The 117,606-nt window shown below is 53.0% G+C and overlaps 1 protein-coding gene and 2 long non-coding RNA genes across 5 annotated transcripts; 2 read left to right on the top strand and 1 right to left on the bottom strand.

The window, feature by feature from the left end:
* Positions 1 to 4,467: 4,467 nt before the first annotated feature.
* Positions 4,468 to 116,777, bottom strand: RNF165 (ring finger protein 165). Of its 2 annotated transcripts, none has more exons than XM_023241960.2 (8): positions 116,676 to 116,777; positions 26,245 to 26,560; positions 24,250 to 24,360; positions 18,982 to 19,111; positions 16,707 to 16,811; positions 16,284 to 16,379; positions 11,318 to 11,424; positions 4,468 to 10,829 (listed from the first exon to the last, which is right to left on the bottom strand). In XM_023241960.2, the coding sequence occupies exons 1-8, from the start codon at positions 116,734 to 116,736 to the stop codon at positions 10,712 to 10,714; spliced, it is 1,044 nt and encodes a 347-aa protein (XP_023097728.1). In that variant the 5' UTR covers positions 116,737 to 116,777; the 3' UTR covers positions 4,468 to 10,711. The 2 variants fall into 2 exon arrangements, with proteins under 2 accessions (XP_023097728.1, XP_044898134.1); XM_045042199.1 differs by lacking the exon at positions 116,676 to 116,777 and adding an exon at positions 26,772 to 27,669.
* On the top strand, positions 51,564 to 55,337 carry LOC109493432. Its single transcript, XR_006588338.1, has 2 exons — positions 51,564 to 53,167; positions 55,169 to 55,337. It is a non-coding gene; the product is annotated as an uncharacterized LOC109493432 (long non-coding RNA).
* On the top strand, positions 98,956 to 104,147 carry LOC123381418. 2 transcript variants are annotated; one of them, XR_006588339.1, is made up of 3 exons: positions 98,956 to 99,749; positions 100,664 to 100,887; positions 103,064 to 104,147. It is a non-coding gene; the product is annotated as an uncharacterized LOC123381418 (long non-coding RNA). The 2 variants fall into 2 exon arrangements; XR_006588340.1 differs by lacking the exon at positions 103,064 to 104,147 and having other exon boundaries at positions 100,664 to 101,040.
* Positions 116,778 to 117,606: the final 829 nt, after the last annotated feature.

Genomic DNA, 117,606 nt, shown 5'->3' with positions numbered 1-117,606 from the left:
GGATAAAGCAAGCAAGAAGCTTTAAGGGAGCTCAGCCTCAGGCTCGTGCAATGGCAGGGCTGCACCTGAGAGTGAGGCCCCTTAAATGTTGCCCCCCGGGCACCCGCCTTGCCTCCCCCTAGTCCTGGCCCCAAGCAGAAAGTTACTCTACCCGCAGCGGTGGCCAAGTTCTGCACCCCAGCAGTCCGAATTCTGAGGCTGAGACCCAGCAGCCAGCCATGGCGAGGGTGAACCCTCTTGGGACGGTCCCTCCTGAACCCAGCTCGCCCGAGGCTGGGCTGCCACCAGAGTCCCAGGTCGTTGCTGGGCAGTCGGCCATGGGCAGGAGGCGCTACACGTCAACCCTCCAGCCAAGACAGAGCCCCTCACTGGAGCTCAGGGTGAAGGAAACCAAGGAATGGTCTCTGCCTCCCCCAGAGCCTCCTTTCCGTTCCTTCAGATCTTGCCAGAGCTGCTCCTTCCCTCCCCAAATCCCCCTGGCACACACAGCTTGCTTTGTTGGAAACTTCTTCCTTATAAGGTCGGCTTCTTGAGTGACAAGGTTTCCTACCAGCTCCAAATTTCCTCTCCTGATTTAGAGACGAGTCTCCATTAAAGAATATTTGGAGAGAAACTTAATTGCACTGCTTTCGAGTAACTGCTAACAAAGTATTTCCAAATAAATATCCCCAGGGGCCCACATCAAAGAAAAGATAAGACTCATTTGCAGTTAGCACAATCTATTTACATACAAACTGTTGCACCAAAGTCTAAAAAACACTTCTGCTCTTAAGTAGGTTAAACAAAAACCTTCCAATTTTATTTTCTCAGCTTTTTGGTTGAACAACCTTTCTCTTCCAAGATTTCGAGAAAAGTAAACTCGGTTTACTTTTCTATGCCAGTTCAGTTACACGCCTTCTGAATTCTGATTGTGCGGGGTCCAACTAGATGAGGTCAGAAGTACTGTGGGTACCCCCTGCCCCGAGGACCCCTGGTGCTGTGTGTGCGTCCTGAACAGGGGCCCCCATTTATCCAGCCCCTTGAAAGAGCATGGCACCAGGCGTCGACCCCTGGCGGGCACCAGGAGAAGGAAATGCCCTGAGCCTTCAAAGGCAAGGTAAGGGGCTTCGAAGAACAGGTCAGGGAGCCTCAGTTTTGGACAAAGGAAGTAAAGAGAGCCTATGAGAAAGAAGGAAGTCTTGGACAGATGGGCCTGGAGAGTAAGAGAGGAAAGAGCATTTTCTTCCTAAATTTAACAAGGGGGATTTGGATGGGGCACCTGGATGGTGGGAGAGGTGGGGTTGCTTGTGAGCTGGAGAAAAGAGGAGTTCTGTGCTTCTGGCCTAGGAGCCTCAATGTGGCTTTTCTTCTAGAATCTCCCAACTGAATGAGGAAAGACTGTTACAAAACGGTGATTCCAGAAGTCTTGGCTTTGAGGCCTCGTCTACCGGCTCTCCTACTGGACAAGCCATTGCTGGTGGCTGACCACGGGGGCGGGGTGGGGGGGGGGTCGGCCAGCGGGGAAGAATGCACATTGATGGGGCCTGGAAAACTCTCTAGGAAAAGGAAAGGGAGGGGAGAACAAGAGGACCAAGGAGAAAGACTATGGAACGCAGGGATTTTTTTTTTAATGTTTGTTTATTTTTGAGAAAGAGAGCAAGCATGAGCGGAGGAAGGGCACGGAGAGAGGGACAGAGGATCTGAAGCAGGCTCTGTGCTGACAGCAGCAAATGAGCCCGACGTGGGGCTCGAACTCATGAACTGTGAGATCATGACCTGAGCCGCAGTTGGACGCTCAACCGACTGAGCCACCCAGGCGCCCCAGGGATTTTTTTTAAATCATCATCATCGTAGCTAATGTTTATATAGCGCATACTATATACCAGACACGTGTTAAAGCACTTTAGCTCATTAGATCCTTATAAAGACGTACGAGGGAGGTCCTGTTATGATCTCCATTTCATAGACAAAGACACTGATGCACAGGCAGTTTAAGTAGCTTGCCCAAAGGCACACAGCTAACAGGTGGCACAGGAAACCCAAGGGCAGGGCTTTCCTCAAAAAAAAAAGAAAAAAAAAATGCTGGATGGGAGCTGGGTACATAAACCAGATGAAAGAACAGCTGCTCTGGCTGATGTGGGGACAACGGGGCGGTTCTGAGACAGAAGGCAGATCAGCACCGTGCAGGGCAAGTGTGGAGAAGAAGTGTTACTTGCTGGGCTTCAGGCGGCTGCATAGGGCCTGCCACTGAGGGCAAGGGGAGTGGGGAAGATAATGCTCTGGCAAGAGAATTCCTTGTTTCCTACTTCCCGGGAGCGGTGGGGGTCTCCCCCCACCCCCACCCCCCAGAACAGGGAGTGCTGGGGAGAAACAGGAGGCCCGATGTGAGAGGTCTCATTGCAGGGCAGGGCTTGGAGGGAGGACAGAAGCCGCTGGGAGACAGCCAGGAGCCTGGGGGTGAGGTGAGGGCGATGTGATGGTTCATTCGGTTGGCCGTGGGGTACCCCGGTTCAATGTTACTTGGGACGTGCCTGTGAGGGTTTCCAGATGAGATTAGTACTGGACTCATAAAAGCAGACTGGCCTCCCTGGTGTGGGGGGGCCCCTTCCAATGCCTTGCGGGCCTGAACGGAACAAAAAGCAGAGGAAGGAAGAATTTGTCCCCTTCCTGCTCACCTGCTCCAGCTGGACTTGGGTCCTCTCCTGCCGTCGGACTGGGATTCTCACGATCGGCTCTGCTGGTCCTCAGGCCTTTGGACTCAGAGTGGAGCCCCCATCACGGCTTTCCTGGGCCTCCAGCCCACGGGCAGCAGGGGCCGGACTCAGCCTCCAGAAACACGCAAGCCAATTCTGCTCAATACATCTCCTTTTGAATATATCTCCTACTGGTCTGTTTCTCTGGAGAACACTAATAGAGACTCTTCTTCCTTCACTTGACCTCCTGGGGGAGCGTCACAGTGCCTGGGAGTCACAGGCCTGTGCAGAGTGTGAGCCTAGATGCTCTCTGAGGTATTCCTTTCTTCCCTGGCACTGCCTTAGAAAGGTGGGGGGAAGCGAGGTTGGAGGGGATTGGGAAGGGTGTACATTTGCCCATTGCAGGGGGGGGGGCATAAAATCCACAGAAAGAGAATTACTGTCCCAGCCCTCTGCCCCCACCCCAAAGCTAGCCCAGGCCTGTCCTCCCAGGGTCACCTCCATTGCAGGTACAAACAGAGACTGAACAGACAAGGATAACGGAGGGACGCAGGGCCTGTAAATAGAAACCCGTGGAATTCAAACACTGGAAGGAGCCGGGTCTGCCATCCACGTTTTTATAGTTTGCAAGACCAGGGAAGGGAAACGTCTCTCCCCTGTGCACCTGACCGTTAGTGGTGAGTGGTGAGCTAAGGACTACGGAGCCCTGGTCCATGGACCAAGAAACATACATGGAAATATGTGGAAAGCTACAGCATTTTGGATCACTCACCAGCACAGCAACCAGGGATTTGAACATTCATCCATCTAACGTAAACTATGGGCTTTAGTTAATAACAATGTCTCGATATTGGCTCATCCGTTGTCACAAACCTGCCCCGCTAAGGAGAGATGTTAATAGCAGCACCTAGGTGAGATAGTACACGGAAACTCTCTGTACTTTCTGCTCATTCTTCTGTCGACCCAAACCTGCTCTGAACAGTGAAGTCCATTACTTCAACAACAACAACAACAACAAAAAGGCTTATTAATGTGGGCTCTGTTTCCAGGTGATGCAAGAGAGTCACCTTTCAGTTTGCTAATCCACACACTGAGAAACGGACTTTAGACGATGCAGAGTATCTGGGTTTGGGCTCTTACAAAGAAATGAGAAATCCATGACAACCGCTGAAAAGCCGACTCCTTCTCTGTTAAGAGCAACTGGGGAGCCCTCTCGTTCAGAACACCAGAGGCTACATTTGAAACTTGATCAAAAATGAGAACTTTCCCCTTTAAGATTCCTAAACTAAACTTTAGGAAACAGGTTAATTAGATCCATGGCATTGAACAAATTTCTTGAGAGATGAAGAGGTAAAAAAGAATGATAAGAGGGAAGGAGTGGAGGAGGAAGAAGAAGGCTAGGAGGGAGGACAGAGGGAGGTGGAGGAGAGGGGAGGGAGGAAGAAGGGGGAAGGAAGGAGGAAGAGGTAGGAGGAATAGAGGAGGAGGAGAGGGGAGGGAGGTGGGGGGAAGAGAGGGGGGAGGAGGAGGAGGAGAAAGGGAAGGGGAGAGGGGGAGGAGGTGGTGAGGGGAGGAAGAGCGAAGAACAAGGAGGAGGGGGAGGAAAGGGGAGGGGGGAGGAAGGAGGAAGAGATGGGGAGAGGAGAGGGGGAGGAGAAGGGAAACAGGTGAAGGACAGTGAGGAAAATGGATGGGGATGGTGTTACCTAACTTCTTACACAAGACAGGTCTGTGAGAGGCTTCCCGCAGACACGCCCTGGATACGCGTGGAAATAAGCACCCTGCACCAGCGAGGTGTAGTTAGCAATGCAGTTCATTTTTATTAGTTATAAATAAAGTACAAAAAATCCACCAAAAGTGAATCTAAGCATTTACACAATTCCTAATGTCTCCGCCTTTTCATTGATGCACTATTGCTTTAATATTCATAATAAATATTCTTCTAGCTTTCTGCTATAAAATAGTCTATGTAGCAAAATGTTGCACAGCACAACAGAACAGAACAGCAGGAGGATTACAAAAAAGGACAATCAACACTGAGGATAATCCTTTCACTTACCAGGGGCAACCAAATTACCCCAGCGGGCCTGGCGCCGGGCGTGGCTGGCTCTGGAGCTGAGAAATGAGCCACGTCCGAGGCCAGGGTGGGGCTAGGGAAAGGCGAGGGGCCGGGAGGAGGGGAGGGGGGGGCACAGGCCAGCCAGGGCAAAGGGCCCCTTCCCACTCTGACCCCGCAGAGCGGCGTAAGGCATGTCCGTCCAGGAGCCCTGCCGAGGGGGCCATGTCCGCCGGGCCTGGCAGTGTGGTGGCCATGCCGTCTCCAAGGAAAAAGCAGGAGAACACGGCTCCGGGGCAGAGGCGGAAAGGGAAGCTGGGCAGGCAGCAGGCAGGAAGCCCAGGGAACGGGGCCCACAGTCCGGCCGGAGCAAAGGTGGGGCTCAGGGACCCTACGCGGCCCAGCCACTCCTGCAAGCCTAGGCCGGCAGTGTGGTGGGTCTGGGCCTCCGCCTCCTCCCCCATCAGCACCATCCCGGGGCCTCATGTGGAGGATGGACTTCTCCACCAGGCAAAGGCAGTGATGTCAAGAGGCAAGAGGGAAGGATGAGAAGGAAAAGAAGGGAAGGAGGACAGGAGGGGTCCTCCTTCTCCCGGCCAGGGACACAGCCCCGGCTCAGAGGACCCCCGGGGGGCATGGACCTCCTCTCTCTCTTTGTGGCTCAGAGGCATCTGGGCTCACAGCATTACCAGCCTTGGAGGTGACCGCTTCCCCCAAACCCTCCCCTAGCATTCGTAGTCCTCAGTAGTGAGACCGGAAGGCCCTCCAGTCCTTCACAGCAGCCCCTCCCCTCCCCACAGCCGTGGAACAGGGGCAGAGGTGGAGACAACGCTGGGAGGAGAGATCATGGGTCTGAAATCCTTGTCCCAATCTGTTGTCCAGGGTACTGCTCAACAACAGAGGCTCCAAGAGGACAGGACGGGTGCCAATCCCCAAAACCACACTTTGGGACTGCTGTTCTGCCTATACGCTCCCCACATCTAATGAGATGTGGACTTCAGCTCGCTCTGCAAATGACCACGGAACCCCGTGAAAGCACACGTCCTGCATCTGGGGATGTGTCCACCTATCCCGCCTCCCTGACTCCCGCGGGATGCTGCGTATAAAAGGACAAAACCCTTTCCCGGTGTCTACCGTGAGCAAATCCACTGAATAAATTCTCAGGACGCTCTCTTTCTCTCCTTTTTTCTTTCATCTCCTTCTCTCCACCCCTCCATCCTTTCTCTTCCCCTTCCTTCTCTCCTGAGAGGTTGAGAAAGCCCAGCGAGGGGTCCCCACTGGGTCTGTATCCTAGTCTATCTGGGTCTGAGGGACCCTAGACACCCTCCCTTTTGCCTCCCTCACCTCTGCCCAGAACCCTGAGACTCAAGGAGGCCAAGCGACTTGCTCAAGGTCACAGGCAAGTTTGCAATAAAACCGGTCTGAGAACCTGTGCCTCCTGACCCCCCAGTCCAGGGCTCTTTCTAATAAATCAGGCTTTCAGATTTTGGCTTTCAGATGCCCCAGCTGGTAATGTCTGAAGGACCCAGTTCTGGAACCAGAGAGATACGGAGCCCAGGTGGAGAGAGTGACCCCTAGGGGCCCCTGACCTTCCTCGGAGGCAGGGTCGGCTGAGGTCGTGGGAAGGGTTAGGGAAGAAAGAAAAATAGGTTAATGGTGAGGGGGCTGGGGAGGGGGCAGGGGTAGCAAGTGAAAGGATTACCCCAGTCTGCTGACGAGTGCAAATTATATTTATATATGTGCTAAATACAGTCACTATATTGGAGTTTTTCACTAGGTCACAGCATACAGAATCAAAGGTTTGCATTTCGTATGGAATGTATCCAAAGAGGCCAGCACCACAGTAGGACAGCTTGCAATCACACACCCTGATAGTTTGGACGAAATAAAGTTCGCGGAATTTTATTTAAATTTTTTTTTCGTATTCATAGTTGTTTGTCATCGTACCAATGCATGCAAAGCATTCCACTCCCAGAAACAACGCCAAAATGAGGTAATAGGAGTAATAAAAAAAATTAGTATCCTTTCTAAATAAATAAATTATAATTAAAAATGCAAAACAACTATAAAAATAATTAAATAAGAACCCACGATATCTACAAGTTAGTCATAAATTATGATTGTTAAATATAAGGCATTTAAACTCACAAAACCCTGTAAACTAGCAACGTGCCATGTTTTTTGTTTTTTGTGTTTTTTTTTTTCATTTTTGTTTTTCTATCAGCTGAAATCGCTCTAGCATTTGCTCTACGCGCAGGAGATGAAACACGACAGGGGACCTGACAGACGTTGCTACAGCCCCACGCGGGGAGTGTTTGTCCCGCCGGCGGGCGGGGGGCTTGGGGGATTTCTTCAGGAAAAAAAAAAAAAGAGAAAGAAAAAAAGATCTGGTGCTTTTTCTTCACCATTGAAAAAACTGTGCTTGTTCATTAGGCGTAAAGAGTTGAGAATACTTGCAGGGAGGCTGGGACATTTGCAGAAGAGCAGCTTGAGTCCTGTCACGACTGCTGGGCCAGGGCCACGGGGGCCAGGTGTCCGGGCCAGTAGAGGAGCCCCGCGCCCTGGCCCGCCCCCCTGCTGGTGCCAGCCGGCGCTGGCTGTGGCTGTGGCTGTGGCGTTGGTTTCGTTGATTGGTGTCCTCTGCAACCCGCCGCGGCCAGGGCTACACTGCGGCTGGGAGGCCCAACTTGAATCCTGGGGTGGCTCTCGCCCCAGAAGGCACTCATGCGTCTCAGTCAAGAAAGGGTCTGAGTCCCTTGAGTTGAGCAGTAGGAGGACTACCGGGGGTCTCCCCTCCCGGAGGTGGTGGGTACAAGATGCTGAGGCCCGAGCCTGCCTCTTCTCCGTCTTCCCGGGCTCCTGGGCAAGGGAGAGGGGGCTTCCAGGGAGCAGAAGCACAGACCCCTCTCCTGTCTTCTCACCCAGAGAGCTGCCCGGCTAAGGAGCCTGGAGCTGGCAGGAGCCTGAGTCCACGTCCCCTCCTGTGCCCCCCCTGCAAGGTGCGAGGGCCCCAGAGAGATGGGGAGGGGAGGAGGGCTTCAGGATCCACCCCCATAGTCAGCGGCTGACCTCTCCCCACTGGGTGATCCCCACCCCAGTTAGTGCCTAGTGTTGGCCTGGGGCACTCAGAGCGTGCCCAGAACAGGGAGGAGGAGGGGACCGCACTCCCACTCTCAGCCCCTGAGACAGATGTTGGTGCCCACAGGAAGTTGTTTTCAACAGCTCGGTGGGCACGTGGCCCTACCACTTGAAGGATGTGTTGATGTCAGGGAGGATCAGAGAATGTGAGTGTCGGAAGGAAATTTAGCAAGCATCCAATCCAGACTCCTTGCGTCGCAGCTGAGGAAACTGAGGCCCAGAGAGAAGGAGGTTTCCAGCATTACGCGCCTGGTCACTGAAGAGCCAAGACTAGAACCCGCGGACACCAGCCCTCGTGCCATCTGGCTCCGCACCGACTCCCTCTACTTGCTAGCCTTCTGAACCAGCCTCAGAAAGAACAAGGGTCCCAGACTAAGAGGGGAGTGACCTTCCCTAGACCACCCTGGCTGCCTCCCGGTCCAAAGCAGGCTGGGGAGAAGTCCCAGCTTCCCATGGCTACTAGTGATGAGCCTTCCCCCCCAAATCCTGATTGGGAAGCACTTTCTGCACTGGTGGGTTCTCCAGCCTTCAGCCCTGGAGAGAGTTCATGCACTGAACTATGGAACTGGACGACATAATGCTCGCTGCTGTTAACCCTGTGTCAGTGACTCACCACTTTTGTGCTATTGTATGTGTCTTGCCTCCTTGGCTAAACTGTAAGCTCCTCAAGGCAGGGACACTGTCCTCTCTCCCAGCACTGAGCAGGCACTCAGGAAAGATTTTATAGAACACGAGAGTATTGGTGCTGGAAGAGGCTTCAGTCTGAGTAAGATCCTTGAGTAACCCTTCCACCAGAAGCCACATCCCCATTCTGTGCCTGCAGGTGTCCAGAACAGCCATGCCTCTGCCCGACAGCTCTGGTTGTGCTAGAAGGTTCTACCTCAAGCCAAAATCTGCCTCTCAGTCATTTTTAACCCATTGGTACTGGTCGTACCCTTAACCTTACAGAATTTCTTCATATAGGGGATAAGTATCCTGTCCTCCTTAGTCTTCTCTTACTGATATGAGGGCATTGAGATTGGGGGAGGGGCGAGGAGAGGGGGAGGCTTCGAGGGCAGTGCAAATAAGGGAGGGGGAGGGGTAAAGGAAGAGAGCAGAATTTCAGCTAGGCTGGGGTGTTCTGCACATGGATAAAGAAAGCTGGGTTGGGGTTGGGGTAGGGATTTGGCGGATTTTCCCATCTCCATTCTTCTGTCCTCCCATCTCCCTGCTCCCTTTGAGGTTCAGAAAAGTCGCGGGGTGGTGCAGAAAGACACATTGGGTGGTATCGCTTGGAACTTCCGGATCTCTGTCTCTCACCACTCCCATCCCTAAACCCCCAGGAGGGTCCCAGGACACAGCACGAATGCGTTGAGTGGACGGTTATCAGTCCTCACAACATGTAGGTGAGGGCGAAGAAGTGGAGATAGGGAGGACTGTCATTTCTCCCCCTTTCAGGAGAAGGCAAACGAGGCACAGAGAAATAGAGGGACTTGCCCAAGGTCATCAAAGACAGAAAGAGCCAGAGACTAGGGACACAGGGCCTCCCAAGCCCAGCCGACACCGTCTTGGGGCCAGGGCCATCTCTGAGGGACTCCACTGGGATTTGAGACATCCCATAGGAAGCAGAAGTGTTCCCCCAGGTCCGGGGTGTTTGACCCCAGCCCCTGAGTGCCAGCCAGAGCACTTTGGCCAAGGCCAAGGGTCCACCACCAGCTGTACTATCATATCTTCATCATCCAGTGAATTTTTTGCATAGGGAGGCCGTGGCCAAATCACCTCTTTGTGACAGGGCATACACACAGCCAAAAGGAAGAAGGTGGCATACACAGGAACGTCCTGGCTCTGAGGAACACGGGGGCAACTCGAGCGGAAAGCTAGCTCCGCCCTAGTTCCACAGGGGACCGTGGGACCCGGGACATGGCTGGAACTAAGTGCATGTGCCCTGGGACTGGGGAGCCCTCCTTCAAGACAGAATTTCCCCTTTCACTGACCCAAACTCTGCTTCCTCGCCCTGGCTGAGCCCCTCGGGTGCCCAGCGAAGCCGCCGTCTCCCCCTTTCCCTGCCCTCCCCTTCCCCAGACGCTCCCCTTCCACACTCCGTGCACTGTAAACATGAGAAAAACAAAAGCAAAGGAAAAAACAAAACCAAAAACAAAACAAGAACCACCCCCCTCCCGCCTCCCAACCCGGGTGAAAAAAAAAAAAAAATCATCCTTTTTCACCAGAAACAGGATTTGGCTTTTTTTTTTTTTTTCACCTTTGATTCCTTTTTCCTTTTTTCTCATAAAGACGGGAAGATTTGGGCTGTCGTTGGTTGGTTCAGTCAGGCACCAAAACAAGGAACTCAATGAGAAATATTTGGTGCGAATTCGTAATAGCGACATGTCCACCACAAGATGACTAGAGCACCACACACAACATTTTTCTTAAGCTAACATGCTCCGGCTGCCATCCACAGAAATAGCTAGAGACCCCTACATGGTTTCTACGTGGTCGAGAGGTATATACACAATCCTTCAAAGGACAGGATTGAGGGGCCTGTCTATCAGCTAGGACCTTCCAGTTCGCATCCAGATTCTCAGCAGCGTGGGCCCCCCCTTCCCACCCCTGCTCCGGGCACGGCCAGCTCCCTCCCGCGCAGCGAGGTGGATGGGGGCAGTCACCGCTCTGGATGGGGGGGGTCGCCCCCCCACCCCTCCTTTCCCTCGGACACTGATACCGCCAACTCCTCTTTCCACAAAATGTGCTTGCAGGCTTTTCCTCTACATCAAATGGCTCAGAAGGCAAAGTTTGGCTGCAAGGGCTATGGCCGTGGGGGGGACCTGGTGAAGGAAAATGGGGTGTCCACTGGCTAATTCCTCCCTCAGCTGTCGGCTCCCAGTTGTGTCTCAATGTCCACTCGGCAGATGGGACATTTCTTGCTCATGGCGAGCCACTGGTCCACACACAGTTGGTGGAAGAGGTGCATACAGGGGAGGCGCCTGGAAGAGAAGGGAGGGTCAGAGGACTGGTGGAAAGAGAGAGGCCTGGGGCGGGGCCAGAGGCGGAGCAACACCGGCTCTCACTGGACTGGGGACCGCACCAACACCACGGGGGGTGGGCCAAAGAGGGTGTGGGGAGCCCTGTTCCAGAGCGAGGCTGTGGCTGGGATGGGAAGTCGTGACAAGGCCCTCCTCCACGAAGCCCTTTCAGACCAGCCGAAAACAAAGCCACGACTTTGTCTTAGACCCATCCAGGCCAAATATCACCCTGCTCTCTCACACTCTGTGTCCACCAGTCCACACCATAGACATCGCACATCTCCGGTGTTCCACGCCCACCTGCCGGGAGCAACCACGCGGCACACTGTGGCACGCCCAGCACACACATGCACAAGTGAGCAAGCACCACGCCCCTGACATACAGCAGGTGACTGATCGCAAATGCCTGTGCAGGAAGGGAGGGGGAACAGAAGAGTCTGGCCTCCTACCTCACATCTTCTCCATCTTCCAGCATAGACAGGCAGATTGTGCATTTCTCATCTGTGTCTGACTCCTCCCCCTCTTCCTTCTTGCCCTTGCCATCCTGGGGTCTTCGCTGTGAGAAGAGGAGGGGCATTAGTTACCTGGAGCAGACGCACCTGGTGCCTACTGTCTTTCATCCACAGCCTCCCCTCCCTTACATGTAAGTCAGTGTCTCTCTAAGTTCTTAAGGAAACCCCAGGCTGGTGTGCCGTCGCTAGACCCTTCTCCTGGCCTCCTCTCCAACTCTTCCTCCTTGCCTCAGGATACAGGGGTGGTATGCTGGCTGAGGGCACATAGGGTTTGGACAGGAAGCGGGTGCCTAATGAATCGATCCTTCGCAAAACAATGGTTTGTGCATGAACGGTTTGCTCTATTCCCCTCATACTCTCCATCCTCCTTACATCCTTTCCAACATAGATCCCTGCCTCTAGGCTTTTCCCCGCACATTCAGGTCCAGCAAGCTCCACCCATCCATTCACCCATTTAAACCTCCATCCATCCATCTATCCATCCATCGATCCATCCATCCTGTTTCCCTCCCTTCCTTCCTCCCTCCCTCCCTCCCTCCCTCCCTCCCTTCCTTCCTTCCTCCCTCCCTCCCTGCCTTCCTTCCTCTCTTCCACTCAACTAACGTCTACTCATTTATTCATCTATTACTAGATGAAGGCGAAACTCCTCGACCTGGCATTAACTCCTATAATTTTATATTGTTGGATCTCTTCCTATCCAGAAAGTTCCTTTAGCATAGGCAACAGCTCCAGACACAAGTCTGGACATCAAACATTCTGTTTAAACTTACTGACTTTAGTTGTCCTGTTTTAAATTCTATGCTAATTACTTGAAAATAGCTAACTAGTTTATAGGAAGTTCCAAGCTCTTAGATGCTGTGGACCATGGTCCACCCTTCTTTAGGTACTGTTCCACACGTGGCCAAGTAGAAGGCACATCACTGGTGCTTAAAAGCATATTCTGGAGAGCAAGGAATCTAATCAGTGAATGAAACCAGCCATGTTTCTTGTCCTCATCTCCATGCTGTGCAGTGAAACAGTCTGATAATATCCATGGGAAGAAAACTAGCCCTTCTGGCCCCTTTCCAAAGAGAAGCAGGGGTAAAGGCCATTCTTGCCAAGAGAAAAAGTCTGAAGAGTCACAAGATAAGAAACATGCACAGAATGACTGTAAGCTTCATGCCAGGCTTGGGGGCCAGGTTTCCCCACTCTGGTCCCTGGTCCAAAGCCCTGGAGATCCCTAGTGTGATATGGCGTCCAGAGTACCGTAGCCTCCCTGGAACACTGAAGAAACTCTAAGCTTCTGCTCTCAGCCTCCCTGTGCCCTGCACACGCTAACTGCAAACCATGCGATGGCCACTGCGTAAGTGTGCCCTTATCTAGAATCCAGAAAATCAAAATTACGCCCTTAGTCACATATAACCACCGTGGCTTTTGAGTCTGAACGGAGTCATGACAGTCGGCCTGCCTAACAGCCCAGCTGTGTTTCTGGTGGGGAGTGGCCTTCTTTCAGCTGGTCCTTTGAGAAAAGGGATATTCCATAAATGACACTAATAAGAGTCACTATTTGCCTATTTTCTATTGTTTCTCCCGACCATTATTCATGATTTCCTTTTTATAGCTGATGATTTAAACCTAATTGTCTTACCTTGTTTTACCATGTCTAATCGATATTTAATGATTGTCTCTTTTTGAATCTTTTCCTATTTTCTCTTTTGTGTTTGTAATCTTTTAGGTCTTCTGGGTTTTTTCTTCTCTTCTCATCCATGTAACTTTTATTTTAACAGTAACTTTTCTCAGCATTTATTTATTTCATATTTATTTTACTCCTTCTGTCTGTCCCTCTTTGTCCTCATGCACAATACCTTTTCATGTCAGTGTTATTGGTTTTAATTCTGTATGTTGCTTCCGTATCTTTTTTAAAAAGTGTTTATTTTATTTTTGAGAGAGAGTGTGCAAGTGGGGGGGGGCAGAAAGAGAGAGAGAGAGAGAGAGAGAGAGAGAATCTCAAGCAGGCTCTGCACTGTCAGTGGACAGCCTGAGTGGGGCTCAAACTCAGCAACCATGAGATCATGATCTGAGCCTAAATCAGGAGTCAGACCCTTAAACAATGAGCCACCCAGGCACCCCCTATTGCTTTCATATCTTTGCCTAATTCTTATTTTTTACATTTTTCTACATGAATAGATTTATTTTATATATTCTATTCTTATATCACCATTGTAAAATATTTTTCATTTTGTTTTGTATTACTTGACTCTCAGTTAAAATTTTTCTAAATGTATTTATTGATTTCTTTTGAGAGAGACAGCCATCAGCGCAGAGCCTGATGTGGGGCTCGAACCCACGAACCATGAGATCGTGACCCGAGCCAAGACAGAGTTGGATGCTTAACCGACTGAGCCACCCAGGCACCCCTCTCAGTTCACATTTTCAAAGTTTTTTTCACAATTTATTTGGGTGGGTCCTAAAGTTCATCATTTCATATTTTTAATTCTTCTGGTTTCTTTCTTATAATATTCTATTCCCCTAATTGTCCTTTTAGTCTCATCATTTTTACCTCAATTCTTTGTATCATCGGCTTGGTCCACATTCCCTTCTCATTCTCAATGTATGTTCTGTTCCTGTCTCCTCACGGCCTGTTGCCACGAGGGCAGGTGAGAGTGTGGCCCTGGCAGGAGTGAGGACACCCTAATCGGTGATGCGGAAGCTGCTCCGGGCTCCTGAACACATCACTCATTCCTTCCATGTTCTCCTCCAGTAGCCTAAAGCTCTCCCTGCAGAGAATGATCGTTTTCCACTTGGAGATGACACCTTGAGTTACTGAAACACTGTCATTTCCTCTACGAACACACTACCCATACAGGACACATCGAGGTTAATAAATGTTGATTGAAATCACTTACGGGTGAATCCAATGCCTCTATCTTGGTCTGCAGAGACCAAGATTCATAGTCTTTGACACTGACTACATGGACACCTGGGCAAGCCTAGAACAAGTGAGCCTTGTATCAAGGTGAGAGTGGTTCACCATTCCCGGTCACTCACCAGATACCAGGCACTGTACTAAGCTGTTCTATGCATTGTCCCACTGAATCCCTGGAGCATCCCTTATGGTCGCTACTAACACATCATTCCCATTTTACATTATAAAGGTCAGAGAAGGGGCCAGAAAAGCCAAGTAAGTTGTCCAGAGTACCTAGCTATCAGCAGTGGTTATGAACTGAATGTCTGTGCCTCCCATCCCCAAATTCACATATTGACGCCCTACCCTCCAATGTGATGGTACCAGGAGATGGGGCCTCTGGGAACTAATTAGGTTTAGATGAGGCCATGAAGACAGAGCCCCTGGGATGGTATTAGTGCCCCTATAAAAAGAGGAAAAGACACCAGAGCTTCCTCTCTCTGCCATGTAAGGTTACAGCAGAAGGCGGCCGTCTGCAAGGCAGGAAGAGAGCCATCACCAAGAACTAAATCTGCCAGCACCTTGATCTTGGACTTCCCAGCCTCCAGAACTGCGAGAAATAAATGGCTGCCGTTTAAGCCCTCCAGCTGGTAGTATTTTGTTATGGCAGCCCAAAGACAGTGGTAACACTGAAATTAAAAGCTGGCCCTGTCCGACTTCAACGCCGGGTGATCACAACCACTGCACCCTAGCACCTCATGAGGAAGTGAGGATGGGCTCTGGCCTGACCACCATGAGCATTTTCCCACTCCAAGTTTCTCAGCACTTGCCAAGCTTTTAATTCTTAAATTTTAAAAAACTATTTAATACTTGTTTCCATAGAATTTATTTTGTAGGGCGGTTTTAGTTTACATTAAAACTGAGCAGAAAACACAGTGCATTCCCAAATCCCTCCCCCTCTCAACACCACACACACACACACACACACACACACACACACACACACATTTTCCCTATTATTAACATTTTGCATTAATGTGGTATCTCTGTTACAACTGAAGGACCAACAGTGATACACAGTTATTAACTGAAGAACATTCGTTTACGTTAGGGTTCATTCTTTGTGTTGTAGAATTCTATGGGTTTTGACAAATGCACAATGTCATGTGTCCACCATTACAGTACATATGATACTTTCACTAAAAATACCCAGTCACCCACGTGCTCATTTATTTTCCCTCCCCAAAGCCGTTGGCAACAGGGATCTTTTAACTGTTTAGTTTCACCTTTTCCAGAATGCTATATAGTTGGAATCATATAGTATGCCACCTTTTCGGGCTGGCTTCTTTCACTTAGTAATACGCATTTAAGGTGCCCACATGTCTTTCCATGGTTTAATAGCTCATTTTTAAAAATCATGGAATAATATTCCATTGTATGGATGTACCACAGTTTGTTTATTCATTCACTTATTGCAGGACATCTTGGTTGCTTCCAAAAATTTTTTATTTATTTGAATGTTAAAATGTTTTAAAAATCAAATCCCTGGGTTCCAATCCTACTCCACATTCCTGAGCAATAACCCTGGAGAATCTACCTCTACAGGCTTAGGGTAGAGCCTGTAAACATGTGGCTTTAAAAGCTCCCCAACTGATCCTGCTGGTCAGTGAGGATTGGAAACCCCTGCTCTGAAGGCTTACTTGCCTATTTGTCCACACAAGGGATTGGACTTGGAATTCTCTTCTAAGGCAAATCTCAGCCTTCACTGCAGGTGCTCTCTTGGCTCACCTCATTCAGATACAAACATTCACATACCTGTACCCCTACCTAATACACCTACTCACAAGTCCATGTGTACCACACACCCAGCCCTCCTCTTTTATGATGAGAGGCACCCCCATCTCCTCTCCTGGTCACACCTGACAGAGACAAGGGAGAAGACCCTGGGAAAGCATCACAGCTTCAGAGCATCTAACCACAGCACCTCAACTATGCAGGCTGACCTGCTTGCAGACGCACCTTCTTGTATTTGTGGGGGAAGGTGAACCTCTCGATGGTGTTCTGTACGGCTCCCCGAGTCACATTTCCCAACCTGTCCTCAAGCTGCAGCAGCTCCTGCAAAGAGAAAAATGTGGATATGTGCACTCTGCATGTACAAGTTTATACACACACACACACACACACACACACAGAGGATAAGGAGGAAGGGCACTGAAAGATGTTAACAGGAACCATTCACATAGCCATCAGGAAGAACTTGCCTGGTACTGAAAGACCCCACATCTCTACTCACTCTCTCTTTTTCTCTCTCTTATTCTCAACCCTGAAGCTCCCTGCAACCTCCCAAGCCCTACCCATCAGCAGGGGAAAGAGGGAGGGGACAATGAACAATAATGCTGTCTCCACCAACCCAGCTGGAGCCGGACAGAGGGGCAGGCATACCTCGTAGCTCTCCCGCACTGCAGAGGTGTGTCTGCTGGGGTTCAGTCCCTGGAGAGCAAGGAAGTGAAGCTGAGGGTAAGGGTAGTTTCGGATTTCATGGACCACCTGTTGGGGAGGAAACGCTCAGATGGGATTCCCGGCTGCATGAGCCCGGCATCCAACTCCTCACCACCCTCATAACCACCAATCTGCACACCCTCAAGATTCTTCAGGCAGAAGTTCTATCTTTCCTGCTCCTCTGTCCTCCTCTCCTCATCAAGAACAAAGCCTGTACTAGACCAGCCCCAGAAAAAAAATAACAAAATCAATGAAGTAAATATAAATTAGGGGCACCTGGGGGCGCCTGGGTGGCTCAGTCAGCTAAGCATCTGACTTCAGCTCAGGTCATGATGTCGCAGCGTGTGACTTTGACCCCCATGTCGGGTTCTGTGCTGGCAGCTCAGAGGTTGGAGCCTGCTTCGGATTCTGTGCCTCCCTCTCTCTGCCCCTCCCCTGCTCACACTCTGTCTCTCTCTTTCTCTCTCTCTCTCAAGAAATAAATAAACATTACAAAAATTTAAACTAGGGGCAGCTGGGTAGCTCAGTTGGTTAAGCATCCGATTCCTGATTTTGGCTCAGGTCATAATCTCGCAGCTTGTGGGTTCAAGCCGTGCATCAGGCTCTGCACGGACAGCAAGGAGCCTGCTTGGGATTCTCTCTATCCCTCTCTCCCTGCCCCTCCCCTGCTCACACACACACACATGTTCTCTCTCTCAAAAATAGATGGATAAACATATAAAAATATATATAAATTAGTAAATATATATACCATATACTAATATAATTAGAAAAATAACCGAGCTGATTGGGCATTTATTTCGTGGCAGGCACTATCTAAGCACTTCACATGATTAAGTTAATGATCTCATCTGCTCTAGAATGTGGGTGCAATTACACATTTTCCTGATAGGACAAATAGGAAAATCCCCATTTTCCTGATGGTGCAAATGAGACACAAATAGATAAAGTAGGTGCCCAAGTTATGCAACCAAGTGGCAGAACCACAATTTCAAACCCAGGCAGTTGGGTGGCCATGGGCCACTTCGTTCCTCTCCACTCTGCACTGCCTTAGACGGGGAAGAGCTGGGGCCAGGGTCCTTACTGGGAAATGCAGGTGAGAGCACAAAATTTAAACACAAAAGACTCAGTAATCAAGGTAAATAATATCTTCACGCAGTATCTTTTAAATGGAAATCAATGCAGAAGTCCACAGTGAACAAAATATCAAAGGCTTACATAAAGACAGAATCTGACCCTGTGCTGGCAGGGCTCCGCCTCCCTCACCTCGCTCTGGCATCAGCTTTGTGTCAGAGGGGCCAGATCTCCATCACAGCTCCTCGCTACATGAACCCTGTTAGCTAACCCCCCTATACCTCAGTTTGCCAATCTGTGAAATAGGGACAATGCCCTTTTGGGTAAGGTTGTGGATAATTCACGCAAAGTGCTTAGAACAGGGCCTGCCATGCAGTAAGTGCTCGATAAACGTCAGCTTTTTCCCCCAGGAGATGGTGCTTCATGACACGGACCATCGCGCCTCAGGGCTGACGAGGGCTCCAGGCCTCTCATTTGACAAATACGGACACTGAGGAACTGAGTGGCTAATGACACAGGCAAGGGCTGGAAGGGTGGAACTGTGACGCAGCTGGGTGGAGATAAGATGTTGCCATCTGTCTTTTGCCGCTTTGATGGAATATCCAACTTCGCTCCACTTAGCTCGCAACGCCAGGGACCGACCAGAAGGCCCCCAAACCCAACCTGCCCCCTTCTGCCACCCTGATGCCTGCGGTGACAAAGACCAGCCCCCTGCAGAAAGCAGAACTGGATCAGCAGGCAGGGCCCAAGGGCCACCTGTGGGGTCTCCTCTGTCCCTCACAACAGCCCTGTGAGCAGGCTTCTTCCTCCCATCCCACAGATAAGCAAAATCAAAGCCCAGGGAGGCACTGACTCCAACAAATTAATTAAGTGAGGCCAGGGACCACCAGGACTGTTCTGTCCTCGGCCTCTTCCCCACAGACCACAGCCTGCCACGCGCCCCCTTGGCTCCTCGAGCGCCCCACTCAGTCCTGCCACAGTACCGACTTTGGCCGGGCAGGTGGGAACAGGAGTGGGGAGGGGAGGGCAGCGTGACAGCAGGACCCACGGGAGCCTCTGGCCTTGGCCCACCCTCGGCACCCAGCCGTCGGCACCCGCCGGCAGCAAGGGGGGGGTCTGTTCCCAGCAGGGCCCTTCCACTCACCATCTGCGTGGAGGAGGAGTTTCTGGGAAAGTGGTGCATTCGAGGAGTCGCTAGGTAATGCTGATAGTGCTGAGGGATGGGCCGCACCTGGAACTGGGCAGGGCTCAAGCCGGCGTCCACGCTGAGATCCCTGCAGGGACGAGGCCACAGGGCGGTGTGACTCAGCCGTCTGAAGGGGGTCTGGAGGATGGACCTCAGACCTCAAGCCCAGGGACAAGAGTCAGAGTCACAAACCACCAAGACTGCAAGGGGCTTGGCATCACCAGCCCTGTCACCTCTCTTTAAAAACGGAGACTCAGAGGAGGCAAGGGGTCTGCCAGGCCTGAAGGGGCCGGGACGGTCTATGCCTCACAAAGCTTCTTCAAATTAGTGCACCAAGGCTCCCTCCCAAGATAAAGCCCGGCCCTGGCAGAAATGCTGAAAGAAGAATCCAAATAGAGCTGCTCAGGGAGGGATATGCAGCAAAGGGAAGACAAGAGAGGCAGAGACAGAGGTGGGAGCAGAGGCCGTGTTTGGAGAAAACCACAGAAGAGGGACGGACCTCCAGAGCGGTGAGGTTGGAAAATCTATCCTGGACCCCTGCCCCCCACTCCTGCAAGTACAGGAAAACTCATTTCCCTTAAAAATTAACCAGTCAATGGGGTGCCTGGGTGGCTCAGTCAGTTAAGCATCTGACTTCGGCTCAAGTCATGATCTCACAGTTTGTGAGTTCAAGCCCCGCGTCAGGCTCTGTGCTGACAACTCAGAGCTTGGAGCCTGCTTGGGATTCTGTGTCTCCCTCTCTCTCTCTGACCCTCCCAGCTTGTGCTCTTTCTCTCTCTCTCTCTCTCAGAAATAATAAGTGAACACACTTTTTTAAAAAATTAAAAAAAAAATTTAACCAGTCAATGTGACTGAAAAGGAACCAGGTCCTTGGGAAACGGCTAATTTCAGGTCTGGGGCAGAAAACACACAAAATGTTTTGAAACGTCTTGTCATAACTGCGAGTAAGGAAGTTACCCCAGGTCAGAGGTGAAAAGGATTCAGGAACCATCCTGAAGAGGTTCCCCCTGGCCAGTCTGGACACCTGGCAAGTCAGTGAGCATAATTACGATGGGTGGAAACCCATCGCATAGGTTATGTGACGCTAAGGAAAACAGGGCCCTTTGAAGCACGTCAGGGAACCCAGAGTTCATTCTGAAAACTAGTAAAGAAAGGGAAAGAACACAACGTTTATCCTGCCTTTCCTCTATTAGCTGTACTTGAGGGTGACCAAACGGCTGAAGAAGGGAAATTTCTCATCATAAAAGCTTCCTAGGTAATAAATGAGGAAGCAAGGATTGAATTGTCACCTTTTTGCAGCCCCTAAAGGAATAGAGGCTCCTGGCGAAGATCATTTGATGTTACCATCACAGAAGGAAAGGCAACCAGCTCCCTGCTGGAAGAACACACCCCCTGTGAAGGATTTTTGCCAAGAAATAGTAAGAGCTGAACTGGAATCTGCTCAAACCTTGATCTAAGCACCAGAGCACAGGGAACATAGAGAAACAGAGGGAGGTCTTAAGGGATACACCAGAGTACAAGTGCAACTAGCTGAATCCAGAAAAGGAGAAACTCCACAGAAGCAGCCAAATTCTTCAACAAATACGTCAAAAGAAACAAAAACAAACAAGCAAACAAACAAACAGACAACCAATATGAGGGGCATTAGGCATTAAAGGGATTTCTGCTTCTAGCCGTGATATACATATATATTGCGATGTACATGTAGTGCTGTATTTCCTGAATATATTAGCCCAAATCCCTGGGATAACTTTTCATGAGTCTATCATTTGGGAAATGAGCTAAATTCTTGGATCCAGTTGGAAGCAAACTTAGAAACCGACTAATCCAGCCCCCGGGCTCCCCAGGTCCTTCTGAGGCCTGAAGAGTGGCCGTGCCTGACCCACGGTCCTAGGCGAGGCAGTTTGGGCCACCTGGGTTCTAAGCCTTGCCCGGGCCCATTCCATTGACCTGCCTCGGGGAAGGTGTTCCATGGCGCACCCTCATGTGGCCGAAGCTCTGGCTGTCAGTATTTACTTAGCAGCCTCGGGGGGGGGGGGGGGGCACCAAATTCAAAGCAGCAAAGAGATATTCAGGGAATTCTACCAAGAGCAATGTCCAAAGGAACTTAGAACAGAGTCGACCCAATTGCAAGAATGCTAACTGGGGGAGCAACGGCACCTTGACCCTCAATGAGTGGGATAACCTGCCCAGGTTGGCCCTGGGTGGTCTCTGGGATACCCCTCTTATCATCTCACCAGAAAATTCCTTCCTAAACCCAGGATCCCTGAAAAGGGGACACTCATTGGGTGCAAAAGAAGCCTGGATTGGGACTTACCCTAGGACACATCAGCCCCTGGAAAAGCAGTGTCTCCCACCTTTCTGCTGTTGCCCCAGACTGTGAGAACCTGGCTGAGGGTTGAACAGGGTCACAGAAATACCTTACAGCCCTAGAGCCACAGGGTTAACCCAGAACGGTGTTCTGGAGATTTCCTGTGGGCATTGTCTCAATGCACAGTTTATGTCAGCTCTGTCTAAATATCAAGCTAAACTTGGAGTGCCTGGGTGGTTCAGTTGGTTGAGCGTCCGACTCTTGATTTTGGCTCAGGTCATGATCCCAGGGTCGTGAGACTGAGCCCCATGTTGGGCTCACTGGGCGTGGAGCCTGTTTGGGATTCTCGCTCTCCCTCTGTCCTTCTCCCCTTCTCACACACGTTCTCTCTCTCTGTCTCTCAAAATAATTTATATATATATATATATACATATATATACATACACATACACACATATATATACATATAGCTAATATAGCTAATATATATATCGCTAATATAACTAATATATACATATAGCTAAACTTTATTTTCCACTATCAATGGCCTTGAAGCATGCCGCCGTGGTCCGGTTGCTACACAGACCCTTACGTTCTTCCCTGGGGGAGCATCCGTGCTGGACCATCTCACAGGGGAATCTGGAGGCTTGGCAGAGGCACAGCTGCCTGCAGGGGAAGGACAGCAGGAGGCTCTTGTTCGCTGCCCCGCCTCACAGGTCCCAGGTGCCCCTGGGGGGCTCCGCCTGGGCAGGGCTAGGGCTGGGGGTAGGTAGTCAGAACAGGGCATCAGAGTTGGAACTCTGAAACCGGGACTGAGTCAGAGAAGGAGCACCATGAGGACAGAGACATTGGAGCTCAAGTTCAGGGTCGCGTTATCAGGCATGGACCCAAAAGGGGGCATATCTGGGATTGATCCCCCAAGGCCTGCTGCTCCCACACACTCTGGGGCCAAGGTGCCCAGCTAAGAGAAGCTGCCTAGGTAGGGTTCACATATCCTAAAGTAAGGGTGACAGGCCAGGCAGAGAAAGCCCAGGGTGGACCCAGGTGTGCCTCGGGGCAGGGGCCTCCCCTCTTCCCCCGCTAAGGACTCTCAGGGCCTCAGTCTTTATGTTTCTTAGGCAGACAGAGGTCAGGAGGGCAGCGTGATTGAGCTGCAGGAGGACGGAAGGTCTGGCTACAGCAAGCAGCCTGGCAGGGCTCACACCCACACTGCACCTGACACCTCTCCAGGCCACCACTCTCCACTCACCCGTGTCACCTACCCGGTCCCAACCTGCTGCACTGGCCCCGACATGTTTGTTCAAATCACTCGGTGTGTGCTGAATTGAATTCAATCGGATGGGCTTGAGCGCCGAGGGACAGAATTCAATCCAAACTGCAATTAAATCTTCCTGATTTGAATCTGCTAATTAGAAAAAGCCTGGGCTGAAGTTGGCCACCACGCAGCCTGTCTTTTAAGGAAGTGTTCGATTTAACAGTGTCCCCAAGAACCAGCAGAGGGCCGAGAGACATCGGAACGTGCCAGAACAACAATTTCCTGCCCCTGGAAGCGCCCTGCACATGTAACCAACCAGAACTTTCCAGTTTTTGCATCATTCATTCCTGGATGTCCAGTTCACCCAATGACTGAAGAATGACACAGTGGATGTCTTTTTTTTTTTTTTAAATAGTCCATCCCTGGGGCCCCCCGGGTGGCTCAGTCGGTTAAGCGTCCAACTCCGGCTCAGGTCGTGATCTTGCGGTTCGTGAGTTCGAGCCCCGCGTCGGGCTCTGTGCTGACAGCTCGGAGCCTGGAGCCTGCTTCGGATTCTGTGTCTCCTCCTCTCTCTGCCCCTCCCCTGCTCATGCTCTGTTTCTCTGTCTCTCAATAATAAATAAACATTTAAAAAAATTTTTTTAAAAATAGTCCATCCCTTTCCATAGAAGTTTCTTGTTTGCTTTTGCATTCTTTCAAGAAACATTTTTGACCTCAAAGTTGCAAAACCAGCACAAAGAATTCCTGGATACCCTTCACCCAGATTCCCCAAGTGTTGATGTTTTACTGTTTACTGCATTCTTATTTCTCTCTCTCTCTCTCTCTCTCTCTCTCTCTCTCTCCATGTATACATATACACATCTACACACACACTTCTCCAGGGTTTGTTTTTTTTCTGAACTATTTAAAAATAAATTACAAGCATGATGCCCTTTAAGCCTAAGTGCTTCAGTAAACTACACGTCTTTTTCATGTGTTTGGGTGTTTGGATCTGACTCTAGATTAGGTCAGCCAACTCTTGAGCTAGAACCAGAGAGTCAGGTAGGGCAGAGGACCCAAAGCCAAGCAACACTGCAAAGACATCTGTCTCAAGTGCAAGAGATAGTGGAAGGCCTCATAGGGACCTGGTGCCTAAAAGGCATCAGGCAAAGCTCTTAATCTCTCTCCCCAGCTTCTCTCCCCAGTCCTTACCTCCAACCCTGCTGGCTCTGCCTCTACGAGCCTGTGTTTGGTCTTGCTGACTGGCCCTGGCTCTTCTCTGTGGATCCCTCAAGGCCCACCCCCTCCAGGAAGCCTTCCCTGACTAGCTAGCTCTTGAGACTCTCCTTTCTGCCCACCTCCCCAAAACCACTGGTTTCCAGCCCTCACTGACCTTGGGAAATGTTTTGTAACTCTGTCCCCTCCTCCCTTGCAGGACCGTGAGCACAGAGCCCCAAGCCGGGTGCATGATGATATCCAGCCACATAATGAGCTAATTGGTGAAACCAGGCCCACTGGGGGCCATTTGGCCTTGAGGGTGACTGGGGGCACAGGCAAAGGCAAGAGCTTGAGGACTAGGCCTCCTGCCCCATTCAAAGTGAAGGAAACAGGGTCTCCACGGACCAGCAAGACCTTCCTCCGACCCTCCTCCCTCCCTCGCTCAGGGGCCCCAAAGACTCACCAGTCAGTACCCTCAGCCAGATACCTGGGCTGAGGCGTCTGGAGTTGGTGGCCGAAGTCGAAGCTGGGGTGGAGGCGGTGGGGGTGGACAGACACACGCTCCTGACTCCGCCTGCACAGGAAGGGAAGGAGGGCCCGCGGTGTCACGGCCGCCCACGGCCAGCCCAGCTCCCAGGACCACCGAGCAGCCGTCGTCTGCCTGAGCCTGCAGCCTACAGAGCAGTGGCCTCTGCCTCCCTTCCCAAACTCCGAGGACATTCCCCAGCTTGGCAGCAGCCTGACCATTCATTCCTGCTGCCCCGGCTCTGTCCACTTTTCTGAGGCCTCTCCCCGGGTGTGCCTGCAGCAGGCCACCCGTCCCACCCAAACTCTCTTGCCTCCTCTGCTCCTTCTCCTACTTCTTCCTTCTGAATTTGGTAGGCTGTCCCCAAGACACACAGGTACGCCTCCTGCAGGCTTCCGCACACCTGTGCACCCCTCTCCTCCACCCTTCTCTACACTCTTCCCAGCTTTCGTAGTGCCGGTCAAAGCCGCCGCCTGCAGGAAGGCCTCCCTGAACACTCCAAGCATGGTGACCTCTTGTCCCTCCGACCTGCTACAACATTCAACTCTGCCCCTGCACCTGCACCCCTACAGTCATGGATGAGACTCCACTCAGAGCCTTAGAGACCATCAGGTCCAGCAGTCTTCAAAGTGTGTTCCAAGCGCCCCCGGGGGATTCCTGAGGCTCCTTCATGGGGTTCGTGAGGTCAAAACTATTTTCATAATAATACTGGGATGTTATTTGCTTTTTTACTCTCATTCTCTCATAAGTGAATGGTGAGGTTTTCTAGAAACCAAATGTGATTCTGCAACAGATTGAATATGCAGAAGCAGACATGAGAACACAGCTGTCTTCTATTAAGCCAGGCATTAAAGAGATTTGCAAATATGTAAAAAAAAAAAAAAGCCCCTCTTCTCACTACATTTATATATAGCTCGTTCCCCAAAAAAGATATTATTAGTGTTAGCATGAGTTTGTTATTGTATTTTGAAGTGAATTAATAAATATTTTTAAATTTCTTAGTTTTAACTTCCATCATGGTAAGTATTAATAGTCATAACCCACACAAACAGAAGCTTGTGTAATCCTCAACAATTTTGAAGCGTGTGAAGGGTCCTGGGACCCCTGGATGGCTCAGTGGGTCAAGCGACCAACTTGGGCTCGGGTCATGATTTCACACGGCTCATGAGTTTGAGCCCCGCGTCAGGCTCTGTGCTGACAGCTCAGAGCCTGGAGTCTGCTTCAGATTCTGTGTCTCCCTCTCTCTCTGACTCTCCCCTGCTCATGCCCTGTCTCTGTCTCCGTCTCTCTCAAAAATAAACATTCTTTTTTTTTTAAAGGGTGTAGAGGGTCCTAAGGCAAAAATATTTGGGAAGCACCAGTGTAATCTCTTTCTCTCGACAGAGGTGAAGTGACTTCCCCAGGGTCCCACAGCCCTTCAGACCTATCTGATTAGTATTATCTAATTTTACTCTCCATTTGTTTCGGAGCTAGTCACCTCAACCAGACCTCGGGCTCCAGGGCGGAAGCAGCCACGTCCTTTGGTGTCCCTTAGAGAACCGAGGTATTAGAATCAGGTGACCATGGAGCTCAAGGAGACATAAGGAACCCCATCTCCCCCACCGTGAGCAGAAACCACCAGTCACTCAGTCCCCGTCCCTGCACCCGGGTGGTATGACAAGGACACACACTAGCTACTGAGGGAACCCGTGTGGGGTCCAGGTGGTGTTCCCTGCCTGACACCAACGCCTCTAACGAGCAAAAGCTGTCCCCCCCCCCCCCCCCACGGCGGGTAAGCCCACTCAGGACCGCCTGCCCAGCCCGCGGGGGGGGGGGGGGGGGGGAAGCCAGGCGTCCCGCTCTAGGCCCCGCCCCCGGCCACCCCTGCCCCCCCCTCCCCCCCTTCCCCCCCTTCTCCCCCCCCCCCCTTCCACTCCCGGCTGCAGCGCCCACCTCGGGTGCGAGACGAGCCTGCGGTGCTGGGCTTCCAGGAGCTGCTGCTGCAGGAGGTATTGCTGGTGCAGGGCCTGAGGTAGGAAGGAGGGACCTGTGACGTCCTGGAACTGCAGGGTGGGCAGCGGAGTCAGCGACTGGTGCAGGGTGCCGCTGTGCTGGTGGGCCGGGGCCATGTGGGCGCTGAGGCCCGGCTGCGACTGCACGGGGTGCGCCAGGGGGAAGTCGGGGGCCAGCTGCTGCGGCTGCGGGGGGCCCAGGTGGAAGTGGCGGCAGGAGGTAGCGTGAGGATGCTGAGACCTTTGAAAGGGGGCACCTGGAGAGGAAGGACAGAGAAGACGCGGTGAGGACCCGCCCTGCGCTCCTCCCCCACGGAGGGGCCGCGCCGGCATCTGGTGAAACCCCCGCATTTCGCCGGAAGGCAGCAGTGTCGTTGCTCTTAGACACACGTGGCCGTCTGTAATGCCGCCAGGTAGAGGCTCTGTGCCGTGTGTGTTGGAGGAGAGAGGAGCGTTTCGTTTACTGACCCGATTCGCAAGCGTCCTTTTAAAAATCAACACACTTGTTGGAGGAGGTGTCAGGCCCCTCGCGGCAGTTTGGCCTTCTTGAATTCGACGCCTGCCGTGCACCCTCACTGACCCTCCTGCCCGTGTTCATAGATGCCACCTAGAACACAGGGAGTCCAGCCTAAGGACCCAACCCCGGGGGGAGCCCTAATTTCCAGAGATGAAACAACCATTGTTTTCCATGCAGTTTCGGGAAAAAGACTAATCCACGAAAAGTCTTTTTTTTTGTTCCATAAAAGTTAAATAACTTGTTACAGTGTTACAATGTATTTAAAAGCAAACGTTTCCAAGAATGAGCTGGGCTCAGGGTACGCTTAATCTAGTCTCCACGACTTTTCTAAATAACATTGACCTTGATGACAGGAAAGCCTTACAGAGAAAGAGCCAGCTCTCAGCTTGGAGGCCCTTTCTGAAGACAAGGGAGAGAACTTGGCACTTCAGAAACGTTCACCGGGGCTTCCTGCTAAACGTGGCAGGTTCAGCACATGTCGGCTCCTTCCTTAACCCCACTGAAATGAGAGCAAAGTTGTAAAGAGAAGATAAACAGCCAAGGACAGAGAGAACAGTAGAAATGACACGAGCCGACAGCAGATGTCAACAGATTTTGGAAGATGGAAAGCAAATGGAGGCATTTGCAGAGCTGAGAAACCGGAAATGAGTGCCCGCCCGAGGGGGCGGGCAACAGGAAGTGGACAGATTTTGCCGCCCCTCTGGGTCAGGAATTGGAGGTGGTGGCTACTGTGGAAGGCTGGGGAGAGGGACACCGATGACAAGTCTGTATGAGGACCAGTTCTGCCTGGGGCTTCTCCCCTTTCCCACGGAGGCACTGACTACCCCCTCCCTCATCCTGGCATTTTGTAGGGAAAGAATGCAGCAGCGTGCTCAAACGGGGGGGCTTAAGTGAAAGCCTATGCACGAAACTTTGGAAGCCCCTGCCCCCTTCTGCCACTTGGCTCTGAAAGCACGGTCACCCAGCAGCGCACTGGAAACTGGTCCCAGAAAGACATCTGCAGATACTTCTGGTTGGGAAGGCCCAGTTAAGTGGCTGGGTCCCGAACTAGCCACTCTGTAATGAAACCTGTGCATTTAAAAGTCCATACAGGCACACAGAATCGCTCCCACTTTCTGGATAGCTTTAACTGACCCAGTCTTCACCATGAACAGATAGCCCAAGGGTAATCAGTCTCTGAGGAAGATCACTGAGTGAAGAGAGACAATGTATCAAGTTTTTAAAAGAACAAAACAAAAGGAACCCAAAGGAACAGAGGCCATGCAAAGGAAAAACCCTATAATTGACATCCTCCGAGAAATAAAATGTCGGATCTATGAAACAAGAAGTTCTTTTAAAAGGAGCTAAGAGAAAACCAGAGCTCTTGGACATTAAAAACAGAAGGGTCAGAAGACAAAGCTGGGGAAATTTCCCAGGAAGCAGAAGGAGAAAACCGAGAGACAGGAAATAGGAGAAAACAGATGTAAACATAGACGGATGGGTCGGAAGGTTACATACGTGACTCGTGAGACCGAAAAGACAGAGAAAACAAGGGGGAGGAGAATATGAAAAACATTGTAAAAGATAGTTTCCCAAACTGACGGTTTGAGTTTCTAGATAGAAAAGGTCCTCTGAGTGCCCAGCAAAATGGATAGGAGAAGAACCCACACTGAGGCATCTGACTGTAAAATATCCAAATTGTAGGAGCCAAGATGATTCTAGCACTTTCCAGAGAGAAAGCAAACAGGGGCCACACAAAGGGTCAGGAAGCAAAATAGCATGAGATTTTTCAAAAGCAACATTGGTAGCATAAAAACAGTAGAGCAATTGCCTTCAGGATACTGAGGGGGAAAAAGATTTCAATCTAGAGCTCTATGCCCAGCCCAGCTATTGATTGATCAAGCATGAGAATAGAATATAGACATTTTCGAACGTGCTGGGTCTCAAAAACATCAACCTTCTCCGCACGTGTCTCAGAGACGGACTGACGCAAACCAAGAAAGAGGAGCAGACACTAGGGGGTGCGGCCTGAAAGAGATGGGGTTTCCCAAGCCGTGCAGTGACTCCAGCACCGCACAGGAAAGCAGCTGGAAGGGAGGCGCTCTGAGAGGGTGTCGTGGGGGTGGAGATGGGAGCGATAGGACTACCAAGAGATTTAGCCACATAAAAACAGTATTTGAAGGGGGTGCCTGGGTGACTCAGTCGGCTAAACATTAGGCTGTTGACGCTGGCTCAGGTCATGATCTCCCGGTTTGTGAGTTCGAGCCCCACGACCGGCTCTGTGTTGACAGCTCAGAGGCTGCTTGGAATTCTCTCTCCCTCCCCCTCTCTCTCTTCTCCTACCCCACTCACACATGTACTCTTTCTCTCTCTCAAAATAAATAAATAATTTAAAACATTTTATAATATTTGACAGAATTTTGCAGTTTGACAGAATTTGGTAAGAATTTGTGCAAATGTCATAAAAAGCAAGGCAACCACAAAAAATAATGCTAAACTACAAAAAGAGGCAGTTATTACCTCCCAGGAAAGGAAAAGTTATGCAAGAAAGGGTAATTATTATGTACTACTTGGTTCAGCAGTAAAAAATATTTATATTACATTTATATTATATTATATTATATTATATTATATTATATTATTATATATAAAATAAAGCAAACATTAATAAGCTATATTAGAACAGAAAAAGACATTTCTCTCTTAATTAGAAACTATAAAGGTGCCTGGGTGGCTCAGTCGGTTAGATCTCGGTTCAGGTCATGATCTCATGGTTCGTGAGACAGAGCCCCGCGTCACCAGCCCTGTGCTGACAGCACAGAGCCTGCTTGGGATTCTCTGTCTCCCTGTCTCTCTGCCCCTCCCCTGCTCATGCTCGCTCGCTCTCTCTCTCTCTCTCTCTCTCTCTCAAAGATAAATAAACATTTTTAAATTAAATAAAAAGAAAATGTGTAATGTCAAAATTGAAAAATCAACAAATAGCATTTTAAGAATTTATTTAGAAATTTACTTCGTAATTTATGTGTTTCAGGAAGTGAACAGCTAAAGACGAGTGGCATGAGTTGGGCTTTGGGCTGTAGGAGAGGGGAAGAGGCGGATACGTTGCTACATGTATCTTACGTACTGGTGCCTTTTGACTCTGTAAATGATGGGCATGCCCGTTGATAGACGTTTTTAATCTTTTAAAAATAACTCTTTGCAAATCCAAATGAAAACCAAAAGAGTTTCTGACTGCCCTCAAATGAGCCAGGAAAGAATTATCTAGAAGGTTTATTTCTACAAACATTCTGGATAAGTAGGACTTCTCTGCCTGTTGAATTCTGGCTTTGCTGAGTCCGGGGGCGGTGGCCTGAGCAAGTGGGTCCTGGATTCCCCCTTCTCCCTCACTCACGCCTGACCATCAAGAGAGAAGAAAAAGGCCAAGGTGACAGAGGACAGGGGCAAGAAGAAGGAAGGAGGGCTGTTGAGAGATCATGGAAAGAAGTGAAAGGCGGCATGACTGCAGGGAAAGGGAATTCGTAAAAAATACAGACTCTAATCCAGCCCTGTCCACAAGAATTATGACGTGAGCCACGTGTGTGACTTAAAATTTTCCGGTAGCCACCCTTAAAAGAAGTAAAAAGACATGGGTGAAATTAATTTTAATAATGTATCTAGGGGCACCTGTGTGGATCGGTCAGTTCAGCTTCCCGACTCTTGATTTCGGTTCAGGTAGTGATCTTGCGGTTGGCGAGATAGAGCCCCGCGTCGGGCTCTGTGCTGACAGCGTGGAGCCTGCTTGGGATTCTGTGTCTCTCTCTTTTGCTGCCCCTCCCCCCCTCCAAATAGATAAATAAACATTAAAAATTAAAATAAATAAATAATATATGCTACATAAGCCAATATATCCAAAGTGTTATTATTTCAACAGGTACTCCAGGGAAAAAAAAAATGAGATATAGTACATTGCTTTTTTTTTTAATTTTTTTTTAATGTTTATTATTGAGAGACTGAGAGACAGAGAGACAGAGCATGAGTGGGGGAGAGGCAGAGAGAGGGGGAGACACAGAATCAGAAGCAGGCTCCAGGCTCCGAGCTGTCAGCACAGAGCCCAAGGCGGGGCTCGAACCCATCAACTGCGAGATCATGACCCGAGCCAAAGTCGGACGCTCAACCGACTGACCCACCCAAGCGCCCCTAGTACGTTGTTTTTTTATTGTGCACTAAGTCTTCAGAACCAAGTGTGCATTTTGCACTTATATAGCATCTGAGTTCCGACTAGCCCCCTCCCAAGCTGCCCCTTGGGGTTAGTGCCTCCCCTATTGGACAGTGAGCTGTGAAGGAAGAAAGCCAACTCCATGCACGGAGCAATGCATTTGAGCCAAGTTTCCTAACTGGTCTGCCTTCAAATGGGGAGCTCCCCATTGCTTACAGGTGAGATGCACACCCCTTTGCCAGAAAGTAAGCCCCATCCTCCTGATCCCTGCTAACTCCACTAAGCTCCCCGCCAGCCGTCTGCACTGGTCAACTCAAAATTCAGACATGCCACACATATGCCCACTGAGGGGCCTTGGCTCACACCTCACCGGCCGCCTTCCCCATCTTTAAAGGTCACCTCTCAGCTCTTCCCAAAACGTCTCCCCTGCCCACCAGCCTCCCCTGAGTTCGTGGAGAACGCCCCGTCTCTATCACTCATTTGGCACCTGGCAGGGGCTACCTTGAGCTGTTTCTTCACACTCGCCACCCCCAGCTGGCTGAGCTTCGTGTCTTACTGTTTCTGGATCCCCACGCACGTCTCTGGGAGCTGCATGCAGTGGAGACCTACTGGCTGATTGTTGGAGGGTCTGAGGCAGATACAGTAGCTCAGGAAACTGGTGCACTGAGACTGGTTGGTGGCAAGCTGGTTTCAAATTGAGAGGGAGAGAGAACGGCAAGAAGGGCCTGGGTGAGCTCCCGGGTTTTAACGCGGCAGCTGGGAGGGGACAGGTCAGGCAGGGCTGGCCAGCGGCCTGCCGCCAGGGTGCCCACCCTGCCAGGGGAGCCTTCCGGTTACCTTCTTCTTAGAAAGAGGACCGAGCGACTGTCCTAGCCTAGAGAGGCTTTGCTCCCTGCGGCCTGGACCCTCACACTGATGCACTGGGAAGTGAGGACAGGTGCCTTCCCTCCGGGAGGGCCGGCAAGAGAAAGGTGAACCGAAGTGTCTATTTGTCCCATATTTGAGGCAATTTCTACCTGCAAAAACCCTTTGACTCCCGCCCTGGGACTTTGGGTCCCTCTCCCCATCGCCTCCATGCCCGGGGAGATCTTAGTCTCAACACCCCTGCTCAGGAGGGAATTGAAGCCAGGAGACAGCCATTCAGGGACCCCCGGCTCTCCTCAACCCTATGTCATGTGGGGTCTGTGAGAGTAGCACGTAATAGCGATTCTATCTGGCCTCTAAGACCAGAGGAGTGAAGTTCTCAGGGTAGAATATCTGGGCCCATGACAAGCCAATGATCAATGACGTCTGAACAGCACTTACATCCCCAAATGGCCCCATCAATAGACAACCCACAATTTTTCCCATTAGAGCCACTCCCTTGGGTTACAACATAATCTCCAGATGTCCCTGATTACACTATCCATTTATCATACTTCCTCGGGGCTGATACGCCATCAATTGCAAGATCCGCCATGAGCTAAATGACATTTTCAGGGAGTGAGGAGAACGAAGGAGCTCCCCGAAACAAAGCACCCCACTAAAGAAACACATCAAGCATAAGACACAAATTAGTTTGGGAAATGGAAGAGAAACATGTGCATCTCTGAATTCAGAAAATCAGTGTTCATAGCAACCCTCCACCCCACCCCCTCCGAGAGCTGGCAGGGAGCCATACCTTCAAGCGGGGGGCCTGGCACATGCACAAGGTAGGGCAGGGCTGGGGAGGGAGGCCCCGGGCTGGCCCCGCACAGCTGGGGCAGGGGAGGCACATGGTGTGGGGGTCTCCTGATGCCCACCTGACACACGGGACACAACAGGTACTCCACACAAGCCCGGGGATTAGTGACTGATTTGTGCCTCGTGGGCAGGGAGCCTGAACAGGCTGGCAGCTGGAGAGTGGGTGGACCAGGGGACAGAAGAAACCATACAACCCCACAGCGGAGGGAAAGGTAAGGAGAAGCCGAGGGCTGTGGGGCTAAGGATGGTGGGTGAGGTGAGTGGAGACAACGGTGACAGAGGTCCCGAGTCTCTGAAAGGCTCATGGACACTCGTCTGGTAAATAACAGAGCAGAGACTTGAACCGAGGTCTTTCCTGAAAGCAAATCCTCAATGGGAAGGAGGGCCCAGAGCCCAGGGAACTAGGAGGCTTGATAAATAAAGCAGAGGTGGCAGCGAGGGGACCTACCAAGGAGGAAGGTGGTACAGAAATGGGGCCAGGACACCCAGAGGACACACTGGGCCTGTCTGCGGTTTCTGGCTTGGGGACAGAATCAAGGGGGTTGGGGGAGCCTCAGGGCTGGGCCTAGGTGGGAGCACAGAGGAACCAGGCCCACATGTCAGAATGCCAGGGATGGTGACTGAGACAGCAGAGCCCTGAGGCCTGACGGAGGCTTCTTCAGCGCAGGCAGCCCCCTGAGATGTTGGAAGATTCTAGCTGTATTCGAACCTGACCAACATGGTCACCCGGAGGCAAAGGGGCTTTAATCCCCAAGACTCCAGGGCCCAGGGGCACCTCCTTCAAGCCTTCAGACAAAGAGGCAAGGGGGAAAAACAGACGTGCAGTAGGACAACTGACATCTCCTCAGTCTGGGCTGCTGCCCGCAGCCTGGTGATAGTCCCCTTGTGCTCGTGGGGGCACAGAGTCTACCAGCTGGCCGAGTCTCGCCTGCTCCCCCAGGGGATCCGGGACCCTGGGAGAGGAGGGTGGGAACCAAACCCTCCAGGTCCCCAGGGAAGCCAGCCTGGCGTGTCCCATCCTCCCCAGGCCTGTTCCCAGGGTGTCAGGTTCCTGCTGTCCCTCGGCTCACTGACCCAGCGTCACCCTCCCTCAAAGCTGGGGGCAGAACCGGCAGGGGGAGGGGCGCTAGGCAGGCCCACGGCAGAGTCAGGAGGGAAGGGGCACCACGGAGACTCCCTGCCCTGGGGCCGAGGATGGCTGGGGAGAAAGGGGACAGGAGCAGCTGGAAACCTTGTCCCTGCTGAGCCTTTCCCTAGAAGCTAGGGCTGGAGGCAGCATTTACTCCTTTCTGAGAAGCTGGCTCTCAAGCAGCAGAGAAAACCAGTCCTTCGAAAAGCAGATTGCTGGGGTGTCTGGGTGGCTTTGTCCTCGATCAAGCAGCCGATTTCAGCTCAGGTGGTGGTCTCGTGGTCCATGGGTTCGAGCCCCGCATCGGGCTCTGTGCTGACAGCTCAGAGCCTGGAGCCTGCTGCGGATTCTGTGTCTCCCTCTCTCGCTGCCCCTCCCTCTCTCGCTGCCCCTCCCTCTCTCACTGCCCCTCCCTCACTCACACTGTTTCTGTCTCTCAAAAAATGAATAAACGTTAAAAGAAAATCAAGTAAAAAAAAAGAGAAGAAAAGAAAAGCAAGAGGCTCCACAAGAGGCCAGTGAGGAAGGCCTCTGCTACCAAAGAGGCTTTCAAAGCCAGGCAGAGTGATCCAGTGGAAGCCTCTGTCCTAGAGGCCAGGGCGCCTCCCCTTAGCAGTCGGACCTGGCCAGGACGTTGGGCTTCTCCAGGCCTTAGTTTCCTAGACTTGTGACCCACGATGATGACACCTGATCCTACACACCTGCTAAAAGGTCTGGGCTGCCTGGGGCCATGAACATTTTCCTGCCAGGCCTCTCATTTCGCTCACTGGGAAGCCAAGTAGAAAGCCCTGGAAGATGTTTGTGAACTGACATCTGTGCTCCCCCAGGGGCCCACAGCTGGAAGCCCAGACCCGGCTCTGCTGCCCTGGCCCCTGTTGCCATCTGTGTGATGTCCAGCATCTCAAGTGGGCTAAAAGCAGTGAGGAGCAGAGCAGACCAGCACTGACCTTTGAAACCCACCTTCCGAATGGCTCCCACATTATCCTAAAGCCTACTCCTGAGCATTCTATTCCCCGCCCAAATTCCCCTCCTGCCCCCACCCCTCACTGCCCTGTGTGACCTTCCCTCTCACCTCTCCCAGGCCCCCAGGGGCCTTGCCTGCCTCCAGCCCTTGGCCGCCATTCTCTGCCCCCGCACTACTGCCCTGTCTAACCAGACTGTCATATGTCCTGTGAAGCCCGGACTCTAGGGCGGATGCCAGTCCCCCTCGGAGCACTCCAGCGCCTTCCCGGCCACATGAGGTGCCCTCTCCGCTTCACTTGTGGCCTTCGCCTCATACACTGGCATTTCATTTGTGGGCAAATTTTATCTCCAAAAATAAGCTGTGAAGTGAGTGGCTTCGAAGCAAATGCGATGCAGTAGATGTCTTTTGTTCTCAAGAGGGGCTTAGCAGGGCGCCTGGGTGGCTCAATTGGTTGAGTGGCCGAATCTTGATTTTGGCTCAGGTCATGGGATCAGCATGGAGCCTGCTTAAGATTCTCTCTCTCTCTCTCTCTCTTTCTCTCTCTCAGTCCCTCCCCTGTTTGTGTGCCTGCTCTCTCTCTCTCTCTCAAAATAAAATAAATAAACATTAAAAATAAAGCGGGGGGGGGGGGATTGGAATCTTCCAAGAGGGACGGAGAGGGAAATGAAAGAATGGAGGAGAGAGGGTAAGAAAAATCTAGGAGGAGGAGAGGGAAGACAGAAGAAAAAAGGAAAAGAAAGACCTTCATTATCTCAGAAAGTTAAAGATTACGTTATTAGCTAGTAAGGAAATAGGGTTCTTCATTGAATATTCAAGCTAAATGATCCTCAGTGAGTGGACAGGTGAAAACCCCAAAGGGGAAAATGCGGGGTGGCCTGTCCAAGGGCTCTCGGGTAGTGACGGCCGAGCTGGGGGCTAAGGCTCTGGGCCTTGAGAGTGTGCTCTCCCTCAGCTCTGCTATTTCCGTCCCCCTGCCAGCCCTCAGGCCCCCGCGTGTCCCTCCGTGACCACACACGGTACCCCCAGAGAGGAACCCACCTGTCCCGGTGGGCCGCTGGATGAGAATGACGCACACGACCCTGCTGGAACCACCTCCGCTGTCTCAGCCTCATCTGTCTCCCCAGATGCCCCCAGGAGAAAGCCTGTTCCTGCCTACGGAGGTAACCATGAAATGACAAGGGACCAGCTACCACTGTCCCTGGAGAGTGGTGTCCCGCTGAGGAAAAGCCATGCTGATTGAGGTTGCTTAGGCACAGTCCAATCCACTTTGGCCAGGGGCCCCAGGACCCCCCTGCCTCCCGCCCCGGCCTAAGAAAATGCCAAGCGCTTATTCAATGTAGCCAGCCCATCGGATGCTTCTGTAACAGGGCAAATCTACGGAGCCCTGACAAATCCTCTGCAGAAGGCTTTCAGCCCTATACTTCACGGGGTTTAGCTAATAAAAAGGATGGTGGAAACCCCTGGGTCTGAGCACCAACACCGGAAGCCTTATAAGAACATGCACGTAGGTAAACCAGGACGAGAGCAGGATGGTCAGGGGACTTGGGTTGTGTGGTACAAGGACTAGCTGAAGAATCTGAGTGTGAACCAGGAAGCGGAGACTCTGGGGCAGATAATAGCTGCAGGCAAAGAGATTAAGCTCTTTCTGGTAGATTTGGGTCAACATAAGGAGGATGTCTTTTAGAATGTCACTATGTCCCCCAAAGCTCCTCATCATGGGGGATGCCCACGCAGAGGCCTACTACCTGCCCAGCAGAGGTGTGTGGATTCTGGAGATGGCCTGGAGCACCTCCAGGACCCCTTCTAGGCCCACCAGGACATGATGCACACTCCCTGCCACACCTCCCAGTGCTTGATCGTAGTGATGCCGAACTGTTGTGGGAAGGCACAGAAAGGCTGGCCTGGGTGATAGGGAAGGGTGTATGGAGCACAGCAGCGAGGAGAGACCAAGCCTGGGTACTCGGGGCCCGAGCTTGGAGGCCGGAGCCCAGGGAACAGGGAGTCGACGTGAGCCACAAGTCAGACTCCCTGTACTACTCCACCTGGCCCTCCAGGGGCTTCCTCTTCCCTCTGCTGATATCAGAAGAATCCCATCTCCCACGGCTGCTGAGCCTCCTGATGGCCCACACTGACTTCTCACATCTGAGATCCCTGTGACAAGAAATGCATCCTTTGCGATCCATTTAGATGCAGAACACTTGGGGGTGGGGGGACACGGGAAGAAGAAGGGAGGGCTAAGTTGTGGGGAATCTTGAATCCCAAGGCCAGGAGTCTGGGATATACTTCCTGAGCTGAGTACTTGATGACAGACCGGATAAAATCAGAGATAAAGAACTGGAACTTGAGCCATCTGCCCAGAGCCCAGCTTCTTGGCTGCTCTTCCCGCCTCCTTACCTCCTCCAGGTAAATCGGCTTAACCCCTTTTGCTCCAGTCCGATCAACCCCCAGAGGCCTATCCCCTGGCTCAGCCCCTTGGGCTGCCAGAGGTCTCCTTTCCTCCCACTCCGTGGTTTGGTTCCCTTACCAACAGAGCCAGGAAAGGAAGTGATACGCCCAGAGGGGTCCTTTGGAGCCCAGAGCAGCTTTCTGAATGGTTCCCCAGGGCCAATCTTTGATCTCTAATGAAAAGCTCAGCTTCTTCCAAGGAACTGAATTCTGGCTCTGAAACCACTGATGGGAGGGAAATTTCCATCCTAAGGAAGCCTACTTGCCCTTGGACAGGAAGCAATTAAACTGCCTGCTTCCAACAAGCAGCAAAGGGCAAGCGTTTAGCTCTAGTTGCCGAGTAGGAGCCTGGAGCCTAGGAGGGAGTGGCCAGCTAGCAGCAGGCTGCTACTGCAGAAGAAAATGCCTACGGGGATAAGGTAATCTTCCAGGCGTCCTCTAGCCCCGAAGATACCTCTTCTCCATCCAGTGCCAAAGATGGCTATAAAAATATTCCCAGTGGGCACCCGGGTGGCTCAGTCGGTTAAGTGTCCGACTTCAGCTCAGGTCATGATTTCGTGGTTCGTGGGTTCGAGCCCTGGGCCGGGTTCTGGGCTGACAGCTCAGAGCCTGGAGCCTCTTTCAGATTCTGCCTCTCTCTCTCTCTCTCTCTCTCTCTCTCTCTCTCTCTCTCTCTCTCCCCATCCCTGCTCGCGCTCTCTCGCTGTCTCACAAACATGAATAAATGTGAAAAAAACCAGACAAACATTCCCAGTGCACTCATAAAGAGGGCTTTTGGTGGAGGGCGTCTATGGTCAGGAGACCTCGCTACCTGAGGGCGGAACCTGGGTCTATCTCATTTACCTATGTTCCTGGTGCCTGGCACAGATCCTGATACCCAGGAAGAACTTGCTGAATGAAAGAATGAATGAGTGAGTGAATGAAAACGAACAGTTGAATATGTAGGAAGGGGCATCTTGCTAAAAGCCTTGGTAGTGTGCAAACCAGCTGCCCCCAGCACGTCAGCACCTGCAGGCTTGCACGGCAGCAAAGGGGCTGACGGAGTTCAAGTGTGGGGCAGGAGGACTAACCTGGTGAGCACCACAGAAAGACTGAGGATTCTTTCCGTGAATCCCAGGGCCCAGATGCAAGTACCAGGACTGGGGTGGTCCAGCATGTGAGGCAGTCACCATGAATCACAAGCAAATACCTCAGAAGAAGAAGCCGTTTCAGACCCAGAACAGGAGCCCTCCACCTGCCGCTCCTGGCCGCGGGAGAAGGAGTCCACACTTTGGTGGCATTGGTTAGCTTCCGCAAACCACGCGCAGCGAATCCCAGGTCATGAGTTCAGATACTCTCCTCATGGCCTTAATGCTCCAGTACATTTTTAAAAAACAGGGGCGCCTGAGTGGCTCAGTCGGTTAAGCGTCCGACTTCAGCTCAGGTCACGATCTCACGGTCCGTGAGTTCGAGCCCCGCGTCGGGCTCTGTGCTGACCGCTCAGAGCCTGGAGCCTGTTTCAGAATCTGTGTCTCCCTCTCTCTGACCCTCCCCCATTCATGCTCTGTCTCTCTCTGTCTCAAAAATAAATAAACGTTAAAAAAATTTTTAAAAATAAATAAATTAATTAAAAACAGAAACCAAACCCCAACAACTTTCGAGAAGTGCCAGGACGCTCCCGGGACCTGGTCACATTAGCACCGCCTGGTGCCCATCAGGCAGACCAAGTTCAGCCAGCTGCTTCCATGGACTTTTCCTACCCAGGTGTGCAGGACATACGTGCCTCTGGCACAGAGGCCCGGCCCTATGAACACCCGGGCCAGGGCCGCGGGGAGCACCGTGCCTCTCTCCCGTTTCCCACCGGGACGACTCCGTCTGCTCTGACCACTCGTTCTCCTGCGCGCTCCTCCTGAGAAGAGTGTAGAAGAGCTTAGACGGAGGCCTTTCTCCGAAGCGGCTACGTTTGGGCGGGATCACGCTGCGAAGTGCTAATGGTGGGGTTTCAGGGGGAAGCCTGCGGGTCCACCCGCTGGGGGAGTCCTTGGCCTCCCTGAGCCCCTGAAAGCAAACCACATGCGTGGGTGGGCATCCGTTTGCTTTCCGAGGGAGCCAGGGGCACTGAAATTAGATCCCCGTCCATTACTGCTCATGAGGACCTCGGGCCGGCTCCCTGGGCTGTGAGGTGTGAGAGGGACGGAGACAGAGACAGAGACAGGAGGGAGGGAGGGAAGACCTTGGTTGAAATGCTTGAGGGAGCACAAAGGGGGGCAAGAGAGAGGGAAGGCCGGGAGAACAGAAAGGAGATGAGAAGACAGAAGGGGCAGAAGGAAGAGGGAGAGGACTTGGGAAGAGCAGAGCTACGCGGGTCTCACAACCCACAGACCCCAGCTGCTTGATGGGCGACCAAGGCCCATCTCAAGTCACCTCCAGTGACTCTGTCAGTCCCTTGGCTGCCACTGGCTTGGCCTGTGACAGACAGCACCCGCCTCCCCAGGCAGGCCGGGGCCAGCCGGGCCACCGGGCACCCAGCTCACCACGTGGTATCCTGCATACTCATTTCAGGCCAGTGTCCCTCCGACCGGGTCACCCCAGCTGGCCTAAGAGCCCAGCGGCCCCCGGACTCCGCCCGCCCGGAGGAGGGCCCCACACCAGCCCTCAGGAGACCGGCTGAGCCACCTCACGTCCCAGCTCTGGGCTGCAGCCTTCTGTCTGCAAAATGAGCGAGTAGTGCCTCTGGCCACCGCGGAAGGTGCCTCACGGAGGACAAACACCGCTCACCCCTCTCGGGGAGGGGCCGGGGCTGGCCGCAAGGAACACCCACTCCTCCCAGGTCCCCTCTCTCCCCACCAAGCCCCAAGCATGGTCTACGATGAGATGTCAGGCAGGGGAGCGCGGCCAGGGCACCCCGCACCGGGGCTCCCTGCCCGCAGAGCCACCACGGCCGGCCTCCTACTCCTGGGGTGAACGCGGGGACAAGGAAGAGATTCATAGCCCAGCAACGGCACCGGAGCCAAAAATTCCCAGGAGAGAGGCACTCCCTTGGGTTAAGCATTGCTCTCTCACACTCCTGCTTTTAAGATGCAAATGTCCCCAAGAGGGCGACACTTTAAGTCCTTAAGGGGGAAGGCCATGCAGGGCTTTCTGTCGTCCACAGAGAATGGAAAGCCGGGGAGGTACAGAATGAGCTGCAGGGCTCAGGGAGAAAGACTACCTTCATGGCCTTTGCAGCTCTCTGCCTGGCCGCCCTGAGGATGAGAACAGCCAGACAGTACTTCTTCGCTGGGTCTGAAACTATCCGGCCACAGACTTGTATCTGATTCCAAACCCGACTTACTCATTCACCAAATATTTACTGCGTGCCTATCACGGGCGAGGCACAGTTCTAGATGCTAGGGATGCAGCCATAAGCAAAACAGTCAACAACCCTTGCCCTCCTGGGACTGTGGTCTCGTTCTGTATGACAGCAGTGTGGTCACCACATGTGACTGTCAGCATGTGAAACGTGGCTAGTCTGAATTGGTATAAGCTGCCAGTGTGAAATGTGCACCAGACCTCCAAGACTTAGTAAAAACCAAAAGCTGACTTTCAAATGAAGTATACATTGAGATGAGTGATGTTGGATATATTGGATTAAATAATATATATTGTTAAAACAAATCTCACCTCTTTCATTTTACTTTTTTAATGTGGCTGCTAGAAAAACATTAAGTGATATATGTGCCCTACATTATATTTCTATTGGGCAATGTTGGTCTAGACCCTAAGGGGCTATATAAGAAAATATATCATTCATTGATGATGTTGCCAAGAGCTGTAGAGAAGACTGAAGCAGGGAAGGAGGAGGGGTGGGGAGAATGTGTCAATTTTAGATAGGATGGCCAGGAGGGCCTTCAGTGAGAGGGCGAGGTTGTTGTAAAGAGCTGAAGGAGGCCAAGGATTGGGGGGTGAAGACATCCAGGAGAAGAGTTTTCCACGCAGACGGGTCTGCATTGCAAAGGCCCTGTGGTGAGAGAAGCCTGGCACGGTGAGGACCATCTGGAGGCCAGTGTGGGTGGGGCGGAGTGAGGTAGGGGACAGTGGTAGGAGTTTAGGTGAGATGGATATTGGGAGTCCAGGGAACACATTGTGCAGGCCCCCATTGGCCATTATAGGATGTTGGCTTTCACCCCAAGTGAGATTAGGAGCCAAAGGGGTGTCTGAGCAGAAAGTAATATGAGTTGGCTTGCTCCGGCTGCCATGTTGAGAATGGGCTATACGGACAAAAGGGAAGAAGCAGGTACCAAGAAAGAGGTGACGGTTTCTTGGACACTGGAGGGCATGGGGCAGAGGGAGGAAGGGAAAATATATGTCAAGGGTGGAGGTAACCAGATTTGCTAATAGATTGGATGTGGAATGTGAGACAGAGCGCAAGGCCGACTCCGGAGCCTCTGTGAGCAACAAAGGTTGTGTGGTTGACTGTTCAAAACAGTGGCCCCAATTCCTCCGCTCTGGATAGACACGATTTTTGCAAGGCGATTTGTACCCGCCCCGTCAAGAGGCAGAATCCATTTCTCCACCCCTTGAATCCGGGGTTGGCCGTGTGACTGACTTTGGCCACTAGAATGTAGTGAAAGTGACATCATACCAGTTCTTAGCCTGGGTTTTAAGAGACCTTGCCTGTTCACACTTTTCTTGGACTCCTGCTTCTCCCTTATAAACAGGCCCAGGCTGTCCCACTGGAGAGTGAGAGACCTGCGAAGCTGGGGAAAACTCTCCTAGTGGAGGCCCTCCTACCCCAGTCGGTCCCAGCTCCCTGTGGATGTATGACTGAGCCCAGATAAGACCAGAGGTCCTGGCTGAGCTCAACCCAAATTATCAACTCACTGACTTGTGAGCTGAATAAATGGTTGTTGTTTTATTTTTTTATTTTTTATTTTATTTGAGAGAGAGAGAGAGAACATGAGTGGGGGAGAGGGGCAGAGGAAGGGAGAGAGAAAATCTTAGGCAGGTTCCATGCTCCGCATGGAGCCCAATGTGGGGCTCAATCCCACAACCCTGGGATCATGACCTGAACCGAAATCGAGAGTCAGCCACTCAACTGACTGAGCCACCCAGGTGCCCAATGGTTGCTGTTTTAAACAAGCTTTAGAGTGGTTGTTACATAGGAAAAGCCAGCTGGTATAATTGATTTATTGATGCGGGGACCCAGTTTTGAGTTATGCTCTGTTTTGAATATGAGTCTGAGTGTTTAGAGAGCAAAAGCCTCCCCTTCCCTCATCTCTTCCAGAGCACCTCAGAGGGGGCTAGATGGAATCTAGGTGCACACTGAACACTTACTGGATGGGCGGATAGATGGATGGATGCATGCATGCGTGCATGCATGGATGACTTATTAATTGGTCCCTAAGCACCAGCCAGGTCCCTGAATCACCCTTCCCCTGACAAAGCCAAAAGGGCTTTCAATGCCTCTTCTCTCTACCCCGAGGGTCTGCAGTTGAACCTTGATTTCATAGCGCTTTCACCGGCAATAGCAGTGGAGAACTGAAACCTGCAGAGCTGTGAGCTTCCTTGAGAATGTGAAGCACTGATTTTTAGCCTGCTTTTTGACCTCCCACACCCAGCCTTTTCCCAGATGTGCTGGCAAAGAGACAAATCAATTGTTTTGTGTTTTTCCTGCTCTCCACCCCCATGACATGCTAATTAGCAGGGAAAATGCCAACAGCAAAGTCAAAAGGCTGAGGACAGTTCCCAACCCTGGGTAGACAGCTGGTGCAGCACTGGGCGTCCTGACTCTTCCATCCAAGGTTGGTGCCCATTTCCAGGGCGTTAGACACTGTTTTCTGCCTCCCTGCTTGTCTTTCCTCCACCCCAGGTGCTCTGAATCCCTCAGGAACTCTGCTTCGGTACCTCTGTGATGCTGACAGTAATCTCAGTGCACCATGTCACTTCCCACAAAGCCTTTCCCAAATTCAGCCCCACAACCATCCAGCACAGTGCATTGTAGACATTACTTCCATTTTAGAGATGAAGAAACTGAGGCTCAAAGGGTTAGAAAGACTTACCAACATCCTTTGGCCCAGGGCTGGAAACGTGGAGCCTAGTTTTCTCATTCCAAGCCTGTCTTTCTTTCATTGTCTGCACCATCAAAATATGGGGCCAAGAACACTGAGGCGGGGGGCTCCATAAGCAATTCACTGGTAAGGTTACCATCTCAGGTCTCACGTGGGCATTTAGCTGATGTCAGTTAAACTCTGGCCAGTCTTCCAGGCCCAGGGAAGGGGACACTCTGAAGAGACGCAGGCTCTCCCAGGCCCTGAAACTGTCCCTGCCCCCATCTCCTGGGCTGTAGCTGTCACCTGAAGCTCAGGGTGTCCGTGAGCCAAGAATAAAGACCCATCTTACCAGATTCTTCCGAGGTGCTTAAACCAAGTCCTGATGCCACACATACTCTCATGCAGCCCTGGTGCAGGCTCCCCATCTCTAGTGCTCCCCATCTGCAATTCTGTGCACGTTTCCCATCTGCAGTGCTCCCCATATGCATACGGGGTGCTCCCCATCTGCAATTCTGTGCACTTTCCCATCTGCAGTGCTCCCCATATGCATATGGGGTGCTCCCCATCTGCAATTCTGTGCACGTTCCCCATCTTTAGTGCTCCCCATCTGCAATTCTGTGCATGTTCCCCATCTGCAGTGCTCCCCATCTGCAGTGCTCCCCATCTGCAATGCTATGACGGCACAGAGTAAAGATGTTTACCGGGTACAAAGTGAGCCCCGAAGAACCTAATATGGCCTCTCACATGACCCTTCCCAGTTACCATTGCACCCTTCCCTCTCCACTAAGGCAAGAGAAACCAAGAGGAGCAAGGGATTCCACATGCTGCATTTGCCCTTCTGGAGTCTGAGGGGTGTCGGGGGGAGGGGCAGCGTGCGCGCGCGCGTGTGTGTGCATGTGCACGCGTGCGTGCACACATGGGGGCAGCTGTGCCCTTGCATCCATCGCCTGCTCCGTGGCCTGCTGGAATTAGGCCTACTTGTTGGCAGTGGCTTCGCATAGTCCTGCTTTGTCAGGTCAATCACGCCGCTGGACAGGAGAAGGGGGAGTAGACTGTCCCTCTAGGAAGCAGTAGGGTACATCTGCCCTGGGACTCAGGAGAGTCGCACTGAAGTCCAGTCTCACTCGCTCACTCTCAGTGTGGCCTTAGGCAAGCAGCCTGGCCTCTCTGAACTTCAGCTTCCCAACCTACAAAACGGCACAAGGATATTGCCGTCTGTTCATCCAGGATGGTCACGGGTTCAGAGGAGACATGCTGGGGTCAAGGGCTTTGAAAAATATACAACGGCTCACAGAAGGGAGGCCTGGGTAGGAAGGGCGTTACAACAGACGTTTACAGGAGCCTGAGGGTCCCGCAGTAACTTCAAGTCAAGTCTGCCACTAGGTTATAGTGTACATGCAGCAGATGATTTCTGGAAGATGACACGAGCTCTGATGGCAGTGGTTCCCATGAGGAGAGAGCACGGGTGGCTGATGGCAGGGGAGGGGAGGGGATGTGGTTTTCTCGGTCTATATACACGCTCTCTACCATGTGGCTTTGTGCCCTACACTGTGTGGTTTTTAAAATACACAAAGTAGCTTTTAAAAATAATAAATGTTAAGCACGGCAAAATGGGCAAGTCGGTTGGTCTTCAGCACTGTTCTGCCCCCCTTTCTACTCACTTTCTCACCCTAGGCTCCCAGGGTGCCCCACACTGTCTCCCCCATCTCCCCCAGTTTCAGCTTTCCCCCTCTCCCCAATTTAAAGATAAGCAAACTGAGGCACTAAGAAAGTCAACAACGGCCCATCACATTACCCCAGAGTGAACACAAGGTGTATTGGGGTTCAGTTCCACAGCCAGGGGGGCCCTCCGACCCCACGTAGCACCTACAACTCAGAACTGCTCTAGAAAGTCAATGGAAGCCCCTACAGTGGTGTGAGTTCAGACCCCATGGGACAGGCTGCAACAGACATACTTTGGGGTGGAGAGGGTCCTCCCAGGGCCCCTTGGATGTCACCACATGGTCTGCTTCTAGAGAAGGCTGGGCTTGAGTGAGGCTGCTTTATCGAAGGTGCTGCTTTGGGTGTGAACTTGCGAATCAGTGCCCTTGGAAAGGGTCGAGGCAACCCACCGTATTCTAATTCCACTCTAGACAGAAGAGGTCCTGACAGGATTCCCGGCTTGCAGTGTTTGAACCAAACAATTTTGAAAACTGAGTTCAAGACCTGACACCCAAAGCCACAAGCCTTTACAGAGTGCCACAGAGCACGGCCACACTTCCCACCCACCGCCCCCCCCCCACTCCCCACCCTCAGCAAAAGCAGGAAGGTGTCTGGAACACCTCCACCTTCTCAGAGAGCTGTGCTGTTTGAAGCTGAAGCCTCACTAATTCCTGAACATCAGGAATTCTGGCAAGGTTGAGAGCGGTGGGTTGAGGATCCTTGTCAGGGAGAGACGAAGGATCTTCCAGTGACCTTGGCCAGGGGGGCTCCCCTTTGGGCCTCTGTGTCCTCACCTGTAACAGGGCACAGTGATACTTGGCCCACAGGTGTGATACCTAGAGCATGGAAGGCATTCACCCCATGATGGCTGGTAACGGCAACTCCATATCCGCCACAGCTCCTGCCTAAGGTGGCCTTGTCCTTCTCCGAGAGTGAGGGGTCATCAGGACCACCGGCAAGGCCCTTCCTGTCTTCCCTGCATCCCCTGCAAGGGGAGCATTTCACTGCCAGCCCATGGCTGAAGCTGCTGGGGGCTGGGGGGGGGGGGGGTGGGAAGTGCGCAAGTGGAAAGAACCAGACAAACGAGGGTGCCTCCGCGGTGGTGCCACTCAGAGAGGCTGGCCTCCCTGGAGCCCTCTCCCCACCCAGGGCTCACGCAGTATGCAGCTCAGCTCCCAGAGGGACGCTGGACAGGTGGGTGCCTGCTCTCTGCTCTGACTCCTGCTGTCTTCAAAGCCCGACAGGCAGCTGTGAGCCGCTACCAAGAGTCAAAGACAGTGGCAGATGGCAGACAGGCAGGGACATGTTTGCCTGCTGGCCTAGTGGTGAGCCTCTGGGGCTGCCAGGCAACCAAGAGACCAGGGCTGCTGGGCTGCCTCCGGCCAGCTGGGCAGCTGGCCCAATAACCGAGATGCGTCCCTTCTACCCCACGGCCCGTGGAGTCCACACTTCCCCAATCCGGGACATGTGGTGGTCATGGCCGGATTCACAGGCGGCTGCCCAGTCGATGTGATTTTGAAGGACGAGGGTGGGGAGACTTAAACTTTGGTTAAACTTGGGGTGGGGGAAGTTGTTCTTTGATTCCCAAGGCTCTGAGATGAGCCATTCTCTCCCGCTGAGCTTGAGATCTGCACTCGGGGAAGAGAGGGCGTTTAAAAATAGCACGGCTGACTTGAATACCTCTGCTCCCTGCCTGCTGCAAGTCAGATCCAATTACTCTGCTGACAAGAGGCTTTTAGCCCAGGGAGCTTGGCATCTTTGATGCCACTCCAGGGGGCCAGATGCCATGGTTCCCTCCGGTCCCTCCTCCTCCCAGTGGGCCTCCAAGAGTCCAGGAGAAAGGGACCAAGGGGATGTGAAGATCACAAACGCACGTGGCTCAGCCCCAGGCCATAACTTAGGCATGCCCGGCTACTTGGCTGTATTTGGTTTCCCCGAACGACACCCCTTGTAATTAAAGTGTATGTCACATGCGATATTCTTATTAGTTTCAGGTGCACAACGCACACATTATGAAATGATGGCCACGTTAAGGGTACTTGCCATCTGTCACCATACAAAGTCATTGAAGTATCGTTACCTGCATTCCCTGTGCTGTACTTTTCATCCCTGTGACTTACTGACTTTTTAACGGTAAGTTTGTACCTCTTCAACCCCTTCGTGTATTTCACCCAACGCCTCAGGCCCCTCCGCCCCTCTGCCACCACCAGTTGTTCTCTGTGTTTATAAGTCTGCTTCTTTTTCGTTTTGCTGTTTGGCTTTTCAGATTCCACCTCTAAGTGAAATAATATGGTATTTGTCTTTCTCTGTCCGACTTATTTCACTTAGCATAATACCCTCAAGGTCTGGGGTGCCTGAGTGGCTCAGTTGGTTAAGCTGCACACTCTTGACTGCAGCTCAGGTCATGACCTCGGTTTGTGAGATGGAGCCCCACATAGGGCTCCATGCTGACAGTGCATGGAGCCTGGTTGTGATTCTCTCTCTGTTCCACCCTCATTCACGCTTACTCTCTCTCGAAATAAATAAATAAACTTAAAAAAAAAAATCTAAAAAAAAAAAAATCCCAAGGTCTATCCGTGTTGTCACAAACCGTCAAGATTTCATTCTTTTTTTTTAAATTTTTTTGTTTACATTTATTTATTTTTGGGAGACAGAGAGAGACAGCGCATGAGTGGGGGAGGGGCAGAGAGAGAAGGAGACACAGGATCTGAAGCAGGCTCCAGGCTCCGAGTTGTCAGCACAGAGCCCGACATGGGGCTCGAACCCACAAACCGCGAGATCATGACCCGAGCCGAAGTCGAACGCTCAACCGACTGAGCCACCCAGGCGCCCCAGGATTTCATTCTTGAACACACCCCGTCTTGTTCACACTGGGTGAACAGCCCAAATATAGGACCCATGCCTGAGTTTCCACTAGTATAGGCTCAGCCCTTCAGAATGTGAAGACCTTTTCAAGACTCCCCCACTAAGATCCAAGTGAGCCTCTCTGGGGTGGGTGGCTTATCACAGTTGAGGACACATATAGAGTGTCAACTCCACGAGGCAGGACCTCCATTGTCCGGCTCACTGCTGGCACTCAGTAGGTACTTCACAAATGTATGTTGAAATGGTCAGTAGTAAACTCCCTCTCAACTGCAAGTGTGAGAAACGATCTACTGATCCAGAAGCAGGGGTCCTATTAATGATAGTCATATGGCATTACGTCACCAACAAAGGCCAAGTGCAGAGGCCCCTAGGAAGTCTTGTCTCTTTTCCTTCTCCAGCCAACGCCACTATAGTTTCATCTTTCGGCAAACTGGCCCCACCTGAAGCAGCTTGCCAGTGACCCTGTTAACCAGCAAACGCTAGACCTGAAACTGTCGCCTGCAAGCCTCACCCCACCTGCCCGTGGAGCCATACTCTCCTATGTACTCTGCTTCTCTCCCTTGAAATCATTGGATGCCCAGGAAGTGGAAACTAAGAGAGCTGTCACTGAGAGAGAAGGGGGGATCTGTAGGGCACGACTTGCCCATCTTGTCTATGACACTTGTCACCTTCTATCCTGTGCTCTGTCACAAGAGGTCTTGTCTGAGCAGTTTCCCCTGGGGGGAGGCAGGGATTTGGTCATCTGCCACCCATGCACAGCCAGCATCTGGCTTACAGTGGTGCCCAGGAGATGTCTGATTAAAGAATACGTGTGTGTGTGTGTGTGTGTGTGTGTGTGTGTGTGTGTGTGTGACAGAGAGAGAGAGAGAGAGAGAGAGAGAGAGAGAGAGAGAGAGAAGGGCCCTGTAAACATTACACAAGCACATGTTGCAGGATCCAGGGACTCCTTGCTGACCACTTTCATCAGCCTGGACAACTGAGGAAATGATGCATAAAAGTGGGCTCACCGTGTGCTATGCCCATGACAAGAGTGGAAGGGACAAGAGGCATTTCCTTTCCTTGGTCATTTTACACTTCCTTTGTGACGGATTTCCATTTGTGTGTCAGAGAGGCCCTCCCCCTTAGCTAAGCCCTTGGAGGGTTATTGGTGACAGCTTTGAGTGTTTCTGGGCATGGCTCCAGGTCACCACCAAGATCTAGGCCCTACCAGCATCTTCCTGGGGTGAAATTACCATAAGTATCAGAGGCTTGTTAAGCTAAGGACGAGGATCCTTCACCGAAGGCCTGGACAGTGAGTTTGCCCCTCAGTCTCACAGCCTGAGGGACTCTGACCTTCCCAGTGACACACACAGCTGGCTATTCTCCTTTTTCTCCTCCTCCACCCTGACCGTGGGAGGCAAGGCATGTGTTCACAGATGTTGGAATGATGTCAGTTGCCGGCATATCACTGGTAAGACACTGAACACCAGAGACTCTCTCATTCTCGCTATCTCTCTCTCTCTCCTTTCTGAAATTGGGGTGGGAAGCATCCCAGGAACGGAGCCTGATAAGAAGCCCAGCTCAGCTAAACATTCGGTACCTTAAGAAATGGGAGCAGCAGCACAGCAAGACTCTAATGTCACGTAGCCTCAGAGGTGGCAGGTGGCAGGTAGATTGGAGGGCTCGTCAAGGAATCCCACCCACCGCCCCACCACGTGAGTAAGGTAGCAGGGCCCACGACTTGGCAGTAGGATTATAACCGGTGCAGCCACTGTGGAGAGACATCTGGAAATGGACATGAAAACACAAACGCACAACCCCTGGCAATGGCCGCTCCACTCGGCACCCTACAGCTCAGCGCGTACAAGTCCAGAGAGATACATGTACAAAATGTGCACGGTAGCTTGTGAGACTGTGAACAACCGGGTGTCCGTGGATAGGAAACGTGTATTCAGAGAACACGGTGCTGTCATGAGGAAGAATGACCATGATCTCCAGGACGCCTTGAAGTGAAGAAAGCAAGGAGTCTGAAAGGGCTCCGGATCCTTCGTCTCGTAAATGGGGAGGTTAAGACCAGGAGAGGACAATGAGTGGCAGAAAGCCACCACCCTGCCACCACCCCTCAGCCCCTTAGCCTCCCCACCCAGTACTTAACAACACAGAGCCAGACAATTCTTTCCTTATCGAAATCAAACCTCAGTGTCACTGCTTTAGTGCCTTTCCTCCTGCACTGTCCTTGGCTACAGTAAGGAAGTGTGTGTCACCCCCCTTCACTTGCACATAGACGTGCCCCAAACCTCAAAGCCTCCTTCCATCCCCTTCCTTCACTGCTCAGAAGATCACACCAGTCAAACAGGACTTGCTTGTTCTAGATTATGGTGGCTTCCACACTGTCTTGTTGTGGTCAGGGTATCTCAGATCACGGTACCTCTTTTATCCCCCCTTAAGTGGAAAACAAATTTGCGGACCATCCTTTCTTTAGGGGCAGTAAGGATATCGATGTTCTTTTTTCTCGATCTTGAAGGTTTGTAGTGATAATGATGGCCGGCGTGTATATTGCACCCAGTGTGTGCCAGGCACGGTTAGATGCTGCTAACGTATTAACTCGTGTCATCCTCAGGATTCCACGGTGTGGCTGCCGCTATTATTCCCACTTGCCCAGTGAGAAAACCAAGGCACAGTGGGTGCAAGTAACTAGCCCAAGGGCAAACATGAGGGAGGACATGGCCCTGCGGGCAGATAGGCAGTGTCTAGGGAACTGCGACTTGAAACAGAAACCACCAATTGCAAAGAGGCCCGTGTGATGATTCATAAAACAGAAAAACGGCACAGCGCAGACTAGCTAAGCTCAAATGCTTTGACACCAGCTCATCCACACCCATCTGTTCCAAGAGAAGCCCACAGACAAACTGATCTGACGGCAAATCCGAGCAGGCTTGTGTGTTCTAAAGATGTGACTTCTGACTGTTCAGCAACCCACTAGTTTACCGACTCTGATCAAGACCGTGCTGGGATTCTTTCCAGCCCCCAAACTCTGGGTGCACCCCTTCTTTTTTTTTTGATATAATTTACTGTCAGATTGGTTTCCATACCACACGCAGTGCTCATTCCAACGAGTAGGGTGTGCCCCTTCTTTAGCGCCCTGTTTGGAGGTGCCCCGCAGTTGCCCAGGATGCGTGCCCTCACTTGCTGCCGCAGGCTAATACCCCTGACTGGGTTGGGATACAGGTGTGTTCCCGCTGGTCTTGGCCGGTGGGTTTTGACGCGATAGACGTGGAATTTGAATCTCGGAAATGAGGTTCTCCGTGCTGAGTGTTTCACCTCTAGAGACCCTCTCCTGCCTCCAGGCTGTCATTATAGATGCCGTGGGCCAAGCTGATGCCAGTCGGATCAGCCCGAGACCAGCTCTGGCTGAGCAGAGAGGAGGTAGGACTTGGCAGATTTCCCTCCTGGCCTCTTTACTATTCCTTGAAGCAGACCTGAGATTCCTCCCGCTCACCTTTCCCTGAATCAGCAGCCTCCATCACAGCACCTCGTTCGGCTACCTTCATGGTTCCCTGCTCAGCCCAGGACAGGTGCCACCCATCACGCCTGACTCCAGCTCACCGCTCCCACTCACTGAGCCACTTCCGGGCCTCCATACATATTGGAGCTTTCCTGTCTCCAAATATCCCCCCAGGGTATCCCCCCCAAACTGAAATGCAGCCCCCTTCTCCGACGTCCATCTTCCAAGACTTCAGTGTTCAGCCACCATCCCACCTCCTCCCGGAAGCCTTCTCTGACTCCCTCACCGGATCTTTGCCCCCCTGGATTGCTGAAGGCGCGATCAATCTCTGTGTTTCTCAAAAGACAAGGTCCCCCGAAGCAGCATCACATTTGTGATGACATAATGCCTGTGATATCACCCAACTTTTTACCTGAGTGGATCTTGTCACCTTACCTAGAATATATGCTCCTTCCAAGCAGGAGTTCCCTGACATGCCTCAAGACATCGAGCCCAGGCCCAGCAAGTGCTTCCCTGCCCTTAATTTTTAAAATCCAGCTATGAATAGCAGCTGTGATTCATTTTTTTCCCCATGCAAGCCACTGCTGGAGCCATGGGTCTGGAAACAGCCTCTGCATTAGAGGAGATTAACCTTCAACTTCAAAACAAAAACAAACAACAACAACAACATCAACAAAATCAACAAACTAACCAAGACCTCATCTGCCTAAGGAGAAAATCTACAAGGAAATACACAGACAGGTTAACATGGTCTTATTGGGTGATGGAGTCAGGAATGATATTTTCCAAATTTCTTGTTACATGATTTTATAACAGGAGAAGAAGTAAAGGCACAGGCTGATAATAAAGATAGCATGGACCAAAGAGAGAAAGCCCACGGGAGCAAGCCAGACAGAGCTAATTCCCAGGCCAGGCCAGCCCGAGTGGCCACACTCGGGTGGGGTGTCAGGAGACTGGCTCAGAGGGGACACCTGCTTCCTCCAAAGGCCTGGGGGGTCTGAAGCAGAGGCCCAGGCCAGAGGTGGTGTCCCGCCCTGTGGGGTGAAGGCCACACACGCCCTGGGAAGGGAGGCGGTGGCCCCCGTTCACTGAGCCCAGTATTTCAAATAGATCTCAAACGCTGGGGAATTCAAGGCAGATCAAAGGATGCCCAACTCTATGCGGTAGGATGCAATTTATATATAGTCCTCATTTCCCCCAAGAGCTGGGAGAGGCAGGGGCAAAAGTCAGGTTTGAGAAGGTTTTAGATAACTCTTAAATAAGAGCTCCATAAATAGCCATTTTTAAAGGGAAACTAGGCTGTTCAGGGACAGAAGGAGGGTGATATCAGCAAAGACAAGCACGTTTGGCCTCCCGGTCCGCCTCAGGGTTCTGGGCTGGATGGGTGGGTGCCAGGGGCTGCATGCCGCGTGCCCTCACTACCCACTCCCAGGCACCAGCCAGGCCCCGCCCCAAGGACGGCAGCTCCTCGGGACAGGACCAAAAGAGGCCCCCCCCGCCCAACATCTGGCCTCACCGCTGTTGGTAGGCCCTGTGCCCAGGCTTCAGCTCAGGCCCACCTCTGATCCCACTGTGATCAAACGTGTCAGCCTGGGCACTGAGCACCACCCCCTGACCCAGATCCTGGTGTTCTAGCTCCTAACCTGCCACCACCTGGCAGGGTGACCCTGGGCAGGGCAGGCCTCTGTAAATGAGCCAGATGAGAGGCTCTCTATGAATTCTTCGAGTTCTAATGCTTCGTCCCACTGCAAGGACACCCTGGTTTCCCGGAGGCCTGGGACTGAGGACTGAAGGGCTGCACATCCTGGAGAGGCTCTGCTCCAGCTGGCCGGTCCCGGCCAGCACCCACGAGGTCAGTGGCGACTAGAGGTGGGGAGCCAGCCCAGGTGGGGGCCACCTGACAGTGGAGCCGCTCCCCTGCCCAGGACGCCCAGTCCCCAGATGGTGGCCGCTCTCTGAGGAGGCTGTAAAGGGCTGGCTGTGCAGAAGGAGCAGTTTCTGAGCAGGAGGGAGATGAGAAAGGGGACACGTGTGTGTGAGGCTGTGTGTTTAAATGAGTGTATGAGTGTGCACAGGTGTGTGAGCGGGAGTGAGTGTGTGTGGATGAGGGGAGCGTGTGAGTGGGTTGCATGAGTGTGTGGGTGGGTGAGGGTGTACACAATGTGTGTGTGTGTGTGTGTGTGTACTAGTGTGTGCATATGTATATGAGGGGAGTGTGTGCACGCACAAGCACGTGAGGGTAGTGAGGGTATATGTATGTCAGTGTGCAAATATGTACAGGTGCGTGAGTGTGTATGGAGGGAGTGTGCATGTGCGTGGAAGGGGCCTGTGAATGTGTTTATGGATGTGTGTCGAAGGGATACATAATGTGTGTGTAAATGTGTTCCAGTATGTGAGTGTGTCCGATAGGAGTGTGTAAAGATGTACACGTGGGTGTGGGTACGTACGTGAGTGTGTGGTTATGTACAAGTGTGAGTGTGTGGATAAGTGTGTGAAGGTGCACACGCGTCTGGGTGTAGGTGTGACTGTGTACACGTGTGTGAGTGTGAACATGTGAGGGGACCGCGTGGTGTGTGTGGATGAGTGTGTGAGGGCATGCGCATGTGCACAAATCCCAGCAGAATCTTACTGGGTGGGAGAAAGGGAGATTCGTTTCGGGGAAGGTCTTACATACAAATAACTCTAGAAAACAGCTCTCCTCCCGGAAGTAACCCCGAATCTCTGCAGCCAGCCCCAGACACTAAGATGCCAGCCAGCGTGTCCCATGACACGTCTGAAGCCACCCATCCAAATCAAATTTATTTCCCCTCCCACCTGTTCCTCCACCTGTCTTACCCCTTGGGGTACACAGAACCCACCTGGACCCATGGCCAGGGCAGGGGCCTGGGAACCTTCCCAGGGTCACCCCTTGTTCCCTCTCTCTCTCTTTCTCTCTCTCTAGCACCCTTTCAGTCCAATCCTCCACCCACTTCTCTTGTTTCTGCCACCTCCCACCGACACCCCAGCCCCCTGCCTCAGCTGTGCCTGCGGCCCTCACGGTCCCTCCCTGGGCCACCACCGTACCCCTCACCCACCCCACCACCTGCCTGGTGGGCCCCACCCTGTGCTCTCTGGGTGTCAGCCCGCCGGCTCACAGAACTCCGCGGCTCCCACCAGCTGCCTGCCTGCCTCCCTGGCCGTAGGCACCTCCCTCGGCCACTGCTATTCCTGGGGAGCCCTCCGAGCTGAAAAACCTGGCCTCTCAGCTGCCCCCACGGCTAAAAATTCTCTGGGATACTGAACAATCACTCGACCTCCCTGTGTCCCAGAGAGAGACAACCCAGGCTGCCACACTGCCCACGATAGATGTGTTTGAAATAGTCAACTCGTTTCATGAATCAGATCCTATGTAAAAAAAGAATTACATGATGAACTTCATCTCTCTGAACATTTGAGTTTGGCCATATTACACGCGCTGTAAGTTAAGCGCATCCTGGAGCACAGTGGAAAGAGCACAGACTTTGAGGCTGAATGGAGCTGGATGTGGAGTCTGCAGATATCACACAGACATTCCAGCCGTGTGACGTAACTTCTCTGAACTTCTCAGTTTCCCCAACTCAGAAACGGGGCTGGAAATCTCCCCTTCATCGAGTTGGAGGAAGGTGGAATCATATAATGAATGCTGAATGCATTGCATATCTGACACAAAACAAGTGCTTACTATTAGCTTCCTTCTGTCGCCCTTTCTCCTGTCCTTGACCTACATACACCAAATTACTTAGAATTCATTAGAGTTAGAAGTTAAGAAGAGTAAGGCAGCCAGTCATTCATCACATTCGCTGGACACATGTCTCTCAACTCTGTTAAATTGTAGTGCGGCATGGGGAAAGGACTTGCAGACGAGACCACAGACCTGCTGAGCAATTCTGGAGGAATCACGCATAGCAGCAGAGGGCCAGACATTTCCGACCATGAATTGTGTTTAAATTTTCCCACAAGGAAAAAAGATGAAGTCTAGAAACTTTAAATTGGAATCTCAAACACCTTGACAAATTTTTAATGGGTTTTGAAATGGTTTGTGATCCCTTAAAAAGGGAAGGGGGAGCAAGAGGAGACTGACAATCACTAGGGGCCAGTAGAGTTCCCTAAAGAACGAGCCTTTCTGATGGGGTTACCTCGGTTGGGAGATGTAATGGATCTGATATTCACCAGGCATCTGGCACATGGCACAAGGAGGCGTTCTAAAAATATTCCCTGCAATGAATGAATCAGAAAATGGAAGAAGACTGTTATAAAATGTTTGTAGATGAAATGAGAAATGTAGTCTGGGTAATAGATACTACACTCAGGTAAGCTGGCCCAGTGAGTGTTGGTTAATGTCAGCCTACAGGAAGTGGGGAAGGGAAGGCTGTTATCAGGGGCACACCAAAGATGTCAGTGCTTAGCCTTGGCCAGGTCCCCGTTTTCACCAACTACTTGACTGTAGATCTACCAGTCAGGCTTATCACGTCTGAATATACTCTAACCTGGGAGGGATAGACTTTTTTGCTGGGCTACACACTCTGGATTCCAATGACCCAGAAGCATGGACAAATCAACAAGGTGAAAGAACACGGGCAGAGATGAAGGGGCCAAGACGGTTCAAAAACGCCTGAAGGCTGGAGGGGAGGACTGCCTGATGGCACCCAAATAAATGAGGTCAACAGAGGCCATGAACGTGACTCAAAAAGGCTAGCACGATCTTAACATCAGTAATTAAATTCATGACAGGGAGACCAGAGGAGGTGCTGTGCAGCACCCTAAAACCCCAGGAAGGTTCAGAACATCAGGGAACGCTGAGATTTGTCTTCAAACACCAGAAGGGCTGTTCCTTGGCAGAGGGAACACACGAATTCTATACAACACAAGAGGCTAGAGCTCGGGGTGAGCAAATAAAAATACAGGATGCCCAGTTAAATTAGAATTTCAGGTAAGCAACAAATGGTTTTTAATATAAATATGTCATGTGCAGTATTAGTAGAAGTATGTCACATGCAATACTTGGGACATACTTATACCAAAAAAAAAAAAAAAAAACCCTATTCATCGTCTATCTGTGATTCGAATTTAACTGAGCATCCTGTGTTTTATCTGGCCACCTAATGAAACTGGGGTTGGAGAGTAGAATGTAGAGGGAATATAAGTTTGCAAAAGCCCATGGCATGGAGGGTGTTCTCAAGGAGCAGCTGATCTAATAAATGAATTAGTCGAGAAGAACCAACCAGCAGGGAACAGATGCTTTCACAGGTATATACACGTGGCAAAACTCGTCAGACTTTACACTTTAAATACATGCAGTTTATGGAGCATCACCTATACCTCGATAAGTCTTTCTGTAATAGAGGAGGAGACCTCCTGCCGAGAAAGCTAAGTCCAAAGCCTCCCGCTGGGAATCGAGGAAGGGTTTTGTGAATCTGCATCAGATCTGCGGTTTCCAATTCTTCTCTGGGTAAATAGATCTCGCTGAGAGTCCTCCCTCCCCCCAACCCACCCCACAAAGAGCAGACGAAGGCAGGCGGCCCCTCCCCCAGTGCAAAACCCCCACTGTGGCGGGAGATGCGTGCTGTCAGCTAGACTCGGTGACCTGGATGTGCGTCCCTCCCCCCCATCCCCCCCGCCCTCGCCTATTTGAGGAGCAGGAGGAGACACTTCCAAAACCTCCTCAACTCAAAGGCCCATGGCACCGGGAAGCCCCCTGGAGGGGCTTGAGCCTCGAAGGCTGATGCCGGTGGTTTGCAAGGGCAGCCCAGAAGGTGGTGGACCTCTCTTAAGGCTGGTTTAGTGGGAAGATGGCTGGAGAGAGGGAGAGCCAGCTGCCTTCGTGTGTTCCTTTGCTCCATCCTCTGACCCTGGCATGGCCCAGGAGGAACAAGGCCCTGAGTAGCTGGGTGACCATGGGCAAGTCACTTGGCCTGTCCAAAAGAGGATAAGGGTTTTGCTAAGTTCCTTTCATGCCTTCATGCTCTTGGATCCATCACAGAATGTAAATACATGGCATCTTCATTCTTAATTGAATGACACGGAGAGGTCAGAAAAATTCCGTAATAAGGAAACGGTGTCCTTGCGTGACGGCGGTGGCTGCAGAAATGGAGGTGGGGTGCAAGGCTGCGTGCCACCCTGACTTCGGCTGGGATGTGGGCCGCTGACCTGCTGACTTTGGTGTGGCCTGTCCAGCCGGCCAGCTGCTGGGAGACCCTGGGCCACACCGGGGCCAGCTTTGGCAGGTAAAGTGGCTCCCCAGGTAACGGACCCACTGGCCCAGGACCTCTCCCTCAGACAGAGCCCGGAGGAGCACTGGGTGAGCCTTTGTCCTCACCTCTGCGCAGGGCTGAGTACGGAGGGCCCTGGGGACCCGGGCCTGGGCTTTCCGTGCCCTCACCTGCCGCGTCACATGGCCCTGAGGCTCTCGGCCTGCATGCAAAGTCCCTCCATCCTTGCGGGAGGGCCAGGCCTCCCAGCATTTCCAGTACAAGACTTAGCTTTGATGGTGGCAATCTCTGCCTCTGGCAGCTTTGGCCTCACTGTATCCCATCCCCATCCCCATTCCTTCCACCTGCCCATCTAGAACCTGCTCTCCCCAGTAGACCCAGAAGGGCTGAGTTGTAAATGCCTCCATGAGCCCTGATCCCGAGCCCTCACCAGCACATTTCATTCTAGCAGAAGACCAAGGAGGGAAAAATGCAAACAGAGAAAACAGGATTTGGCCCTCAGGAGCATGGTGACAGGGCTGCTGAAAGCTGGCACAATTCAGGCTGTGTTCAGACCTAGGAAGACGACAGAGCATCCCCGACAGACTGTCTGACTCGGCCCACCACACTAAGAGGCACATTGACGCGTCAGGGAATGTTCTGAACAGCTGGGGACTTGTGAGAACAGGGAGGCGTTCTGACTGCAGAGAAACGACAGTGCATAGGCAAGGTTCTTCCCCCATTTCTGCGGGTCACACAATCTTACAAACTGCCCATTAACAGACTGAGGGTCCCCGCTCGATCTGAGCCTGTCGGAGAGGGGACGAAGGCCATAACAGCACTCTTTTAACAGGCCAGGAAGAAGCCATTGGAGTCCCTAATGAAGCTACATCTATTCACCGGGAACCTGCTGGGTGCCCAGCCCCTCTCCCAGGGAACACAGAGAAGTGAGCAGTCAGGACCCTGCCCTCGATGTACTAGCCAAGCCCAAGTACAAAGAAGGCACCCAGAGACTGCCCATATGGTCCAAGCAAGAGGCTCAGAAGAGAGGAGCCAACGAGAGGGGTGATCAAGGAGGGCCAGAAAGGCCCAGCCCATTTTTAGAAGTCTGAGCTAGAGAGGGACACCAGGACATCTAAGCCCCAGGAAATGAAACCAGGGGAAGGCTAGGAGGTGGGGTGAGGGTCCAGACGTGAGCATGGGGTGCTCTCTCTGAGAGTCAGAATGTCCAACACCGAGGGCCTGAAGATCAGAACAGCCAGGGTCTGGTCCCATATCTGCATTCCACTAACCCGGTGGCTCAGTTTACTCATCTGTAAAGTGGGTTGCTTGCCCCGATCACCTTTCAGGGTGGTGTACACAAAAGTGCTTTGGAAAAGCCAATCACAATGTAGAATACAAGGGCTCAGCATCAGGGAATTGGAGAGAAAACCAGAGAAACAGTCCAAGATGAGACAGAAGAACAAGAGTTGATCCTGGACAAGAAAGGAGGTGAGTTGATGAGTGCCTGTTGAATCTGGAACAATCTAAGTGTGTGCCCTTGTCTGCTGTTAATGAGGGCGTCACCCTAGTCCACTATGATTAGTTATTGCGTGAGCCATTTCCGGTCTCTGCATCTCAGTTTCCTCACCTGTAAAATGAGATGCCTTCTGTTTTATAACAGTCCATGATTCTGGAGCTCTCCAGGAGTCCTCCAACGGCGAGAATGGGAAGAGCCAATATTTGCCTCTAGGACTGGCTAGGACTGGTCTGAAGCAGCATGGGACACTGTCATTGCCAGCTGACCCTTCCTTTCGTTGCCTCCCCTTCTCTGCCTGTCAAAGCCTGTCCATCCTGTGTCCCCGTGCCCCCCGGACTCTGTTCTCTGCCACTAGTCAGCAACCACAGCACATTAGGTAACCAGATAAAACAGGCTTTTCCTGGGGAGTCACATGTCTTTGCCCAGTTCAAGTGCACACATTCCCTGGAGGCCTCGCTGCCTGGCCCAGTCTAGAGAGGAGTATTTGATGGAAAAGGCATCCCAGTTCTACCATCCATTCCCGCATGCCCCTGGGCAAATGCTTCTTTTCAGGAGTTCCTTTGTCCCCATCCGGGAAATGGGCGCAGCTATCCCGGCTCAGCCAATATAATAGGGCAAAAGGGAGTTGTGGGGAAAACCCTGTAGTTGAAGGTATTTCACAATCATAATACATGGAAGCGTAGTAAGCACCCACCCCACCCAAGAGCATCAAGCAGAGGAGCGGGGTCACTGCATCTGGGGTATTTGGCCTCTCCTGCCATGGGCACCGGAGACCGCGACGGCAGGTATCAGGCTACTACTGGTCTCCACGGAGCTCCAGCGCTGGACTGTGTGCTCTGGGTCACACAGATCACACAACGATCCGTGTCCAACGATCACAGTGGACCCCCACCATTCCAGACCCGCCAGCCCACTGTGCCACCACAGCTCACGCTCTTCTCCAAGTTTTCCCCACCCGCCCTCGCTGTCCCCCAGCCCCGGTGTCCCGGCCGCACGATCTGACTGTCCATCCCTGCTGGCTAGCAGTCTCACCTGTGCCAGGTTCTTGTCCCCACTCACAAGGGGACCTTGGAGACGAAGGGCTGCCTTTCTCCTCCCGGGGCATCCACAGCTGCTGGCAAAGGCTCAAGCCACCACATGCACACTCAACATATAACACCTGGTCTCCTGGTATTTGTTCTTCCTTCTACCTGTCCCCTCTCTCCCACCCTGCCACCTCCCCATGACCTCACACACACTCACACACACACACACACCCCTGCCGCTTCTCCATAACCACACACACACACACACACACACACACACACACACACACACACCTGCCTCCTCCCTGTGACCACACACACACACACACACCTGCCTCCTCCCTGTGACCACACACACACACACACACACACACACACACATTCCACACAGCCTGACCTAAGTGACTGATATGGTAACCTCCACTCTCAGTCACCACCAAGAAACCACACACACCGGCCTGATTTACTTCCCAATCTGGAAGGAATCCCACTTTACCTCCTGCCCTAGGCCCTACTCCTGAGATGCGGGTGGAGATGAGAGGGAGGACTGATATCTCATTAAGACCCCTTCCTTCCTCCTCCGAGCTGGAGAGCAGGAAGAGGGGACGCCTCAGGCACAGGCCCGCTTGGCCAAACGAAGCCGGGACTCCGGGCCTGCCCGGGGGAGGCTAACCTCGTTGACTCCTGGCAGAAGGCAGCTTCCTGTTTCTAAGAATCTGGGGCTTTGAAAGTCTGTCCCATCCCGGCTGCCCTTACACAGACAGCATTGTGGTAAATCTCGTGCACAGTCTCAGATTTCCCTTCCAAAGCTCTGAGGCTTTCAAAGGAAAAGGGAAGCCAGCAGGCTGCCGAGACACCCGCTGGATTTGGCTAAACTGAACCACTTGGGAAAATCAGCAGAAAATCCACCCAAGCCACATGGTGCCCAGAACTTGGGAAGAGTTTCCAGAGACCCGGGCCTCTGCATGCCCTTCCTTGGGTGGCCCAGGCTGTCGCGACATGGGTGTGGTTTGTAAGGCCAGCACTTCCGAGGCTGGATGGATGCCTTCTCAGTCACGTCCCCCATGAGTCACGTCCAGCCCTCGGTCTGTGGTGGAGACCTGGGCAGATCTGACTCTCAGAGTAAGTAGGGCTAAGCTCAATAGACAGCAGGCACAGAACAAAGACCACTGAAATCAGGTTATGTGATTTCGGTGAGGTGAATTCGTTGAATTAATCTCACGCTCAACAACTGAGAACCTACTGTGTGTCAGGCACATGCTAGATGCTCAGAACTCAGGGGTGAACAGAGGCCGTATCCTCAAGGAGCTCGCCATCCGGAGGGGTGACAGGAGATCTGCTCCGCCTCCAGGCAGCCACAATTTCTCTGCAGAAGCCTGAACCTGCTGACATTTCCCTTTCCTCTCTCACTAGCAGGGCCTGGGCTTCCCGTGGCCTTCCAGAAAGCCAGATGAACTCTGAGAGAAAGAACACAAAAAAGGCCTCAGCTGTCCTTACACCGTGACTCTGCAGTCACTCCATTAGAGGCAGAGTCTATGTCCGCACCCTAGAATCTGGGCTGGCTCTGTGACTTGTGGCCGATAGAATGAGGCAGAAGTGACTGTTCTAGTTGCAAGCCTAGGCCTCACAGGGCCCTGCACATTTCCTTTTCCGTTTCCCTCTCTCGGATTCCTGCCCCACCATGTGAGCAAGTTAAAACTAACCTCCCGCACAATGAGACCAAACGGAACAGAGCCAGGACAGCCCCGGTGGCCAGGCAGGAGCACAGACATGGGACAGAGCCCAGCCAAGGGCGGCAAACCGCACGCGCACACGTGGGCCTCCCTGAGACTTCATGAGGCCGGGTGCACTGCGGTGGAATCGCGAGCTCCAGCAAATGATTCCGGTGCGCGGCTACTGGTGTTGGGCGACTTAGTACACAGCGTGATTGCGGCACTCGAGATCGACCCAAGGTCCAAAGCTAGCCAGCCCCACTGCAGAAGGAAAGTAGGTTTACCACTCGGCTACTTCTTCCCATTCCTGCCGGACCCCAGAAAGCCTCTGAAGGAAGAGAATTCAGGGCTGGGACACTTGCAGTGAACCTGTTAGCTCACTTTCCTCACACCCAAAACTTGAGCATTTTCCCAGGCGACCCCTGGCTCCTTGGAGCTTCAGAGAGTGAACAAGATCTCATCTCACCCCCCTGCAGCAGGAATCATGGCTAGAATCACGGTTAAAGTCATTGACTTTGGGGCGCCTGGGTGGCTCAGTCAGTTAATCGCCTGACTTGATTTCGGCTCAGGTCATGATCTCACGGTTCATCAGTTAGAGCTCTGCATCGGGCTTTGCGCTGACCGTGCGGAGCCTGCTTGGGATTCTCTCTCTCTGCCCCTCCCCTGCTCAGTCTCTCTCTCTCTCTCTCTCTCTCTCTGTCTCTCAAAAACTAAACTGAAAAAAATTAGAAAGCAATAAAATCGACTTTGGTGTCAGCAGACTCAGGTTTGGGTCCTGGCTTTGCCATTGACCAGCTGCAGAAATGTTGCTTAACTCAGCCTCAGTGAATTCATCTGCAAAGTGGAGGTGATCATCCAAGTTGGTCCCTCAAGGGGCTACGTGTGATGATATGTAAAGCCACAAGTTCTCAAGTGGAGGCGATCTAGCCCCTCAGGGGACACTTGGCAATATCTGGAGACATTTTTAGTTGTCACAAAGTTGGGGGGACAGGTTCTGCTATTGGCATCCAGTAGGAGAGGTCAAGGATGTTGGAAAACATCTTAATGACACCCGGGGTAGCCCCCACTATAAGGAATTATGCAGCCCCAAATGTCAACAGTGAAACCCCAAGGTGTCCAGCCCCAGTCCCTGCACACACCAAACAGCAGTGGAGATGGTCACACAGCCCCTGGGGAAGCGGGGCCCAAGGTCCCCTGTATTCCTGGGACGTTCCTGGCAAAGCGGCAGGAGCAAATTGGGTGCGGATGATAGTTATCCCACCTTCCATCTTTGAGTTCATCTACCCCGTGTGTCTGTAACATGGGATCCCAGCCAGTCTGGATGGAGTTTAGGTTTCAGCTTGAGTTCCAACGGGGGAGGACATTTCTGAGTTTCTGGCCGTCTGTGACCAAAAGGTAGCTGTCTTCACAAACTAAGTGAGAGGTTGTGCATGGGATTTATAGCACTCTTGAGCAAAGTCCCACATGAAAGTTAATGCTAACTGAATGTTGCGGGTTCCCAGAGATACCTTGTACGCTCTGCTAGAGCATCTGTTTTTAAAAAACTAGTCTGTAATGAAATACACTGGAATCTTCCTTTGCTGATTAAGAAGGCCTTTGGCTCCTGCAGGAATAATCGTGGGACCACTTATTAGGATCCACAGTTGTTCTTGCACAGGGTCAGGGACGTGAAGGGAAAACTCTGCCTCCGGGGACTCCTGCTTTTTGGATTTGGGTGGGTCCATTAAACCCCAAATAGAAGTAAGTAGGAAAACGCCCCCAGGATAGTTAGTTGTGGATACACATCGAGCCACCTGAGAGACTGCATTCTATCTGATCAATCTGAAGCCTCCCCCACTGTAACCATGTGAGGAGATGAGCTGGGAGCCGAATGGGGAAGTGGATGGGGGGGGGTGCAGGGAAGGATGGGGACTCAGGACCCACAGAAGTGAAAGTCCGGAAGAGTCACTAGGGTGTCAGCCAGCAGACAGAGGGAAGGGGAGAGCCCTTCCCAGCAGAGACCAATCCAATGTCAGGGACACCGGGCAGGCCAGAAGGAAGGAGTCCTCTCGGTGCGGGGCAGTGAGCTGGTGTGGGGGGCTGGGACACACGAAGGATGCCAGGTCAGGGCCCGGAAAGATGACCTCCTGTGGTGAAATCAGGACATGCACTTGATCACCTGAGGTTCATATTCTCACCCCATTTAGAGTCTGTCTTTCTGCAGGAGCCCCTTCATCATGTCAACATCCCTAGTCATTTGCACCTAAGTGAGAAGAAGGTTCTGGAGGAAGGAAATGAGTGCGAGTCTGGTTTGCAGCAGGGTGTGCCCTCCCCATGCCCTGGGGATGCTTCTAGGCAGCAGAAAGCTACAGGGAAAGGTGGGGGCACCTAAGGCCACTCTCCCCGCCTCCCATAATGCCTGGAGCCAGCGCCTGGAGACGCCTACAACCCCACCAGGCGGCGGGCACCGTATCTTTTCTAAGCCTCGCACCAACCAAGATTCAGAGGCTTAACTAACAGCACAGCTAGCGTGTGGCAGAGACAGGCTTTGAACCCAGGTCTGTCAGACTCCAGAGCCCTTCCAGTTTCCAAACTGCAAGTCTACCCTGTTTTCTACTTACTGGGCCATCGCCCTATAGACCTCTGCAGAGTAGCTGACGCTCCCAGGAATTGGGAAATGGTTTCACTGGGTGGGAGGTTTTAGAACCTGCAGGTCACATCAGGGTTGGACAATCACTTGGAGTGGGGTGACAGCAGGTCTGAGACCTCACACGTGGGCGAATTCAACAGCACACGGGCCAGCTCCAGTCCTACCCGGTGGGTAGAGGAGGGGGCCGTGGCGGGCAGGGCATGAGGCCACCACGGAAGGAGGAAGCCTCCCAGCTCTGAGGACTGTGTTTCTAAAACCCTGGGGAGAAGGGAGAACAGGGCGCCCTGGGGGCTGCCCTCTGGAAGGCTCTGGTTAGGCATCCTACCTCCTAGAGAGAGCTGTCGGCAAGGAGGAAGGTCACCTGGTCAGGTGCTGCCTGGCCAATGGCCCGGGGCCCCGGGGCAGCCCTGTCACCGGCCGAAGGCCCGCCACAGCCCAGAACTGTCCGAGAAGATTCATACCATGACGCGCTCCTCAAATTTAACTGGATGTTGTCAGAATGAAACCAGTGGGCGTATCCTCTTGACAAATACGAGAATTCATAACACGGTGCCCTTTTGTGCTTCTGCTTTTAAATTCAGAGGCACAATTTAAGCAAACCTGACCCACGAAAAATCTGAATCTGTGAGGCCGACAGAGAGGACGTAGCTCCCCGCGTTGGAAAGGGCTCATCCTGCGCCCTTGCTGTGTGGCAGGGGGGTTGAGTTTGGGGGCCCCTGGGTCTCTGTGCCGGTGACGTGAGGAAGCTGCTTCGGGGATTCCATTTTCCCTCGAGCTCTCAGGGAGCTCGAACATGGCGGTTCTCAGTTCCTGGGGCTGGACCCAGATGGAAACAGGACCAGGAGTCACCACCTAAAGGCCAGGGCCTGCATCTCGCTGCACTTCAGCTCCACGGAGGCTCCCTGCTCTCCTGCTCACGGCGTGATGATGCTGGGGGCTGTTCCTCACATAGGCCCCGTCCCAAGCTGGGTGCCCGGCAGGGGCATAACGGAGTATTGAATCGAGGGCCCTGGCGCTCAGAAGGGAGAGAACGAAGTGGCCAGGGACAGTGTCTCCATCAGCCCCGAGGCTGCCCCGGCACCTGCCCGCTCATCCTGTGGGTCCTCCCCTGTGAACTGACCCAGCCCCCCACGCACGGGTTCTCTCGGGCAGCTTCTGCCAAGTCTGTGTTCACGGGCCCAGCAGGACAGAGCTACGGCCACAGACGGCTTCGCACGTGCCAAGGGTGGCTTTCAGGACCCAGCAAACAATACCATACTGAGTGTTGTCCCCTCCCACCAAGTACGGTCAACAAGGGACAGCAGGAGGGCACTGAGGGCCTTATTGTGGGGTGGACACGTAGGGCCATTCCCGGCAGCAAGGAGTCCCTGGCTGAACCCAGTCAGATGCCCCACTGAGCGATCAGGAAGGAGAGAGGTGAGCGCGGGCCCGTGTGAGCCCAGCCTCTTTAGGGAAGAGGCAGGCTGAAGGTGAAGTCCAGTGAGGTGAGGGGCTGAGAGGGCAATGGCGTGGAGGCAGGAACGAAAGGAGGGATGTGTGTATGTGTGGGTGTGGGTGTGGGTGTGGGTGTGGTGTACGTGGGTGGGGGGCAGGTGTGTGTTGGGGGCCAGGCTGGCGGAGGGAAGCGAGCAGCGAACACCGTTGGAGATGGACGCGGCCGGGCCCGCAGCCGGTGGCCCCAGTTGGTGCTGTGCAGACTTATTTTAAACTCCAAGAGACCAAACGGGGCCGCTTAGGTCGCAGGGCAGGTGGGAGAGTCGGGCTGCGCCAGCCACCTCTGCCCCCGCGGGGCCTGCCCAGGAGGCTCCCGGGAGCCCCGTGTCTCCCCAGGGCACAGGTGGGGACGCACGGAGTAGGTTCAATACACATCGCACGTGAAGACACCGGGGCTGGAGTAACGGCAGCAACGTGAGCGCCGTCGCTTCTGAGAGCGTGAGCGCGCAGTGAGCCTCGTCTCTACCTCTCACGACCCGCGGGCACGGCCGTGTCATTCCCCAACAGAGACACAGCCCGCAGCGCGGAGCAGGGATCTGACTTGCTCCAGGATCCATGGCGCTACAAAGGCGCGAAGTCTAGAACCCCAGTCTCCCGCCTCCAGACTAAAGAATGTAACTCACGTGAAACACACCCCACGAGGAAGTGCTAGTGAGCGGCGAGCTGGAAATGACCAAGGAGCGTCGGTCCCCCCACTGAGGGAGCCACGACCGGCCCCGTGTTTTGTCCTCGGCCCTGGGAGGCAGCAGCTCTCGTCCGCAGCCCCCCAGCCGGCAAACGCAGATTCAAAGCCAGCCCGTCACGCTTGGAGACCGTTATGGAACGTGAAGTGTGCACATTGTGCTCACTGCTTTCAAGAATTCCGGCGACGGCTCTCATAAATGGCAAGTCAGTCAAAATCAGTCAAAATCCCCCTGCAAGCAATAATCTGCCATTCACCGTGGGCGCCCTAAGTGATTCATAGCCATCATCTGGTTTGATCCCCACACCGCTATGAGACATCATATGCCCATTCCACAGATGAGGCAAACGAGCTACCGAGACCGAGGGCTCCCGGCTCAGCAGTGATGCAACAGGAACCTGAGCCCAGGCTAGCCTGGAATTCTGAGTCCCGTTCTCCCGCCTTTCCTTCGTCTCTCCTTAAGTGCTTAAGTCCACACCAGAAGTGCTCGTGAATGGGGGCGGATGGATTCATCGTCCTATAGTGAAAAAAATAGAAGAAACTGGCCTATTTCCATCCCTCAGAGAAGGGTTAGTGTTCCGTTTCACAGGAAGCCAGAAGTCCACAAGCTTTAAAATCAAGCTCCACTGAAAATAGAATCTATATGCCAGAGCCTTGTGAAACCAGCCCCACAACCTGAGGACACAGATGCAGTGACCCGGCTCCAACCTCTGTCACTTGCCGTCAGACCAGTGATGGCGAACGCAGTTGGTTTCCTAAGAGACCCCCACCCTGGCTGAATCTCCCCCTATGCCCCATTCCTATGCCAAGTCCACCCTAAGGGACGTGGGGGGGCAGGAAGAAGAAAGAATCATAGGGTCTGGCGATGTTAGGGAAGGCTAGGGGGCTTAATCCCAGGGGAGAAAGACAGGGGAGAGTTACACTATCCCTCCCTCCACCAGCTGTGGGCGTCTAACTGGGTGGCTCCTGTCCACCCCACCTCCCTTTCTGTGCCTCCAGAATGAAGGGCTTGAACCAGATGACTCTGACATGCTCTGCTTCCTATACATAGTATGTGTCTGTCCCAGGGGAAATGTATCTAGAGCATTTAGAATTTACAGTGACGTTTCATTTATCAGCCTTGTTGAGAAAGATTCACATAAGTGAATTTTCCCCATGACACAAACTTACCCATTGAATCCCCATCATTTAGTATGGAAATCTTTCCTAAGTTTCCTAGTTCCTTCTAGTGGCTAAATATAACGTATCCTCCCCTATTTCCTAGTGGTCAGAATTACCCAGTGGTGAGTTGTGATAAGGATGAGGGTGTACACAGTTGTCCCCGTGATAGGTTCTGCCGTCCCCAAGCCTGTCCTTCCCCTTCCAACTGGTTGCTTTCGATCTATTGTTGACTGGGCACCAAGACTGGCAGAACTCTTTGTAAACTAAGAGTCAATAAACTATGAGAGAAATCTAAGACCCTATGCCCCAGAGTTAAGCACGTGAGCTCCATGAATGCTATTTCAGTGTTTTGTGCCTTTTTTTTTTCTGTTTTTATCTCTGTGTCCTTAGATCTGTTTTTGACCGCCCCTAAGTGGGGTGTTAAATTTTCACACCCACCTCCTCCACACAAACGTGTCTCTGGGTTCTCCAGGTTTACCCCTCACTCTGGGGAAATGACATTTTCTTTGATTCATCCTAAAACCACCTTCCAAAAGAGCCGCTTTTTCATGACTCGGATTTGGTGAGCAGGCTGTTGCCCACCCCACCACCCACGCCCACCTGAGGAGCCGACACCCCCAGAGCAAAACGAAGCCATGAAGTCAATGACCCCCGCAGACCCCAACTGAGGGCAACGCCAATTAGTGCCAACCCGCGTCCTCCTGTGTCCTTGTTCATGGCTGAGGCAGACCCTGAAACCAGAGTGCAGGCATCTTGCCCCCCCCCCCCCGTGTCTTTCTGCTCATCTCGCAGGTCCCAAAGTGTATTTCAGGAACACATTGTGCGGCAGGACTCAGCGGCTTGTATGTCGCTGAAAGGGTCTTAAGACCAAATGTGTCCAGGAAACAGGGGTAAAAGAAAAGTTCCCGGATATTCAAGCCTGTAACGTAACAGGTGAGTGGTGAATCTTCCAGGTAGAGGGGACATTGCATACAGGATATGTCAAACTTACCCAGCCGGGACCCAAGCGTCCCTTGACAAGGCCACCTTATCATGCAGCTACCCTCCTTCACCTCCCCGCAATAATTCCAAATAACCATCGAGCAAGCCTCTCTCAGCCTCCTGGTCCTCATGGGGCAAATGGGGGAGTTCATCTAGATTGGGAATGGCAAGGAGGCATGCGTGGGACGCTAAGTGGTGCATACGTGGCAGGAGCCAACAAGAATCTGGGAACATCCCGGGCTGCCGTGCGGTCAAAAGAATTCTAAAGCTGTCTCCAGGCTCAGGAGGAATACCCACCTGGCCACCGAGGATGTCTGCCCCCACCCCAGGAGCTGGGCTGGCAGCCGGCGCGCCCCCTATTGGCTGTCCCTATAACTAGAACCTAAGGACACCTAAGAGTCTGTTTTGGGGGGACCTGAACTTGGGATTTCAGAACCCCTCAATGGCAGAGACTGGAAGCCTCTCCAGTCACGGAGGCCGCCTGGGGTTTCTGTCTGTTCCCATTTGGTGGGTCCTTGCACCCCTCACTCAACCTGCTTGCTCAGCTCTAGACCTCCTCCCGTTCTGATGTCCTTCCTTCCCACCTTCGGGGGACCCGCACTCGGGTGGAGTTGGAAGCACACAGTTTCCACGTTTTACACAACCTCAAGAGGACCTAGCACAAGTCTCTCCGCTAGAAGCCCTGAATACTGCAAGTCTTATACAAATGCCCCGTCTGCAGAGGTAAGCTCTATTTTCATGCCAGACTCACTCCCAAAGCCTCCACTGTCTTGAGGAGAGCTGCTTCCCCAACTTCAGGGTAGCCCCCGGGGCACTGGAATCATGGCATTGAGGTCAGAGGGAGCAACTTGGTTTAATGCAGGAGCTTATTTTAATTTCCCACACCCACTGTGGAACTCTCCAGAGGTGGGTTCTGGTAATCTTTTTCACATGTGCCCTGGCTGGACACTGAAGTTGAAAACCACAGTCATCAAGAAACTTGTCTGCTGAGCTGGCCAGACCAGAGCCCTGCACTAAAAAGGCACATCAGGGGGCGCCTGGGTGGCTCAGTTGGTTGAGCGTCCGACTTTGGCTCAGGTCATGATCTCGTGGTTGTGAGTTTGAGCCCCCGTGTCGACAGAGCCTGGAGCCTGCTTCAGATACCGTGTCTCCCTCTCTCTGCCTCTCCCCACCTCACACTCTGTCTTTCTCTCAAAAATAGATAAACATAAAAAAATTTTTTTAAAGGCACATCAGGACCTCACTGCAGCGAGCCCACCAGAAATCACTGTCTCTCTGACCTGACCCACTCTTCCTTGGGGATTTTGCAAGAAATGAATTAGATGAGATGTGTTTGCAAAATGCCTGGTCAACACCAGCACCCAACGGTACCCATAAACATCAGTGTCCTTGCTCCCCTCGGCTAGTGCTTACCTGCTCTGTTGTTTCTCAAGCCCTGCTCACCATGCCAAAGGTTCTAGAAATCAGAAGGTGGAGGGCTCCCAAAAACCAGTCTGCTGGGGGTAGAAGGCAGGAGGAAGTGGTAGGAAGGGAAAACGAAATCTTCCTCTGAGAGCTTCAGGCCCAGGCTTTCACTCTACACCCTGGATCTTTCTATCTACAGAAAAGACAATCTCCACTTAACTGACGGCAGCTAGGGACAAGGAACAGGTTTGTTTTTGTCCACCGCTACCTACATGCTTGGCTCTTAGTAATTATCTATTGGATGGATGGATGGAAGGATGGATGGGAGGATAGATGGAGGGATGGATGGATGCATCTGGGGTCAAGTCATAAGATGCCACAGAAAGAGAGTTGGATTCTTGTTCTGGCCCCAACACTTGCTGGCCTTGGAAGAAAATTGATATTAACCCCGCTGAGCCACTGCTTCTTGTCAAATAATGATGGTTATATCTGTCCTGACCTCATCATAGCAGGATGACTACATATATGGTGGCTATTTGGTAAAACACCAGATCATACAAATGCCCAGAGGTGATGATGATGACAGTGACAGTGTGGTTGATTCAAGAGGTGTCAGTGTCCACAGGCTCTGGTATGTGGATAGGGGGACTCATTCAGCTTTTGCCTCTCCAGCGTGGGCACCGAGGCAGCCAGGAGATGGAGGACAACCTGTGGGAGCCCATTTCCTTCTCACCCATGAGAACATTCCCCCCTCCAAACTGATGGGCCAAGGCATTTGCTGCCAAGGCCCATGAGGCTGTGGGTGGAGCCCAATACCTCCTTTTGGCAAACCAAGCCAGAGGAAGGCCCAGATGGCCTGGAAGCTTCCTCCTGTAGACACGGGGTCTATGTCACCAGAGCCCCAGAGCTGGCAGACACCATCATGATGTCATCCAGCCCTCTCCTCTCAGTTTATGGAGATGCTATGACAGTCTTCTTGGCACGTCTTCATAAAAACAACTCCTCCAGCCCCAGGCCCTTCGCTGGGCTCAGCTGAGCCCAGCTGAAACATCTGTCACTTACGGGGGGGGGCGGGGGGAGAAATCACTTTTCCAGGTCAAAGGCAAACACTGATTTATTCATTAATTACCTCCAGGGGGTCCTGCCAAAACCGTAAGAGAGGAGCAAGAGGCTGGGTTGGGGGAGTGGCAGAGAACCTCTGGAAGGAGGTAATGGGCTCCCAGTTCACACTCCAGAGGGTCAAAGGTGACATGTTCAGATGAAGGGCTGTGGGGCTTGTATTTAGGTTTTCTCTCTGTGCCCTTCCTTGTTCCTCCTTTCACCCGTCAGCAGAGAGGAGAAAATCTGGGAATTTAGAAGCTCCAGGCATGGTTCTCTGTCCAGTAGGGTCATCAGAGCCAACATGGAAAGCTCCCAGTCTTGGGCTCAACATCCTTGTACATCACCTTGCTCTTTAGAACCCCTTTCTGTGTTCGTGAGCATGCACACAAGTTCCTAGTTCCCAGAGCACCTCCAGACAAGACGATCTGTCATCAGTCACTTACGCCCAGCTGTGAAGATGCACCCCCCCCCCCCCACTCCCATCTCCCAAAAGAATGTACAACATCTTGGCCTGGCCCTCTGTAAGTCTCATTTCTGTGCAATTTGATTTTGGGCCCAGGAAGAAGCCCTGTAACTCATGAGGTAGAATGGGCTTCTCCTGGCCCCTGACATCACATCACCTGGGCAACCATAGTCTCCAACTCAAGAGACAAGAGCTGCACCAGTATGGGGAGTAGGATCTCAGAGGACATATGCCAGTGGTGGTTGGACTATCTCCCATCGAGACTTCAAAAGGTTTGCCAACCAAGAGGTTGAAGGGGGCTCTGGAGACTACTCTGGAAATCTCCGAGGGGAAGGGAATGGGGCCGTTACATGTAGATGTGCTGTCTGTGCCAAACACAAAGATGTCCCGCAAAGGGGGGAGTAGGACCGAAGCAGCAGTGGGTGCACCCTGGCTTTGACCACATCTGCCCGCGGGGAGGGGAGCCATTTTCTAATTCATGCAAAGGTGCAGAACAGGCTAGCCTTGGCCCCAAGTGGAAAGACGTGAAAGGTAGAGACGGACCCCTTTTCTATCAGAAAGCCGTGCTCCTTCAGAGCTCCTGAGTGAGTGGGCTCGCTTTCATGGGAGGTGCTGCATGTGGGCCTGTGTGGTGGGGCAGGAATAGGCGAATATATGTCCGTGGGAAAAACTCAAGGAAAGAGCAATGCATTTGGGAGAGTAGAAAATAAGGGCAGAGTTCTTTGAAGAAAGAAGAGGCTTTCAAGGCCCAGTTCTTGGCAGATCCCTAAAGGAGAGGGTCCCTGTGGTAAGGGAGTGGAACCCCACACATACACGCACACCAGCCTGCAGGAAGGTCCCCAGGAAGACTGGGTGCCCACAGGGAGTCCCCATGAGCTCTTGGGCGTCTCCAGAGCCTCTTGGATTCATGTCCATCATAAAGTGTCCAGTCCAGGTTGTTCTAATAACCAGAATGGAATGTTCTAGATGAAGGGAGGGGTCAACCAAGTAGGTGGAATGGGACCAGCAGAGGGGGACAGTGACCTTAGAGGGTTAAAAAAAAAAAATCCTCTGTGCTGTCTCTGTCTTGGGCTCTCTCTGGCTGGAATCCTTAGTTTTACCTCCTGCTTATTTCTGCCTGCTATTAAGGAAAATACCCAAAACTTTGAAATAAGGCAAAAAAGAGACTACATCCTTTCAAAGTCATACCAGAACACTAACGGCCCTGCCTGAGAGTCATCTGGCTTTCTGGAACAAGGTAACTTTACCTGACTTACTGGTTACTACTGAGAGAACCCAGTCTCCCTAAAGTTAGATTATCCAAGGTAAGGTGCAAATGATTTTGGGTCAATGGAGAATACCAGTTTTGTATCTAATTTAGCAATCTTATTCCGGCATTCTTTTTTTTGCCTCCCCATTAATGTGTGTGTGTGTGTGTGTGTGTGTGTGTGTGTGTGTGTATCCTGCTGATTCCCTCATTAACAACTTAAATATATCTCTGACTTGTGCTCACCATATATTTGTAGGAGAATCACACTGTTCACCATTTTAAAAATCTGACTTTGACGCTGTCTCGCCCTGACCCTCTGTCTTCAGCCCCAACACCAACTGCTTCCCACAGCTCCGGGGTGCTGACCGTGGCCTGCTCTAGCACAGCCATCCGCCGGCGTCTGTCTCACGCAGCTGGCTCCTGTGCCAGCCTGTGCGGGGCCCTGGGCTCGACCTCGGCCTAGCAGGGGAGAGGACACAGGGCACGACAGCGGGCCACGATCAGGCCGCGCTGGTCGGGCAGCCTGGAGTGTGCGTGAGGTTCCAGCCCCGGGGAGGCCATGAGGGGCAGACAGCTCAGCTCTGCCCAGTTCTGCTGCCTCTTCACCGGGAGGGAAGCCTCGGGCCGGCCCTGGCACTCTGTGAGCCCCTCTCCCTGCACACAGAGGAAACACAGCTCCGGGGGCTGTGGCAGCCTAGGCCACAGACGAGCACGGTTAGAAGAACTGGAAACTCAAGATACAAAAGTGTTAGCATAACCTGCAGGATTCTAGGCATGAGCAGGGTTTCACCTTCAGTGGGTAGGTAATACAAACGACGGGACGATAAGAGACTGACCCTAGATGAATGCATTACTATTAAAACATTAACTGGGGGCGCCTGGGTGGCGCAGTCGGTTAAGCGTCCGACTTCAGCCAGGTCACGATCTCGCGGTCCGGGAGTTCGAGCCCCGCGTCGGGCTCTGGGCTGATGGCTCAGAGCCTGGAGCCTGTTTCCGATTCTGTGTCTCCCTCTCTCTCTGCCCCTCCCCCGTTCATGCTCTGTCTCTCTCTGTCCCAAAAATAAATAAACATTGAAAAAAAAATTTTTGAAACATTAACTGACACACAAGGGAAGGGATTCCTCTTTGTAAAAATAAAAACTCACATCTCTGAATGCCACAGGCTTGCAGAAACCCAGATGCCGTGGGGGCCGGGCCGGGGGCTCTGTGCTTTGCAGTACGTCTGAGGCCGAGAGCCAGGGAGAAGCACATCTCTCCGTAAAGACCTTCTCTCTGGGGGTCCCTGAAATTCCATCACTAACGTTTTGCTCCTAAGAGTCTTAAAAGATGTGCTTTTTCCCTTCAGGAGGGCTCTGCGGAAATAGGAGGACGTTGAGAGGGGCCAAACGTTGATGCAGCTGAGAGCCCTGGGAGCCCCGACGAGGGACAGGCTGCACCCGGTGACTGCGGGGACAGAAGGCCCTGGCAGGAGGGAGGGGGCGGAAAAGCAGAGCACTGCCCTGGCGCGGGCCACTGCTTCCTGTGGCTGGGTCTGCCGCGGCGGCCCGAGCTGGGGGAGCCTAGTTCATCAGAGACCAGAGCCGGAGCGGCAAATCTGGACGGACCCTGGCTTTGGCTGCAGACAACAGAGAATGTGCTAGGCCTTATCTCCGAGCCAGGCTGGAAGTAGCAACAACCCCTCCTCCTTCAGGACAACTCTGCTTCCCTTCTCTCATTCCATGGGGGGTGGCAGAGTGAGGGCATTGTCCCCGTTTTGCAGATGGGGAGACTGAGACCTAGTAAAGTGTCGAGCCCAGGCTTTGCCACACTCCCACACATGGCCAGAGGAACCCGAGGATCGAAGATGTTCTCTACCAAGGATTTGTTTCTGAGAGAGAAAGAAACCCAAGCCAGGCTACGATTGCGTTCTGGGGAAGTCTCCCTCTAGCTCTTTCCTTCCTTCTCCACCATGGGGCTGGCTCTGGGGCTGCCCTAAGACTCGGGGGAGCAGGGCTGGGAAGAGTGTGATGATGTGAACCTGACCCAGGAGGGCCCCCCTCGCCTTCCGGTCTCTCTTTCCCCCAGCTAGTGAGGGGCCACACCACAGGGGCCGCCAGCCCAGGGTGCGCAGGCTGCGTTCAGAACTCCAGGACCCCGGAGAGCGCGGGTCGGGGGACCTCAGAAGCCACCGGCTCCCAGCCCCCACCCGCCTGAGCTTCTCCAGGACCCAGTGGTGAGCCCAGTATCTCCCTAAGGCCCCCGGTTTAGAAGTTTGGGGATCTGAGGAAAGACAAGCCATGAGCCAGAGTTCGTGTAGGTGGCCCGTGGAAGCCGCACCCAAGAGCTGCTGTTACTATTACCCCTGCCGTTGCTCTTAACATTGTGCTTGTCGTCATCATTACTACTACACCTTCCTCTCAGTGAAGCAAGTTCCTCGGGCCTCCTTCAGGCCAGCGGATGCCTCTGCACTCCAGGGTCCACCTCCCGGCCCCCTGCCCCGGCAGGGCCAGACTGGCCACTTGATACAGCAGCGCCCCCCCCCCCCCAAAGCCACACGCACAGGCGGTGGCTCAGCTCCCTTCGTGGCCATACTTCCTGTCAGCCGCCTCTCCCTTCTTCCTTTCCTTGGGGGTCACTGAGTCAGAGACTGGCAGAGACCCTCAGCCCCACTCTCCTGCTTGATGGAGGAAAGCAAGGCCTGGAGGCGGGGGGTGGAGAGGGAGACAACCTGTCAAGGCTCTTCCCCTCTGCCCCCTGCCGGGAGGGTGGCGGTGGGGCGAGCTGTTTTTAAAAAGCTGTACAGCACAGCTCCTTGATAGAATTTGAGGACCAGGGCAGGAGGCGTTTCAGGGAAGGGGGTGTCTCTTGCCTTTGGACCCTCATCTTTTGTTCTCTCACACTCCAATTCCATTTGAGATGAGGTCAGCAAGCAGGTCACCCATTCCTAGTGGCAGGAACTTCCCAGGGGACCAAGGACCCCGGGGGGCAGGACGGGCCCTTCTGCAGTTAGCTCAGTGACAGGTACTGCCGGGGCAACCTCTCTTAAAGCGACCCTGGAATAGACCCTCTGGATCCAGTGCCTCGGCCCGTGTGTGTGTGTGTGTGTGTGTGTGTGTGTGTGTGTGTGTCCTGAAATCACACCCTTTAGGTTTGGAAAGCTGATTGGTTCCCCAGGGCGGCTGGCTAAACCCTGGCCTCTCCAGAGAGGCCACACCCTTGCAGTTAGCAAGGAGGGGAATGGGCAGGAAGAAAAATCCAGAAGGTGACCCAAAGGAGGAATCTTGCCCAGGGGGGCCTGGTGGAGCTAGAAGGGGTCAGGAGAAAGAGCTGAGGACCCGGGCAGCTGTCCCAGGCCAAAGCACTGTGTGACCTCAGGCAGTTCACTCAACCTCTCTGGGCTTATTCCCGCATCTGTAAACTGGATAGAGGTGGGAGGGGTAGTGAGTAGGGAGGGACCTCTAAGGATCTGGAGGGATGAGGCATAAGCCCTGAAAGGAAACCAACACTTTGCCCTATGAGATCGGTTTGTTCTCTTAAATTTCAAGCTAAATGTAAAGGAGATGTTGTGTTTGTCAAGGTGGAGACCAGTGGGGACAACAAGCTTAAAATCTTCTGTACTAGAAGCCCCCCCAAAAGACAGGGAAGTTGAGTGGTTGAGTGACTCACCGGGACGGTAGCATTTCTACCTCCTCTTATCACGGGGTTGAACGGGGGACGGGCGCAGGCCCGGGAACTTCCAGCAGGGACGTGAGGTCCCAAAGCCATCCCTTTCTTTTCTGCATCCTGGGGACCACACGCCAGCTGCTGTCCTTTGGTGCCGCCCTATCCTCCCCACCCCAGGCCTAACTAGGAGCAGGTGAGCCCCTCTCAGGGCGCTGGGGTCCCTCCCCTTGACAGATGGTTACTTTCAGCCGCTTACTCATCTGAGCCACGCTGGGGAAGGAGGAGGCTTGACATCAGACAGTGAAGACCCCTCAGGGCTTCCCCTCAAGCTCCCTGAAGCCTTTCCATCCTTCGTGGTGAGTTATAGAGAGAGGGGTGCAAAAGGCTCCCACTTCTCACCCTGTCCCTCCCCCACACTATGCTCAGAGGGACGAGTGTTCTAGAGGACATGCCCTGAGTACCTGGCCTCTAGCCCTGCCACTGACCCTGACTGCTCTGTGCCTTCAGAAGCCACGCAACAGCCTCAGCTTTCTCCTCCGTGGCAGGGGCCAAGGGAGGACCAGAGCTCGGCCGCCCCAGGGAATCTGTGGGGCCCTTAGCTTGCTTCTGAACCGAACCCTCAAGCTCGCTCCCCCAGCACAAGTTGATAAATGGCTGGGGTCCCTTGGAGCATTGATGAAGTCCACATGAGGATCTGGCAGAGTAGTCTGCTCAAGACGCAAAGCCCAGGGCCATCTTCCACGGGCCTCACTTCAACTGTGACTCGTCAGCTGCCCAGACCTGCCGTCCTCTTCCCAAACGCCTCTCTGTTCCTGCACCACCTCCCTCATGTAGCCCACCATCACTTACTAGCAGTCCTACTCCCCAGATCTTTCTCTGAGATGCCTGATCATGCCAAGTCCCACCTTTTTGTATTCTTCTCCTAGACACGATGGCCTGAGGATCACACTCTAAATATAGCGTGCATTTATCGGCACATGCCTCTCCCTGGGCTCAGAGTGCTCTCAAACTTGGCTCATCAAACTCCTACTCATCCCACAATGCCCCAAACACCAGCCCCTCCCTGAAGCCTTTGTCTACCTCCCGTGCCTCTGCCATCAAGCAAATTTAATGACATCCTCCCGTGACTTCCCATATATTTGGTTCTTAGAGCCTCCATACTTGCTTTTCTCTCTACCTGACACCTTCTCCCCAGCTCCCACTTCATCCTCCCCTCCTTCACTGGACAAAATGGCGCTGTCCTTCTGGTCACCTTTTCCTCATCCGGACGCCGCCTGCCCCAGAACGAAGTGAAGTACCCCCCGAAGGCTCTTGCAGCCCCTGGATGCAGGGCCATTCTGGAGCGATGTTGATATTGCCCTTTCTTTTTTTTTTCAAGTAGACATTTCCAGAGCAGTTTTAGGTTCGCTATTGCCTTTTCTGTGTCTGCCTCCCTCCCCTCACCATAGCTCCCATAGCTAGAATAAGCCGGTGTGTTTAGCATGTAGCAGGTTCCAACGAATACCTGTTGAAGAGTCGGGAGGGAGGGGAAGAAAAAAGAAAGGAGGGAGGAAGGGGCAGAAAGAGGGAGGAACGACATCATGTCTCAAATACGCAACCTCGGCCTTATGAAACATTATTCTTTTCGTTAAAGGCCATTTACTAAAGATATAACAAAAGGTGATACAATTTACAGCTTCCTAAGTCCTTTCCTATACGTATGTTCACAGCTGAAGACACCCCACTGTGCTGCGTGCTAACTTGGAGCTCAGGCGGGGTCCCCATACCTAAACCTCTCTCCCAGTGCTCCCAGTGCGGCCGCCTCCTCCCAGGGGCCAGGGCGCGTCCTGGGGCAGGGGCTGGGTGTTGCGTCTTTGAGCCTCTGCCATCCCCTGCACATAAAACATTCTCACCCAGTGTTTGCTGAATTAACTTCAAATGAACTGAATTGAGGCCCCGAAGGAAATTCTTTTCGAAGTCCCTGGCCCATGACTTTGCAACATCCCACAAAGGCTGGCCTAATACTCCGGTGCACCGGTGGGGTCTGGGGTCCCATCCAGGAGGCTTCAAAAGACCCCTGACAAAATGATCGCCCCACAGAGCTGCACCTTCTGTTTCCTCTACGCCTCTGCCCTCCCCTGACGGGAACAAAAGGGAATGCTGGACGGGCCAGGGCCACACTGTGTCCTCTGCCGTGTCCTGACCATATTGTCCTCGTCATGCTCCTTCACCACCCTGCACCTCAGTTTCCTTGTCTTCAAAGCGGGCATACTGACCCTTACCTCGCAGAGATTCCTGGCACAGAGAAGGCAGCCAATCAGTGTCAGGTCCCTCCCTGTCGCGCCCTGATGTTAGTCAGGACAGGTGACAGCTTTGCTGCCTAAAAGCCAGGGCTGCAGACAGGAAGCTCGGAGCACACAGCAGGTACAGAGAGGTGTCCGTTGGCCCCCGGCCACAGGCGAGGGTGCCACTCGGAGTGGCCAGCGCCTGGTGGCCCTGACCGTGCCGGCCCGGCCCAAGCACTCGACAGGCTCTATCTCACCTCACCCCTGGACAGCCCTGGCAGACGTCGTCATCCCAATTTACAGAGAAGGAAAGGGAAGCAAAAGGAGGTGAAGTGACTTGCCTAGACTCACAGTCTCACGGAGGGCAGGGTCTCCGGTGCACTTTCCCCGGCACGGGAGGGGTGATCGATCCACAGCAGTGTGACGGAGGCAGGGATTTACGGGACGCCCAAAGTGGATCCAGGCGGTGTGCTGCTCCCGTCCCCAACTGTCAGCCCCCCCCCCTTGCCCGCCTGCCTGCCGTGGGGTCTGAAAGTCCCTGTGCACCTGGCTGAGGAAGGAAATTCTGCCACATGGTAAAACACGGACGAACCTGGAAGACCTCGTTGTGGGTGAAATGAGCCGGTCACAAAAGGACAAATACTGTATTTTTCCACTTACGTGAGGTTCCGAGAGTAGTCAAACCCATAGAGACAGAAAGTGAAATGGAGCTTGCCAGAGGCTGAAGGGAGGTGGAATGGGGTGTCAGTGTCTTTCGGGAACAGTGTCAATTGGGGAAGATGGAAATGCTCTGGAGACGGATGGTAGTGATGTTTGCACAACAACGTGAATGTACTTCATGCCACTGTGCACTTCAAATGGTTAAAATTTTATGGTATGTTTATTTGGCCATCATAAAAAATAACCAATTAAAAAAAAACAATTTTTTTTTTTTTTTTTTTTTTTTTTAGTAAGCCCAATGTGGGGCTTGAACTCAGGACCTCGAGATCAAGAGTTGCACGCCCTACAGACTGACCCAGTCCGGCACCCCTAACACAGCAATTTTAAAAGAAAACACAAGCTACCTGGCCGGTGCACAAGTGCCTGGGCCCCAGTTGGTCTGTTTGTGGGAAGGGCTCCAGCCGCGACACTTGTCAGGGAGGGGACCAGGATGACGAGAACGCCCCAGCCTGGCCTCGCTCACACCCAGGGAAAAAAGGAACATCAGGGGTAATTAGAAGCACGAGGGGCCTGAGTTTGCCACGGGAACCGCGGCACGGGCACCACACACCCTCTTTGCGGGAGCAGATGCCCATCTGCTGGGGGAAAGCGGGCAGCACAGGGCTGGGTCAAGGCACGGAGCCACCTGGAGCCCAGCTTCCCTGCGCTCACGATGCAGATAACGACTCCTTCCTCCCGCTTGGATCCTGGGAAGCATCCTGTCCTGGGAAGAACCACACGGGGCCGTTCAAATGTGTCTGCTCTAGCGGATACGGGCAAGCTGTCCTGGGGCCCGTGGAGCTTCTACTGGGGAGCAGTGGCAGCAGGGGTTTATTAAGCCCCCTGTGTCCCTGGCACTGGGCTCTCTCTTGTCCTGAATCACTTTGAATTGGGTCATCAATGGCAAGAGGCACCACCACATTGACACGTTCTCTGGGATGCGTCCAATTAGGCCAGTCATCCCAGCCGAGACACTATGGGCTGCCGGGGAGTCAGGCGGCCTGGATAGAGTCCACCCCTCCCTGGGCCACCCAACTCAGACCCTCAGCACCGCTGGGCCTCACTTTCTTGTCTTTCTGGACGGGCCAGCCACTTTCACAGGTGATTGGCAGGAAGAAAGACAAACGCAACCCTAGAAAGCCTGCCCGCAGCTCTGTGGAAATGTGCACCATTACTATCCGTAGCCTTTGACTGGCATCCCCATTCCCCCAGGCTGAGCATTAGCCAGGCTACCCCATGAGCCACGGCATCAAGTTCACGGCCCTGGAGGTCCTGGAAGAGAATGTACCCTCGCAGGAGGCTTGGCCTGAGTAACAAGAAGATGGGAGAGCCCACTGTGCACTTGCTACCTTCGGAGCTGTAAGCCCACCCATTTCACAACCTCCACACACGCCCACACGCATGCACACACACGCATGCATGCACACATGTGCTTCTGGTTCCAAAGCAGGGTTGGCGGTGCCCCCGAAAGGCTGCGGGGCGAGAAGAGAGAGTGCGGGCTGCAGAGGTGAGGGATCTTATTTTCCCTGTGCCCCCAGGAGGCCTCCTGGACGCCACGCAGCCCTTACATAACAGCACTGCAGTGTGGTTAGAATAAAGGAAACACGGATTTTGTCCTTCGCAAATGTACAGGATGGGACACGTGGATAAAGCAGCCTGGCCAGAGGCAACAGACCCTTTCGTTCCTGGGGCCAGAGCAAGAGCGGGCGTGGCTGGGGAGCCCAGCCTCTCCTCCACCGTTCCCTGACAGGAGAACCCCTGATCCCTCAGGCCAGCCAGCCCCCAAGACCCGCTCCTGACTGTTGCCACGGAAACGTGGCCCTCGCTTCCAGGACTGAAGCAAGCTGGAATGTGCCGTGAGCTGGGAGTGAGCATAGGTGCCCCACACAGAGGCGGTGGAAGGGACAATGATGCCCTGACACCGCAGAGCACTGTTCGCAGACTGCCCTGTGCACTCTTTTACTGAGTCCTCACAGGACCTCTGGGAGGGACGTTGGCAGGTTTATGGCTCCCAGCACCCACGCAGAAAGCAACCAAGTGCACTGCCTAAGGATGCGCGACAAGGGCGGCGCTACAACGGAGCCCCTTCGTTCTTCAACCAGCCTCTCTCTCTAGAAAACTCTGCTTCCGCCCTGATCAGCAGCACCCTCCAAAGGACTCCATGCAGGACCTGGATTCTCTAGTGCCCGTGAACTTGGCATCGCTAAGACACAGCAGACACTGCAACAACCTTCAAGGACCTGCAGCCAACCCACAGCCCAGCGACACTGCCTTCATGGAGCACTCCTATGTAGACATCAGTCCCTTTGTCCCACCCTACAGGAAATCTGCCTCATCCCCGGGATGCCTCCTGACATGGTCTGGCCAGGACACTGTACCCAGTTTCCCAGAAATGACGTGGTCAAGTCCAGCTCCCTCAATAAATCGCTATTGGTTGAACGGGTATGAGTCAACAAACATGAGGACGTTGAGGTTCAAGGAGGTTAAGTGACCTACCCAGAGTCCCACAGCTAGTGAAGGGCAGAGCGGGTTTGCCCCCAAGCACCATGCAGACTCTCGGGGCAGGCTGACCCGCATCTTTATTCACAGCCAGACCTTGGTGCACGGTAAGCGCTCCACGACCCTCCGCGCAACAGAAAAGACCCAGCTCCATAGCGTTGTCCCGAAGAGAACAGAACTACAGAGCTAATCACCACAGGGGAAGGCCCAGCTGCCTCCTCCTAGACAGCTGGTGAGGCCGGGGACAAAGCCCATGACATCTTGACCAAGATGACTCGGGTCCCTTTGGCCCACAAGGAAGCCAGGGCCATTCACGGGCTTCCTCCTGTTCCTCTATCCCATGACTAGGGCTGTTCTGGAGTTCTGGCTTCCCATGCAATGTCCCTGGGGGGTTAGGGTGGTGATGTAAGCAGGAGGTTGGGGGCAGGAAAGGAAGAAGATGGGGGAAGAGCAAACGATTTAACCAACATATTTTATTCTCTGTTCAGGACCCCACACCCCAACCCAATCTCTAGGGTGAACATCAGCCAGACCCAATCTCCATCTCTAGGGGTGAACCCGCTTAGTGAACTTCCAACAAGCTTCACCTAGGAAGGGTTTCTTCATACAAGCACCAGGGCTTACCAAAGCCCATACGAGACCCAGGGAAGCAGACAAGGCCCGACACACCAGAGTTACCACGGAGGATCTCATTTAGTAGCTCTGGGGAGGGGCCCAGGACACTGCATGTTTAACTAGCTCCCAGGTGAGGGTGCTGCCCCACTTGGGAGACTCACTGACCTCAAGTAGCAGTTCTCAACCTTAGCTCAGCCATCAAAACCGTGTAGGAAGGTGGTTACATGTATAGATACCTGCTCCCAACCCGGAGAAGCTGCCATGAATACAAAGAAGTAGAACCCAGCAGTCGGAACTGTTGAAAGCATTGAAGAGATTCTGACATTCAAGAACTCAGGGGAGCTGGGGTCTGGTCTCCACTAAAGCACGAGTCACAGGCTGCCTGTGGGGGAAAAGCCAAGGCCAGTTTGGTAGCATATGTTGCCAGAGTTTATTCAAACACAACTCACTCCATTCTGGGAGTTTTAGACAATGTGGGTTTTAAGGCCCAGGTTGAGGCCAGATTTCATCATGAAGACACTGCCTAACTAGGAAGATACCAGGCAACAGGTCCAACAGACCGGTCTGTCATTTAAGAACCAATTCAACCCTGCTTCAGAGAGGGTCAGCACAAGGCTTTGGCACAAATGCATGGAACAGAGAGCCACTTTTCTTCCAAGCAAAATCCCACTCACTTTCCAGGTCATTGCTATGGACAAATTGTTCCCCATCACGTATGCTGAACGTTAATACATCTTCTAGTATGAGTTTAGATTCTGAAAATCCCTGAGCTGTTGAATTTTAGAGCACATGGAGACCTCAGAGGTCATCTGGTCTATCCAACATCTGGAGAGGGTTGAACCAGTTGAATACAAAGCTGAATCCCAAAAGGTCCTTGGAAAACCCCCAAAACTCTGCATCTGTAAGAAGAGATCCCACATCTCCCAGCAGATGGGCAGCCTGGGAGGAGTCTTTCACCCCCCTGACCCCAGTGTCTTCCTGTTGTGTTTGCTTTACAAGGCCCACAGTGTTGTTTTGCTTGGCGATTTATTTCCTTTTTCTTAGAAATTAAGTATATGATGAGTTTCCTTTTGGTGTGAATCCCAGAAGCCCAACAGGAGGACCGGGCCCTAAGCCAGTTTCAGAAAATCCATTCTTTCCAGCAGGACACAGAAGGCTTTTTGCTAGACTTGCATTTCACTCTCCAGGACTATTTTGTTTGTTCTCATTTCCCTAGCCTCTAGCACAGCACCTGACATATAGTGGATGGTCCACATGTGTGTGCTGAGTAAATGAATGAATGAATGAATGAATGAATGGATTCAACCTAATTCCAGGACTACGAAGTGTAGAGAAAAATCTCAAGGCACAGCTATATTTCCCTATATAATCTCAAGGCACAGTCTAGAACTTTTTCAGAAATCCTACTATTCCTCTGTCCTGACTCCTGCATTTACTGACCACTGTGCTTTCGAGAAGTTCTCCTGGAATCCCTGCCAAGGGATTGCCCCGCCTTGGCAGCCAAGGCATTGCTGGGCACTCTCATTTACTAAGAGCATAGAGGAAGCTGGGAACGAGTCTCCATGACCCCTCATCAAGTTCTCAGGGGCCCATCATAAAATGACTCACAGCATCTGAGGGGACATTCGAGAAGAACAGATTTGGGGCTGGGCTGGGCTTGGGGAGGAGAGGAGACAACACTGTCAGTTGTTCCCAGCTCATCCCCCACTAATCTTCCAGAGGACTAAAGACCCCAAATTGTATGGCTCACAAGGTATGACATTTCCTTTGCAAATGACTGTAACATCCCTTGAGGCAACCTTGCTGTATACCTGCCCTGTAATCATTCCTATTCCTCGCTCACACCCTGCACTTTCTGGAAATTCTAGCCAAAAGCTAGAGCTCCCCATTACTGAAGGAGGATGTGGAAGCCCAGAAGTGAAGTGAGACGTCCAAGGTCACAAGATAAGAAGGTACCTGGCCAGATTTCAATGTCAGGACCTTGGATATCAAGAGCCAGCATCTTTGTGAAGAAATAACTATATGTGTTTACTTAACATAGAAAAGTCTCCTCTAGAAATTTCTGGAGACAGACACCGACACTCCAAGAACAGAACCCCTGAACCCTTGACCTTACGTGGCCCTGAGTCAGGGGTATGGAGTGGGTAATGCAGACAGGGGACTTGCATTTCTTTTTTTTTTTTTTTCTTTTAATTTTTTAATGTTTACTCAATTTTTTGAGTGAGAGAGAGAGAGAGAGAGAGATGGAGCGTGAGTGAGGGAGAGGCAGAGAGAGAGGGAGACACAGAATCTGAAGCAAGTTCTGGGCTCTGAGCTGTCAGCCCAGAGCCTGACTCAGGGCTTGAACCCATGAACTGCAAAATCATGACCTGAGACAAAGTTGGACACTTAACCGACTGAGCCACCCAGATGCCCCAGGGACTTGAGTTTCTGAAGAGCCCACCTGGGAGCCTCAAGGCCAGGGTTTGGGCCACCTATCATCTAGGCCCCTGTTGTCCAAGCCCCTCCCCTCCCACCCAAGTCTGGTTACAAAGAGCAACTCCCCTTCCTGTCCTCTAACAAGAAGGCAGGAAGCTTCCTGGAGAGGACATGGCAGGAGAAGCAAGGGAAGGTGATAAAGTAGGACTATCTGGGAGAACCAGACTCAGAATGGTAGAAGCAAGGGGAGTCCCAGAGACCCCCAACTCACTCGCCCTTCTCTTGCCACAGAGAGAGAAACAGATATCTGGGAGCCCAGGAGGGCCCAGCTCTCCCGAATCTGGGCCAGGGTTCTTTTCCATCACCTAAGCCACCCTGAAGTTCCAGGAAACCTGGCCAACCCGTCAGCTGCTTCCCGGGGCCTCCAGCCCGCAGCCCAGACAGGAGGAGTTCGGAGGAATCCACTGAACCTGGTCCTCCTGGTTTCTAGTCCAGGGCTGTGTGGTCCTCAGCAAAGGCCACCCCAACCAGCACTCAAGGACAGGTGTCAGAGGGAGCCCCAGGGCAACCTTGTAAAACCACCGAAGGAGATTCCACGCTGCCTCCTCTGTTCTGGGCACTTCGGAAGAAAACAAAATTCAGCTGCGAACCAGTCCTAAAATCTAGGCATGGGGCAGCAGCCGGAGGAGGGCTTCTTGCAGTGAGGGTTGGAAGGTGACCTGAAATCACACGCCCAGGTGCCCACCTCACCTGTGTATGAGGCAGGCATCACCAAGGGTCCTCGAGCGCTCCAGAGTGAGGCACTCCGCGGTCACTTTAGAGCGTGTGCTCTGTGTCCTCGGAGCTTGCACCCTGATGCTTTGTTAGAACACACCAAGATACCTTTGGGGTAACTCCTGAGGACTTTTGACCCAAGCAAACGTCTGGTTGGGGAGGAAGTGCCTGGATAGGGGGTGGGGAGTGCAAAAAGATCCCAGAAGATCTCTTTCTGTGGGAAAGGGGTTCCAGGGAGCAGAGACTGGACCGCAGGCCCTCTGAGAGGTGAGTCCAGAGGTCACGCACTCACTGGTGGCCCTCACTGTTCTGTGTGAACTTTTCAATTCTACCCAGAAAGTCCAAGGAAACCCAAGACCAAGGGGCAGGTTCCCTGTCCCCAGAGAGCATGCAGCCAGGCTGGGGAGACACGGCCAGCTCACTATGGCAATGAGAGCCCTCCACTTGCCCATAACCCCCCTGTCACCACTACCACGGGCTGGGCTGTGGCTTGACCACCTGCTCTCCCCCACGTGCCCTCCCCTGGGCCCACCACGGGGCCGCACTCAGAGTATGTATCAACTGGCCCATGGCGGGGTAGGGCGGGGTCTAGGGGTGAATCGGGGACCCAGACACCAAGGGGTGGATCCTGACTTATGTGTGCCTCAGGCTGAGAAGCGGAGCCAGCCTCCACTCCCAGGCCGGCGTAGCTCCCGTGAGCTTTGCAAACCGGGGCTGATGGGCTGGGGGCACTGCGGCGTGTTCCTCTCCGTCTTCTTCACACCTGGAAGAGAGCGGTCTGTTCTGCCAGGTGGAAGACGGCCTCTGCCTCCTCTGCAGCTGAAGGAGGTGGAAGAATTCAGCACGCTCATCTCCAGAGCCATATTCGGAGCCCAAAGACCGAGGGATTTTCTCGGCTGACAGCACGGCAAAGCCACATTTATTCAGACCCCGCTGGCTGAGAATGTGTTGCAATTCCCATTCACTTGCTCAACTAATATTTATCGAGCATTTCCTATGTGTCAGTCCTGGGCCAGGCGCTGGGGATACAGTGGTGATCAAATGGGGCAAAACCCATGCCCTCATGAGCTTCCGCGTGGGCAGAAGAGGGGCCAGCCTGGGCTTCACTCTACACGCTTCCTGCAGACGTGGAAAGATCTCTGTGAACTCCACACACGAGCCCTGGGCACTGGCTGGCTCTTTGCCAGTATTTCATCCTCTGATTTTCCCCTCTGAGACAGCCTCCACCTGTGCAAAATGGAGGGCTGGGTGAACACATCTCTGAAGACCTTTCAGCACTAGGGTGCTGTGCTTCTGTCATTTAAAGAAAGGGGTCCAAAGGGGACCGTCAGAAAGAAAACCTCGTCAAGCACTTTGAACACACCTACTTCAAACACAGCTGAACTCGGTATGGTTATCAGAGATTCCTCTTGTTGGTTCACCAAAGCATGTTCCCAAACTTTTGTTGGCCGAGGTGGAGTTGCCCGGAGTCTGTAAGTAACAGAGCTTTGAGGCTCTCACTAGTTCAGATGAGTGGGGTGTAGCTGTGTCACCATCTGTTTGGGTGGCTTCTATGATGCTCTTCAGAGTTTTCAAGAATAGAACATGAGTCACAAGGAGGATACCCACGATGGGATTGCAGGCATTGCTAAGGAGTGGGCCTAAGTCCTGGGGCCAGTGGGACCTCTCCACACACACACACACACACACACACACACACACACACACACACTCCCCTCTTGTAAGGCAGGCATCCTGTCAGAAGTCTGTTATTCCTTTTAGAAGTGCTCTCAGGGACTCTCCCAGCTGGCTCTCAGACAGTAAACCCAGGTCTAAGGAATCTTGGGTGGAAACCAACTTTCTTGATAAACCTTGAAGGGAAATGTGGTGTCTTCAAGGATCCATCCCATGGACCTACTGGGGCCCACTTTATGGCCTGGTGGAGAAAAGACTGGCCTCAGAAGGGAAGCCACTGCCTCCAGCCCCTTGTCACCTGGGACCTGTTCCCAAGCCCAGAGCCTGGGGCCACCCCACTACACCACCCATCTTTGAGTGGAGATGGGGCAGGAGGTGGTGACTTTGGCAGGCCAGCCACAGCCGAATTTGAGCTCCATTTTGCTTGTACTCTGTAAATGCTTTGAAATCCTTCAGGGACATAAGTGAGCTATTATCTTCAATGCTGCCCTATTTCTAAATGCCTTTAAGTGGGGAAATGGGGCATGAAGCAGATAAGAGACTCAGGGAAATTTGAGCTGAAAGGCGTCTTGGAGATCTGGCTCCTGGCTTGCTAGTACAGTAGACTAAGGTCCAAGGAGCATCCGAGGGTCGTTCTCCCAGGAGCCAGCAGAGGAGGGGCTGGAGGCCCCCAGGGTTGGCTAGCTCGCGAGTGGGTAGGGGGCAGGACTTCACACCTGGGCCTCCACGCCCTGTCCTGAGTGGGGCAGGTCCCTTCCTGGACAGTCGGCCAGCTGCCCCTCTCCTTCCATAACCATATATGCTTAGTAACAACACTGAAACATAACATTAACAGGGGTCAAGAAGGCCAACCAGAATGAGCATGACAGTCCTTGACAGAGTCCACAGGAATCTCTGGAGGGCCACGGGGGGGCTGGACACAGTGAAGGGAGCCCTGCTCTCACTGTGTGCCCCCTCTGCCTTTTGGATATTCTGTCATGTGCCTATGATGCCCAACCAAATATCAATAAACACACATGTGTATATCTATTATGTGTGTGTGTATATATATGTATATGTGTGTGTATACATATGTGTATGTATATATATACACACACACATATGTATGCATGCATATATAATGATTTCCATATCATAATCTATAAATACTATTTTTTCTGTTTTTTACAAGAGCGAGTTTACAGGGATTGGGCTAAAATTTCGTTTTAGAACTCTGTTGTACACCTGAAACTAAAGTAACATTGTTGTCAACTACACTTCAATTAAACATAGATATATCAAAAAATAATAACAATCACAAAATTTCACCTCAGAGAGCAAGGATGAGTGTTCAGTTCACCTTTTTGTTTTCCCAGCTGGAGCCGGAGGGAAGCCCCGCTCAAGGTCAAGAAGCTAGTACCTAATCCAACTCGACTGCAGGCAATATGGCGAGCATCGGGAACGGGTGCCCACACCCCAGCTTTGCCGGCCAGCAGCGTGGGTCTCTGGCAAGTCACTGTGCCCTGCCCAGCCCATCTCCCATCAGCTGCTCATTGGGGGACTGGCTGGAGTCCAACTTTTTCTATTTGCAGAGACTTCCTTCAAATGCAATGTCGTGAAAGCCCCCCTGTGAAAGCCAGTGGGAGTGTCCCACCGTGATGGTGAGCCCTGCCCACGGGTTCCTCCCTCTTCCGCAGGGCTGCAGTCCTCATGGTTCCCCAAGCGCAACTTGGACACCCCCAGGCCGGACGGCATTCACCTCCCTCCCAGCCTAGTGCCCTGGGACCAGCCTGACCCCTCAGTGCCCGACCTCTGGCAGAACCCCAGACAGAATTCCACAACCCACCTCACGTGCCTGTGACAGGCAGTCCTGGGGGCAGGGAAGGGTTCTCCCATAGCACCCCACCTCCTGGCCCCCAGGGAAGTTCCGATAACTCCCTACTTCTGGGGTCCTTTGTCTGGTGCTTTGGCCTCAAAAGAGAGCAGGGCAAGGCTGGAAAGCAGGGACTTGCCATGGAAATGTCTTCGAGAACAGGGCACAAGGAGCCTGGGTCTCCGGGTCTGTTTGTGAACGAGGTGAGGGAAATTCCAACTGCATTCTCCTTGGGAGCCCTGGGTTCCCAGGTTAGCCCAAGGAAGCAGCAGGACTGCATTCTAGTTGAGCCTGACTACTAGTTTTAGTCCACTCTCTGTAGAATTCGCCCTCTGTTCCTCCATGGCTGGCCACAAATACATCATCCCTCCTCCCAATCTACGCGTCAGAGGGAAAAATCCGCCCAATAGGATTTTACGTGGAAATGGTACATGTAATTTCTAGGAAATGCCTCAATTTGAGAAGGCATCCTCACCTCTTCCTCCTCTGTATTTGCTGGAATGAAAACCCCAGGGCTGGAGCTTTAGCAGCCATTTTGGGCCATGAGTGACTTCGGGAATGGAAGTCACGAATGACAGAGCAATTAGCAGAAAGAGTCTGATTCTCTGACACCATGGGGAGCATCATCCCTGCCTTGGATTGCTACCTCCAGACTTCCAACCAGGTGAGAGAAACAACCTAGATTTTGAACCCAAGCAAATACTAACTAATACAATGGCCTTTCACGTGGGGTCCACCTGGGCCCTGGGCTCAGTTCTTATACCTCCTTTGCTCTCTACACTCCCACCATACCAGGCTGCTCTCTATTTCTACGACAAGCCATGAACTGCAGTCTCCCAGATGCTATTCCCTTTGCTGAGAACTCTTCTCCCACCCTTTGCCTGACTGACCCCTCCTCATTAGTCCACTCCCCTCTTATGTATCACTTGCTTGGGAGGGCTTTACCTGACCCCTGCACCAGCTGAAATCCTGGTTACACCTCCTCCTCCTCCTTATACTGTTCCTCATTTCTGTAAACCCTTTACGCAAGATACGGTTTTCCCAGCAGACAGCCCATAACCTCTGTGGGCAGGGCACAGCCTGCCTTGTCTACCCCGAAGCCTCTGGGCCTGGCATAGGGCTTGGAGTGCAGAGCAGGAGCCCAGGGTGTCGGGCCGAATCGAAGCGCACAACTCTAGCTCCTGGACAGCTGTGCACATCTCCTCACGTAAGCCCCGTGAAGGGGCTACTACCACCTACTACTTTACAGGGAGGGCAACTGAGTCCCAGGACGGGGAGGCACCTCACCCAAGCTTCACGTCAGCCCAGCAGCAGTGGCAGGACGTGAGCCTCCTGACACAGCGGTTGCATGAAGGGCTGGGGGATCTCGGTCTCTGCAGGGACAAGGTCTGAGGACATCGCTGTCAGGAGCCTCTCGTGTCTCTGTGGTCGTTGTTTAAGTCAAAAGAATATTTCTTCTTTTTTTAATGTTTATTTTTGAGAGAGAGAGAGAGAGAGAGAGAGAGAGAGGCAGAGAGAGAGGCAGAGAGAGAGGGAGACACAGAATCTGAAGCGGGCTCCGGGCTCCGAACGGTCAGCACAGAGCCTGACGCGGGGCTCGAACTCATGAACTGTGAGATCATGACCCGAGACAAAGCTGGACATTTAACCAACTGAGCCACCCAGGCGCCCCCAAAAGAATATTTCTTATGTGCCTCGTCCGAGCAAACCCTTCTCTAGGCAGTGGGGATACAGTGTCATACCCCACCTGCACGTTTCTCCCGAGAGTGAGAGAAGGGAAAAGATGGGAAAAGGAGCTAGTTGTGTGGGCATATGGTAAGGAAGGGATGGTTTGGAGCCTATCATCAAGGGCTAGAGGCTCTGGGCTCTGGGGACACGTGCTGGCTCATCTCAGGAGTCCAAGTGACAGTGACTTCTCCCCTGTCTGCAGCCACCGTATCTGAGGGCCAGAGCTAGCAGCTGGAAAAGGTCACAGAGGACACCCCAGAGCCCCCTGGAGCCTCCTTCAGGGGAGGAGAGAACAGTGACGTGTGGGATACTCTGCAGGCTTCGTAACTGCCATGGCCTCACTGTACTGGATCACACTTCTAGAAGGCAGCTCTGCAGAGGTCCTTGGAGCCCCTTTCCTGTGGCTGTGTGTGCTCTGTGCCTTCCTGACTCTGCCATCTTTCATTCATTCACTTGCTCATGCTCCACCCTCCTCCCCATGTACCTGGACCCTCCCAGACCATCCAGACCTTCCCCTTCCTGAGGCCTGCCCTGGACTGCCCACCCCAGCCTGCAGGGACCCAGGCCCCCTTCCTTGACCCATCTGGGTCACTCTGGGGCCTGCATGTTTTATCCTCGTTGTGGGTCAAATTGGGTCCTGCCAAAAAGACATATCGACGTCATAACCCCCTGTACCTATGGGTGTGATCTTATTTGGAAATAGGGTCTTTGCAGAAGTGATCGAGTTAAGATGAAGTCACAGTGAAATAGAGTGGGCCCTAATCCAGAAACTGGGTGTGCTTAGAAGAAGACCGTGTGTGGGCACAGAGACACAGAAGGAGAAGCCCACATGATGACAGAGGCACAGATTGGGGGGATGTCTACAAGCCAAGGACTGCGGCCACCATCAGAAGATAGAAGGAAGAAGGATCCTTCCCTAGAGCCTTCAGAGGGAGCATGGTCCTGTCGACATCTTACTTTCAGACCCCTAGCCTCCAGAACTGTGACAAAGTAAATCTCTATTGTTTTACGCCACTCATTTATTTGTTATGGCAGCCTTAGGCCAATCCTAAGGCAGCCAGTACAATCCTTATTAAAACCTCTGTCCTGTCTCCCTAACTGGAAGGTGACTCTGAAACATCAGGAGGCATCTTGCTCCCCTCTGCACCCTAGACTTAGAGTAAGAAGTGAGTGGAAACTGGGGCACCTGGGTGGCTCAGGCAGTTAAGCGTCCAACTTTGGCTCAGGTCATGATCTCACAGTTTGTGGGTTCAAGCCCCACGTCTGGCTCCGTGCTGACAGCAGGAAGCCTGCTCCGGATTCTGTCTCCATCTCTCTCTGTCCCTCCCCAACTCGTGCTCTGTCTCTGTCTCTCAATAATAAATAAACATCCAAAAAATTAAAAGAAGAAGGAGAAGGAGGAGAAGGAGGAGGAGGAGGAGGAGGAGGAGGAGGAGGAGGAGGAGGAGGAGGAGGAGGAGGGAGTGGAAACTGAGGGTTCCACGAAAACCACCTGGCATCCTGGACAGGAAACCAGGGAACCCTCACCCATGCACCACCACCTCCTCCAGCTCAGCCTCCCAAAGTGAGGTCATCCCTGCTGTTCTCCTTCCCGACACCCTGTTCTGTTCCTCCTGACCCTTGTCAGGTCTCACGATAACGTGAACATTTGTGGGCCATTTGTTTCTCCCAGTCACCTCAACTAGACTATGCACTCCAGGAGGGCAGGGACCCAAGGGTTCTGTTCAACACAGGATGTGCCACGTCAGGTGCAGCACTTGCTACTTAATCAAGAATGAGTATTAACAGGGGCGCCTGGGTGGCACAGTCGGGTAAGTGTCTGATTTGGTTCAGGTCATGATCTCATGGTTCATGAGTTTGAGCCCCCATGTTGGGCTCTGTGCTGACAGCTCACGGCTCTGAGCCTGCTTTGGATTCTCAGTCTCCCTCTCTCTGCCCCTCCCCCACTCACATTTGTCTCTCTCTCTCAAAAATAAAAATAAACATTAAAAATTGTTTTAAAAAGGGGAGGCTCAGTTGGTTAAGCCTCTGACTCTGGCTTGGGTCACGATCTCACAGTTCGTGAGTTCGAGCTCCGCGTCAGGCTCTGTGCTGACAGCTCGGAGCCTGGAGCCTGCTTTGGATTCTGTGTCTCCCTCTCTCTCTGCCCCTCCCCTGCTCACACTCTGTCTCTCTCTGTCTCAAAAATAAATAAACATTAAAAAATGTTTTTAAAAAAGAATGAGTAATAGCAATTGTCAGCTCTGGGGAGAGGTCTGTGGGGCAGGAAAGAAACCTGCTGTTCAGCAACAAGTCTTCCATACTGCTTACATTTTTTTGCACATTTTTCACTTACATTTTTTGGCTTACATTTTTCACTTACATTTCACTCACATTTTTTGCACTTTCTTCTTCTTTTTTTAAAGTTTCTTTCTTTTAATTAATTTATTTATCTTGAGAGAGACAGAGACAGTGCAAGTGGGGTAAGGGCAGAGAGAGAGAGAGAGAGAGAGAGAAAATCCCAAGCAAGCTCCAAGCTGCCAGCACAGAGCCCAATGCAGGACTCAAACCCATGAAACAGATCGTGAGCCCAACTGAGCCACCCAGGTGTCCCTTGAACTTTTGTCTTTATTGACAAAACAACTCATTTGCATTTGAAATTCACATATACATGGGGCACCTGGGTGGCTCAGTTGGTTAAGCGTCTGACTTTGGCTTAGGTCATGATTTCACGGTTTGTGGGTTCGAGCCTCACCTCCAGCTCTGTGCTGCCAGCCCTGTGCTGACAACTCAGAGCCTGGAGCCTGCTTTGGATTCTGTGTCTCCCTCTCTCTCTCTGTCCCTCCCCTGCTTGTGCTCTCTCACTCTCAAACATAAATAAACATTTAAAATACATAAAATTTAAAAAATATAATTCACATATACATAAAAATACAGATTCCCCCCTCAGAAAGGTAGCTCTGCTGCGGGGATTTTGGCAAGCTCCCCAGGTAACCCTACTGACATGTATGAGAACTGGACAAAGCCAGTTGTCCCCACCTGAAGTCAGCGCCGCAGCTCAAAGGCACAGAATTCTGTCTTCCCAACCAGGGCTCCATCTGGCTCTGGAGGAAGCCTCCCCGTCTTTAGGGTCTCAGTTTCCCCTGAGTATAAAACCTATGCTCACCAGATTTGACCATGATCTCAACTGGAGGCAGTGAGCTAGGGGACAAGAGGTGGCACCATGAAAGGAACAGCCAATACCACCATCGAGAAGGGCCTGGGGAGGCAGGGCCCTGGAAGGGTGTTTGAGACTCCGGGCACCACTCAGTTTTCAACGGCCTATGTCTGGGCTTGATTCATGGGGGTCCTTAGTGGGACTTTGGTGGGCTTCCATGTGCACATGCATACAGGCACACACACTCGCGTGCACACATGCACGCACACACCTGCCTTGTGCTCAGAGATGGTCCTGAGAAGACAGATGGACCCACTGTGCTCCTGCCTCCTCCCAGACTCCCCCTTCCATGGCCCTGCACTAGCCCTGAAGCTCCCGGAAAGAAATCCGGCAAAGAGGAGGACGGAGAGGAGACTCTCTGAACTTGTTTGGTCATTAATTAGAAGGTGGCTCCAAGCAAGTCACTTTGCCTCTCTGGGCCTCAGTTTCTTCACATGTAAGAGGGGACAGGGAGCCACGCACTGAGAGATTCTGAATGCCGTGTTGGGTGCTACACCAACCAGTCGGCACTCCTGCCCTGAGTGACGAGGATGGGAAAGCCAGCTGTCTGTCTGGCTCCGGAGCTCAGAGAACCCACGGGATGCAGGGGTACGGCAGAGACATTCAAGAGCGGTGTAGCACAGTGGTGACCACTCAGACTCTGGGGTCCCCTGCCTGCATCTGAAGCCCGGCTCAGCCTCTACAAGCTGTGTGCACTCTGGCCACCTCTCTGTGCCTCAGCTTCCCCATCTGTAAACCAGGGATAATGACGGTCTCTAACCACCCCCCCTCGCAGAGTTAGTATGAAGACTGAGCGAGGCAGTGCTCAGAGCGCCTGGGAAGGAGGATGCTCCAGCCCACTGGGGAGGCAGGAAGCAGCCATACTCAGCCGCACTCACAAGGGAGGTGAGATCGAACCCCTCAGAGCCACTGGGCCCCTCTCGCACGACCCTCAAGTCAGGCCTCTGGTAGCACCGCACTGACCACAGAGCTTTTCCCGAGCAAGCATGGACAGAAAGCACCCCAGGCCCAGCATCACTGTCCCCGTGCCCCGAGCTACTCCACCGCCTAGCTCCTGCCACCTTCCATCTGCTTTCTCTGCCACCTAGCCCCTGTCACCTTCCACCTGCTTTTACCTGCTTACTTAGTTGCTGTCTGCCAGCCCCCACTAGAGCGTAAGCTCCGTGAAGTCAGGGGGGAAGGTTCTGACTCACCGCTGCATCCTCAGTGCCTAGAACACAACCGGAACAGGGCTGGCCGCCCAATCAACATTTGGGAACGAGTGAATGACTGAATGGAAAGAAGGAAGGAAGGAAGGAAGGAAGGAAGGAAGGAAGGAAGGAAGGAAGGAAGGAAGACAAGGCAATATCTTTTCCAGTTTCCACAAGTTCCTGGCACAGAGTAGGGACTTCATAAATATTTCACGAATAAATCAAGGGGGGAATGAGGGAGGAATGGTGGCAGTTTGGACCTGTCCTGAGTCAACCTCATACTGGCCTTGGGCTGAGTGCCATGGGAACTCTGCCAACGAGTGGCCCCATGGCCTTGAACCGGCAGCCCCGTCATATGGCCGTGCCTCCTCCTGCCACAGAGCCTCTTCATCATCCTCGTCTTCATCATCTTCAACATCACCATCCTTATCATCACCATCATCCATGCCCATCAGATCCCCCACATGCTGGGGCCATACTGGGTCTCTCGGTGCTGGGGCCCTGCAAGCATAGTGGGGCCATGCAAGGCTTTGGCTCACGTGTGCACAGCTGGGTTTAGGGCAGTTCTGAGGGGGCAGCTGAGTTCGCAAGGGGTGGAGAGAAGGGAGTTGCCAGAAAGCCAGGCAGGCACTGAATTCAGGGATGGCAGAGGCTCGGAAAGGGACATCACAGGGCACTGGGAGACAGTGACTGGGGGAGGAATGGGAAAAGGAGGGGTCAGCACCCCAGAAGGGTCATCTGACCATCTAGGAGATTGGCGGTTCTCTGACAGGCACAGGAAGGGGGCTTAGACAGCTGGTTTGGGGAAAGAGGGAAAGTCAAGGAAGTTCGCATTTTTCCTAGCTCTGGGGCACGTCTGTCCTTTGCAAAGCTATTTAGACAGCAAGTATGCCCTGCGGGTCCTCACCAGCCCCTGAAGAGAAAGGCAGAAAGAGGATGCTCCTCCCTTTGGACCAGCAAAGAGCCCAAGGCCCCCCCAAAATGGTAACAAAGCTGGTCCCCATCAGAGGGGTCCCAGGAATTTTGTCTCCCGATTCGCCCACTTCTGGCCCTCCCCCATGTGTTCATCGTCCTGAGTCCTTGGGTTCTCGTGAAATGTTAAAAACAAGATGAAGGAGGATAGTCCCTATTGCAAAAGAAACCTAGATATTATGAATCACAAACTTGGCACTGATGTGTTTGTCTCTGAGGGTTTTACAGACTTATTTGTGGCCCCCAAAGCTTTGTGCACGGGGAGCATAAAAAAGCTGCCGAGTTTTATCAGTTCTAAGATTGCACAGTGAACCATCCTTTATCAACCACTAAAAGATTTTTTAAGGGCAATTAAACTAGAACGCACGGGCACTTCACAGGTGCCCTCCAGTTTCGGAGATGTGAACTGCGGAAATGTGTGCAGCTCGGAAGCTTACTGATGGCTGAACAGTGGAATGTTCTGTGAAAACCCGGAAGTGTCAGGCAGAGACCCTGCAAGCATTCTGACCAACTACGGACACTCTTGTAAAAAACTACGGACACTCTTGTAAAAACTTCTCTCGTGTCTCCAGCTTACCAATAGCACAGTTAGATCTCGGTGCCCACGCATCCTTACCATGCTTCTTCCCTTCCTGGGCCCTGTGCCCGAGGAACCTCATCTTTACAGCCTAAATGGACAGAAGCCCTCGAATCTGAATGGCCCCTCACGGTTTACAAACCTGTGTCGATGAATCTCCACCCCGACCCCAACGGGCAAGTCCGACGGTGCCCGCTCTTGCCCTTTGGCACACACAGGTGAGCCTCGGAGCTGGCGGCCAGGCCCCGGCCCCCAGCCCCTGACGCTGCAATGCCCCCTCCCCATCACAGCTGCTTCCCCAAGAGATTGTCCCCTGCCCCCCTCCCTGCGGTGCCTCTGCTAATGTGCTTGCCCCTCCCTGGGCCTTCCCCAGACAGGTGACTGCACCATGGGAAGAAACGGACTAATTCCTAACTGCGGGCAGAAGGCAGAGGAGAGGAAAGAGGAGTGGGGGAGGGGGCACAGAGGCTTGTGGCTCCGGCCCTCCCAGGTCAGGAGCAAGAATGGAGACTGAGAGGTGGGTCTGGGTCTTCACCCTGGCTGAGGGTCCTTGGCCAAGCCCTTTCCTCTCTCTGGGCTCTGTTTCCTGTAAAATGAGGGGTGGGGGTAATGAGCTGGCTATCTCTGAGTCCCCTCCTGCCCTGCTATTCCAGGCTTCCAGCAAGAACCCAGAGGGCTGAGTCTTGGTGGACAGGAAGACAGAACCTTCTGTCACAGCCAGGCCACCACCAGGAGCCCGGGGAACCACATGCCCCCAGCTCTCAACATGGGAAGTCTGTGTCTAGTTACTGTTCCTGGAGGCACATCTCATTTCCTCCAGCAGAGGATCTGAGGCAGAAACGGGGGACAGTGGGCATGACACTGGTCTAAGGCGCCAGAACCCCAGTCTTCTCCTCACCAGCAGCTCCTTGGCCCCATCACTTCTGCTCTGATTCTCAGAGACCCGCCCCGCCCCCCTTCTTGTCTCCACGGAGTGTCTACCGAGGGAGGGGGAGGGATCCAGGGATTGGCATCCGGGGTCCCCCACCAGTGGCAGTGAGGTAGGGATCGGGAGCCCCAAACTAGTATTCATTGAACACCCACTGCTTACCAGGCACCTGTACTGAAATCTCACTGGATCCCATTTCACTCACACAACTTCTCGGGAGGTTAGAGCCTCACTCTCACCCGGCAGCCTGACCCACAGCCTGCTCTCCGGACCCCCAGGCCAGCCTGCCTCTGTGGCAGCTGTGCCAGCCACTCCCTGCGCCAGCCACTGCATGGTGCTCCCTGTGGACTCTCACTGAATCCCCCCAGCCACCCAGGGGCCGGCCATGATTATATCCCCATTTCTCAGATGAGTAAACAGAAGCCCCGAGAGGTTAAGTGCCTTGCCCAAGGATGCACAGCGTTTATTGAGGGTCTGCTGTACACACGCCCCGGGCCGGGCACTCCACGACCATCATCTCAGTCTCCACTCCAACATCTTACTGTATTCTCGGGGACAAGATGCCAAATGAGAGCTAGTCACCAGGACAACAAGGAGAATCCGCAACTAGACGAATGAGCACATCCCATCAATACAGCGCAGGGTTTGATTCCAGCTTGGAGGGTGGCTTCCCCCTTCCCACCTTGGGGCTTTGTCCTTGCCTAGTGGGGAAGCCATAGAAGGCATGCTAGCCCACCCACCATAACGCTAAATGGAAAAGTGCACACACAGGACGTCAGCGGAAGGCCCGGTGTACGGGTCGGAGAACGAACGGAGGCAGAGCTGACTTCTCTGCCAATATCCATTCTCTCCTTCTGTGGTAACAGAACTCCCGGATTTCGCTAGCACGTGGCCTTCCAGAATGAAGACCACATTTCCCAGCCTCCTTTGCAGCCACACGAGGTCATGTGGGCCAGTTCTGCCCAACGGGATATGAGTGGGTGATGGCAGCCTGTATCATGCTCCTTCTACCCTTTCTTTCCTTCCTCCATCCCACTGCTTGGAAAGTGGACACGGGGGTGAAACCACTCTGGGCCACGCAGAAAGGGGCCACGCCCTAGGGAGGGGGGCAGCAGCAAGAGAGGAGGTATCTGATGCTTGACATCGAGTCCCCACCTACCAGGCCTGGCCAGGAACACTAACTCCAGGCTGTGCCAGAGAGCTGGTAGCCCCTTTGAGCCACCTTTACTTTGTGTCTCTGTCACCAGAGCCAAACTTACACCCTACCAAATAAACCAGTTCAAATAAGCTAAGGCAGAAGAGCCTCCGTAGCAGGTGTTGGCAGTTTGAGGGTTCTGGTCCACCTGAATTAAGCTCAATACAAGGGTGCTGTGTGCTCAGAACATCTGGTGCAAAATCAGGCTGCATTAACAGAAGTGTGGATTCTCGACTAGGGGAAGGCATCTGCTGGAGTCCATACTGGCTGCCTTCCCATTTTATGGGCTTTAACCAGCTGGGGCTCATCAAGGCAAGCATCCTGGATGGGACCAGAGGCACCCAAGGAGAAGGAAACGGGGCTGTTTGGCCTGAAGAACCGTCAGAAGTCTCCAGCAGAGCCCCGCAAAAGCTGCCAAGAGCCGGTGGCAGGGCAGGAAAGGCCAAGGCCTGGGAGGCAGGGGACACGAAGCAGCCATCCCGGGGACAGGCCCAGGAAATGCAAGGAGAAACGCCAGGAGCAAGCTCACCACCCACGGGCCACTGCCGTCCAACAGGACACGATGGAGTTCCGTGTGTGAGTCAGGTAGGCCCTCCTCCTCCACAACCCATCTCCCCCACTGACCTGTAATAGTGTCTGCCGGGCCACCCGTGGAGAAAGATCCATTGCATTCTGTTCCAGAGGCCCCCAGGAAAACAGACGCAGCTCTTGGAGGAAGGCTGCGTAGGTCCATGAGCCATGAGGGCTCCTCGAATAGCTCGAGTTCCTACAGACCCCTACCCCAACACACGCAGCTGTCTTACTCCCTGCTGAGCGCCGCGGTGTCAGTGTGCGTGCGCTGATTCAGGGCTGGGCCCTGCCTCCAGGCTGGGGATACTGCCTCCGGTCCTGGAAAGGACATCAACGTCCAAGTTGCCTTTAAACCCAGGCCTCAGTTTCTAGGCCATGACATTCAAAACCACTGCTTGCAACACCTCAGTTTTCTGATTGTTCAGTTGGCTTTAGTAAAAGCTAACCCAAGAGCAACATGGGATGATCGGCAGGGGGTGCCTATAAAGCCCCCAGCGGGACAACATTCCGGGACTAATGCTTCTCTCCCGCCAGGCCGGAGGCTCCCACAGCCAGCTGAGGGTCCGCAGTGCTGGGAGCCTCCAAAGATGCAAGGAGACAGCCTCTGCAAACTTGACCATTTTGCTCAAGACACAACCTCATTCTTGGCCAGCCCTTCTCCTGTCCTTTTCTTCTTCAGAAATCCAGGGAAGGGAAGCCACTGTTTGGAGCAGGGGGACTAGCGTGGCCTGTCCACAGGCAACAATGCACCAGGCAGGCCTCCTCGGAGAACACTCCAGACCCTTTTCCAGACTGGGGCAAGTCCCAAACCCTGCCCCTAGGCTAGGGCAATCTGTATTCTAATAAGCTTCCAGATGATTCTTACTTGATGTAGACTTGAGTTTGAAGCTCCTTGGCTGGGCCATCTCCAGTGTCTCTCTCCCACACAGGTGGTTGGGCTTCCCCACCCAGCTTGCTGGGCCTGCGGACCTGCACACCCGCCAGGACATCCCTTTCCCTCCCGCACTCCGCCGGCTTGGGGAGCTCCCCGGCCTCCAGTCTCAGCGCTGCTGTTCCCTTCCATGATTTATGACTGTGACTCCCACACACACTCCGGAGCAGGAAAACCCAGCGCACTGTTCACAAATTAAATCCAGCCCTCCTCTCCTCCCAGGTAATGGGCCCATCTGATGATAGAAGAGCTTATAAATGGCTATCATCAAATTAATCTCCATGTCAGAGAAATAATAGCAGCTGTAAATAAGACTGAGTGTGCCTGGCTTACCGGCTTGTTAGGACACTTTATAAAACAAGGCAGCAACATTAATACTGCATGGTCTCTTTAATTCCCCCAACCACCTGGGTGCAGAAGCTGAGCACTGAATGAGGAGTCTCCTGGGCAGCAGGAGGAAACCCCAGCAGAGCAGGGCTACTGACTGCTTCCTGGCCCCACTGCTTCTTCTCCCGTCTCTGCTCAAACTGTCCCCACAATCATCACTGGGGCTCTCTGGGTTAGGGGGCCACCAGCCATGCTCACTGCTCCCCATGCCCTTCGTGTGACTTCCCCGCCTCCACGTCCTCCCCTCTCTCACCTCCTGCTGACATGGTCCTCATCCTTCACCCCAGCTCGAGACCCACCTCTTCCATGAAGCCCTCCAGGCCACTTGACATCCAAAAGGGGCTGTCGATGTTTGTTTTATCCATCACCAGGTGGCTATAGTGGATACCATAGCAAATCAGCTGTGCCTCCCGCATTAGCCCACATAGCCACTGCCCCTCCAGGGCCTCAGCAAGGCCCCGTGGAGAAAGCAGAGTCCTGAGGATGGGAACAACGGGATGCCACAGGCCCCGGCTCTGAGGCAGGTGTGGGCCCCTTACCTTGGCCAGCCTGACCAGGGGATATGGAGACGCTCAGGCCTCGTGGCTTTAGCCTGGCTGAAGGTCTCCATCTGTTTCTTGGAATTTTAACTGTGTGACTTCAGTGATGGTGGGATGGGGGCCTCATCGGGCACAGGTGGCATGTCAGTGACAAGAAGAAGGAGGTCCCCATCTGGAGACATTTAAGCTTGTATGTTGAGAGGTGAGGAGGTGTCACCGGTATACCTATACCTGTGTGCACGCGTGTGCGTGGCTGCAAGTGCATAGGTGTGCATTTATTTGCATCTGTGAATGTGTGTACCACACATTCCAATCCCGTACAGGTGTTAACGAGTGTGAATGAGCGTATGTGCTGACATTCTGACTGCGTGTGGATCGTGTACGAATGTGTATTACACGGGGACCATGTGGGGTTGAGTGCGTGCGTGCATGCTGGGGTTGAGCACCTGGGTGCATTATTAGGTGAATATCAAGAGCTGCGTGGACCATGTGCAGTGTGTCAAATATAGCTATGGGCACAGGGGCATGGGGGCTCCCGGCTGGGTAGGGAGAAAGCCCACCCCGTGGCATCTGGACAAGGTCATAAATATAAAAGGTGGGAGGAAAGTCTTAAGCAGAGCAGGGCTTTGTACAAGGCCCGTCCCTCCAGGGGCCGAGAGCTCCCTCCAGGGTCTCCTCCGCTCCCTGGCTGGAGCTCCCCCAGGCTGGCCAGCAAGGGTGTCGCTGGGAGAGGGTGACCCGCTCACCACTGACCTCCTGATCTTAGAGTCTTCTCTTCAGCAGGTAAAGATGGCCCTCCTGGGAGGAAGACTGGGCTGGAGGGGTGAGGGGGGGAACTTCGAGACAGGCAGTCACCAACCGATGGGCCACCTTTCATGGCCTTTCTTAGCCTCTACTTCCCCTCACATAAGGAGCTGCTTTGGGCCAGCCTTGAGGTAGATGACCCAGCTCCCAGGCTGCCGTTTCCCAAACGGTCTCCGCGCGCCAAGTTCAAGGGATGTTTTAGGACTCACCATACACACACACAGTTCTGTGGTCAGAGAGTATGGGGAAGTGCTAGTGAAGCAGAACCAAAGGGCATTCAGTACTGTGCGAGCTACCAGAACCTTCAGTGTGCTCACATGCACGGGGACCTCCATGACAGGGGTGTCGCGTGCAGCATTTTCCCAAATGGCGGAACGTGTAACTTTTCTGCAGAAACAACATTTAACAGCTCAAGGGGTCCTAGTGTTTGGGTGAAAAATGCTGCCCCGGGGCCCTAGTTCAAGGGTCAGTCAGCTCAAGGCCCATGTCCTCCAAGACTCCTGGACACCACGTCCCCCTCATCTTGCCCTCGTCTGGCCTCCTCCCCCTCCTCCCAGCAGTCAGCCATGATAACCCTTGGAAGGTGGGGGGAGGGTATCCCGTCCCCTCATTGCTTCCTGGGCTGGGGGGGGAAGGGGGTCTGTCGAGATGTCAACCTTGTTTCCTAGGCCTTCGAGGGCAGTGCCCTGGTCCCGCCCTCAGCCCGAGGCTCAGAACATGCCATCTCTGGGTAGGGCGTGTGCACTTCGTTCTTGACACAAGCCAGTCAACCAGCAGCCACGCTGATGGACGGGCAACACTGCTGTGCTGACAACTAGGAGTGACAAAGCCCCGGCTGCCCCGCAGGACATCAGCCTCACCTCCAGGCCCCACGGGCAGCATTCTGCTTCTCAGCCCACCCGGTACCCCTGCAGCCCCTCTGCCTGCGAGACGTTGTCCCGGCCCAATCCCCTGGTCAAGCCCACGCACGCTCCAAGACTCAGCTCCGCCCCAGCTCCCCCGGGCACTGCCTTCCCCGGGACGTCCCCGCGCAGGCTGGCAGAGCACCCGGTACGTACCTGGGCCCTCACTTCTGACTGCTCACGCACCTGTTTCCCACCACACGGAGTCTGTTTAGGGTAAGTCGCTTAGGAAAGCGGCTGGCACGGACAAGTGCCCCGTGAGCATATGCTATAGTGCTCCTGTTGTCGTCGTTACCCTTGTGTCTCCGGTGCCCGGGACAACGCCTGGGCCAGGGCTGCTCAGTGCACACCTGTCAGATGAGCTGCACAAAAGCACCATCAGATCTGAGCCTCATGATAAGGGGGGCCAGTGGGGGTGGGGCATGGGTTTACCAGGATTGTTCCCATTTTACCGATGAGGGCACTTTGGCTCCAAGAAGTCTTGGCTCCTCGCCTTTGTTCCCCTTACCAAATTCAAAGTGCCTCCTAGAAGCAGGCAGGGGATTCTGTGTGTGGCACGTCCCTAGTGGACAGCCACAAGGAACAAAAATAGCCCCATACTCTGTGCCGGGCATCACGGGGGGCCCATTTAAACCCCACGCAGCCTGGCACGTCAGGATGAGGACCCCATGCTGCAGAGAACAGAACCAATGCCCCGAGAGGGGTACCTGCTCCAGAGGGAGGTCACGAAAGCCCCAGCTCCCCTAGGGCAGCCTCGCCCTCCGCAGGCTCTCCCGAGGGACGGCACGCTGACCCACTGGAGCGCTCAGGCAGGGGGTGGGAGAGGAGGCAGAGAGTTATAGGGAAGATGGCTGGGGGTGGGGCAGGGGAGAGAGCAGGGAGAGCGGGGCTGGAATGGGTGGGATGACAATGAAATGAGAGGGCCCAATGCTCCAGAAAAGAAAAAGAAAACTCAGACAAGGATGACAGCCACAGGACTCTGAACATTCACCTCTTGGATCGGATGTGGGCCTAGTGGGAAGGGGCGTGGGAGGCAGGCTGACCTCACAGCTCCCCCAGGCAGCAAAGGGCAGATCTCTCTCCCTCCTGGGGAACAGCTCCAGCTCTGCCTCTTCCGGGAGGCCCTCCTGACTTCTCCAGGCCTCAGCGACCTCTCCCCATCCCGTGTGCCAACCCTGACCAGTTGCCTCCAGGCTCCATTTCTAGCCAGCATCACCATCGGCTTCGCCCTCTGTGTCGCCCAGTCTGGGTTTTCCACCCACTTCCGGGGTGCTCGGGGGTCTCCCCAGCACCCTAGGTTCTCATGAACTGCGTATGCAATGACACGGGAACATGTCCAGCCCCTTCTGGTCTGCCCCTAGACTGTCCCAGGGTTCCAGGCCCAAACAAACAGGATGCATGTTCAGAGGAGGCAGTGGGAGCTGGGAATGACCATCTTTTGCTAAGCACCTCCAAGGTGCCTTGTACCTGATATGTAATTCCTTCATCCTCGCTGCCCCCTGACGCTGGTACCAATAACAATTACCTCCATTTTTTGTTATGAAGAGAGGAGGCTCAGAGGGGCCCAAAGTCACCTAGCTAGTAGGTGCCAAAGCCAAGAATTGAACCCGAGATTTCCCGATGCCAAAATCTGTGCACTTCCTGCTACCACTTAGTCTCCCCCAGTGGTCCTCAAGGAGACCCAGCAGGCACAGCCGTGCCCTGCCCAGGAGCAGGCCTCAAGGTCAAGGGGGCCCTTAGCTTCTGTTTGGGGCCATCCACAAGTTTTAAAAATAGAAAGTGGTGATGGTGGCACAGCACTGTGAATATACTCCATGCCCATGAACTGCACACCTTAAAGTGGTGAAAACAGCAAATTTTATGCTATCCGGCAGCTCCCCCTTATCCACAGGAAATATGTTCCAAGACCCACAGTGGATGCCTGACACCAGAGACAGCACCAAACCCCCGTATATACTATGTTTTTTTCCTATACACACCTACCTGCAATAAATGTAATTTATAAATAAAGCACAGGAAGAGATTACCAATAACTAATAATAAATTGCAACAATTGTACCGATATGCTGTACGATACGCTGTACAAATAAAAGTTACGTGGACGTGGTCTTCCTCTCAGAACATCTCACTGTCCTGTACCCAGCCTGCCCATGATGACGTGTGGTGACAAAATGCGTCCATGATTGTGGGGGGGACGACCAGGCACTGTGACGTAGGTTAGGCTGCTACTGACCTTCTGATGATGCGTCAGAAAGAGGATCATCTGTTTCTGGACTATAGCTGGCGGTGGGTAACTGACACCGTGGAAATCAAAACTGCAGAGGTAAGGGGGAGCCACTGTATGTATTTTACTACAGTAAAAATGAGAGTCCTGGGGGAAGCCCTGCTAGACACCCCCCACAGGAAAGCCTCCCTCCCTTGCTTCTTCCTGGGATTCGTCTCCACCTCCCGGCCTCCCCCACTCAGACCCTCGCTCCCAGTCCTCGCCCTGGCTCTCCAGACTTCGGAGGCAATACGGCAGATGAGGCGCCATATTGAAATACCATCCTTCTCTCTCTCTGCCTAAACCCCACACTGTCTTCAGCCTCACCCAGTTGTGCCCCTGACAGAGCTTCACTCGACCACCCCTGTGAGGGCTCCTGGAGCTCAGGCCGCTTCCAACTGGCCTTGAATCAAGACCAGGAAGAACACTGACCCCTCAGAATCAGGACACCCGGGTCCCGATCCTGACTGGGGCGCTCGGGAGCTGGCTTTGCAACTCCAGCCACTGGACAGGCTTGGGATTCCGGTTCTGTGACGAGAACTTGCTTCACCCAGCACCCCTCATACTCTCCCCCGGGAGCACCCCAATGTCAGTGTAAAACAACGAGCTCCCCAGCCACGGGGGTACAGTCTGACCTGCCCACATGAAATGTGTCATCCAAGTCTTCTATTTTCACTCAAAAGTTCACGCAACCTTTGCAATTGATGACTTAAGAGCTCCTTGTCTAGTTTAATATAAAAACCCCTTTTTCCCCAGATTTGGTAGTAAAACTGGAAACCACGCTATGTTTCCATGGCATGGGGCATGGAAGGGCCGTTTTTGGCCCGGAGTCACGGGTTCTGCTCTCTGTCCCTTGCACACCTCTCCCAACTCCCCGCTAGTCTGGATGCTCCTAGAGGGCAGGTCTGGACCACCCGGCCATGGTGAGCACAAGAGGGACTCCGAAAAGACTTAGTGAGTATTGCGGGAGACGGTGAGTGCCACCTGCTGAAGAGCAGAGGGGACTGTGACAACATGTCTCTAACTTCCTCCTTCCCATCCTTCATGTCATTCTCCTTCTTTCCTCCACCTGTCTCCTCGGGGGAGCTCAGACTGGTCAAGGACCCTTCAGGATGAAGTGGGGATAGAATGCGAAAATGCAGCCCAGGTTCCTGTCTGGGGTCCTTCTCCACCTTCTCCGTCACTCTCCCAGTTCACCTGCCCAGGTGAGGGCTGGTTGGCTGTTGTTCCCTTCGCCACCTGCGACCTCTCTTCCCCTCCCCCCTCCCCACGGCTGCCTCTTACTGCCCTTCCCCTCTGGCTCGGCTCCAGCCCTGCCTCCCGGGCACCCCTGCCTGCGGCAGCCTCAGTATCTATCCCCTCAGCAGAAAGGAGTCCAGGAGGCACTGCCTCCCAAGCCCAGCTTCCACCCAGACCAGCCGCTGAGCTCCCGGCTCAGGCCGGACTTGCACCTGTGCCACAGTCTACCCAACCTGGTGTCCAAGAGCAGCTCCAGCGAGTTCCAACTAAATCAAGGCCGAGGCTCTGTCCAGCTACCTCTTTTGTCTCCCTCACCTGGACACACAGGCTCCCAAGCCAGGGGTGACCGGTAGTGGGGGACAGCCCTGTGGACCCAAGCCTTCCCCTCATCATGTCTCACCTTCCCCAGGGTTGGATTTCTCAACTCTGGTCACGAGGACCATGTCTGCTAGGTGGAGGTGGAGGTCTGGACAGGCCAGCCGCTCTTTCCCGGCCAGTCCATTCCAGCTCGCCTGCAGGGAATGCCCCCCTCCCCCCCCCCCCACCAGTCCGGGGAGCTCCACCCTCCGGCTTAAGGAACCCTACCAGGATCTCCAGTCCTGGGGGGAGGCATTCATCCATTCCTGCCCACAGAGTTTGGGGACGGGAGCAACTGCTCCAGGAGGCGGGTGCCTGGGGAACACGGGGAGGGGGTGGCACGGAGGCCCCGGCAGCTAGGGGAGCAGAGCCGCGGCGACACTGGCTGTGGGGGAGGGGCAGACTCGAGCGCGCCTCCGCCCCCTTCCCTCCCACTCTCAGCCCCAGACTGCGAGCAGCAGCTGTTCCAGAGCTTCCTGCCCTTCCTTGAGACAGGTGTTGGCCCAGTGCTCACTTCCTCCCAGCCTCTCCTCCACCCCCTCTCCACGTGGCAGGCTGGTGCTGAGTCAGCAGCCGCCACTTCCTGTCCCCGCCGCACCGCGGCTACCTGGGGGAGCGCTGAGCCCCGACGGGCCAGGCCACCCACTGGGTGACTTCCCGAGCGCTGTCTCCCCTGCCCGCGCTGGCTCGCCTCAGGGGGAGGTTTCAAGGAAAGGATGCCTTAGGAAAGCACGGGAACTTCCCGCTCTGAGGCCGAACCAGGGCAGCTGCGCCGGCAAGCCGCCCCACCCTGAGCTCGGCCCGCGTCGGGTCGGCGTTCAGGGCCTCTGCGGGCCCCTGGCTGCCGTCCCGCGCGGCGCGGAGAGCCGGCCGGCGGAAGTGGCCTAGGAAAGTGGCACTAAGGAAAGGCAAAGAGTGATGCAAGTGATTCTCATCTGGGGGAAATCTCGGTTTTTGAAGGCAGGAAGGGGCCATTCGGCCAATCATCTCCAGTAGCAGACAGCAAAGAGGGCACCGAGCAGTCGGACGTGACCCCACAGGTCACACCCTCGCTAATTGGCGGAGCAGGACCCCGCGTCCGGGCTGTCCCCACTGCACTGTCTCTCCTGTCTGAGGACCACCACTAGGGAATGCCAGTCAGTGCCGCTACCCTGGCCTTTGGCTGACTTCTCCTTTTGTTTCATTTGCGTCACTTTCTGTGGCAAGTCCTTCCCTGTGAGACAGACACGATGGACCTATCATCCCCATTTGACTGACCGGCCAACTGAGGCCCAGTGGGGGAAGCTGACCTGCTCATGATCACAGGAGTTTGTGGCAGAAAAAAAGACCAGCACCCAGATCTCAGAAGTTTATGCAAACCTTCCTGCTTCCAAGCCCTCTCTTACCCACCCTCCTCTCCACCTATTTGGACCTGTTGATGGAAGAGGCCGATGGTGAGCAGAGAGGCTTTGGAGCTGTCAGACCCATCCGCTGACCTCTCCTCCCATGTGGCTCACAGCAGCCCTCAACCCAGTGCCCTGTGAGTGCGTTGGACTCCACCAGCCCAAGGGCAGAGCCACCATTCGAGGGGAATATTGCACAGCCATTAAAAGTGATGCTCATGGAGACAACATAGGAGAGCATGAAAAGGCTTGTGACATGTGACGTAAAAAAATGGAGAATGCAGGAGTGTATGTTACTGTGTTTACAGCTCTCCGCGATATATACATGTATGTGTGCACGAACACGTGGAAGGAATTTCACTAACATGATCGGAGGGGGTGGACATCCAAAAGATTTCTTTTCCCTTTGGTCTATTTTCTAAACCTTCCAAAATGTCATTCCACTACTTCCACGATAGAACACAGATAGAAGTTGTTGGAACACCAAGCTCTTCCTCCTCACGCGGGTAAAGTCAACCTTTCTGCAAACGTGTGGAGGCAAGAATCCTGGCACTTGCCTGCCTTGGAGTCTCTCTTCTCAAAAACGGTGAAGTTCGAGGAAAACCATTCAAACTGAGACACCAGGGCACAGCGGGGCACAGCTCCCCAGGGGTCTGTGTCCTAAGGGAGGCTATGGAGAGAATGGCCTACTGACTAAAGATGCGTGCATATAACCGGAGAAGGGGATTTCAAGACTGCAGAGAGAGGGTTTTGAGGAGTTGCATGAAAACATGAGGAATTTTCATTGAAGTGAATTTCCTAACCGCGCTGGGTACAGAAGTCTTAAACCACAGGACACTGTCACAGTCCCCTTTCCTCTGTCACTCTTGGCATCTCAAACTCACCGAACTCAGCTCTCCCTGAAACTGACTACTGCTCCCATCTCCCAGTTTGTCTTCATGGCCGTACACACTCCCAGGCGCTTCACCCAGGCTCAGTTCTGCTCACTTCCTCTTATGGTAAGGCCCCTTGTGGGAGCTGTCCTTCCCATCCCCCAGACCTTTGGTTTAGGCTTCCATCACCCCTGGAAGCCTGCCATGGCCTCCTCCCCGGCCTCGGCCCCTTGGCTCACCCCTCTGTCATCAGCTGCCAGAATGAGTTGTCGAAATACCACTCTCCCCAAAGAGCTCCCAATGGCTAAAGGAGCAAGTTCAAACTCTGCTGAAGCTTCCCGAGGCCTTCAAAAACTGGCTTCAAAATATCTTCCAGACTTTCCTCCCACGTTCTCCAGACCACGTGCTGCTTAACCCCTGGAGCTGTGCACTAGGGAGAAGCAGTGACAATGACCCTAGGGCCTCCTATGGCCATGCAAGGCGACAGACCTGCACACACACCCTTATACACATGCACACACGCATACACGTGCATGCACACACACCCTTCCTCATAGGCACATCCTGGTCTTGCCAAATCAGCGGAGCCTCTTGGCCTTAGCCAAAGTCTCACTTCTACCCTACCCCAACCTGCAGCCCTTCTTCCTCTTCCTCCCTCCTGTATTTATACGACCCTTTGAGGCACATCTTAACTCCACTTCCTCAGCAAGTTCAGCTCTGAGACTTTATTTGATCCCTCACGAATAAATGCCTCCAGTTATGGGGGATGGAGGGGCAACCATCTAGCAGACCCTAGGCACCTGCTGCGTGCCAGGTGCCTTTGAATACTCTAGACACACCCTATCGGGTATGATGGTGGTCACTGTCTAGAGGATGCTCAGAGCAGCGGTCTAAGTTCACCCTTCCAGGTCAAGACTGAGCTAGGACTCAACCCCGGGACTGCTCCAGGCTCTTCCCACTTCGCCCAGTCAGGATGTTCTGCCATCACAGAACATCTGAGACAGCATCTTGTTTCCTAAGCATTCATCTCCCAGCCTCAGCATAAGCCTCAGGAGGGCAGACACCCAGGTCCTACATTGCTTTAGTATCCCCCTTAGCTTGGTCCCAAGTAGGTATTCAATAAACGCTCAATAACTAAATGAACAAACAGGTGAGTGGATGAATGAATGACTGAGTACATGAAGGCACAGGCATTGCAAGCGGCTGTGCTTCAGGGTTATGAACATTTGCTTTTAGTTCTCAAAGCATCCAGAAAATCTGATTCTCTCCAAAGCAAGCTCTCCCCATTACTCTCCCCCCAACTCTCTTGGAAATATATTGGCTCATCCGTGGCCAAGCCGTACCGGAAACTAATAAAAACTCATTCACATTCATACAGTGTTAAGCCAGGAATTTTTAAAGAGCTATTTAGATCCATAGGAAAACAAAGGCACAAATGTCTGGCACATTTGTGCAAACAGTAGTCAGGTAGGATTGAGAGATCCAGAGTCATACTCTGAATTGGAGTCAAGGGCGTGTGTCTCCTGGCCAGGAAAGGGGTTTCACACTGCACTTGGGTCCAGCTCAGAGCTGCTGCTTCCCTCACTCAGGAAACCAGGAAACGATTAAGGTTTCCAATGGGACACTTTAGGCTGCTTATTTAAAGATGGGAGAGATGTAGGGGGAAAGGATGGGACAGGAGGAGAGCAAACTGTAAAGTGAAGAAAAGAGGACCCAGGTCTCTGTCACCTGCATCTTAGAGCATCGAGACTCTTGATGGTTTTCCCCTAGTCTTGAGTGATGAATTGTATTTGCTGGTTTATAGGTAAACTATTATTTAAGAAAACTCATCAATTAAGTGGTCCTTATCTGATGCTAGTTTCAAAAGAGTTCTTTTGTTTGAAAAGAAGACTGGTAAACAAGATCTGTGTTTCATCTCATTACAAAGTCTGTGCTGTAGGATCTAAGTAACAGATGGCTTTTCCAAAATCCTGGAGTCAAAAGTTATTAAAACGGATATGTGTCAGATGGTTGAGAGAGTAGATGTAAAGTACAATGGCTTTGTAATGATTGGATCATCCAGTCAGGGGAAAAGGCTTCTTCATCTGAATGTGTTTCTTCTGACAATCTGGGTGAAAATAGAGTATGCATTTGATCAATTGCTAAAGCATGACTTCCCACTAACCCCACTAGCTTTCTGTATTATTACTAGGTTATGAGACCATCCTTGCAATGTATTGTTCAACGAATTCTGACACACATAATCTAGAGAAATAGAATCTTAGGGTTGGTTAACATCAATCTAATAAAAGCCACTGCTCTCTAGGACAAAAATGAGGGTCATCACCTGATTTGGGGTACTTTTACCATTGTTGAGGATGGGTTGGGGAATGGTTGATTTTGCTTTCTCAAACTAGGAACAAAATTAAAAGTTTCATGTAAGCCAAAATAAAAGAAGAAAAGGAGGGAGGAGGAGAAGCAACAAAAGAAAAAAGAATCCTTGAAGGCCTGCATACTCTTCTTGTACCAACTACAGCATGAGCCTCTGCTGGGAACTTCCATGTGTGTCCATGTGTCACAGTAAATCAGCTCAGCTTTCCCACCCAGGCTGGGGAGAGCATGAGAACAAAGGCCCAGAGCAGAAAGGGCAGTAATGGGAGGAGAGGAGAGTCCTACCAAGCCACAAAGAAGGCAAGGAAGCACTGTGGTCAGGCAGGGTGCACCTCCATGGGGAAGGAATGCCAGCAGAGGGGCAGAGGGACCCCAGCAGACAGCCCAGAGAAGGAAGGAGGAGGTACAGCCCAAGGAAGAGCGGCTCCAAAATGATGACCCTTTGTAGAAACCATGAATTTCTTTAACGAACTGATTTCCTGGGTGTCTAAAATGCTTCATTTAGCAAGACTTCTTCTGGGCTGAAATTGAATAGGTGTAATTGACAAATGCTTGAATTTGGGTTCCACTCTGGGGGAAAAATACCTCTCCACTGGCTTCTCAAATGTAATTATGGAAAAAAGATACACGTTAAGGGCTTTTCTTCCAATTCAATTTGGGGGAAGTTTCCCTCCTGATCCGCACCCCACCTCCTACACACATGCGCGCGCCCACACACACACACACACACACACACACAGAGCGACAATGGCAAGAGATCGGGCTTTCTTTCTCAAGAGAGGCAGTAGGGCCACAGATGAGGCAGCTGTCAGGGAACCAGGCTATAATCAGCTTTAACTGGCTTACAGCCTACAGAGGACACAGACCCTCTTATTTCTACGGTAACAGGTCAGGCTGCTGACCCTGGGATAAATGTGGGGGTGGTCTGGGTTGGTTTCTGTTGCCAACATCTTCCTTATGCAGGATCTCAATGCAAAACTTACACTGCAGGTCCCAAGAATTTAAAGATGCACATAGAAGAGGGTACTTTAAAATTCTAGACCATGGTTTCCACTGCATGTAACATGTTACCCCCAGCATGATTTATAAGGACAGTAAATCAATGAGACAGTAAAAGGAAAAGTTCAAACACAACCAAAAATGGGTTTTTCAGGCGAGTCTGAAATGCTACAAGATTGCTAGTTAAGAACAGTATCCCTTTTCTCAACCTAAGTGTTATACCCCTCCCTCTTCCCCAGCATCACAAACTGAGTGCCATGTAACTTAGGAACGATGATGAAATGTGCAGGCTATTAGGTACACAGGTGGCCAAAGGCAGGGTCCCTACGCAGTTGAGCGTTTTGGTGTGGTAGGGCAGCTGACCCTTCCCATGGCCCCAGGTGTCTGCTGTAAAAAGATACGGACTAGATCTGTACCACAAAAATAAATAAATAAATAAGAAAGAAAAAAAGAAAGGAAAGGAAAAAAAACAAGGCATTCACTCGAATCTTACAATGGGAGGTGGGAGTGGTGGGTGGGTGAGGGTGGGGATAGAAAAGCAAGGGAAAAAATCTAAACAGCAGGATACGACAATAAATGGGAAAACAGCAAGAGAAAAAGCACACTAGGTTAATATAGGAAAACTAGTTCTTTATTGAGAGATTGTATATTAGTATTAGTGGATTCTGTGTGTAACAATGTCATCATGCACACGATACAAAAAAAAAAAAGGCTGGGCCCACCATGCTTCGGAAGGGCAACAGAACAAAAGCAGCGTACAATGAGCAGATGGCCGGGGCTACACGACCACAGTACGTTTCAGCAGGGTGACATCTCTAACCGAGCGCTGTACATTGTCAACTGGGGGATGTAAAAAAATACAGATCATGCTTTAGTTTTAGTACAAGAAAAGGTGAAAAAGATACACAACCAAAAGGATATTTGATACAGAAAAAATTACCCACAAAATAAGAACAAGAAGTAATTCAGCACAGCAGAACACGCTATCCCTGTTTAATGGAAAACCATTTTGCTGGGGATTCTTTTCTCTTCTTCATTTTGTTTTGTGGTTTTTTTTTTTTTTTTTTTTCTCTTTCTTTTCAGATTGCCAAATGGCAATCTGGGGCAGCCACTTGGGACTTTATTTTGGAAGGGCCCTCGAAGTAGGGGCCTTATTCTTTCATTATTGCCGCTGTTTTGTTTCAGTTTTCAAGCAGGTCTGGCTGGTGAGGCAGCAGAAGGGAGCCGGCTGTTAAAGGGGCAGCTCTGAGGGCCAGGGCGGATGTCCAAAGATGCTCTTGACATTGTACAATTAAACAATTAAGACACCACGGCCCCGGCTCCCCCTTAAGCCAGGGACCTTGCTGCACCAAATTTTCAGAGGCTATGGAGTGGAAGCAACTGCCATTTCATCAAAGATTTTCAGAGATGTATAGATACACTCATTATTTTTGGCCTCCGACTAAATGTAATCTCTTCACTTATTCCTGGGTGTTGCCAAGAAGCTAGCTGATGGCCACCCAGATAAGCGGGAAATGGGGTGCTACAGCCTCCAAGCCAAGGCAAAAGGAATCCACTTAACAGGGATTTACAGTGCAATGTACTCAGCTAAACAAGATGAAGATACAAAAATGGTTATTTCTCTACATCTATTCTGAAATGGCCTACGTCCTACTCTACTACAATGGAAACTAAAAAGAACAGACTTAAGCTGGCAAGCTATCTAATAGTTTTACAAGAAGATTGTGGTGTAGGACCTTGTTGGGTTAAGCATTAGTATCCTCTATCAAAAGGTCATGAATTCTTATCTCATGGTGCTAAATTTTACCCACAGCCCCACTCACCCTCAGCCCTTGAATTTCCTGTGGGCGTGTTTGCCATGAAAGTAAACTTTGACTGATGGGCAGAATTTGTTTTGTTGGGGTTTTTTTTTTGGGGGGGGTGTATTAAAAATAAAATTTAAAGGCAGCTGAGCAATTTGAATTTCAAAACGTAAAATCGGCATCCTGCAATGGTATTTAGAGATCCGTGGTATTAATGAGGATGATAATGATTTAATCAGGATAATTATACTTTCAGGCTCAACATCCTTCTTAATCATTTTTGAATTTCTGCCTAGTGTAATGTTCCACACCCGCTTTAAGAGGAAATGCCAAGTAATAAGACATAATTGTGTGTTGGGGGAGGGGGTTGGCATTTCAAGGGAGATCTCGCCCAGCCCCCGCCCCACTCCTATTCCTCACACACCCACCCCACACCCCCTCCACCGGCCTGAGATAGGGATACTGCCGCTTAAATAGCAATGCCTTCCTCAGATGGAGACAGGAGATGGTTAAGAGGGGTGTCACAATACAGCTAAATGCGGAGGCAGAAGGGTCACAGCGCACACAGCAGCGAGTTGACCATTCACTGAGCTACACAATGAAGAAAAAAAAAGATTTGATAAATGCAGAATGTCATCATTCTATCATCACACAAAAAAACTGCGGTTCAAACAGGCCTAAGGGGGCCAACCTTGCCTTTTAGGTTCTGGGGAGAGGCGTGGGGCTGGGGACAGCTGGGCTGGAAGAAAGAGGGCTGGGCTTTCATTTTCTTGCCCAATCGGGCCCCTGGGGCGCACTAAAGCGCTGGCCCCGCGACCCCACCCCCTGCTCTGACTCGGTGGAGCGGCCCTGGTCGCAAAGGGAAGACATCATTCTGTGCGTGAGGAAGGGGGGAGGAGGGAGGGCCTTAGCCAGCAGGGATTTAAGCAGACTTGGAGTGGGAGAGGGTAGCAGAAACATTTCCAAGAAGAGAAATGTGAGTCCAGAGGCAGAATACAAAAAGAAAAAAAAAAAAATGAATCTAAATGCATCCCGGATTTGCTTTGGGAGGTGGGAATTTTTGATTAAAAGAAAATGGAAGAAATGTAGGGGGGGGGGAGAAGAGGGGGAAACCAAGCTATTGTTGGAGCAGAATGTAAGGGAAAGGGGATGTGGGGAAGGGGACCGTGCAAACACACCCCATATATCACAGTTAAAAACAAAGCCGGCGCCGGCCTGCTGCTTTGTCAACGCCCGCCCGGGGCAAAGGCCTGGCGTGGAGGCAGCTTTCCACCTCATCCTCACACACAGCGCGACACCCAAGGGCCGGGCACCCCGCTCCGGCCGGGACCAGGGGTGCACGGCAGGGCACGTCTGACTCCTAAGCGCGCACACACTTACACACACGCTCACATACACACACACACCCAAGCATACTGAGCCCATAAATGCAACTGTCATACAAAGACAATGGTGGGGGTTGGGGGGGATAGCACAAGGGAGATGCAAAAAAGGGTTACAGGGGAGAAAAGGATGGGACGGGACGGGAAATCATGCAAGTGCCCACCAGAGGGTGGGGGCTGGGGCACGGGATAGGGCAGATGCCAGATCCCAGCTAACCAGCCTTCGGTATCAATGACCAAAGAGATAAAGAAATACAAACACAACACAAAAACATATATGCCTCAACACACACACACACACACACACACACACACACACACACACACACACCAGAAAACCAAGTATGCTTGCACACACACACACACACACGCACACAGTCATGTACCTCTCGCCTTCTTTCGATCATACAGGGCTAGGTATTAGGGAAGGGGCTGTGATTTGGGGGAACCGCGTCCGCCGCAAAGAATAAAAAATGGGGCTGGGGAGGGAGGGACCCAAATTCGCCAAACCCTAACTTCACTACAAAAGCTCCCACGAGGGCGGCCACCCCCACACTGGGGGTCCCCCAAAAGGGAGAGGGGAGAAGCCACCGCTCGCCCTGCGTCCCCGCGGGTGTGCCCTGAGCCCCCGGCCGCCCGCGGCGCCCGCCCCCGCCCCGCTGCCTGCGGCGATCCACGCTCCGAAGCGGACCCCGAAAGGAAAAAGCGATACCTCTGTTTCGCACAGAGCCAAACACTGGAAGCACGAGATAGCCGACGTGGACCAGGACCATCCTGGCTCCTCGCGCGGCGGCGGCGGCGGCGGCGGCGGCGGCGGCTGCGCGCGGGCCCTTTGTGGCGCGGCTCCGGGGCGCGGGCGCGGGCGGCGGCGGGGCTGCGGGAGCCGCCGGGGCGGGAGGCGGAGCGCGGGGCGCGGGCGGCGGTGGGGCGGCGGCTGGCGGGGAGACAGATGGCCCATGGAAAGGCTCCCTTCCCGGCCCCTCTCGACATTCAAAGGCGCTGGGGCCGCAGCTGCCGCCACACAAAGGCGCGCGCAGCCAATGGGAGCGGAGCGCAGCGCGGCGCGGCCTCGCCGGAACCGCGGGGGACAGCGGGGACCGCGGGCGCGCGGGTGGCGGGGGGAGGGAGGGGTGACGGCTGCGAGGGCGCGGGCGGCCAATCGCGGAGGCCCGCGGCCGGGCGCGGGGAGGGGTGGGGGGGAGGTCAGCCCCGCGGGGCGCGTGGAGCCTGGCGCGGGTCCCTGGCCGCCCGCAGGCCCGAGCGCGCGCGTGAAGCGCCCTGCACACAGACACGGGCGGCGTGCACACGGAACGTGCACACACCGAGGGGGACGTGCACCCAGACATGTGGAAGTGCGTTCGTGCGTGCGGAGAGAAAGGCACGAGCGCGCCAAGTGCACACGACCCGGAGGTCCTTGCACACCGCGCACAGGTCACTCGGGGACGTGCGCATGGGGGCTGGCGCACGTGCAGAGCCTGACTGCGGGCACAAGTGAAGGTGGAAAGCGAGCAAGCAGCAGCACACAGGACCCAGGCACCGACACACAGACATGCACACACCGAAAGCCTTGTTAAGGCAGGACACGTGCCAAGAGCACATTCCCAAAGACACACAGAGGGGACACACAATGCAGACATGTACAC

This window comes from Felis catus, chromosome D3 (genome assembly GCF_018350175.1).
Source record: "Felis catus isolate Fca126 chromosome D3, F.catus_Fca126_mat1.0, whole genome shotgun sequence".
NCBI classification, from domain to species: Eukaryota; Metazoa; Chordata; class Mammalia; order Carnivora; family Felidae; genus Felis; species Felis catus.
The sequence above is the reverse complement of the archived record's forward strand: the minus strand, read 5'-3'. Positions and strand labels throughout refer to the sequence as shown.

Excerpts from the sequence above, each read along its gene's own strand:
- RNF165 (XM_023241960.2), bottom strand. The coding sequence starts at position 116,736 with ATGGTCCTGGTCCACGTCGGCTATCTCGTGCTTCCAGTGTTTGGCTCT. Across the intron at positions 24,361-26,244 it reads AGGCTCGTCTCGCACCCGAG|GCGGAGTCAGGAGCGTGTGT; the intron begins GTGGGCGCTGCA and ends CTTCCTGTGCAG. Across the intron at positions 10,830-11,317 it reads GAAGATGGAGAAGATGTGAG|GCGCCTCCCCTGTATGCACC; the intron begins GTAGGAGGCCAG and ends CTTCTCTTCCAG.